Below are 125,982 nucleotides of genomic sequence, written 5' to 3' on the forward strand. Positions count from 1 at the left end.
GACAATGGCTTTGGTCTTTGTTATATCTTGAATAAAGAGTCAGACTAGATACTGCGAGCTCAAAGTAAGGTGTGACTGTAGTCCTTTATTACAGATCTCCAACCTGTGAGGCCTCCTTATATACAGGTGCTCCCAAGGGATTGTGGGATCCTTTAGGACTCCAGGGGATAAGCCCTCTGGTGGTTAGACATGGTATTTACAGGTTTACATACATAACAGTCTTCCCAATATTTAGTTACTGAAAATTTCTGCTCACCCAGTACTGGATGACATACAAGCAATGTGACAAATTAGAGACAGTGAAGGGGTTGAGGGAGAGGGTGGTGAGGTGGAGCTGGGGGTCGCCAGCGTGCACGTGGAACCTGATGAGTTTTTGCATGATTTTGGATGGTGTCACCGAGGGGCAGCTTGTAGTTGAGAAATAGGAGGAGGCCACGGATAGATCCATGGGGGACTCCAGAGAACCTTCTTTGCACAGAGTTGTGAGGTGAATTCACTTCCAAGGTTAGTGGTTTAGGTAGAAACAATGTCAAGATTAGATTAGATAGGTGGATAAAGAAAAGGGAGTTGGAGAGATTTGGGAACGGGATGGATAAATGTGATTCGGACTATTTGCAATTATGAAATATAAATGCCAACAAGGCCTGGTTGGGCTGAACAGCCTGTTTCCTTCTTGTACTTTTTACTCTTTTCATTTAAACCCTTGAGACACAGGGGTTGCTCCAGTGTCATCCACCAAAAACTAACAAAGGTGCCATCCTTTTTAGAGGATCACAACTAATAAACCCAAATCATCAAAAAAGGAAACATGTTACACCTTCTATGTCTGCATTTCTCCTCCTCGCAGGACTGCTCCTGGGCCTGGTCAAGGTGGCCATTAACAGGTCCAGGGAGCGGGTGGTCGAGGGGGTCGTTCAGCCCGACTGCCTGCCTCTCTTCTGCAGCTACGTTCACGCCAGGGTGTCCCTGGAGCACGTGATGTCCACTGGTGCGCTCGCGGTCTTCCGCGACCTTTGGGCACCGGCGGGACTGGAGTGCATCATTACAGCAGGGAACAGAATTTTAATTTGATTTGTTAAGGTTCGCTTAACGTTTATTTGTGGGTTCTAGTGCCCTTACCAAAGGGGGCGCTTGGCATTAAGTTATAATTTTAAAATTAGTTGTATGCATTTCTCGCGCTCTCACTTGCTGGATTGATTTATCGTCGGCTAAATGTGTATGTATGACCTGCCCCTTTAATGACACTAGCAAGTGTAGGTGCTGGAAATCTGCAAATGCGGAAAACCCGGGGCGGATCAGTTACAGTGTCCCTGGAGCCGAAGGCTACGCTCACTGCTGGGCTGCTGGACCCATCAGAACTTGAACTTCCCTGCTGGGCTCGGACAGCGTTCGCGACCCGCTTTCTTTTGTTTCTCTTCAGCAATCATGGAGTTGATTTGCTTGGCGCTCCTGGCGATTGCTTGTTATTTCGGCTTCTTTTACCGCTGCACGGGGTGTTGGACGAGGCCGGTGATCCGAGAGAAGGGGAAAGCGGATGGGTCGCTCCGTTATGGTCTGAAGGACATGGTAAGCGAGCCAGGCCCGGGAGAAAGCAGCAACAACCAAGTGCAGCTGGGTGGGCAATCTCTCTCCTTTAGGCTCCTTGTTAACTTTTCGTAGGTTTGCAATTTTCTCCATTAGATTTTTCTACTTCTATTTAAATTATTTTGTTCCCCTTTTATTCAGCCCCACCTCCGAATATCTTTTATAAAAGCAGAACATGCTGGGAATATTATTCAGCGGGTCAGGCAGCATTTGTGGAGAGAGGAACCTTTCAGCCAAATATATTTTTCCAGGTTCAGTTCCTTTTATAGGATTTACTCAAGTGTCAACATCTTGCCCCCCCCCCCAGTAGATAAAGCCGTAAAAAGGGAAAGAAAACAAAATATGGCCCTTACGGCTAAGGGGATCAAGGGGTATGGAGAGAAAGCAGGAAAGGGGTACTGAGGGAATGATCAGCCATGATCTTATTGAATGGCGGTGCAGGCTCGAAGGGCCGAATGGCCTACTCCTACACCTATTTTCTATGTTTCTAAAAGCAGGAGATAAGATTTTCATTTCTTGTTGCAAGCCCATAAATTGAGATTTATTGAGCTTATTTTCACAACTTGCCATGGTGGGATTTGAACACCTCTAGGTTGCTAGCCCAGTATCATAGCCACTGAACTACTGTACCCTATTATTTGGCTCAATTTGACCCACCTTTTGGGTTGGCAATTAAGGTTTCACACCCATTCCTAGAGTCCTCTGTATTAGGAAACTTGGCTCAAGTTGCCTCTTTTCCTGAATTTGGTTTGGAAAGTCTGGCCCTGGAATACTCACACATCACACCAGAGACCTCTTCACATTTACAATATATCATACAATATATGTGCTTATGTCACTAGTGCAATCTGCCTGCTTTGCTGGATCCAAGAACAGCAAGGCAAATTCCTCTTTTTCATAAGTCAGAATCCAGTAGAAATCAGATTGTACCAACCTAGAAAAATCCGGGAATTTTATCAATGGAAAACAAAAAAGGTCTGCACTTTCCTATCTGCAAGACTTTCATAGTCTTGAAGATTTCTCCCATCACCCATTAACCTTCTCCGCTCCAGTGGAAAAGTCCTAACTTATCACACGTCTCTTCATAACTAACCCCCCATCGCTAGTATCACCTAGTGAATCTATGCTGCAACTTTTTCATTGCTTTTATATATCTCCTGTAATGAGGTGCCTAAAATTACTCCAACTGCAAACTAAGGTCCTGTACAAGTTCATAATATCTCCTGCTTTTGTATTCAAGTACTTCTAAATACAAACCTCAGGATTCTGTTTGCCTTTTTAATGACCTTAACTAATTCTGCAGCCAACTTTTAATCTCTGTCTGCACACCAAGGGCCTGCCCCTCTCTTACTTTATTTAAAATATTAAGGTATATTTTCTTTGTGTTTTTATTGCATTGGAAGCAACAGGAAAGACAGGTTGCAAAACAAGTTACTTGCAAGTTGACAAACACTGAAATATTATAATGATGGAAACCAATTTACTCTGACTGACTGCTAAATGGAAATGTGCCAGTAATTAGAAAATAGAACAAAATGAGTGATCAAACAGTTCAGTTAATAGCGATGTTCACGCTGAAACAAATCCAAAAGACTAATTCAAAATCCCAGATATAAAGAGATCCAGGAAACCAATTTTCTCATGGATAGAATTGATTAGATTTTTACTAAATAAAACTGATTGTGATCCAAGTGTCACTCATTGATCATTACTATCAGGGCTACCTGATTGTATCTTGAGAACAAAATGGGAGAAAACAATAAACTTCAGAGACTCTAACTGCTCATTTTTGTCCTTTTTTTCTTTAAATTTCAGCCAGCTATGCGACTGTCTGGCCTTGCACTGAAAATAACCACACATCTATCAAACACAGTAAGTGAATATATTGAAGTTTACCTGAAGGAAGTGATTATTCAAGATGGATTTTGAAGGTTTATTTTTCTGGCAGTGTGATCATTATGAAACAAATAATATACGCTGCTGAAAGAACTATTGATTTAATCTTTTATCCTTTCTCCTACACAAATGAAATTAAAACTTTTGTGTTTCTTTTGAATTTATAGTACAAGGATGAATGTGGTGGAAATCCACAAGAATAATGTCTTAAATGCAGCATAGAAACATAGAAAATAGGTGCAGGAGTAGGCTATTCGGCCCTTCGAGCCTGCACCACCATTCAATAAGATCATGGCTGATCATTCCTTCAGTACCCCTTTCCTGCTTTCTCTCCATACCCCTTGATCCCTTTAGCCGTAAGGGCCATATCTAACTCCCTCTTGAATATATCCAATGAACTGGCCTCAACAACTCTCTGCGGTAGGGAATTCCACAGGTTAACAACTCTCTGAGTGAAGAAGTTTCTCCTCATCTCAGTCCTAAATGGCCTACCCCTTATCCTAAGACTACGTCCCCTGGTTCTGGACTTCCCCAACATCGGGAACATTCTTCCCGCATCTAACCTGTCCAATCCCGTCAGAATCTTATACGTTTCTTTGAGATCCCTTCTCATCCTTCTAAACTCCAGTGAATAAAGGCCCAATTGATCCAGTCTCTCGTCATATGACAGCCCAGCCATCCCTAGAATCAGTCTGGTGAACCTTCGCTGCACTCCCTCAATAGCAAGAATGTCCTTCCTCAGACTAGGAGACCAAAACTGAACACAATATTCCAGGTGAGGCCTCACTAAGGCCCTGTGCAACTGCATTAAGATCTCCCTGCTCCTATATTCAAATCCCCTAGCTATGAAGGCCAACATACCATTTACCTTCTTTACCGCCTGCTGTACCTGCGTGCCCACTTTCAGTGACTGATGTACCATGACATCCAGGTCTCGTTGCACCTCCCCTTTTCCTAATTTTCTGCCGTTCAGATAATATTCTGTCTTCGTGTTTTTGCCCCCAAAATGGATAACCTCACATTTATCCACATTGTACTGCATCTGCCATGCATTTGCCCACTCACCTAACTTGTCCAAGTCACCCTGCAGCCTCTTAGCATCTTCCTCACAACTCACACCGCCACCCAGTTTAGTGTCATCTGCAAACTTGGAGATATTACACTCAATTCCTTCATCTAAATTATTAATATATATTGTAAAGAGCTGGGGTCCCAGCACTGAGCCCTGCGGCACTCCACTAGTCACTGTCTGCCATTCAGAAAAGGACCCATTTATCCCGACCCACTGCTTCCTGTCTGCCAACCAGTTCTTTATCCACGCCAGTACATTACCCCCGATACCATGCGCTTTGATTTTGCACACCAACCTCTTGTGTGGGACCTTGTCAAAAGCCTTTTGAAAGTCCAAATACACCACATCCACTGTTTCTCCCTTGTCCACTCTGCTAGTTACATCCTCAAAAAATTCCAGAAGATTCGTCAAGCATGATTTCCCTTTCATAAATCCATGCTGACTAGCTTGCATTGTTCAGTTGTGGGTAACTGTAAATGAGGCTATAATGGTTCTAGTTACATGTTGTGCTGATGCACCTTGTCACAGAGCAGGCGTCCCATTGTCCACCCAGAGAGTTCTTGACCCCAACCACAGCAGCGATACATTTCCTCAAGAAGCACGTCGGAAAATCATCACTCTGCACTGCCTTTGTCCACCTCCTACAGCTTGTTATGGAAATGCTTTGACAGAGGTCTTTGAAGCAGGTCACTTCCCAACCCATTGTGTCAGGGAATGGCATGATGCAGTTAGAGCTAAAAACAAGAAGAAATTGATGGAGATGGTCACAAATTTGAATTTATAAGAATTAGATGCCTTAAAAGGCATTGTTCAAAAAAAAAATCTTGTTGAAAGCATTTATTTAAGCCTCCCTCTTCCCATAGAGTTTAACAAGTGTCTTGTGAATGAATCATTAGTAATTTTTGCAAATGATGCTGCAGAGATCGTGTAAAAATAAGGTTCTAAAGTTTTCTTATTTAAAACACTAAGAAATAATAGTAGCACTGCAACTCTACATTGCCCTATTGTATCAGGTTTCCCTTTTTTAAAGAGTGCCAAACATATTCCGTTTGCCCATTGTAGAGATTGTAATGACTCAAAGGTGGCATGGTCTGTGGGGCATTTAAGGGTATGAAATGTTACAGTTTATCTTGGTTTGTGACTGGATGGTGCAGTCCATTACCACTATCAATTGTAAATATAAGTTTGTTACCAGCCCAGACTAGTGAGGTTGAAGTCTCTTGTCTTCTGTTTATAATGAGTTTCTGAAAGGGGTATGCTCATAGCACAGAACTTACAAAATGGCATTCTCGATTAGCGAGGTCACAAGAAGCTTATGTGAAAAAAGGAAAATACTAATAGGAGGTGATCTTCTGAGGTTGTAGTAAAATACATTGTTAGGTTATAATAGAGGCAGCTTTACTCTGCATCTGGCTGGACTATACCTGACCTGGAATGCTTGACGGTGATGTTGAGTGCCAGAAGTAGAAAATTGTTCTCCTTCATTAACATTCCTCATTCTGGTGAATAGGAAAATTTAGCAGTGCCTTCTATAAGGCTTCAAAACCTACCCAGCTGTAATGGCAAAAAAGTGCTGATGAAATGGTTGTACCAAAACTCTCACTTTACTGCAGAAAGTGGAATCCTTTTTGCTTCGATACCTCGCTGTGCACCTTCAGAAGTCCCCTCTTTGTCCATGCTATTATTCACCACCCCAGTTTTTACCTTATTTACTACTTCGAGTTTAAAGTTCTCTGTAAAGCACTTCGGAGCGTTTTGTTATGTGAAAGGCACTAATATAAATTTAAGACCTTCCTGATCCTTATCATATTTTTCATTTGTGCACTCACAATTGTAATCCAGATTTCCATACATACAATTTATTACTGTAAGAATATAAATTATTTTCCATACACCTATATGTGGCATGGAGTGAACAGGTGCAAAACTCCTTGCCGTTGCCTATGTAGACATTAAGGCCTAGAAATTCAGTTCTCGGCGATAACTTTTTTTCGTCAAAATTACCGTTATCGCTATGAGGCCGTAAATTCAAGGTTTAATTTGCGCAGCGGTAAAAATCGGCGTTGCATGAGGATTCATGGCGCAAACCACGATCCTCGCCAACTTTAGTCTGAGGCCGATACTGCTTTGAGTTGGGCCTAGGGAGGACAGAAAAACAACTGAAAATAATTTACAAGACACTTATCTAGCATATCGCTGCAAAAGAATTAAAAAATAAAAACTTTTAACGTACCATTTTTGCAGGTCTTCATACCTACCACTGCTCCAAGGGCTGCAATGCAGCTTTTTCCCTGGTGGTCTTTTTCACACAAAACATGGGTGCGCACAGAGCCAAAATTTTGGCAAAAGCGATATTTCGAGTCTTGCAGGGCAGCGCTCCTCTCTCCAGCAGTATTTGGAAACATCCACTGGAAATTTGTTTAAATTAATGATTGGAAAATAATGAGCAGTAGGTGCCTGAATTTCTGATATGTGCTCTTGGTGGCTGAGACTCCCTGCTGGAGCGTGAAATCATAAAATTACTCCTGTCTCTCTCAGTTTTGAAGTGGGGGTGGATACAAGGAGAGAGATCGTTTCCCACCTTGTATCGAGTAAGAAACATGTGTCCCTAAATGCAATGGAGAGCTTATGAAAAGAAAGAAAGGAATACTTGCATTTATATAATGCCCTTCATGACCACCTGACGTCCCAAAGTGCTTTACAGCCAATAAAGTACTCTTAAAATGCAGTCACCTTCGTAATGTAGGAAACGCGGCAGCCAACTTAATTTCCCTGCTCTTCTTCTTTTACATCCACTTGAGGGAGCAGATGGGGCCTCGGTTTAACATCTCATCCGATAAGCGGCACCTCCGACACTGCAGCACTCCCTCAGCACTGCACTGGAGTGTCAGCCTAGATTTTTGTGCTCAAGACCCTGGAGTAGGACATGATCCCACAACCTCTGACTCAGAGGCGAGAGTGCTACCCACTGAGCCACAGCTGACACTTATGATATAATTCTGAGTCTTACTATAACAAACAACATAACTTTTCTTACTTTAATCCTTTACCGGTTGCATAATCATTGAATCAGTGCTTTTGTTTAAGGACAGATTTTGCACTGTAGACACTTTAAATGCATGATCTCAACCAAAAAGAAACAATCTTTATCACTCCTGTCAGGGTTACATTTGAAGCCAGATTGAGAGATGGAAGGACTCTGTTCAGAAATATTGTGCTACCCATTGCCTTTATTTATTTATTTTTTTTTTTTAAATTCGTAGCCAATCGTTCCAATTCTTTGTCAAATCACAAACGCCAGAGGTCACCTTGCACATGCCAAGGATCACTCTGCGCCAATGCTCTTAGCCAAAAGGCCTAGAGCCACTGCACCGTTCCTGGAAGTACTGCAATACCAGGTTCGTGCCATGGAGGTGGATGGGTCAGGTCCCCCACACACCTCCGTGGAGGTGGATGGGTCAAACCTCCCCACCCACCTCCTGTATTTTATGACCTGGGATAAACAGCTGTTCTTCCTCAAAGGGCACGTTCCAGTTTTAATTAAATAGAATGAGCACCTGGATTGAGCAGCTGTTTCAAATCCAGACACAACCGTTGTTTAAAATGAATGTAATATTTTTGTATTCGTCATCTCAACTGAATGGTCTAGGGACATAGAAGCATGTTCATGTCCTAGAACCTTGTTACCTGCTCTGCCAGCCAGAAAGCAATTATATGCCACAATTGAGTTCTACCTGTCTCTTATACAATAGAAATGATTCCAGACACACGCACACCTCGGTGGATTATCTGGCTTTCTCACGTGACTCGTTTGGTTTTGACTACTTTCTGCAATATATCTTAAGCTGTCATGTTTAACGCACCTATTTGAGAAACCTGCATCAATATATATGTTTGTATTATCCTTCTATAACTATCCCCAGACTGCCCAGCTGGTTAAATCTATTCTTGTTCTTTCCAGTCTATATTTAGGGTGAATCTATTGAGCACTGCAACAATAATAACAGCATACCAATTAGTCTTTCTCACTAATAGTACAAGTAGTTGCAACCTAGGAAATCTGCAGTGTGACTTTCTCATTTTCTATTTAAGAAAATTTTAAAACAACATTTTAAAAAAAAATCGCTGTAACTATTGTTAATAGATATCTGGTAATTTTAACTTCATTGGATGTGTTCGGGAGAGAGTTGGATGTGGTCCTTGGGGTCGGGGGGGTGTGGAGGGGGCGTGGGGGAAGGTGCTGGGGTGAATGATCAACCATGATCTTGTTGAATGGCGGTGCAGGCTCGAAGGGCCTAATGGCCTACTCCTGCACCTATTTTCTATGTTTCTATAACCATGTCCTGTTTGCACCAGGAAACCTTTTCCAAAGTATTAGCATAGCCTTGGGGGCACTACAAGGTAATAAACATGTTTTTCCACATTTGCTCAATGTTGAATGACTTTCAAGTGAATATTTGTTGGAATGTGAATGGCCAGCAGCTTAGGATTCAATTTGCTACTTTTTCTTAACCATAGTAGCTTCATTTAAACAGCACCAGTACACCCACAAATTATGCAGTGGTTGTCATGTTGGGTTATAGAGCAAATCTGTAGAGCGAGTTCTGAATTGCATCTAATCCATGGGGTGCCTAACCCATGAGTGCTTGTTTTATGAGAGAACAAAGGCGTTATGTTTCTTTGAAACTTTCAGTCTTATTTTAATGGTTTTCTTTATCAGTTCTATAATTTAATATGTCATTGTGTGCGGTTATTTTTCAGATCTTTGGGCAGCTGATTTTAATTCCACTGATGATGAGGTATAGTATTTGCACATGTTGTAATCCTTCAGTATGGATGAAATTACATGTCAATTATATGGACTATGTGGCTACTGAGGTCACTATGACAATGGGCCGAACATTTCGGACAGCGACTTCTGGATTTAGGAAATATTTTTTTTGCTCTTGGAATGACTTGTATACAAATATCTGATTCAACAACTCAATACTTCATGATGATTCCTGAAATATTCAAACCATAAATGGGTATACTGGAAGATGTGCATGTGTGTGTAATGCAGGCTTACCACTATGAAATTGAAACCTATTTTGCAGCGGATTCTACTTATTGTCCTACTTGGGTAACGACAGTTTCATTGAGCTAACCTCAAAATATGGATCTCTTCCTCTTCTCTATCAGTTAAAAGATTCACAATGATGATACCAAAACTGAGCGGTTATAACTATCCGCAAAGATTGAAGAGACTGGGACTTGTTTCTCGAGAAAACAAAAGGCTGAGGGGTGGCCTAATGGAGGTCTTTACAATTATTGAGTGGCTTGATAGGGTAGACATAGAGAAGACGTTTCCACTTATGGTGGAGTCTAAAACTAGAAGCCATAAATATAAGATAGTCATTAGGAAATGCAATAAGGAAATTCTTTACCCAGAGAATTGTTAGAATGTGGAATAGCATTGATGAATTTAAGGTAAAGCTAGATAAGCACATGAGGGTGAAAGGAATAGCAGCTTATACTGATGATGTTAGATGAAGTAGGGTGGGAGGAGGCTCGTGTGGAGCATAAACACCAGCGTGGAGCAGTTGGGCTGAATAGCCCATTTCTGTGCTGTAGGCTCTGTGTAAACTGAGCCAAATAATGATTCTGCTGCAGAGAAACCAATTCCCCTCATCCCACCCTCTGCTGAAGCACTCCTGCAAGCCACTGGGCATTCTAACATTTAAAACAAATTGTAAAGGAGGTGATTTCTCATGGGGATGCATCAAATATCTCTCTCGTGAGTTAGATTCATTTTTTTTCCAATATAGCTCCAAAATTGTGATCAAAACATCGGAGACAAAAGGACCAGAAGAAACAAAGCAGTCCATTTGACTGTCACAAAAATTAATATATCTCAATCACCCACTTCCTAAGCTATCTGCATTCGTTCATATTAAATGCCATTTGCCATTCATCAGCCCACCAAGATTACTTGGTTTGCTTTTTCCCTATTGTTTGAATCCTCCCCACATCCCACCATAGTGTCTGCAAATTTAGGGTTCATGACCAATTATTCTAGGTGACCATTCAATATTGTGTCCAGTAACTCTAGTTCAAACTTATTTTCCTATTTCTGTTCAGGTCACCAGTAACTTATGATTTGTGCATCAGTCGGGATATCCTGGAGCTCCACCATTCCTTCTATTCTGTTTCCCTTGTAAAGGAAAACCTGTTTAGATGCAAAAAATGTTCAGTTAATATGAGATCACCATCTTTCAGGGATATTCTCGCTTAAATGTGCCATGAAAATCATAATGAGGATGTTTAATTTGTTTAGCCCAACTCCATTGCGACCCATTTAAAGTGAAATTGAAGTGGTTCAAATGTAGTAGTAATCAGCAGCAGCCTGGTAGAACAACACAGTGCTCCAGAATCTAATTTGTGCCATAATGCCACTGTATTCATCAAAATTGCCATTGAGCCAGTAGTCTAACCCTGGTAAATAAATATAACATGCATGGCTATATTATACATGTACATGCTGGGTACTCCCATTTCCCCTGTAACTGAGGGTACCACTATGCTTACATGATGTCTGTATAGTGACCCTCCAGTTTCTTCCATAAACATGTTACAGCCGTTGTGCATGGTTAGTGTAAGCTGGCCAGTACAAGTGAGATATTAATTAATCTCACTTATGCTAGCCTGGTAAGTACTGCACCTTCTGTCTTCCCTGTCTCTTCCACCCTCTCTAACAACAACTTCGAGGATCTCATGGCCTATTTTGGCATTGAGATTGAGACTGCTCAGCTGTCCTGAGTGGGGGTATCCTAGGGATCAGTATTGACCCCTACTGTTTTTAATAGTGTATTTACATTCCCAACTTTAGTGTTGTTGTGAGGTGGTTTAGGGTTCACATTGATGCTGCAGTCATAATGTATATGCAGCCTGATTTCCAGTAACTTGGCTCGACCTGACATAAAATGTTGAGTGAAACTCCCTGGAGTTGGGAATCCGTTCAAGCCTTGGCGCTCAATTTACACTCTGCACCAACATTAAACTTGTGGAGTGTGAATTAGCGTCCTAGATTCAGAATTCAAATTGGTTACAATTTTAGATAATGCCAAACTAGGAACAAACTCTAGAATGATAATAGCATGGAATTTGCGGTTGTGATGACTGTGAAACTGTCAGCATGAGCCGTTATTGTTCTATAAAACTGACAGCAACTTCTGGCAACCGCATGTGCAGTTAAACGTGGAAATCTGGAAGTTGGTGTCAATGATGTCCTGCTCCTCCACAAGGTGTGTTGTTGCAGTCCTCGCAGATGGAATCAATTAGAAGTTACTGATTTGATGTGAACTTCAATTTTTTATGCACTATTCTTGCTGTAAAAACCCTTGCAAAAGTTAAGCCTTGCTGAAGGAGGTTTAACTGAGTATTTTAATGGGGCATACTAAGTCATATTACTGCTGAACAATCTCTCTGGCTCTAAAAAAAACTAATTTTATATTGTGGAGTGTCATTTTCTCCATACCATGATAAAAATTCCATAGATTTTTTAAATAATAAAAAATATATTTTTATTTCAACTCTACCTTAATCGCATATGTATGTCCCAATCTTTATTTTGCTTTCTGTAAAACTATTAAAAAGTGAACGATAAAACTTGCTTTTTATTTCTTGGTTTGCCATTAAGAATTCTTCAATGTGATTGGCTGCTCAGTGTGTGTGGTGACATCACTGTAGCTGGAGGCCAGAGATTCCCAATAGATGGTGCCAGATGAAAAGTCAAGTCGGATAAAGGGAAATCGATGCCACATAACCCGCTAAAACTTTTTGGGCAGCTTTCTTCGAGGTCAGCGGCGAGCACCGTCACTTCACCATGATTGGGAGCAATCACTTGCTCAACATTTTGATTGGGAATGATCTTTGTTGGATAGCAGTGAGAAGAGGGAAACATAATTGAATAACATTATCCTCAATTTAAAAAAAAAAAATTTGCTCCTGTTTCTAGGATGACCAACCTTACCTTGCTGCGAAACCTAGTTATTCCAGAAGACCCTATATTCATTCCTGTTGTTATCCCTGAGAGCAGCATTGAGGAACCAAGGGATGGTACCAGTGACAGCATTCTGAATGAAGTCCTACAGCTGAGGTGGGTAATACGTGTTGGACAAGGTTTTATCAGATGTTTTTGAAAGGTGCTTTTTTCCCCCAGAGGATAGGAATGTATTTACATGCCTAAAACCAAAGGATGAATCATTTATATCTATCTCTTGCTTTGATTCCAAAACAGTCGCCAGACCAGTTAATTCTAATCAAGTGAATAATCCACAAAATTGCAACTTAAGCTTCCTATCAGGATTATTCACTTATCTGGAATACACAAGCTTGTGCAGTCTCCTGCATACTTTAAATTGTAATTTCTCCCAAATGTAACTTGTTTCATAGTAAGTTAACTTGATAGGATTTAATGCTTGGTTCAGTAAGCTAGTAAAATTAAGACTTTGTAAAACAAACTTTAAGAACACCCAAGTCTATCCTATTGTTCTTTTGCAAATTGCTTTGCCTTGGCCTCCCACTGGATAAAGTAAAAGTTATTACTAAGATAATCCACTCCATATGGAAAACTCTCAAACTACCTTATCGCAAAACTAATGGTAGCACAGCTAGTTGGTCAAAGGTTCGTGATTCAAATCCTAGTAGCGTGCATTCAGCGTCTTCGGATACAAGAAGACAACAGGAGACTGCTTGCCATACTGTTGCGGTATCTGTCTAGGGACAGTTCTTTGCTGTTCGACAGTGATTAGAAATGCACTGAAAACAGACTGAACATGTCAAAATAGGACTCATTCATTGTGTATTCATGTTTTACATTCCCATGTACAATACCTTAACATTCCTTCATGTTCTATATCCATTAACTTATTTTGTCTGGATTCTTTTGAATGTTGTTGATTTCCTTTATGCAAGTCATGTAATTGAAAATATCAGCATCTGTAACATGTCTGGTGTAAACAGCAGGGAACACAGAACAGATTGCTTCTTCACCCAGACATAGCCTTTTTAATTTTGCACTTCCTGCTCTACATTGCCAAGCGGCTCTCAAACTAATTTTCTCTTAATTTCATGAACATTGATCTTATTAAAGACTTGTATATCAAACTCTTATCAGATCTTTATGAAATCAAAGCAAACTATATCCATTCGATTACTGTCCTCCATCAATTTAATTAGCTGCTCAGAGTTCCTGTAGACTTCTGAGACATGACTTTCCTTCAAACACCATGTTGCCTCTAAACTTGTTCAACCAATGCAGCACAGCAATCGACAAAGCCAACAGAATATTGAACTACATATACACAGGACAGTAATATAGAAGTCTGAAGAAGTTGTGGTGAAACTGTACAGTGCTCTGGTCAGGCCCACCTTCTCGGGGCAACTAGGAGTGGGAAATAAATACAGGTGTTGCTGGTGATTCCACACCCTGAAAATGCTTTTTGTAAACATAAAACACGCCTTTGATAATATCCTTTCTGCTCGCTAAAATACAAAGACTACATTCAAGCACTGGAGGCAGTGGAGAGACAAGGCTGATCCCCAACCTTCGAGGTCATGATAAATACTGCAGATTAGGTGTTTGTGAGGTGACCTTACAGAGGTATAGGTGCATTGAAAATCATTAGTTAAGGAAATGGGGAAAAAGTAAATCTAGAATGTTACTTAAAATGAAATTGTAAGAATGCATCAAGGAGACACCGGTTCAAACTAGCAAATGGTAAATCTAGAACTGATAAATTCTTCAATGTATTGTCCAATACATGGAATAAACCTCCAGATAGAGTGGTGGAAGTGCAGAACCTGGAAGTATTTAAGAAACAGTTGAATGCTGTAGTGGGGAAATGGAAGGATTTTTCTAGCTGGTCAAATTTAGATAGGTTGAATGGCCTTCCACATCAACAATTATCTTGTGACCTATATTCCTTATGGACCCTGCACTCACCTAAGGGAACACTGATAACACTTTTTTTTAAAGAGGAAAACGGTTGGAGGTATGACAGTGCGGAAAAACATTAAAGAGGAATCTTTGTTTATGAATATTTATGTTCAATCTCTCATGTAAGAAATGGCATATTGACACATTGCTTAGTCTAACCTTTGGTCCTTTTTAATTTCATTTAAATGGTTCTAATTTGCTAAGAGTGATAATTTTATATATAATTTGCAGTGTTACTGAAGAGAGGCCTGGATTTAACTTCAAAAGCATCTCTGATTTCCTCGAAGGATACAAGTATGTATATAAATGTAAAATGTGATTTCATTATAAAACCATACGAAATAGGAGCAGGAGTAGGCCACTTGAGCCTGCTGCGCCATTCAGTAAGATCATGGCTGATCTTCTACTTCAACTCCACTTGCCTTCACTATGCCCATATCCTTTGATTCCCTAAATATCCAAACATCTATCGATCTCTGTCTTGAATGTTATTTACTGACTGAGCCTCCACAGCCCTCTAGGGTAGAGAATTCCAAAGATTCACCACTCTGTGAAGAAATTTCTCCTCATCTCAGTCTTAAATGGCCGACCCCTTATTCTGAGACTGTTACCCCTGGTTCTAGACTCCCCAGCCAGCGGAAACATCCTCCCTGCATCTACCCTGTCAAGGCCTGTAAGAATTTTGTATGTTTCAATGAGACAACTTCTCATTCTTCTAGAGAATATAGGCCACATTTACTCAACCTCTTCTCATACCCCCATCCCAGGAATCAGTCTGGTGAACCTTCTGGCAAGTACAGTTGCAACGTCTGAAATCTGGAATCCTCGGGACTGAATATGTTCTGGCTTTTGGGTTTTTCCGGATTTCAGGCAAGAAAATCAATAGAAACATGGAAACATAGGAAGTAGGTGCAGGAGTAGGCTATTTGGTCCTTCGAGCTGCACCACCATTCAGAATGATCATGGCTGATCATGCAACTTCAGTACCCCATTCCTGCTTTCTCTCCATACCCCTTGTTCCCCTCAGCCGTAAGGACCATATCTAACTCCCTTTTGAATATATCTAACGAACTGGCCTCAACAACTTTCTGTGGTAGAGAATTCCACAGGTTCGCAATTCTCTGAGTGAAGAAGTTTCTCCTCATCTCGGTCTAAATGGCTTACACCTTATCCTTAGACTGTGACCCCTGGTTCTGGACTTTCCCAACATCGGGAATATTCTTCCTGCATCTAACCTGCCCAGTCCTGTCAGAATTTTATATGTTTCTATGAGATCCCCTCTCATTCTTCTAAATTCCAGTGAATATAAGCCTAGTCGATCCAGTCTTTCTTCATATGTCAGTCCTGCCATCCCGGGAATCAGTCTGGTGAACCTTCGCTGCATTCCCTCAATAGCAAGAATGTCCTTCCTCAGATTATGAAACCAAAACTGCACACAATACTCAAGGTGAGGTCTCACCAAGGCCCTGTACAACTGCAGTAAGACCTCCCTGCTCCTATACTCAAATCCCCCTAGCTATGAAGGCCAGCATGCTATTTGCTTTCTTTACTGCCTGCTGTACCCGCATGCCTACCTTCAGTGACTGATGTACCATGACACCCAGGTCTCGTTGCACCTCCCCTTTTCCTAATCTGTCACCATTCAGATAATAATCTGCCTTCCTGTTTTTGCCACCAAAGTGGATAACCTCACACTTATTCACATTATACTGCATCTGCCATGCATTTGCTCATTCACCTAACCTGTCCAAGTCCCCCCTCCCGCCCCCCCCCCCCCCCCCCCACCCCAAGCCTCCTAGCTTCCTTCTCGCAGCTCACACTGCCACCCAGCTTAGTGTCTTCTGCAAACTTGGAGATATTACATTCAATTCCTTCCGTCTAAATCAGTAATGTATATTGTAAATAGTTGGGGTCCCAGCACTGAACCCTGCGGCACCCCACTAGTCACTGCCTGCCATTCTGAACAGGGCCCATTTATTCCTACTCTTTGCTTCCTGTTTGCCAACCAGTTCTCTATCCACGTCAATACATTGCCCTCAATACCATGTGCCTTAATTTTGCACACTAATCTCTTGTGTGGGACCTTGCCAAAAGCCTTTTGAAAGTCCAAATACACCACATCCACTGGTTCTCCCTTATCCACTCTGCTAGTTACATCCTCAAAAAACTCTAGAAGATTTGTCAAGCATGATTTCCCTTTCATAAATCCATGCTGACTTGGACCGATCCTGTCACTGCTTTCCAAATGCGCTGCTATTACACCTTTAATAATTGATACCAGCATTATCCCCACCACCGATGTCAGGCTAACCGGTTTATAATTCCCTGTTTTCTCTCTCCCTCCTTTTTTAAAAAGTGGCGTTACATTAGCTACCCTCCAATCCATAGGAACTGATCCAGAGTCCATGAAATGTTGGAAAATGACCACCAATGTGCATCTACTATTTCTAGGGCCACTTCCTCAAGTACTCTGGGATACAGACTATCAGGCCCTGGGGATTTATCAGCCTTCAGTCCCATCAATTTCCCTAACACCATTTTCTGACTAATAAGGATTTCCCTCGCTAGACCCTCGGCTCCCTCGTATTTTCGGGAGATTATTAATGTCTTCCTTAGTGAAGACAGAACCAAAGTATTTGTTCAATTGGTCTGCCATTTCCTTGTTCCCCATTATGAATTCCCCTGATTGTGACTGCAAGGGACCTACATTAGTCTTCACTAATCTTTTTCTCAGTCTTAATCAGACTAATCTTAGTCTGAAATCCGGAATCCTCTACTTAATCCGTGCTGGGTTTTGAGCGGCAAGGTCCAAAATCTGGCAGAACCTGAAATCCAGCATGGATTCGGAGGAGGATTCAGGATTTCAGACTTTATTTTCTTGTCTGAAATACAGAATCCATGACCGAATCTGTGCCGGATTTTTGATTTGCCTCAAAAATGTCCGGTTTTCAGACTAATACTAGACGACTCCATCAGCTCTGTGCAAAATGTCCGGTTTTCGGACAATTCCGGTTTACGGAGTTCCGGATTCGGGACATTGCACCTGTCTGTATATCCTTCCTTGGGTAAGGAGACCAAAACTGCGCACACTACTACAGGTGTGGTCTCACCAGGACCCTCTATAATTGCAGTAAGACGTCTTTACTCTTATACTCAAATCCTCTTCTAATTAAGGCCATCATATTTGTGATTTGTGTACAAGGACACGCAGGTCCCTCTGAACACCAATATTTCCCAATCTCTCTCTATTTAAAAAATACTCTGCTTTTCTATTTTTTCCTACCAAAGTGGATGACTTCACATTTCTCCACATTATGGGCTCAAGTTTCGGCCTGAGTTGCTCCTATTTTTTTGAATAGTTTAGAATGGAGCATCTTAGAAATTTCAATTCTCGGCATTTAGTTTGCTCCACTTCTAGTGAGTTACAATAGTTCCATTTTAGAACAGATTTTTTTTTCAAAAGGGGGCGTGTCCAGCAACTTGCGCCTCTTTTGCAAGTTTAGGCAGCGAAAACTTACTCCAAACTAACTTAGAATGGAGTAAGTATAGATTTTTGTACGCTCAGAAAAACCTTGCCTACACTTATAAATCAGGCATCGGGAACGAGAGATAAGGGGGGGTTTACAAACATTAAACATTTCACTTTTACAAATAAAGAGCCGTCATCAATAATAAATTATAAATAAATCAATCAAAAAAAATGTAAAAAATTAAGGGGAGGGGGGCTGAACGGGGGGCGAGGGAGGGGGGCTGAACGGGGGAGGGGGAGGAGGGAGGGGTGCTGAACGGGGGAGGGGTGGGAGGGGAGCTGAACGACGGGAGGGGTGCTGAATGGGGGTGGGGAGGGGAGGGAGGGGAGCTGAACGGGCCCCGCCGCCGGGCTCCCATGGAGGACTTCGGGCGGGGCCCGCCCCCAGCGAGAGACCGATGATGACGACGTGGAGGGAGGGAGGAAGAGGAGGGGGGAAAGAGGGAAGGAGGGGGAACAGCTGAACGGGAGGGAGGGGGAGGGGTGGGGTGAGCGGGAGCTGAACGGGAGGGAGGGAGGGAGGGAGTTTGGGGGGGGGGGGGTCAGTGGGAGAGCGGGAGCTGAATGGGAGGGGGAGGGGCGGCGGGAGCTGGAGCTGAACGGAAGAGAGGGAGGCCCGAGTCCGATCTTCGCTCGGGGTGTCCATTCGGCCAGGGCTAGGGGCGGCGTGCTTCGGGCCCCTCCCACGCAGCCTTGGGGGGCCTGGAGTTACTGCATATGCGCGCACACTCTAGCGTGCCTGTGCAGAGGTCCCGGCACTGTGTTCAGCGCCGGGACCTGGCTCTGCCCCCCACACGTTCTGCTGCGCTGTGCCAAGGGCCTGGATCGACTGGACGGAGGGGAGAATACCAAGGTAAATAATATGCGTCGTTTCTATTCTAAAAAATTGGCGCACCACACGGAGATGCACCGTTCTAACCCTGGGGGTAAACTTGGGCCCCATATTCCATTTACCACGTTCTTGCCCATCCTATTAGCCTGTCTATATCCCCTTGAAGCCTCTTTGCATCCTCCTCACAACTTGTATTCCCACCTAGCTTTGTATCATCAGCAACCGTGGATATATTACATTTGGTCCCCTCATCCAAGTCATTGAGATATATTGTGAATAGCACTCATCCTTGCGGTACCCCACTAGTTACAGCCTGCCAACCTGAAAATTAACCCTTTATTCCTACTCTCTTTTTTTTGTCCATTAACCAACCTCAATCCATGCTCGTATATTACCCCCAATCCCATGAGCCCTAATTTTGTTTAATAACCTCTTTTGTGTAGCACCTTATTGAATGTGTTCTAAAAATCCAAATATACCACATCCACTGGTTCCCCCTTCTGCGAGTTTCTGCTACTACCTTAAGTTGCTGATGTAGGTTTGAAATTTGTTTTACATAAGGCAATATTGGAGAAGATTTAGAAGTCTGGAACAAGGTTTATCATTCAGAAAAATCTGTTTTGCTCCCACAGGCTAATGGATTTCTGGAATAAATTCTTACAAAAGAGAGCTAATTCAGGGTCAGTTTGAAAAGGAATGCAATTGATATCTGTTGAGAAGCAGGATTGAGGATTAAAGCAATATTTAACACTCTCTGGTTTTTCTTTCAGTGGAAATTGGTGTATGGGATTAACAGATGGCGTGGGAGAGAAGTCCAGTATAAAACATTGCATGAAGAAGACTCAATGGGCTGAGCAGCCTTTTTGTTAGATCTCTTAATTTCCAATGAAATACAAACTCCGATTGTAGTTTTAATGTAACTTTATTCTGGCAGCAGCAACAAGCTCTTGGCTTTAAGCCAGGCCTTTGTCCTTCTGAGACCACATGGCCAAAATGGCTGTACTTATTCCTGGTTCAATGTACAGAAAAGAACTCGCATTCTTTGACCTTATTGGCTCAATTGATAGTCTGTTAACCTTTAATTGGCTTGCTACCCAAGGTCCTAAAATGTCAAGTTGATTGATGACTTAATGCAATGTGGTCTGTGTTTTCTCAAAACTGCAGCCAGGCTGCAGAGCTTGAATTCTCTATCACTTTTCATACTCTGGATTTTGTTATATTCTCGAGATGAAACTTGCATGTTATGGAAGTTTACATAATATGGATATTTGGGTGCTCTGTTTTTAGTTTAACAGCAAATGGATAAACCACACAAAACATTCTGGTAAATTTTCATCTTCATCACATAATAAACTGGTGGAGCAGATAATCCAATTTTCATTCATTGCCACACATGCAGTGAAGATGAAAATGTATCCCCCACCCTCCCCCCCAATCTTAACACTCTTAGTTTGACTTCTAAAAACCAAATCTTGCCTTGCTGAAGTGCTTTTTTAAAATAAAATGAGTGCCCATTTTACATCCCACTCAATTCTGCCCCTAGATGTTTGTCTTCTCTAGGTACCCATATCCGTCAAGAAGTGGGATGATGAATAACTTGTCCCGAATACTTAGTATGTTCTTCTTGGCTAATCAGTTGATCTAATCATTACCAATGTATTAAAAAAAAATTTAACCCATCCAATTTTGTTCTTGTACAGGTCAGGTAAGATTACGCCGACCCAGGTGGCTAAGAATGTGATCAGAGCTCTAGAAGATGCTGATCAAGCAGTTACTCCATTGTGTGCTATTGTGCAATATGAGGGTGATCTAATAATGAAGGTTGGTAATATTTTTAATTTATCAAAGACATTAGTAATCCTTCTCGTGTGGACTGTGGCACCTATGATGTTCAATCGGGAGATTTTGATGGCAATAGAGAATTGCCTCTCTCGTTTTTATAGTTTAGTGTGATGACATTTTTATCAATCAAGTAGGGTGACAAGATAGTATTTTGGCTTAACATTACATTCAATCATTGTATCGCAGGGTGCACACAACTAATGTTGAAGAAAAATCCTGAAGCTCTGGAGCAAAATTATTGTATTTTCATGTTTTTTAAGCATATTTTCTAAGCATAACTTTGTGACGGCTCACTTGCCACAAATAAAGGATCAAAATTAATCTTGGTTCCCATGTCCTCGCCCTAATGCAGGAGTGCTGATTGTAGCACCCCCTGCACATTCACTTATATACACGGATTATGGAGTGAAGCAAGGATTTCCAGGATATATATGGTTTTGTTATATTCTACACCACGCACACACCACGCACACACCACGTGCACACACCACACACACACACTTGGTTAGATAATCGTGGGCTGCATGCCAAGGTTCTGCAATCATGTGCTCACTACAGTGGTGACCCTCTGCTGAGTCGCGGAATTACTATTGTATGCAGATTCACACTTTCTATTTAGGAAGAGGTGGCAAAGCTAAGATCTGCATTTGATTTGCGGACTGCAAAGCTAAAATTTACCATGTTGTACACGTGACAGAACAAGCTCTTTTGCAGTAAATGGGGGTGGTGGAATTGAGCTTTAAAATGTTCATTTAATGTGACCTTCAGTAACATTTACTTGGAACCCTGTGATCAGTAGTAGCTCAGGCAGACAAAAGAATTCCATCTAACAAGACTGTGCTGTTTACTGACTATGAAAGGAACAAGACTAGTAACAACTTGGCAGCAATTCTAATTTGTCAGCACATTGCCAGGAATTTGCTTAATACTATTGACCCTCCTTCTAACATGGTATTTGTAAACCAGCCAAAATTTGTGGAATGGTGGCTTTCTATTACAGGCCAAGGACTTTTGTAAATCCTAGTGAAAACAAGATTCTTTCCACATACTGTAAAGATAATCCAAAAATCTTGGCAAGGGTAAATACTGGTGTTAAATTCCACATATACTGTTCTATTTCACGTTCCTGAGAATGAATACCTGCTGTACTTTCAAGTGGCAGTATTGAAAGCAATGATAATCTGAGATGCTAAAAGCATATGCAAAATGTACAGCAAGTCAATTTCCTATCCTCTGCTGATGTACTACATCTTCAGCAAATGGATGTGAGTAGAAATATTGAAGCCGATCAAGCAGTCAAAATGAGGAAACTTGTAAACTATCCACATGCAGTTACTTCTGAGTAGCATCATCATAGGCAGTCCCTCGAAATCGAGGAAGACTTGCTTCCACTCAGTGAGTTCTCAGGTGACTGTACAGTCCAATATGAGAATTACAGCCTCTCACAGGTGGGACAGACAGTGGTTGAAGGAAAAGGTGGGTGGGTAGTCTGGTTTTCCGCATGCTTCTTCCGCTGTCTACGTTTGTTTTTTGCATGTTCTTGGCGACGAGATTCGAGATGCTCAGCACCCTCCCAGATGCTCTTCCTCTACATAGGGTGGCCTTGGGCCAGGGATACCCAGGTGTCGGTGGGGATGTTGCACTTTATCAAGGAGGCTTTGAGGGTGTCCTTGAAACGTTTCCTCTGCCCACCTGGGGTTCGCTTGCCATGTAGGAGTTCCAAGTAGAGCGCTTGTTTTGGGAGTCTCGTGTCGGGTATGCGGATGATGTGGCCTGCTTAACGGAGCTGGTCGAGTGTGGTCAGTGCTTCGATGCTGGGACTGTTGGCCTGATCGAGAACACTGACATTAGTGTGTCTATCCTCCCAGTGGATTTGCAGGATCTTGCGGAGGCAGAGCTGGTGGTACTTCTCCAGCGTTTTGAGGTGTCTACTGTAGTTCGAAGACAGAGGATGGAACGACCTTGGATCTAGCCTGGAGGCGACAAAGTTTGAACAGGTTCCCATTGGTTCTATAGTTTAGTTCCACTCCAGCAGGGGGCTTGTTGAGAGTGAGATGGATCATTGCAGCGTGGAAGATCAAGAAGAGCATTGGCGCGATGACTCAGCCCTGCTTGACCCCGGTCCGGATGTGGATTGAGTCTGTGGTGGATCCGTTGGTCAGGATTACGGCTTGCATGTCGTTGTGGAGCAGGCAGAGGACGGTGACAAACCTTTGGGGGCAGCTGAAATAGAGGAGGATGCTCCATAGCCCCTCACGGTTAACCATGTCAAAGGCCTTCGTGAGGTCAAAGAAGGCCATGTACAAGGGTTGGTACTGTTCCCTGCATTTCTCCTGTAGTTGGTGAAGATCATGTCCTTTGTATCTCTTAGTGGACGGAATCCGCATTGTGACTCTGGGAGGAGCTCTTCAGCCACAAGCAGAAGACGGTTGAGGAGGATTCTAGTGATGACTTTCCCAGTGGCCAACTGCAGGGAGATTCCTCTATAGTTGCTGCAGTCGGACTTGTCCCCCTTTTTGAAGATGGTCATGATTACTGCATCTCCTGAGATCTCTCGGCATGCTCTCCTCCTTCGTGCCAATAGTGCTTCTCCACCATACTTTGGTGCCTTGGCGGGGATTCCATCAGTTCCTGATGCCTTGTTCTTAAGCTGACGGATGGCCTTTTCTACCTCGTGCAGGGCTGGGGTTTTGCTGAGATGGTGGCAGGTAGCATGCTGCGGGATGGAGTCGAGGACACTCATGTCAAAGGCAGAGTCTCGATTAAGGAGATCTTCGAAGTGCTCCTTCCAGTGGGCCCTGACTGCCTCGGAGTCCTTGATGAGTGTCTCCCCATTCTTGGCCAGCAGTGGGGTGAGGCCTTGGGTGCTTGGGCCGTAGGTGAACTTGACTGCGGTGAAGAATCCACGCACGTCATGGCTGTCGGCCAGCTGCTGGATCTCCTGTGCTTTCTCCAACCACTATCTATTGTTTAGGTCGTGGGTTTTTTGTTGGACCTCGGCCTTCAGCCATCTGTAAAGCTGCTTTGCTGCTCCCGAATTGGGTTGCTGCTTTAAGTTCAGAAATGCACTGCACTTGTGGTTTATTAGCTCCTAGATCTCCTGGTCATTCTCATCAAACCAGTCTTTGTGTTTCCTGGTTGAGTGACTAAGCGTCTCTTTTGCAGGCGCTGGTTATGGTGGCCTTGAGGACAGACCAGGCACAGTGGGCACTCTGCGTCTCTGGGTTGGCGGTGAGGCGCTGGCTGTATAGGGCTCTCTTAACTGGGTCTTTGAGTGCCCCGGTGTTGATTTTTCTGCGGCATTGCTTCTGTTGTCGTCGACGCTTTAGGGCTATATTAATGCTGATGACATAGAAATATAGAAAAATACGTGCAGGAGTAGGCCATTCGGCCTTTCGAGCCTGCACCGCCATTCAATAAGATCATGGCTGATCATTCCTTCAGTACCCCTTTCCTGCTTTCTCTCCATACCCCTTGATCCCCTTAACCGTAAGGGCCATATCTAACTCCCTCTTGAATATATCCAGTGAACTGGCATCAACAACTCTCTGCGGCAGGGAATTCCACAGGTCAACAACTCTGAGTGAAGAAGTTTCTCCTCATCTCAGTCCTAAATGGCCTACCCCTTATCCTAAGACTATGTCCCCTGGTTCTGGACTTCCCCAACATCAGTAACATTCTTCCTGCATCTAACCTGTCCAGTCCCGTCAGAATCTTTTATGTTTCTATGAGATCCCCTCTCATCCTTCTAAACACCAGTGAATAAAGGCCCAGTTGATCCAGTCTCTCCTCATATGTCAGTCCAGCCATTCCTGGAATCAGTCTGGTGAACCTTCGCTGCATTCCCTCAATAGCAAGAACGTCCTTCCTCAGACTAGGAAACCAAAACTGAACACAATATCCCAGGTGAGGCCTCACTAAGGCCCTGTACAACTGTAGTAAGACCTCCCTGCTTCTATATTCAAATCCCCTAGCTATGAAGGCCAACATACCATTTGCCTTCTTTACCGCCTGCTGTACCTGCATGCCCACTTTCAGTTCTGATGAACCATGACACCCAGGTCTCGTTGCACCTCCCCTTTTCCTAGTCTGCCGCCATTCAGATAATATTCTGCCTTCGTGTCTTTGCCCCCAAAATGGATAACCTCACATTTATCCACATTATACTGCATCTGCCATGCATTTGCCCACTCACCTAACCTGTCCAAGTCACCCTGCAGCCTCTTAGCATCCTCCTCACAGCTCACATCGCCACCCAGTTTAGTGTCGTCTGCAAACTTGGAGATATTACACTCAATTCCTGCATCTAAATCGTTAATGTATATTGTAAAGAGCTAGGGTCCCAGCACTGAGCACTGAGCCCTGTGGCACTCCACTAGTCACTGCCTGCCATTCTGAAAAGGACCCGTTTATCCCGACTCTCTGCTTCCTGTCTGCCAACCAGTTCTCTATCCACGTCAGTATATTACCCCCAATACCATGCGCTTTGATTTTGCACACCAATCTCTTGACACAACTGATTAGGTGATGGTCCGTCCAGCAATCATTGGCTCCGATTACGGCGTGGGTGATGCGCACGTCCTTGTGGTCCCTCACTTGGACGATGACTTAGTCGAGCAGGTGCTTGGAGCGAGGGTGTTGCCATGTGGCCTTGTACTTGTCCCTCTGGCGGAACAAGGTGTTGGTGATGACGAGGTCGTGTTCTCGGCATTTTATCAGGAGCAGGGTACCGCTGAAGCTGGTTTTCCCTTCCCCCTCTCTGCCAATCATGCCTCCCCAGAGCTGTGTCCTTACCGACCCTTGAAGTCATCGAGGAGGATCAGTTTGTCGTTCATAGGAACTCGGGACAGGGATTGTTTGAGGCTGGAGTAGAATTCCTCTTTGACCTCATCTGTTGCGTCGCGTGTTGGGGTGTACGCACTGATAACTGTGGTTCACTGATTCCTGGATAGGGTAAACCGGAGGGTCATGAGACATTCACTTATCCCGCAGGGTGAGTCTCTGAGGCGGCCGGCCAGATTGTTCTTGATGGCGAAGCCAACTCCATGGAGGCGGCGTCGTTCTTCTGGTTTGCCTTTCCAGGAGAAGGTGTAACCACCACCTTGTTCTTTGAGCTAGCCTTCCCCTGCCCGCCGGGTCTCTTAGGGCGGCGATGTCGAAGCATCCGAGTTCCCGGGCAACGATGGCAGTGCATCAATCGTGTTCTGGTCTCGTTATATCAATTGCTTTCCGTTTTTCTGTCCTTGCAACTTAATGTCATTGCTGTTTCTGTGTAGCTGTTCACCCTCACAACTAGCTGGCTCACTCCCTCTGTTAGCTCTGTGCTTATCCACCTTTGTGCAGCACCATCCCATTGGGTCCTATCCCAGTTAATTTCCACTCTTGTCTTCACGTTACTGTTTTATCTGTGCCTCAGTGAAGTACAATTTTTTTGCTGTAGAGAATGATAGAGACAGGTATACAAGTGAAAAAGTCACTGATACCTGCAATTAAGTTTCTCAGCAATCTTTGTACTGATGTAGAATTGAAATGTCTGGCAGCTCCAGAAAAATATTCAAAATGGGATGAGATAAAATCATGGCCCGCATACCGCCTTTGCCCGAATTTGCGATCTGTCAAGTTCCGACATGACACATGACCTGCACTGACGTGGAAATCCTAAATGCTGAGCTAATTGCCTACCAACAGCCCAGCAATTACGCCTGAAAATGTTACGACTGGTGCAAACAGGCGCAGGGTCCGTTTGCACAGTATCAGAGGGTTCTGAAGCATAGACCCAAGTGGAACAGTAATTGATATTGAATACTATTGCCATCTGAAATACTCTGAAAGATATGAATTTATAGTCATGCTCTCTTTCAATTCATTTGCTGTAATAGATTGCTTTTTTTCAATTCAATACATCCAGGAACATATAAAGTTGTAAAACCCGAGTCATTTTGGGATGGCACCCGATGAAAATGTGGTATATTAGCACAAATATTAATTGACAGGCATACACATAGAACCATTTAATAACTCATTGTGGATGTTATTATTTTGTCTCCAACTTGTGTTTCTTTAAAAGAAATGGGAATGTAGCAGATGTTAATTTAACTGAATTTCACCCTGATTTTCCCGAGTGCCATTAAAATACTGCAAAGAATTGTAGTTCTGATAAAAGATCAATTTCATTTCTCCAAATAACATGTTGCTTCTGTTACCTGATTGGAGCACCGGCCCACGTGATCCCAGGTATGCTTACACCCCGGGATCCATGGGCCATTACACTGCGCTCAACTCTGCAGCATCTGATAGCAACCTTTCTTTTGTGCGCGCATACCTGTTGCGAGGCCATTCGGTTTGGATGCCGGTGGCGTAATCCTTAATTACGCCACCGACTGCAAAATCTGGGCCTACGTGTTAGCCCTATTATTCTGCTACTTTTCAACACTCTGACATTCTGTTCTGATGTATAGATGGCAGAAGCCTCTACTGCTCGCTATGAAGCCAATGCACCTCTTTCCCCACTGGATGGAATTCCTGTCTGCGTGAAGGAGGAAATTAAAGTTGTAAGTATAATGCTGTTTGAATAGGGATTGACTAAAATGAGGATATGTTGGAATAAGGTGCTGTTTGTGATAAATACCAACAACTGACCCACATGCTTAGGCAGAGAGTGACCAGGGGAGCAAGAGGAGGAGGACTGGGAAAGTTGGATGAGAACGAAGGCGTGGGCAAGAAGAGGGGGGCAGACTGGGGGATAGTGGAAGAGGGGTTGCCTGGAGATATGGGTGGCCATGGAGCCCGGAATTTCCTGCAGAGCTGGGAGCAGCAGTAACATGTTGAGCGGGACCAGCATCAAGAGGAGCAGCGAATAAAAGAATGGGTGAAACCTACGGACATTACTATGGGTAAACAGCAGAAGAGTATTTCCACTGGTCGGTGATTGGGGAACAAGGGGACAGAAACTGATGATTCTTGCTGGCAGAATGAAGAGGGTGAAGAGGAACAAGGTTTTAGAACTGAGAGCTGTTAGATCATAGGATGCTAAACCACAAGTGGTTATTGAGGCAGAGACTAGAACATTATTTTAATGGGGTATGTATTTGAAGATGAGGAATATGAATGGGGTCACAGGACAGAGAGTCAGCACAAGCACAGGTACTGGAGGTTGACTGGCCGGCCTCCTTCTGTGCTTTAATTTCTATCATTCTATGAAAACGCTGCTTTTATTGTGTTTGAGTCCAGGGGATGGTTTTGAAATGTTGGTGCTTAGCTTAGACATGTCCCAAACACCGACCCCACTGCCCTTTGTCCGACCTCTGTTTAGCTCAGGTTGGACTCTGCTGCCTGATTTTGACGTGTAAAGTCCAAGCACATATTAGCTCCCTCTGAGGCCCTCAGTTTAGAGTCGTCACCTTTATACACAGTTTTGAGACAATTTGTTATTTTTGGCTCGAAGAACTGTTTAAAGTATCAAAGATAAAGTATTCGTGTTCTTGATCTATTTGCATATTTTTGTTCTTTCATCTGGGTAACTTTAAATTGTACAATAAAATAGCTTTTTTTTGTTTTAGCCTGAGTTATTTATTTTTGGCAATGTGCTGTTCTTCTGCCTTTTTAAGATCAGGATTTTGTTTTTATTATTGGCTCTCGGGACATGGGCGATGCTGTCAAATGTACATTAATTGCCCATCCCTAGTCGCCCTAAAATAATGATGGTGATCCTTCTCCTTAAACTTCAACAGTCCTTGTGCGATTGCTGCTTCCATGGCGCATAGATCGAGATTTCTGTGGCTCAGTTGTCCCATCCCACAAGGAAATTGGTGTGCATGGAGGGAGGAAAGCACAGTTATAGTATTTTCAGTTGATTTGGTGGGGGGCGGGGGGGGGAGGGGGGTCGCGGAATGGGGGGAGGGGGTCGCGGAATATTTTATTTAAAGAATGTGGCATCTAGAAATCAACTTGTGTTTAGTGGAAATGTTAATATCTCACTCAAATGAGTAAGACTTCTCATGGGACAATACATTCTGCTGTTTAAAGCAGTGTTTTCCAAAACCTATTTTATTTCTTGCAACTAAAAGTAAATTAGGTGGGAACTTTAATGCAAAAATGTTGAGGTTTCTGAGGTCGGCCTTGAGAGCTAATGAAAATAGCAGGAACTTCACGTGTTAGTGCAAAACTTCAAATCAATAACCATAAATAATTACTCTTAGTGTTTGCATTTGTAAGTGTTAGCTTTAAAAAAATATATATCAATAATGAGAAGAGAAACCGGAATGTCAACTGTCTCGACTAGGTCTATATTTACTAGAGTTTAGATGAATGAGAGGGGATCTCATTGAAACGTATAAAATTCTGACAGGGTTGGATAGACTGGATGCGGGGAGGATGTTTCCCCTGACTGAGAAGTCAAGAACAAGGAGTCACAGTCTCGGGATACGGGATAGGAAATTTAGGACCGAGATGAGGAGAAATGTTTTCACTCAGAGGATGGTGAACCTGTGGAATTCTCTACCACAGAAGGCTGTGGAGGCCAAGTCACTGGATATATTTAAGAGGGAGATAGACAGATTTCTAGACAAAAAAGACATTAAGGGGTATGGGGAAAAAGCGGGAATATGGTGTTGAGATAGAGGATCAGCCATGATATTGATTGGCGTTGCAGACTCAAAGGGCTGAATGGCCTACTCATGCTCCTATTATCTATGGGCTAGACTTTCCATTTCATATCGCCCAAAGCGGACCTCTATTGCCCATTTTGACCAAAAAGTGGAAACTAGACCAGCATCATCGCTGGAAAATTAAGCCCCCAAGTCTCGGCTCGCATCGCCGAACTGATCGCTGAGGTGATCGCCCGCACATCGCCCATCCCAACTTTTGGCACTTCGCCGGGCTGATTGTTCGCCAAGAACATCGCTGGGTAATAGTTGCTTTTCCCGGGCCTTCCTCATCGAAATGGGCACTACGGATGCCATTTTGAATTTCGGAGGAAGGCAGCAAAAAAACTGCAGCTGAGATATTAGTTATTTAAGGCTATTTTACAGATAGGTCGACTCGGATTTGTACTTTATATTTCATTGTACAATTGTAGCTTAGTACATTAGGCATTTTTTACTGAAAAGTGCATTTATAACAAGTGAAAAAAATTATTGCTAGTGATGGGGCTTTCTGTGCCATTACTCGTAACTGCTCACACGCCGGTTTCTGAAAGGATCAATCAAAGAGGTGGCAGAGAAATGCGTAGACAGAGACAGAGGAGATCGAGGAGGCGAGCATACAGCCAACGAAGGTACTTGGAAAAGCAATCTTACCTCAACTTGCCTGAAAACACGTGTTTTCGGAAGGAGGTCATCGATGAGATTTGCGAGCTTGTCAAGGGGGATTTGCAGCCTTCCAGCACCAACAGAACCGGACTGTCCATTGAGGTAAAGGTTATTGCAGCACTAGCCTTCTACCCATTGGGATCCTTTCAGGCTTCAGCTGGCGACATCTGTTGTATCTCTCAGCACGCCACACACTGCTGCATTCGGCAGGTGACTGAAGCCTTTTACGCTCACAGAATGAACTTTATAAGAATATAAGAACATAAGAAATAGGAGTAGGCCATACGGCCCCTCGAGCCTGCTCCGTCATTCAATAAGATCATGGCTGATCTGATCATGGACTCAGCTCCACTTCCCTGCCCGCTCCCCATAACCCCTTATCCTCTTATTGTTTAAGAAACTGTCTATTTTTGTCTTAAATTTATTCAATGTCCCAGCTTTCACAGTTCTCTGAGGCAGCAAATTCCACAGATTTACAACCTCTGAGAGAAGAAATTTCTCATCTCTATTTTAAATGGGCGACCCCTTATTCTAAGATCATGACCTCTAGTTTTAGTCTTCCCCCATCAGTGGAAACATCCTCTCTGCGTCCACCTTGTCAAGTCCCCTCATAATCTTATACGTTTCGATAAGATCACCTCTCATTCTTCTGAATTCCAATGAGTAGAGGCCCAATCTACTCAAACTTTCCTCATGTCAACCCCATCAAGTTATAAGACGTTCGCTGAGCCCGCAGGGGGAGTCTCTGAGGCGGTCGACCTCGATGAGGACCGAGGTGAGGAGAAACTCAGAAAATTGTGAACCTGTAGAATTCTCTACCACAGAAAGTTGTTGAGGCCAGTTCGTTAGATATATTCAAAAGGGAGTTAGATGTGGCCCTTATGGCTAAAGGGATCAAGGGGTATGGAGAGAAAGCAGGAATGGGGTATTGAAGTTGCATGATCAGCCATGATCATATTGAATGGGGGTGCAGGCTCGAAGGACTGTATAGCTGTAGCAAGACTTCCCTGCTTTTATACTCCATCCCCTTTGCAATAAAAGCCAAGATTCCATTGGCCTTCCTCATCACTTGCTGTACCTGCATACTATCCTTTTGTATTTCATGCACAAGTACCCCCAGGTCCTGCTGCACTGCAGCACTTTGCAATCTTTCTCCATTTAAATAATAACTTTCTCTTTGATTTTTTTTCTGCCAAAGTGCATGACCTCACACTTTCCAACATTATACTCCATCTGCCAAATTTTTGCCTACTCACTTAGCCTGTCTATGTCCTTTTGCAGATTTTGTGTGTCCTCCTCGCACATTGCTTTTCCTCCCATCTTTGTATCTTCAGCAAACGTTACACTCAGTCCCTTCTTCCAAGTCGTTAATATAGATTGTAAATAGTTGGGGTCCCAGCACTGATCCCTGCGGCACCCGACTAGTTACTGGTTGCCAACCAGAGAATGAACCAGTTATTCCGACTCTCTGTTTTCTGTTAGTTAGCCAATTCTCTATCCGTGCTAATATATTACCCGCAGCCCTGTGAACTTTTACCTTGTGCAGTAACCTTTTATGTGGCACCTTGTCAAGTGCCTTCTGGAAGTCCAAATATGCCACATCCACCGGTTCCCCTTTATCCACCCTGTTCGTTACATCCTCAAAGAATTCCAGCAAATTTGTCAAACCTGACTTTCCCTTCATAAATCCATGCTGACTCTGTCTGACCGAATTTTGCTTTTCCAAATGTCCTGCTATTGCTTCTTTAATAATGGACTCCAACATTTTCCCAACCACAGATGTTAGGCTAACTGGTCTATAGTTTCCTGCATTTTGTCTGCCTCCTTTTTTTAAAAAAATATGGATGTTACTTTTGCAGTTTTCCAATCTGCTGAGTATCCCTATGACCAGGGAGGCATTGACCGGGAAGGCTTTGGGTTTCTCCAGAATAGCAAACTTCCACAAAGTGCAGGGAGCAATAGACTGCACTCACATCGCCCTGAAAGCATCTTTACAAAACGTGGAGGTGTTTCATAGCAGAAAGGGATTCCACTCCCTAAATGTGCAGCTTGTTGTTGACCACAGCCAACTCATTCTGACAGTTAATGCTACATTTCCTGGCAACATCCATGATGCACACATCCTACATGAGAGTGCTATCCCTGACCTGTTTGTCACAATCAGCCAGAAGGTCACGGTTGGATGGTTAGATGCAGGAAAAATGTTCCTGATGTTGGGGAATTCCAGAACCAGGGGTCACAGTCTAAGGATAAGGGGTAAGCCATTTAGGACCAAGATGAGGAGAAACTTCTTCACTCAGAATTCTGAACCTGTGGAATTCTCTACCACAGAAAGTTGTTGAGGCCAGTTCGTTAGATATATTCAAAAGGGAGTTAGATGTGGCCCTTATGGCTAAAGGGATCAAGGGGTATGGAGAGAAAGCAGACATGGGGTACTGAAGTTGCATGATCAGCCATGATCATATTGAATGGCGGTGCAGGTTCGAAGGGCCGAATGGCCTACTCCTGTACCTACTTTCTACGTTTCTATGAAAGCCACATTGCGACACCAAACATCGTCGAAGACAATTGGAATCCTAAAGCAGCGCTTCAGATGCCTGGACTACTCTGGTGGCAGCCTACAGTACCATCCTGACCAGGTCGCTGAGTTTATTGTGGTGTTTTGCATGCTACATATCCTAGCAATAAGAAGAGGACAGCAAATGCCTGATGGGGCTGCAGGTTCCACCTCCAGAAGGAGGGGAGACGGAAGAGCCAGCCGGCGAGGAGGAACAGGAGGAAGAGGAAGCCGGGGAGGACCAACCTGACGATGTAGCCATGGTCCTACCACCCCTCCCCCCCCCCCCCCCCCCCCAAGAAGAACAGTACCCCGTGGAAGTTACACGGCCGCAAAGCTATTGCGTCAGCAGCTGATAAAGGAACGTTTTGTATGAACTTACTTTGGGGATCGTTATATTTACATTTAGATTAGCAATTACGTTTATACAAAAGTTACATTTGCATTGTTACATTTTAGCCTTGTCTGCAGTGGCCTGGCCTTTGTAGTGCAGCGTTTACATTAATGCTTAACTTAAGTAATGTTATTACAAGAGAATAAAGATGTTAAATTATTCAAAATGCCTAAGTTAACTAACCTTATCAGAGAATGCACAATAATTGTTAAAATCATTAATAAAATTTATTTCAAACACCCTCCTCCCAAACCACCACCTCCCCACCCCCCCCCAAACTATGAACAAGCATTTTAAACAATTTAACATACAATGAACAATGATCTCTTCTCTCTCCTCTCTGTCTTTGCCGCCTTCCTCTCTATCCTCTCTCTTTCTCTGCCCCTCCCTGTGCCTTCTGCGCATGTGTGGATGACCCCTGACCTCCGACATATGCGCAGAAACCCGTTGCTAGGGAAGCTTTTGCCTTCCACATCGCTGGCCGTTCGGTGGGCGAACGTCACATCACCGACATTTTGGATTGCCGATTTCACATCGCCTATCGCCGAGTAGAAAATCGCTCAAAAAATAAATGGCCGATGTTCCAGTGATCAATAAGGCTAAGACGTCGTACATCGCTGGAACATCGCCCATTTGGCCAGCAAAGTGGAAAGTTATGTTTCTGTGTCTCATATATGACCACTGTACCAATTGTACCAAGCTGCATTCCTCCCTTAAAGTGATGTCGCCATCAAAAGTTTTTGGCACGGGAACCAGAGATTCCCAGGTACTAAAGCGAACCTGGAAATCTCAATTTATCCCACAAGGAAATGTTTTAATAAATTATTTTCTGTGCATATAAATGTTGGAGCAACAGTCCTGTATCTTACAATTTGCCTGTCTAATTTGAGCATCATTCTCACAATGAGGAACACGTTACCCACAGTAAGTGACCTGTCAATTTAAGACAGGATTGCTAAACCTGGAAATATTTGACTACATTTTTCTGTGGATGCAAATGCTGGAGCAGCAGTGCCCTAACTTTTCTATACTGTAATGCAAAAATGAGCTGAGGTACCTAACAAGGCAAAGTGCTAAGTTCCATGAAGAAAACCTAGCCCACATGCTGGTCTGGGAAAATGTTCAGGTATTTCAGTAAAATAATTCACAGTGAGGGTGTAGTCATTTGTTGGAATGATATTTTGAGTCTCAGGTTTTCTTGAGGTATGCAATTGGAGACTTTCTTGTTTTTAAAAAAAAACACCATGTAAAATATGTGCCAAATGGCTAGAAGATGTGTTTTTTTCTCTTTTCCCTGGCAGCTGGTGATGATTCTGCCATTCACACCTCATCTAAACTCATTTTTTGTTTCTTAACTTGTACCATTACCATCTCATTTTTGCCCATCATTCCTTTTGTCTCTTAATCTCTTCTGCCTTCCATTCTATCACAGACCTTCCCTTTTGTTTTTTCCTCCTCCTCTTCCCCCTTTCCCTGCCCCTGCACTTCCTTAAGAACCTGTTGTATCTTGAACTTTTCCGGTTCTGACAAAGGATCACAGACCTGAAACGTTAACTCTGTTTCTGTCCACAGTTGCTGCTTGATCTGCTGAGATTTCCAGCATTTTCTGTTTTTATTTCAGATTGCAGCATCCGCAGTATTTTGCTTTCGTACTAAAGCAAACATATTTGATAACATTAGAGATCATTACCATCCGTCCAGAAATGTTGGCTTTTTCCTTTTTTTTAAATTCAGAATTTTAGCAAGATTTTGATTCGAGAAGAATGTATCAGTTGAAGAAGATACTTGCCTGGCAAAATGCACCAAGTTGTGTACAATCTGTAGGGATAGTGATCCCCTCCTTTCCTCTGCTAATAAAATTGCTCTTTACAGGAATGTTAAACTGTAAGTCACCAAAAAAGGTCTGAAAATATATTGTAGTACAAAGAAGGGAGGAAAAGCAATGTATGAGAAGGACAAAAAATCTGCAAAAGGATATAGACAGGCTAAGTAAGTGGGCAAAAATTTGGCAGATGGAGTATAATGTCGGAAAGTGCGAGGTCATGCACTTTGGCAGAAAAAATCAAAGAGCAAGTTATTATTTTAAATGGAGAAAGATTGCAAAGTGCTGCAGTACAGCAGGACCTGGGGGTACTTGTGCATGAAAACACAAAAGGATAGTATGCAGATACAGCAAGTATCTTGGTATCTTGGCCTTTATTGCAAAGGGGATAGAGTATAAAAGCAGGGAAATCTTACTACAGCTATACAGGGTATTGGTGAGGCCACACCTGGAATACTGCGTGCAGTTTTGGTTTCCATATTTATGAAAGGATATACTTGCTTTGGAGGCAGTTCAGAGAAGGTTCACAAGGTTGATTCCGGGGATGAGCAGGTTGATTTATAAGGAAAGGTTGAGTGGCCTCTTTCACGTCTCCCACTCTCTCTGCCCCACCATCGCTTCAGCCATCTAAGCCCTGAGCTTTAGCATTCCCTCTCTAAACCTGTTCTCCTCTATCTCCCTCCTTCTTTAAGACACTCTTTCAAACCTACCTTTTTGACCTCCCTTTTTAGTCACCACTCCTAATATCTTCTTTGGCTCCATGTCAATGTTTGTTAAATTTTGCTTCTGTGAAGTGCCCTGGAACATTTTCCTATATTAAAGGTGCTATATAAATGCAAGTAGTTGTTATTCTGACTCTTCCATTCAGTAACAATCCAAGGTTATTTAAGTTATTATAAATCAGAGTTAGCGGCTATAACATTGTCCTCAAGTCTTATTGCCTGTGGGCGGGCTGACTGACTGTAACTATTGAATGAGCAAAATGTTATACCTGACGGAGGCTGAGATATTTAAAAATGTAGCAATTAAACAAAATCCAATTGTGCAATGGATGTTTTTGCTTAGAAATCAGTTCAGTTGATGTACAATCAAGGGGTTGTGAGTAAACAATACCTAATAATGGGGTGGAGCTTCAGGACTTGATTTATAGATTCAGTTCAAGTGATCAAATTCAAATGTTTCACTTTTTTGAAAAAGGAACCAGTTGAGAATTACTGGTTAAGATCATAATTTGGCTCTTAAATTTCAAGTGAAATTTCAGATGCTCATCCCTAGCTGTTGACTGTCGTACTCAAAGCCCCAGTACAATCATTGCATTAGTATACCTATCACTGTTGGATAACATATGTTGCACTTGCTGCTTAAAAGAGATTTCTTTGCTGACTTTATTTACATTTGTATAGGTTCCATACTATCATCGAGTGGGAACTCTTTATCTTGGTGAGGAGCGAGAAACTGAGGATGCCACAATCACAAGAAAATTACGAGAGGCTGGAGCAGTGATCATTGGTGTATCCAATATGCATGAGCTTGGTTTGGGAGTAACTGGCTGCAACGTCAACAGGTGAAGCTGCGATTATCCCTAACTTGCAACTTTGGCTTTTGCAGTTTAACTCCATAACCAAAGGACAGCTTATTTTACAATTCTGTTTCCCATGGCATAAGTATTCTAATATCTGGGGGTGTTTATAACATAGTAAAACACCCCAAGCTGCTTCGCAGAAGTGTTATGAAACAAAATTTGACACCGAGCGACTTGTGATATTAGAACAGATGACCAAAAGCTTGGTCAAAGAGGTAGGTTTTAAGGAGCGTCAGAGAGAGAGAGAGAGAGAGAGAGAGAGAGAGATGAAGACACGGCTGCCAATGATTATAATTTACTCGCTAATGTTTTATACTATAATATATGCAGCCAAAAACTATAATGCATAATATTTTTCTTTTTTTTTACATTAGCGAGACAATCATAACAATGTTATGTACTGACTATGGTAAATGGAAGATATGGAGCATGCCAGTGTTCGCCAAATTTCTACATTCTTGCTAGAAATTGACATTGCTGTAAACGATGTGGATTATTTAAATTACGTTAGTACATGAACTATGAAGGAGCGTCCTATTTATAATGTATAATATTTGGAGTATCTTAATTGAGGTTGTAGCATTTTCAAGCTTGCTCATACCATCTTTTTCAGCATTCTTGTGAGGTGCTCCAAATGTTGTCTTGTCCCTTATTGTGCTGTAGATTGGGATAAGATAGCACAGTGGTTATGTTACTGAACTAGTAACCAAGTGACTAATAATGTGGAGACATGAGTTCAAATCCCACCATGACAGCTGGGGGAATTTAAATTCAGTTCATTAAATAAATCTGGAACGAAATTAAAAAAGCTAGTATCAGTAATGGTGACCAGGATTGTCGTAGAAACCTATCTGGTTCACTAATGTCCTTTAGGGAAGGAAATCTGCTGTCCTTACTCGGTCTGGCCTAAATGTGTCTCCCAGACCCACAGCAATGTGGTTGATTCTTAACTATCATCTGAAATGGCTTAGCAAGTCACTCAGTTGCATCAACTCCTGTGTATTTACGCATCAAATGATCTTTCTGCTTCTCTTGCAATCTTATCTGTTTGGAGTTGGTCAGTTTCCGTGTCCTGTCCCCATACCCCTTTGAATTTTTCTTTTTTCAAATAATTATCCACTTCCCATTTTAAAAACACTTGTGGATTATATTTACACCACTGTTTCTGTCCTAGCAACCCTCTCCATCAATCAGTTCTCTTAATGTTTCCTTTCATTCTTCTACCCCCAATACCCCCACGATATTGGGGGTAATGTACTGACGTGGATAGAGAACTGGTTGGCAGACAGGAAGCAAAGAGTAGGAATAAACAGGTCCTTTTCAGAATGGCAGGCAGTGACTAGTGGGGTACCGCAAGGTTCAGTGCTGGGACCCCAGTATTTACAATATACATTAATGATTTAGACGAAGGAATTGAATGTAATATCTCCAAGTTTGCAGATGACACTAAGCTGGGTGGCAGTGAGAGCTGTGAGAAGGATGCTAAGAGGCTGCAGGGTGACTTGGACAGGTTAGGCGAGTAGGCAAATGCATGGCAGATGCAGTATAATGTAGATAACTGTGAGGTTATCCACTTTGGTGGCAAAAACAGGAAGGCAGAATATATGAATGGTGACACATTAGGAAAAGGGGACTTGCAACGAGACCTGGGTGTCATGGTACATCAATCATTGAAAGTTGACATGCAGGTACAGCAGGTGGTGTAGAAGACAAATGGCATGTTGGCCTTCGTAGCGAGAGAATTTGAGTATAGGAGCAGGGAGGGCTTACTGCAGTTGTACAGGGCCTTGGTGAGGCCACACCTGGAGTATTGTGTACAGTTTTGGTCTCCTAACTTGAGGAAGGACATTCTTGCTATTGAGGGAGTGCAGCGAAGATTCACCAGACTGATTCCCGGGATGGCAGGACTGACATATGAATAAAGACTGGATCGACTAGGCTTATATTCCTTGGAATTTAGAAGAATGAGAGGGGATCTCATAGAAACATTTAAAATTCTGACGGTATTGGACAGGTTAGATGCAGGAAGAATTTTCCCGATGTTGGGGAAGTCCAGAACCAGGGATCACAGTCTAAGGATAAGGGGTAAGCCATTTAGGACCGAGATGAGAAGAAACTTCTTCACTCAGAGAATTTGAACCTGTGGAATTCTCTACCACAGAAAGTTGTTGAGGCCAGTTCGTTAGATATATTCAAAAGGGAGTTAGATTGGCCCTTACGGCTAAAGGGATCAAGAGATATGGAGAGAAAGCAGGAATGGGGTACTGAAGTTGCATGATCAGCCATGATCATATTGAATGGTGGTGCAGGTTTGAAGGGCCGAATGGCCTACTCCTGCACCTATTTTCTATGTTACTATGTTTCTAGATTTAAATGAGGTTTGAGCACAGCGCAACATTTTTGCTAATCCCAAAACAACCCCGTGCAAAATTCAGTGCACTATAGAGTGGGTGGACAAGGTTCAGGACTCAACTAAATGGTCATAAACTAACCCCAGGAGATGCTACTGTGTTCACCCCTCCAGTCCAAAAAGCCTCTTCAACCACTGCTCTATGTTTTCTGCTCTTTAGCCAACTTCCTATCCGTGCTGCCACGCTCCTTTCAATATGCAGTGCCTTCATTTTAACAACAATCCTTCTCTGTAGCATCTTATCAAATGCCTTTTGAAAATCCATATACACAATATTATCAGCAGTTCCTTTATCAATACATTCCTTTATTTCCTCCAAAAATTCTATTAAAATTATCAAACACAAATTGCTTCCTGGCTGCAAGGTAATGTTGTTTGGGAACTTTTGAAATCTAATTTCTCAACCACTATCATATGTGCTTGAGCATTAAACATTCTGCACAGATCAATTTCCGCTCAAAATATTGTTGGAAGCCTGCATTTGGCAAAGGCACATTTCCTTGCAGTCTAAATGACAACTGCTACAGTTGCAACAATAAAGTATAAGGATGATGGAAAACCCTTTAGATGTTGTCATAGTGGTTTGCAAATTGTATGAGGGGAGCAATTCATGCAGGCACAACATCTCCAGATCCAGTGATACTTCAGGCTCGTTCTGCGAAGACCCAAGCTCCATACTTACAAAGTGGACCTGGGTATGTGAAAGGACATCCATCTTTAGCACCTATACTTCACTCCAGAAGCATGTCATTTGCTGCATGCTGACTTACTGACAACAACAACTGCCATGGCTCTCCTAGCTATGAAGGGCTATAGAAGTACGTTTGTTTTTAAGAGCAAGGTACATCAAAATTGATCACGTTTATGAATTGAAATGAGCTGTAATCATTCCTGAAGGGTGATATCCCATGTCTGTTTTGGCAGGCCTTGGGTGTATGTGGCTGATATAACGGGTTCTGCCCCTCCCCCCTCCCCCACACTGCAATAAATCTGTCTGCAGAGTGACTGATCGTGGTTTTGTAATGCCTTTGCTTCATGGGTTATTTGCTTAAGAATTCATAGCAACGCATTGCTATTAAGAAGTAGATGGTTTATTAACAAAGTTTAACCATCACACTACACATTACCAGTTCATCCACTAGGCTCATAACTGCATGCCTCATCGTGGATGACTGGGGCTTTATTGAGTCTTGTGAGCATCACGTGACTGGCTAAGCCATTCTCGATGCAACAGCTCTACAACTGTTTTTGTGGAAAACAATAAATAAACATTAAATCAAGTGCCCGCTTATTGAAGGGGGGACACTACAAACAGTTTACTAGTGCCTTTTTTTTGTTTTTTGTTTTTTTTTGGGTTTTTGGCACTAAAGCAAGAAATATATATACAAGTGCCCCCTATAAAAGGGGAGGGGGACACTAAAACCGGCAATAAAACAAATTAAACTTTAAAACATATAAAATCAAATTAAAATGCCGGGGATAACGATGCACTCCAGCCCCTCCGGCGCCCACCTCTCACGGAAGGCCGCGAGCGTACCAGTGGACACTGCGTGCACCATCTCCAAGGACACCCTGGCGCGGATGTACGCGCGGAAGAGAGGCAGGCAGTCAGGCTGTACGACCCCCTCGATCGCCTGCTGCCTGGACCGGCTGATGGCACCCTTGGCCGTGCCCAAGAGCAGTCCTCCAAGGAGGCCCTCGGACCTACCCACTGCAACAGCTCTACAACTCTTTTTGGGGGGGGGGGGAACAAAATAAACATTAGATCAAGTGCCACCCGATCTGGGGGACACTCCAGACACTTAACTGCCCCTTTTTTTAATAAATGTTTTTTTTTGGGTTTTTTGTGATTTTTTTGGGGGGGGGGCATTAAAACCATGTATTACAAGTGCCCCCTATAAAAGGGGAAGGGGACACTAAAAATCCGGCAATTAAAACAAATTAAACTTTAAAACATAAAATCAAATTAAAATTTGGTTGCCGGGGGTGACAATGCACTCCAGTCCCTCTGGCGCCCACCTCTCGCGGAAGGCCGCGAGCGTACCGGTGGACACCGCGTGCTCCATCTCTAGCGACACCCTGGCCCGATGTAAGCACGGAAGAGAGGCAGGCAGGCTGAACGACCGCCCGCTGCCTGGACCGGCTGATGGCACCCTTGGCTGTGCCCAGGAACAGTCCTACAAGGAGGCCTTCAGACCTACCCGCTGCAACAGCTCTACAAACCTGTGAGCATGCTTACAGGTGCAGACACACAGAGGTGAGTCGGAGGAGGTGTAGTGGAGCAAGGGACCTAACAAAGAGGAAAAAGTATGCATTTAAAATTTTCTGCTGGTGTGAAATATATTTTACAAACTGTCCTGTCATTCCAGCTATCATGGTGTTCCCAGGAACCCTTACAACCCTCGCCATTTTACTGGAGGAAGCTCCAGCGGCTCAGGGGCAGCCGTAGCCGCAGGTACGAGTTTAATTGCTCAAAGATTATGGCAACATCTGTCGCCATTTCTTAAATGGACCTTTTTAAGCCGCTTGTTTTAGTGAAGAAATAATGTATTCAGTTTTTCTGGTAGCATATTGAAGGCAGACCTCACATATCTAGTAAGATGTACAAGGAGCTGATTAAATCTCCATCTGAACTGGTGTGATGTAATTTCCTATAACAAATGTGTAGCTCCTGAAACTTTTGCTTAAGTAACCTTGGCTAGTGCATATCCAAATGAGTCATAATAAGGGTGCCCTGTATTTCAGTTTCTGGAAGGAGTATTTCTAGAAAACAAGAAAATACATACACCACTTTAGTTCCCTTTGACTTGCAGTAAAGGAACTTATTTCGGATTAATAGAAAGCAAAATGTTTTTGTTCCTTGCTCGTTTTCCCTCCGACTCACCTATCTTCATGAAGTCTTTGACTGAATCATAGAAATTTACAGCCCATTTCGGCCCATCGTATCCGCGGTGGCCGACCAAGAGCTATCCAGCCTAATCTCACATTCCATGTAAGTCCGTAGCCCTGTAGGTTACGGCACTTTACGTGCACATCCAAGTATTTTTTAAAGGACATGCTTATTAGCACTGCAAAAATGGGTACCATGCTCCACCCATTGTCTATGATTGGTCCCTTTGGAGGATAAGCCACACCCTGAAGTTTCACAGGAATGTGTAACTGGAACCGCCCATTGCAAGGTCTCACTGACTTTGCAAATTGTAACTCGATCCACTTTGACTTCCTGAAGCGACAGAGGACAGAGCTCCCCTAGAAGACAGCAAGGGCCAGCCAAAGTCCCATACCCCAGTCCAAGTACATCCCTCCCCCAGTCAAAGTACCTTACTCCCCCAGCCCAAGTGCCTTACCCCAGAGCATGTGCATGCCTCACCCCTGCCACCCCACCATAGATGGGGCAGACATTGTGTACGGATTGTTAACAGGTTTATTGTAGTGAATAGTGACAGTGTTGTGACTTCTGGATATCATCCACTCCAACGATGTCCCCTGTAGGGATTTGGAAGAATGTGATCCATCTTCCCCGAGTTCCCTCTCTCCCGTCCGATTCCCTCGCTCCCCCCGCCCATCCCTCCCCAACCGTGTTTCCTCCTTCCCCACCCCACCCAACCGTGCCTCTCCCTCGCCCCCCCTCAACCCTCTGTCTGTCTCTCTCTCTTTTTTTTTTTCCCCCCTCTCTTTCCTCCCCCCCCCCCCCCCCCCAAAGTCCAGAGGGAGGGAGAAAGAGAGAGTCCTGGGGAAGTGAAGAAGAAACGGGGGTGGGGTGCGAGGAGAGAGTCGGCGCCCAGCGACACCCTCGGGAATCAGCAGGGGAAGAAAGTCGGGGCCTTAGCGGAGTCTCGGGTCCTGCTTCTCGGCACCATGTGGAGGGAATGATTCTGGGCCGGGAGAGGAAGGGGATGGATCTTGATGGGGGCAGGGCTTGTCGCAGGTCTGTCAAAAAAAAGTGCAGTACAAATAGTTAATACCTTTTTTAAATGTGGTGAGGGTTTCTGCCTCTACCACCCTTTTCAGGCAGTGAGTTCCAGACTCCCACCACTCTTTGGGTGAAGAAATTTCCCCTCAAATCCCCTCTAAACCTCCCACCAATTACTTTAAATCTATGCCCCCTGGTTGTTGATCTGTCTGTCAAGGGAAACAGGTCCTTTCTATCCAGGCCCCTCATAATTTTATACACCTCAATCAGGTCTCCCCTCAGCCTCCTCTGTTCCAAAGAAAAAAGACCCAGCATCTCCAATCTTTCCTCATAGCTAAAATTCTCCAGTTCAGACAACATTCTTGTAAATCGCCTCTGCACCCTTTCCAGTGCAATCACATCTTTCCTGTAATGTGGTGACCAGAACTGCACACAGTACTCCAGCTGCGGCCTAACCAGTGCTTTATACAGTTCAAGCATAATGTCCTTGCTCTTGTATTCCATGCCTCAACTAATAAAGGCAAGTATTCCATATGCCTTCTTAACCAACTTATCTATCGGGCCCGCTACCTTCAGGGATCTGTGGACCTGCACTCCAAGGTCCCTTTGTTCCTCTACACTTTTCAATGTCGTACCATTTAATATTTAAGGAAATATTAGACCTCCCCAAATGCATTACCTCACACTTCTCCAGATTGAATTCCATTTGCCACTGTTCTGCCCATCAGACAAGTACATTGATATCTTCCTGCAGTCCACAGCTTTCTTCTTCATTATCAACCATGCAGCCTATTTTAGTGTCATCTACAAACCTCATAATCATACCCCCAACATTCAAGTCCAAGTCATTGATATATACCACAAAAAGCAAGGGACCCAGCACTGAGCCCTGCAGAACCCCACTGGATACAACCATACAGTCACAAAAACACCCATCAACCATTACCCTTTGCTTCCTGCCTCTGAGCCAATTTTGGATCCAACTTGCCACTTTTCCCTGGATCCCATGAACTTTTACTTTCGTGACCAGTCTGCCATGTGGGACCTTATCAGAAGCTGTTCTAAAATCCATATACACTACATCATACACACTACCCTCATTGACCCTCCTGGTTACCTCCCCTCAAAATTCAATCAAGTTAGTCAGACATGACCTCCCTTAATAAATCCATGCGGACTGTCCTTGATTAATCCATGTCTCTCCAAAGAAGATTTATCCTGTCCCTCAGGATTTTTTCCAATAATTTTGTCACCACTGAGGTTAGGCTGACTGGCCTGTAATTACTCGGTCTATCCCTTTCTCCCTTTTTAAATAAAGGTACAACATTAGCAGTCCTTCAGTCCTCTGGCACCACGCCTGTAGCCAGAGAGGTCTGGAAAATATTGGTCAGAGCCTCTGCTATTTCCTCTTTTGCTTCTCAACAGCCTGGGATACATTTCATCTGGGCCTGGGGATTTATCCACTTTCAAAGTTGCTAAGCCCCTTAATACTTTCTCTGTTTATCTCGTCTAATATTTCACACTCCTACTCCCTCATTTCAAAGTCTGCATCACCCCTCTCTTTTGTGAAAACACATGCAAAGTACTCATTATGAATCATACCCACATCTTCTTCCTTCACGCACAGATTTCCTGTATGGTCTCGAATGGGCCCTACTCTTTCTGTAGTTATCCTCTTGCTCTTAATGTATTTATAAAAAATCTTTGGGTTTTCCCTGATTTTACTTGCCAACCTTTTTTCGTGCTCTCATTTTGCTTTCCTGATATCTTTTTTAATTGCATCTCTGCACCTTGTACTCCTCCTAGAATTTCTGCAGTGTTGAGTTCTCAATAACTGTCATAAGCTTCCTTTTTTTTCTTTATCTTGCCCTGTATGTTGCTTGAATCCAGGGGGTCCTAGATTTGTTAGCCCCACTTTTTTTTAAGGGAACTTACCTGCTACTAGAACATGGTCCCATGAGTGCTGGTTGCTCTCCAGTATCTTTCCACTTGGCCATTATTCATGTTTGAACTTTGACAGAATGTGTAGATGGCATAGCTAAGCCCAATTCCACACTCATCTGATATCCCGGATACATTTCCAGCATGTATTGCTTGACGGTGATTAGGAGCAGGAACCTAGGCTGAATCTTCACCTCTCTAATTAACAGGTACTAAAATAAATTGTAGCGTTTCATCATTATCCAGTTCAGATCAGCTAATTCACCAAAGACGGAACGAACATGGGACTTTACTGGTCTGTGTATGGCTTAGCTACTGACCATATAAATTTGCTGAGCCATCAAAAGGACCTGTTATTTTTGTATATCAACACATCCTTAATTAAAAACATATTACAAGGAAGAGGATATATTAAATCTGCTTTTTTTTCAAACACTTAATTATCATAGAACTGCTCCAGCAACAAAGTTTAAAAAAAACCTCTACATAGTTTGCACTTTAATTTTCCTTGAATTTGAGGCTTTTTTTGAAAGTTTATATTTGCTTTTACTTATAAAGCACTTAGCCACAATTATCTTATTTAGAGTTAGATATTTCCCTATTTCATCTGTGATATTGCAGTCACTTTCTGTATCTTTGAGTAACTTTTGTTGACATCAGTTAAATAATTGTTCATGTGGCTTGCTTTGCACAGATTTTGTTAACATTAAGGTATAGATTTTGGTTCACAAACCTAAGCCTAGACGTTGTGGTCTCACTGTGGATTTAACCTGTAGTGACTTTTTTGTTTTCTTAAAGGTCTTTGCCCATTGGCTATTGGGAGTGATGGAGGAGGTTCGATAAGAATTCCAGCATCGTTTTGTGGTGTGGTAGGACTGAAAGGTATTTTTGTTTTGGTATGATTGTAAGCTGCACTTGCAAAGAGAAGCTCTTTATTCTTTGGGAACTTTGTGTCCATCTGCCCATAGGCCTTTGTCCATACACTTGCTACTTTAAATCAGAAATCCTTTATTGAAGTGATTCGGGTAATTGACTTCCAAACACAAAATTGCAAGTTAGGGTCCAGTATGTTGGTAAGGCTGCAGTTACCTTACAAGTGTGGCATTGATGTATAGGGAAACTGTCTACTTTGCCCCAGAATCAGGTCAGATGAAACCACCTCACACTGACTCCAAAGGGATGATTTTCTGACATTGCCCTCAGGGTCCTTGCATAATGTCAATTTGGGCATGTGCTGCATGTATTAATAATCAGAGAATCGCACTCATCATTATTTCTAATATGCACTGCTGTGGGTGAGGCTTCCTGCTGGGAGGATGAAATCTGCAAATTGCCCCTTTCAAATGCCAATGTCTTCAATTTGATGAATTTCATGAGTTCTTAGCCAGGCCATGGGACGGAGTACTGACAGAAATGTATTTAGAACATAGAAACATAGAAATCTACAGCGCAGAAGGAGGCCATTTCGGCTCATCGTGTCTGCGCCGGCCGACAAAGAGCCACACGGCCCTCGGTCAGCAGCCCTGAAGGTTACATATAAACCAATGAACAATGGTGGAAAGGTAAAGAGCATCCGATCCAACCAGTCCACCACACACACCTGCGATATCCCTTGCACCGAAACATTCCACACTCCACCCCAACCGGAGCCGTGTGATCTCCTGGGAGAGGCAAAAAAGCAGATTAAAAACCCAGGGCAACTGGGGAAAAAATTTGGGAAAATTCCTTTCTGACCCATCCAGGCGATCGAAACTAGTTCAGGAGATTACCCTGGCCGTATTCGATTCCCTGCAGTACTTACCATTGTATCTGTGCCAGCCAACAAGAGGTTATCCAGTCTAATTCCACTTACCAGCTCTAGGTCCGTAACCTTGCAGGTTACAGCACTTCAAGTATCCATCCAAACACCTTTTTAAGGGCTCAATTTTCCCCAGTGATTTGCGCCGTTTTTTTTGCAGGCTGCTCTTTGTGGCCTAAGTTGAAAAACCACAGTTTCCCCAATCAATTTGCACCAGTGTAACTCAGATAGTTACGATTTTTTAAGGCAGTTTTTTTTCCCGCCAAAGCGGGTGTAACCAGCCACCTATGCCAATTCTGGCCATTGAGGGAAGTTTGGCATGCTGAGAGTTCTGATTAGGCCAGCGTTTGTGGCCTCTCCAGAAAAACCTTCCCTAGAGTTAAGGAAATCGGTGCAGGTAAGGAAAATGGCACAGCAGATGCCCGGGCACACTGAAAGAATTGAAACACGTAGCAGCAACTTGCCTCCAACCCCGCCCAAAGCCTGTCCGGTCCCATTCTCGGTCCCCGGTTCTCACACACACGAGAGAGAGAGCGAGAGATAGAGATGTATGTGTGGGGACCGAGAATGGGACCAGCACCCTGGTTACCATGGCAGCCCGATCTTTTTGGTGCAGATCAAGGCTCCACCCCCAAAAATAAAGGTCGGGTTAGGCCACGCCAAAATGAAGAAATCCAACGGGAAAACTTAGAACATTTTTTTTTTGGCGTACTTGGGCCCCAAAAAATCGGGCGTAACTCTTTAAGTACGCCAAAAAAATGCTTTGGGGAAAATTGAGCACTAAATGTGGTGAGGGTTTCTGCATCCACCACCCTTCCAGGCAGTGAATTCCAGACCCCCACAACCCTCTGCACGAAGCAGCCCCCCTCAAATCCCTGCTGAACCTTCCACCAACCATCTTTAAAACTATGCCCCCTCGTAATTAACCCCTTCACCAAGGGAAATAGGCCCTTGCTATCCACGATATCCAGGCCCCTCAAAATTTTATATACCTCAATGAGGTTTCCTCTCGGGCTTCTCTGTTCCAACAAACTGGTATTTCTATATCCACCAGGCTGTAACAACAGAGTGCACCAGTAAAATAAAAGCATACAGAAAAATAAAATAAAAACACAGCTTGGGGACAAAAGGTATTGTCAAAAGAATTCTGCTGGAAATAGGCAGTTTACATAGAAACATAGAAAATAGGTGCAGGAGTAGGCCATTCGGCCCTTCGAGCCTGCACCACCATTCAATAAGATCATGGCTGATCATTCACCTCAATACCCTTTTCCTGCTTTCTCTCCATACCCCTTATCCATTTAGCCGTAAGGGCCATGTCTAACTCCCTCTTCAATATATCCAACGAACTGGCATCAACAACTGTCTGTGGTAGAGAATTCCACAGGTTAACAACTCTCTGAGTGAAGAGGTTTCTCCTCATCTCAGTCCTAAATGGCTTACCCCTTATCCTTAGACTGTATCCCCTGGTTCTGGACTTCCCCAACATCGGGAACATTCTTCCTGTATCTAACCTGTCCAGTCCTGTCAGAATTTTATATGCTTCTATGAGATCCCCTCTCATTCATCTAAATTCAAGGAATGTAAGCCTAGTCGATCCAATCTTTCATCATATGTCAGTCCTGCCATCCCGGGAATCAGTCTGGTGAACCTTCGCTGCACTCCCTCAATAGCAAGAATGTCCTTCCTCAGATTATGAAACCAAAACTGCTCACAATACTCAAGGTGTGGTCTCACCAAGGTCCTGTACAACTGCAGTAAAACCTCCCTGCTCCTATACTCAAATCCCCCTAGCTATGAAGGCCAACATACCATTTGTCTTCTTCACCGCCTGCTGTACCTGCATGCCAACTTTCAATGACTGATGTACCATGACACCCAGGTCTCATTGCACCTCCCCTTTTCCTAATCTGCCGCCATTCAGATAATATTCTGTCTTCGTGTTTTTGCCACCAAAGTGAATAACCTCACATTTATCCACATTATACTGCATCTGCCATGCATTTGCCCGCTCACCTAACCTGTCCAAGTCACTCTGCAGCCTCTTAGCATCCTCCTCACAGCTCACACCGCCACCCAGCTTAGTGTCATCTGCAAACTTGGAGATATTACACTCAATTCCTTCATCTAAATCATTGATGTATATTGTAAATAGCTGGGGTCCCAGCACTGAGCCCTGCGGCACCCCACTAGTCACTGCCTGCCATTCTGAAAAGGACCCGTTTATCCCGACTCTCTGCTTCCTGTCTGCCAACCAGTTCTCTATCCATGTCAGTACATTACCTCCAATGCCATGTGCTTTAATTTTGCACACCAATCTCTTGTGTGGGACCTTGTCAAAAGCCTTTTGAAAGTCCAAATACACCACATCCACTGGTTCTGTCTTGTCCACTCTACTAGTTACATCCTCAAAAAATTCTAGAAGATTTGTCAAGCATGATTTCCTTTTCATAAATCTATACTGAGTTGGACCTTTCATAAATCCATGCTGACTTGGACCGATCCTGCACTGCTTTCCAAATGCGCTGCTATTTCATCTTTTAATAATTGATTTCAACATTTTCCCACTACTGATGTCAGGCTAACCGGTCTATAATTACCCGTTTTCTCTCTCCCTCCTTATTTTTAAAAAGTGGTGTTACATTAGCTACCCTCCAGTCCATAGGAACTGATCCAGAGTCGATAGACTGTTAGAAAATGATCACCAATACATCCACTATTTCTAGGGCCACTTCCTTAAGTACTCTGGGATGTAGACTATCTGGCCCTGGGGATTTATCAGCCTTCAATCTCATCAATTTCCTTAACACAATTTCCTTACTAATAAGGATTTCCTTCTGTTCCTCCTTCTCGCTAGACCCTCGGTCCCCTAGTATTTCCGGAAGGTTAATTGTGTCTTCCTTCGTGAAGACAGAACCAAAGTATTTGTTCAACTGGTCTGCCATTTCTTTGTTCCCCATTATAAATTCATCTGAATCTGACTGCAAGGGACCTACATTTGTCTTCACTAATCTTTTTCTTTTCACATATCTATAGAGGCTTTTGCAGTCAGTTTTTATATTCCCAGCAAGCTTTCTCTCATACTCTATTTTCCCCCTCCTAATTAAACCCTTTGTCCTCTTCTGCTGAATTCTAAATTTCTCCCAGTCCTCAGGTTTGCTGCTTTTTCTGGCCAATTTACATGCCTCTTCCTTGGATTTAACACTATCTTAATTTCCCTTGTTAGCCACGGTTGAGCCACCTTCCCCGTTTTATTTTTACCCCAGACAGGGATGTACAATTGTTGAAGTTCATCCATGTGATCTTTAAATGTTTGCCATTGCCTATCCACCGTCAACCCTTTCAGTATCATTCGCCAGTCTATTCTAGCCAATTCACGTTTCATACCATCGAAGTTACCTTTCCTTAAGTTCAGGTCCCTAGTCTCTAAATTAACTGTGTAACTCTCCAACTTAATAAAGAATTCTACCATATTGTGGTCGCTCTACCCCAAGGGGCCTCGCACAACAAGATTGCTAATTAGTCCTTTCTCATTACACATCACCCAGTCTAGTTTACAAGGTGCAACGAGACCTGGGTGTCATGGTACATCAGTCATTGAAGGTTGGCATGCAGGTACAGCAGGCGGTTAAGAAAGCAAATGGCATGTTGGCCTTCATAGCGAGGGGATTTGAGTACAGGGGCAGGGAGGTGTTGCTACAGTTGTACAGGGCCTTGGTGAGGCCACACCTGGAGTATTGTGTACAGTTTTGGTCTCCTAACCTGAGGAAGGACATTCTTGCTATTGAGGGAGCGCAGACTGATTCCCGGGATGGCGGGACTGACCTATCAAGAAAGACTGGATCAACTGGGCTTGTATTCACTGGAGTTCAGAAGAATGAGAGGGGACCTCATAGAAACGTTTAAAATTCTGATGGGTTTAGACAGGTTAGATGCAGGAAGAATGTTCCCAATGTTGGGGAAGTCCAGAACCAGGAGACACAGTCTAAGGATAAGGGGTAAGCCATTTAGGACCGAGATGAGGAGAAACTTCTTCACCCAGAGAGTGGTGAACCTGTGGAATTCTCTACCACAGAAAGTTGTTGAGGCCAATTCACTAAATATATTCAAAAAGGAGTTGGATGAAGTCCTTACTACTAAGGGGATCAAGGGGTATGGCGAGAAAGCAGGAATGGGGTACTGAAGTTGCATGTTCAGCCATGAACTCATTGAATGGCGGTGCAGGCTAGAAGGGCCGAATGGCCTACTCCTGCACCTATTTTCTATGTTTCTATGAAGGTAATTGCACATAATTCTACAGTATAGACCATTTCAACAGGAGACTAAAACATACTTGTGAGCAGACTGCAAGTGTAGAGAAACCCTTTCTAAAAACCTATGCAACCTGATATCTGATTATTACAAAACTTTATTTTAGAAGTAAGCGCTTGTCAGACTCTGGGACTTTTATCTGAAAAGGAACCTCCTGGGAACAGAACATCTGGTACACTTCCCTTTTTGTGAACACTAAAGCTGTCTCTTAAAATGACAAATGTATGGTATTGTTCAGTTTCAAGATTTTCTGTTTATGTAGTTAAGCTTACACTTTTATGACATCCTGCAATATTGGCTGAAGAACCAAAGGCAACATGAGGAAAAACTTTTTTAAGCAGCGACTAGTTATGATTTGGAATTCACTGCCTGAATTTGTGGCTTTCAGAAGGGAATTGGATAAGTACCTGAAGGAAAAAAAAATGCAGGCTACGGGGAAAGGGTGGGGGCGTGGGATTAGCTGAAGTGCTCTTGCAGAGAGCAGGCATGGGCTTGATGGGCCAAATGTGGCCTCCTTCTGTGCTGTAACCTTGCATGATTCTATTTAGGCTTTGGTTTGGTCTCAAGAACGTCTATTGACCAATGCAGTCGGAATATCTGTCGGTACAATGATTGTTAAACAGGAAATCTGTTAACATTGTTATTTTTGTGGTTTTCTTTTAGTTACTTTTGGTCGAATCAGTACCTTCGGATCCCATCCTCTTTCCTACTCCACTGTCACTTTGGGTAAGACAAGACTTTGCTGCACTCCTTTAAGTTACTTAAACAATTCTCTGAACAATTTTATGGATCTGCAAGGAATATACATGATACATAATACAGAATAAATTTATTAAATATTTCACTACATTTTACAAATACTGAATTATAGCTTGGGAAGAGTTTTACTACTCAAGTGTATTTAAATTCTAAATAATCTTCAAGAAAACTGAGTGATATTGTGCCTCTTCACACATTTATAATGGATGAATTAATTCAAATTCCCATTGCAGCACTATACAAAAGTGATGTTGCAGCTGTATCTTGTCTACTACATATTGTTCTAATACACTACTCCAAGGATCGGAAACAATTGCTGTGTAGAACTACTGTATTTACTTGAATTGTGGTGATATTTTCTGCTCCTGGACGTGTTGTAATGATGCAGAAAGGAAGTTACATTGTTTAGCTGCATCCACCACTCACTCTCAATCTAAGTTGCTCCTTTTTCTCCAAAGTGGTAAGAAAAGAACTATTTGATTATCTGCTGTGTAGGACAAGGCTGAAAATTCTGAATAATTTGTTTGTATTTACAGGTCCAATTTGTACCTCTGTAAAAGATGCTGCTATAGCCTATGCAATTCTGGCGGGCCCAGATCCCAATTGCTCATATAGTAAGTTTTGTAATTTACTGGAATTATATTTGGGTGTTGAATAATTCTCAGCATCAATAATTGTGATTAGATCAACAGAAAATTAGTGTTTTACATCCAAGAGAAAAATGTAGCTGGTACAGTCCTAATAAAAGGGAAAATACCCGCTATTTTAAAAGTGGAAAATGTAACAACATTGTTTTCCTCTGTATTGTGGAGAAATCTAGCTTGTAACAGAGGAGATAATCATTATATCTACCTGGATTTGAGCTGATATGCCAGAGGTTATTTGAGTAGTGTCCTAACCTGCTCTGGCACCAACGCCCTGATTTTGGTATCTGATAAAAGCCCTGGGAAAGGTCCAGAGGAGGCCCACTAGATTGATATATGTAGTTGCAAATGCCCTTGTTTAACATGATAGGCTTAGAGACCTGGGGCTTTTTAACTTTAGAAAATGTAAACTTTGAGGCGATTTGATTGAAGTTTCTAAAATAATGAAAGGATTACACTGCATCTGGATAGGCTATTCAAACTAAACAAATTTGGGAGGACCAGGGAACACAGGAAAAACTTGGGTAAGCAAAGAACTAGTTTAGATGTTGGGAGGTGCTTTCTTTTTGTAAAGAGTTGCCAACCTCTGGAGTGAGTTGCCAGCACAAGCAGAATGTGTCGATTTACTGTAAACAAAAGGGAACTGGATGAGTTTGTGTGGCCAACATAACTGCATATAGAAGGTAGGGGGGTATTAATGGGGTATGTCTCTGTTACCATGGTTTCCTGGAACCTGGTTGGTTGCCTTCAGTGGTTAAAGAGGAATTTTCCAGAAGCTTTTCTCAAATGGCCTAAGGTTTCCTTTTTTTTTGCCTGTTCCAGGAAATATTGAGTGACTGGTAGGTGGGGCATAGGTGGGTGTGCAGAGATCACATTACATTACAAGACAGACTCTGGTCTCTTCCTGTTGTTTGTTTTTCGTATGTTCAGAATTTAAATGCAATCTTTGCAAAATTCTGTGATTTAAAAAAAAATTTTGTTGCTGTTTTTGAATAACACGATGAAAATTCAAACCTGGAATTTAATGGGCATTTTGTAAAACATGTTTATCCCTCTTGCATTACCAGCTTTCTGGTAGGGAGCAATGAAGAAATTTTGCATGTATGTTTGGGAGCCGGAGGAGCTCGTGAAGAGTTATTTTCCCCCACAATAATGGGTTCTATTACAGAGTGGGAAATTCAGAGGGGCAATCAATTGGGTGGTGAAGGCAGAAAGCCTCACCATATTTAAAAAAACAAAATATTTGGATGTGCACTTAACCTACAGGGCTACGGACCAAGAGTTGAAAAGTGAGATTAGGATGGATAGCTCTTGGTCAGCCAGCGTGGACACGATGGGCCAAAATGGCCTCCTTCCGTGCTGTAAATTTCTATGATGATCCTTAGGCTGTTGCCTTCACTTGGCAGCATTGCCACTGGTCTGGGAGCAGCTTCTACATTTGTTTCTTGGCTGCAGGTGGTACAAAGTCTAGGATGAGAGTGGACAAAATAAAGGAATTCTTACACTCAAAAGAAAATTATGAATGAAATTGATGTCCACCTTCCCAGCCCCCATCCACGCTCTCCCTTTGTGCCTCTTCATTTTTCTTGTTAATTTAACAGAATATTTGATATTTTATTGCATTTTATCCAGCATATGAATTTAGTTTTAAAACTGTATAAATAACGTTACTGCAAGTTTACAAGATTTGGAAGCTTAATGTTTTGAAAGTCACTGGCAGTGTAAAAGAATGTTCAGATCTGTGGGAAAGATCTGTGGGAAAAGTCTTGCAGCTGACTTCCCACATGTAAAAGTGAGAGTGAAAAAATTACAAACTTACAACTAGAAGCATTATAAAAGTTGCCTAATTCTATTTGCAGGAATGCAACCATTTAAAAAAATATATATCTATGGTCTAGTCTTACCCAGTGTTCTCGTAGTCCTTTGTTTCACCTGCCTGGTGAACATACAGCTTTCAAATCCATAACAACTGTGTTTTAATCCACTTCATGGTTGGTGTCATGTTGCTATTCTTCTTTCAGGCCTGCAACAGCCTTCGTTGAACTTTGACAATATTGGAAATCCTGATCTGAAGAATATAAAAATTGGGATAGATTGGAAGTTCTTCAAGGTAAAGTCCAGAATATTCTGCTGTAGTGAATGAAAGTTCTATGGAAATGTATGTTTGGGTACAAGAATGTGTGTGGCGATAGTGTGGCAGGGCAGCACTTCCACCTACCCCTTTACCCTGCTGGTGATTTCCCCTCCCCCTTCCCCCCCCCCCCCCCAAAATCTGGAGGATGGGGCCATGTATATATCTAAAAGTTTCCAATGCATGTGGAAGTACAACAGAGGCACTGATAAAATGGTGGAGATCGGAGCAGTTCCCTTGAAGTACCCTAAGAAGCATTTGCTGGAAATGTTTACAATTCTCAAGACTCATGGGGGGATTAATTGTTTGAACCTGCCCAATATTTCCAGTATTTTGTGTTTTTATTTCAGATTTCTAGCATCTGCAATATTTTGCTTTTGTAATCATTTTAAACGTGTTCAGTTCCTCTGGGATCAATTAGCTTTCATAGAAACATAGAAAATAGGTGCAGGAGTAGGCCATTCGGCCCTTCTAGCCTGCACCGCCATTCAATGAGTTCATGGCTGAACATGCAACTTTAGTACCCCATTCCTGCTTTCTCGCCATACCCCTTGATCCCCCTAGTAGTAAGGACTTCATCCAACACCTTTTTGAATATGTTTAGTGAATTGGCCTCAACAACTTTCTATGGTAGAGAATTCCACAGGTTCACCTGGGTGAAGAAGTTTCTCCTCATCTCGGTCCTAAATGGCTTACCCCTTATCCTTAGACTGTGACCCCTGGTTCTGGACTTCCCCAACATTGGGAACATTCTTCCTGCATCTAACCTGTCTGAACCCATCAGAATTTTAAACGTTTCTATGAGGTCCCCTCTCATTCTTCTGAACTCCAGTGAATACAAGCCCAGTTGATCCAGTCTTTCTTGATGGGTCAGTCCCGCCATCCCGGGAATCAGTCTGGTGAACCTTCGCTGCACTCCCTCAATAGCAAGAATGTCCTTCCTCAAGTTAGGAGACCAAAACTGTACACAATACTCCAGGTGTGGCCTCACCAAGGCCCTGTACAACTGTAGCAACAGCTCCCTGCTCCTGTACTCAAATCCCCTCGCTATGAAGGCCAACATGCCATTTGCTTTCTTAACCGCCTGCTGTACCTGCATGCCAACCTTCAATGACTGATGTACCATGACACCCAGGTCTCGTTGCACCTTCCCTTTTCCTAATCTGTCACCATTCAGATAATAGTCTGTCTCTCTGTTTTTACCACCAAAGTGGATAACCTCACATTTATCCACATTATACTTCATCTGCCATGCATTTGCCCACTCACCTAACCTATCCAAGTCACTCTGCAGCCTCATAGCATCCTCCTCGCAGCTCACACTGCCACCCAACTTAGTGTCATCCGCAAATTTGGAGATACTACATTTAATCCCCTCATCTAAATCATTAATGTACAGTGTAAACAGCTGGGGCCCCAGCACAGAACCTTGCGGTACCCCACTAGTCACTGCCTGCCATTCTGAAAAGTACCCATTTACTCCTACTCTTTGCTTCCTGTCTGCCAACCAGTTCTCAATCCATGTCAGCACACTACCCCCAATTCCATGTGCTTTAACTTTGCACATTAATCTCTTGTGTGAGACCTTGTCAAAAGCCTTCTGAAAGTCCAAATATACCACATCAACTGGTTCTCCCTTGTCCACTCTACTGGAAACATCCTCAAAAAATTCCAGAAGATTTGTCAAGCATGATTTCTCTTTCACAAATCCATGCTGACTTGGACCTATCATGTCACCTCTTTCCAAATGCGCTGCTATGACATCCTTAATAATTGATTCCATCATTTTACCCATTACTGAGGTCAGGCTGACCGGTCTATAATTCCCTGTTTTCTCTCCCTCCTTTTTTAAAAAGTGGGGTTACATTGGCTACCCTCCACTCGATAGGAACTGATCCAGAGTCAATGGAATGTTGGAAAATGACTGTCAATGCATCCGCTATTTCCAAGGCCACCTCCTTAAGTACTCTGGGATGCAGTCCATCAGGCCCTGGGGATTTATCGGCCTTCAATCCCATCAATTTCCCCAACACAGTTTCCCGACTAATAAGGATTTCCCTCAGTTCCTCCTCCTTACTAGACCCTCTGACCCCTTTTATATCCGGAAGGTTGTTTGTGTCCTCCTTAGTGAATACCGAACCAAAGTACTTATTCAATTGGTCTGCCATTTCTTTGTTCCCCTGATTCTGACTGCAGGGGACCTACGTTTGTCTTTACTAACCTTTTTCTCTTTACATATCTATAGAAACTTTTGCAATCCATCTTAATGTTCCCTGCAAGCTTCTTCTCGTACTCCATTTTCCCTGCCCTAATAAAACCCTTTGTCCTCCTCTGCTGAGTTCTAAATTTCTCCCAGTCCCCGGGTTCGCTGCTATTTCTGGCCAATTTGTATGCCACTTCCTTGGCTTTAATACTATCCCTGATTTCCCTTGATAGCCACGGTTGAGCCACCTTCCCTTTTTTATTTTTACGCCAGACAGTAATGTACAATTGTTGTAGTTCATCCATGCGGTCTCTAAATGTCTGCCATTGCCCATCCACTGTCAACCCCTTAAGTATCATTCGCCAATCTATCCTAGCCAATTCACGCCTCATACCTTCAAAGTTACCCTTCTTTAAGTTCTGGACCATGGTCTCTGAATTAACTGTTTTATTCTCCATCCTAATGCAGAATTCTACCATATTATGGTCACTCTTCCCCAAGGGGCCTCGCACAACGCTGCATTTTTGGGTCCTGAAGGCGCAGAATGGAACCTGTGCCTAATTTCAGCCAGTTTAGCTACTGCTGGGGTTATGGGATGGTAGTCTGGGCGGAATTCCCAGGAATGTCCAGACACGCTTCTTAAGTGGCACATCTTGGGTGACCTAAGAAGTCTCGCCCTCCCCTCGGAAATCGATATCAAAGGGAAGACACGAGGCACAAAGTGGATCTGGGTTTTGCCACAATTCGCAGCTCTGCCACCCCCACTGGGATCAAGCTGCAATTGCTCTCGTGCCGGTCCATGGAACTCTGGGGTCTAAATGATTGCAGTATCTCTGTGTCCTAATACCTGTTGCCCTATGATTTTCAGTTATTTGTGGTTTTTCATCCTGAAATTCAATTCTGTTCTGAATTTCCTCTTTTTGTCTTGAATTTTAACAGGACTGTGATACTGAAATTTTGGACATATGTCAGAAAGGTACAGATACATGAAAACCTGAAAATTTCCTTTCTAAATTTATTATTCTATACGATGTGGCTGAAAATTCACAGTGGAGCCTTTACCTGCATCTATCCGGCTATCCTGGACCCCCATAGATTGGGAGAATTTTATTTTATAATATTACAAGCTGATCTTGTTAGCAATCAGTAACTAATTGGGTGCCGCAGGGATCAGTGCTGGGACCCCAACTATTTACAATCTATATTAACGACTTGGAAGAAGGGCCTGAGTGTAACGTAGTCAAGTTTGCTGACGATATACAGATGGGAGGAAAAGCAATGTGTGAGGAGGACACAATCTGCAAAAGGACATAGGCTAAGTGAGTGGGCAAAAATTTGGCAGATGGAGTATAATGTTGTAAAGTGTGAGGTCATGCACTTTGGCAGAATAAATCAAAGAACAAGTTATTATTTAAAGGGAGAAAGATTGCAAAGAGCTGCAGTACAGCAGGACCTGGGGGTACTTGTGCATGAAACACAAAAGGTTAGTATGCAGGTACAGTAAGTGATCAGGAAGGCCAATGGTATCTTAGCCTTTATTGCAAAGGGGATGGAGTATAAAAACAGGTAAGTCTTGCTACAGTTAAACAGGGTATTGGTGAGGCCACACCTTGAATACTACGTGCAGTTTTGGTTTCCATATATACGAAAGGATATACTTGTTTTGCATGCAGTTCAGAGAAAGTTCACTAGGTTGATTCCGGAGATGAGGGGGTTGACTTATGAGGAAAGGTTGAGTAGGTTGGGCCTCTACTCATTGGAATTCAGAAGATTGAGAGGTGATCTTTTCGAAATGTATAAGATTATGAGGGGGCTTGACAGGGTGGATGCAGAGAGAATGTTTCCACTGATGGGGGAGACTAGAACTAGGGGGCATAATCTTAGAATAAGGGGCCGCCCATTTAAAACTGAGATGAGGAGAAATTTATTTTCTCAGAGGGTTGTAAATCTGGAATTCGCTGCCTCAGAGAGCTGTGGAAGCTGGGACATTGAATAAATTTAAGGCAGAGATAGACAGTTTCATAACCGATAAGGGAATAAGGGGTTATGGGGAGCGGGCAGGAAAGTGGTCTTGAGTCCATGATCGGATCAGCCATGATCGTATTAAATGGCGGAGCAGGCTCGAGGGGCCGTATGCCCTACTCCTGCTGCTATTATGTTCTTATCTCTCACCTTTATTGGGGGGGGGGGGTGAAGGAGAGAAGCTAGCACTGCATCATATGTTCCCCCCCCCCTGTCCCTGTCTTCCCCCCCCCCCCCCCCCCCCCCCCACACCTGAGCTTCAGCTATCACTTCTGGTCTCTTTAGCATTGGGGCACTGTAGAAATAGGCTCAATTCATGTTAACAGACCCTGAAAACTTCAGCAGGGTCTGCCATTGGCAGGTACATTGGGAACAGTACCATAGTGGTTTTGTTACTGGACTAATGATCCAGAGACGTGAATGCAAATCCCATCACGCTGGGAAATTCAAATTCAGTTAATTAATAAATCTGGAATGAAAAACTAGTATCAGTAATGGTGACCATGAAACTTATCGGGTTCACTAATGTCCTTTTAGGGAAGGAAATCTGCCATCCTTACCCGGTCTGGCCTATATGTGACACCAGACCCACAGCAATGTGGTTGGCTCTTAACTGTCCTCTGAAATGACCTAACAAGTCAGTTGTACAAAACCACAAAGATAATCCATAATAAGAATTAAAATATCAGACGGACCATCCGGCATTGACCTCGGCACTGGTTTGGACATGATAACGGCAAACCCAGACCAGTCGACCCTGCAATGTCCTCACTAACATCTGGGGATTTGTGCCAAAATTAGGAGAGCTGTCCCACAGACTAGTCAAGCAACAGCCCGACAGTCATACTCACAGAATCATGCCTTTCAGCTAATGTCCCAGACTCTTCCATCACCATCCCTGGGTATATCCTGTCCCACAGGACAGACATAGAAACATAGAAAATTGGTGCAGGAGTAGGCCATTCAGCCCTTCGAGCCTGCACCACCATTCAATATGATCATGGCTGATCATGCAACTTCAGTGCCCCACTCCTGCTTTCTCTCCATACCCCTTGATCCCTTTAGCCATAAGGGCCACATCCAACTCCCTTTTGAATATATCTAACGAACTGGCCTCAACAACTTTCTGTGGGAGAGAATTCCACAGGTTCACGATTCTGAGTGAAGACATTTCTCCTCATCTCGGTCCTATATGGCTTACCTCTTATCCTTAGACTGTGACCCCTGGTTCTGGACTTCCCCAACATCGGGAACATTCTTTCTGCATCTAACCTGTCCAATCACGTCAGAATTTTATATGTTTCTATGAGATCCCCTCTCATTCTTTTAAATTCCAGTGAATATAAGCCTAGTTGATCCAGTCTTTCTTCATGTGTCAGTCCTGCCATCCCGGGAATCAGCCTGGTGAACCTTCGCTGCACTCCCTCAATAGCAAGAATGTCTTTCCTCAGATTAGGAGACCAAAACTGCACACAATACTCAAGGTGTGGTCTCACCAAGGCCCTGTACAACTGCAGTAAAACCTCCCTGCTTCTATACTCAAATCCCTCTCTATGAAGGCCAGCATGCCATTTGCTTTCTTTACTGCCTGCTGTATCTGCATGCCTACCTTCAATGACTGATGTACCATGGCACCCAGGTCTCGTTGCACCTCCCCGTTTACTAATTTGTCACCATTCAGATAATCTGCCTTCCTGTTTTTGCCACCAAAGTGGATAACCTCACACTGATCCACATTATATTGCATCTGCCATACATTTGCCCACCAGAGGTGGTGGCACTGTGGCATACAGTCAGGAGGGAGTGCCCCTGGGAATCCTCAACATTGACTCCAGACTCCATGAAGTCTCATGGCTTCAGGTCAAGCATGGGCAAGGAAACCTCCTGCTGATTAGCACCTACTGCCCTCCCTCAGCTGATGAATTGGTACTACTCCATGTTTAACACCACTTGGAAGAAGCACTGAGAGTAGCAAGGGCACAGAATGTACTTCAGGTGGGGGACTTCAATGTCCATCACCAAGAGTGGCTCGATAGCACCACCACTGACCGAACTGGCCTATTCCTGATGGACACAGCTGCCAGACTGGGCCTGCGGCAGGTGGTGAGAGATCCAACACGAGGGAAAAACCTACTTGACCTCGTCCTCACAAATCTACCTGTTGCAGATGCATCTGTTCATGACCGTATAGGCAGCAGTGACCACCACACAGTCCTTGTGGAGACACAGCCCCATCTTCACACTGAGAACATCCTTCATCGTTTTGTATGGCGCTACCATCGTGCTAAATGGGATAGATTCAGAACAGATCTGGCAGCTCAAAACTGAGCACCATGTGGGCCATCAGCAGCAGTAGAATTGTATTCCACCACAATCTGTGACCTCATGGCCCGGCATATCCCTCACTCTACCATTACCATCAAGCCAGGGGATCAACCCTGGTTCAATGAGGAGTGCAGAAGAGCCAGGAGCAACACCAGGCAAACCTAAAAATAAAGTGCCAACCTGGGGAAGCTGCAACACAGGACCCACATGCATGCTAAACAGCAGAAGCAGCATGCTAAACAGCGCTAAGTGATCTCGCAATCAACAAATCAAATCAAAGCGCTGCAGTCCTGCCACATCCAGTCGTGAATGGTGGTGGACAATTAAACAACTAACGGGAGGAGGAGGCTCCGTGAATATCCCCATCTTCAGCCAGAAGTGCTGAGTGAATGATCCCTATTGGCCTCTTCCTGAGATCCCCACTATCTCAGAAGCCAGTCTTCAGCCAATTCGACTAACTCCACGTGATATCAAGAAATGGTTGAGCGCACTGGATACAGCAAAGGCTATGGGCCCCGACAACATCCCGGCTGTCGTGCTGAAGGCTTGTGCTCCAGAACTAGCCACACCTCTAGCCAAGCTGTCCAGTACAGCTACAACACTGGCATCTACCCAACAATATGCAAAATTGCCCAGATATGTCCAGTCCACAAAAAGCAGGACAAATCCAATCTGGCTGATTACCAACCCATTAGTCTTCTCTCAATCATCAGTAAAGAATACTCTTCACTTGCCTGGATGACTGCAACTCCAACAACACTCAAGCAGCTCGGCACCATCCAGGACAAAGCAGCCTGCTTGATTTGCACCCCATCCACCACCTTAAACATTCACTCCCTCCACCACTGGCACACCGTGGTTGCAGTGTGTACCATATGATGCACTGCAGCAACTCGCCAAGGCTTCTTTGAGAGCACCTCCCAAACCCGCGACCTCTACCATCTAGAAGGACAAGGGCAGCAGGCACATGGGAACACCATCACCTGCAAGTTTTCCTCCAAGTCATACACCTCCCTGATTTGGAAGTATATCGCTGTTCCTTCATCGTCACTGGGTCAAAATTCTGTAACTCCCTTCTTAACAGCACTGTGGGAGTACTTTCACAGGGACTGCAGTGGTTTTAGAAGATGGCTCACTCCCATCTTAAGGGCAATAAAGGATGGGGCAATAACTGCTGGCCTTCCCAGCACCGCACACATCCCAGGAACGAATAAAGAAAAATCCTGGCACTTGGAGTGAGATATGCTCCACACAGTTTTTAGATCGATGGCTTTTTGTGATCTAGGACACTTTTTTTTAAATCTTGAAGTAAAATGTGGAAATATGTAAGGATAGAACTAATAATAATAACTTTTATTTATATAGCACCTTTAACGTAGTAAAACTAGTAGCAAGGGCAGCGAGAAAGGGGGTAGGTTTAGGCAATTGAACCTGGATTCAATGAATCCTAAATTGAAGTGTGGTTCAAATCTGGCAAAAGTAAAATGAGGATCTGAAATTCAGCAGGGGAAAACTAGATCTGAGGATAAATTTTCAGTTTGTGCTCCTAGCAGAGCCTTACCTCTGCAAGTGGATATTGGGGAATTATAGGCATAGCCCACAGTGTTCATTTATTCAATATAATAGACAAAATCACGTCCAGCACCTGTGTCCTTTCCTGATGTGTTTTCCTGGAAGGCAAGGCTGTGTGTGAGGAGCATATCAGTGGAGAATTTATCCGGTAATAATAGGAACCACTTTAGAGTCTGATTCTGGACAAGAGTAAGATATCCTCAATTGAGTTTGATAGCATGGTAAATTCTCAAAACAGCATTCCGCCAACAAAGCTTCTAACAACTCTTTCAAATGCTGTTGCAGAGATGGTAAAAGCAAGTCACCTGCCCTCTGCAGAGACTGATGCAGGGTCTTCGGAGACTTGGGAGGAAATTAAAAAAAAAATAAAGAATGTTAAATTAGGAGAGTGGTGAAAATTGCTTCTTTGACTAGTTTATTACACCAAATAACAAAATATTACTTTTCCTTTATTAATAAAAGATCAGTAACTCAGTTAGATGTACCAACCTAAATTGTGATTTTTAACATGTCAGCTGGGCTGCTATTTGGGTGCCTTCCAGCAATGCTGCATCCATGCAAGAGCGGAGGGTGAGGGACAGGGGGTGTAGACATGGCATTGCTTTCCCTGTATCACTATAATGCACCCTCTTAATTTTGATGGTCAGTACACGAGGACTCACAGCATGCAATGTCCCATTGTCTTGCATAGAAATTAAAATTGGTATTTAAAAAGGGAGCTAAAAATAGAAAATGTAACTTAATTATTTCAGTACTTTCACAATCAACATTGTTCATTTTGTCACTCTCTTATGTAGCGGTGCAGTACCTAACGAGCTTTGGTGCAACACTGGTAGACCTGCACATCCCAGAGTTGGAGGAGACACAAGTTTCTCATGTTATCTGTATTCTGAGTGAAATACGACAATTCTTGCACATAGATTTTAATAATCAATGCAACAAGATGGTAAGGAAATAATTGGATGCTTATGTTTAATGGAAAGAATACCCTTCATTACTTAATTCCTGCTACTGATTAATTCACCTACATAGTAAAAAGTATATTTCAAAGTAAATTATTTTTACACTCCCTTGGCATCTTTAATCCCTCTGGGGAGATAGAAAGTAGTATCCTATCAGCAGGTGTTGTACGAAGGTGTTTGTTGCTGCTGGCTGTAATCCTGTAGCAAGGACATTTTAAAGATGCAAGTTGTTACTGTTACTTTAAACCAAAAAGGGGCCTTCCTGTGTTTTGATGTCCATCTTGAACATTGGTAAGATATTTTTTGTGCATGTTTTTATAATATAAAAGCCGGCATGGGCTCGATGGGCTGAATTGCCTCCTTCTGCATTGAAACCATTCTATGATTCTAAAACAATATTTATCTTGGTTTGGAGTCTATTGTTATCCTCTGTCGATAACTCATTGTTGATTACTAGTGCCAGTTTTTAACCTTTTTAGTTTTGCTTTATCTATAAGACCACCTATTTCCACCTCCGTAATATTGCCCATCTCCGCCCTTGCCTCAGCATTCGCTGCTGAAGACCTCATCCATGCTTTTACTTCTAGACTTGACTAGTCCAACCCACTCCTGGCTGACCTCTCACACTCTACCCTGAGTAAACAAGAGGTGATCCAAAACGCGACTGCCTGGGTCCTAACTCGCACCAAGACCTGCTCACCCATCACTGCTGTGCTCACTGACCTACATTGGCTTTCGGTTAAGTAATGCCTCGGTTTCAAAATTCTCATCCTTATTTTCAAATCCCTCCATAGTCTCGCTCCTCCCTATCTCTGTAATCTTCTCCAGCCCCACAACTCCCCGAGATGTCTGCTCTTCTTTAATTTTGCCCTCCTGAGCATCCCTGATTATAATCGCTCGACCATTGGCGGCCGTGGCTTCTGTTGCCTAGGCCCCAAGCTCTGGAACTCCCTGCCTAAACCTCTCTGCCTCTCTTTCCTCCAAGACACTCCTTAAAACATACCTCTTTGACTAAGCTTTTGGTCACCTGCGCTAACTTCTACTTATGGGCTCAGTGTCAACATTTTTTCGCATAATACTCCTGTGAAGTGCCTTGGTACATTTCACTACATTAAAAGTGCTATATAAATACAAGTTGTTATAGGATTGTAATCATGACCCCTCAGGATTAAAAAAAAACTTTTCGTGCAATGGTTATTTAATGAAGTAAGATGGTAAACATTTTACCAGAATTTATTTTATCATTCCTGACTAGAAGTAATTTACCTGCCGATATTTTTAATCATTTCATCTACATGGTAAAATTTGATATAAATAACTTTGGGTATTTCTGGCATTTTCTATTTCAGATTCCAGCATCCACTGTAATTTGCTTTTATATGATAGGAGAGTATGTAGCTTAGTAAATCGGCATCAGAAGATCGCAAGATAATTACAGATGAAGGCGGCTATTTGGCCCGTCTTAATTCCTGCATCCAGAATGACCCTAAAGGTCCCCACCACAGCATCAAATTGTTTTTTAATGAGACCGGTGTTCTTGCATCCACTGCTCTATCCAGGAGTTCAGTCCATTTGTTGATTTATTTTTTGAGTAATTTCTCAAATTGTCTTAATATCAGTCCTAAGTTTGTCATTTATTAGTTTGAACTTCTGGCCCCTTATCTTACGCATTAAAAAATGTTAAAAATTGAACAGCTACAAAGAATTTGAATAGTCTCAAACAAGTGCATGTGTCCCATTTATCACAGTCTATCTTTAATTACAGAATGCACTCCCTCACCCTCTCACACAGAAATATCAAGAAAATTAAAATGCAAGCCTTTGCAAGGGTTCAATAAACAAATTTTTACTTTTTCTGCAGCACTTTTTAAAATGGCCGAGTACCAATGTTTACTTCAGACTGCTCCAACGCGCACGCGCAGGGTTGCCGGCACGAAAAAAAACTCATTTAAATTGTACCTGCCCCCTCCTAACAAAATTGGCGCAAGTGGTAGGCTCCGCCCCCTGTGCGCCGCGCCAAGTAGATATCGAGCTGCAAAGCGCTCAAGAATAGCGCGTTTTTTTTCAGGCGCCGTTTTCGGCGCGAAAAACGGGCACCCAGCTCAGAGGGGCGCCTGTTTGGTCGCGTGTGGAAACTTGGGGCCATAAAAACTGTTCAAAGTAGGATAGCTGACACGCAAAAACACAAATACTAACTTTACTTTTTTGTAACTTTATTCTCTGCCTGAGAGTTTTTCTTCTTTTTCCTCCTGATAGCTTTGGTGCTTGTCGCATTGGAAGTTGCATGTACAAATTTAGATCTTGTCAGTGCATGTCGGAACACCAACATATGGTATGGCATCTCTTGGCCCATATCCGTCTCTCTGTTGTTGACACTAACACTTGAAAGGCGTTACAGCTATATTAGTTTCTTATCCGCATGTGATTGTCATAGCTACAATACCAATTTTACCTTACTTTGGAGTTCACTGCAAAGCATGTTTTATCTTAATCTATACCATCAATATGTTTTTTCTTACAGAATCTAGATACTCGTGCAACTTTAGCTCTTGCTTCTAAATTCACAGCCCTTGATTACATACAGGTATGTAACTATTCATAAATAGAAGTCTCTCTTGCAAAATGAGTATTTTGTCTTTAAATCCCTAATTCTACCTCTTTTCCCCCTCACCCCACTCCCCCCATAGTTCTCCTGGGAGCTGCTCACAGCCAAGCAGTTTCCCTTACCTGGGTAGTTGAGTGTACACTGTCTCATTTCTGCTGTCAGTGCTGGTCCTTGATTGGCTGACTGAAGGTACATTTACAGCAAAGAAAGTCCATTATTCTCTTAACTGGCTATTAAGTAACCAAGCTCTGTGCAGTTCACAGGAGGCATAACTTCATATTTAAAAATGCTCACAACCTGACATCCATTTGGGAATCTCACTGTGCAGCTATAACACCAGAGAATAATATTTCAGGGTGGATTTGAGATGTAGTATAAGAATAAAAACATCCCAATAATGGATAATCAAGGTGCTATAGGGAGGGTGGAACTTATTACAATCACCATAACTAAAGAAGTAGTACTCTGTAAAATAATGGGACTAAAGGTGGACAAGAGTCCTGGACCTGATGGCTTGCATCTTAGGATCTTAAAAGAAGTGGCTGCAGAGATAGTGGATGCATTGGTTGTAATCTACCTAAATTCCCTGGATTCTGGGGCGGTCCCGGGGATTGGAAAACCGCAAATGTTATGCCTCTATTTTTTTTTAAAAAAGGAGGCAGACAGAAAGCAGGAAACCAGTTTGCCTAACATCTGTCATTGGGAAAATGCTGGAGTCCATTATCAAGGAAGCAGTAGTAGGACATTTGGAAAAGCATGATTCAATCAAGCAGAGTCAACATGGTTTTCTGAAAGGGAAATCATGTTTGACAAATTTGCTGGAGTTCTTTGAGGATGTAAGGAGCAGGGTGGATAAGGGGGGAACCAGTGGATGTGGTGTATTTGGATTTCTAGAAGGCATTCGATAAGGTGCCACATAAAAGGTTACTGCACAAGATAAAAGTTCACGGGGTTGGGGGTAATATATTAGCATGGATAGAGGATTGGCTAACTAACAGAAAACAGAGAGTTGGGATAAATGAGTCATTTTCTGGTTGGCAAACAGTAACTAGTGGGGTGCCGCAGGGATCGGTGCTGGGGCCACAACTATTTACAATCTATATTAATGACTTGAATGAAGGGACTGAGTGTAATGTAGCCAAGTTTGCTGATACAAAGATGGGTGGGAGAGAAAATTGTGAGGAGGACACAAAAAATCTGCAAAGGGGTGTAGACAGGCTAAATGAGTGGGCAAAAAATTGCCAGCTGGAGTATAATGTAGGAAAATGTGAGGTTATCCACTATGGCAGGAAAAACAGAAATGCAAATTATAATTTAAATGGAGAAAAATTGCAAAGTGCTGCAATACAGAGGGACCTAGGGGTCCTTGTGCATGAAACACAAAAAGTTAGTGTGCGGGTACAGCAAGTAATCAGGAAGGCAAATTAAATGTGGGCCTTTATTACTGCTACAACTGTACAGAGTATTGGTGAGGCCACACCTAGAGTTCTGCATACAGTTTTGGTCTCCGTATTTAAGGAAGGATATTTGTGCATTGGAGACTGTTCAGAGAAGGTTCATTAGGTTGGTTCCAGAGATGAGGGAGTTGACTTATGAAGATAGGTTGGGCCTTATGCATTGGAGTTCAGAAGAATGAGAGGTGACCTTATCGAAATGTATAAGATAATGAGGGGCTTGACAAGGTGGATGCAGAGAGGATATTTCCACTCATAGGGGAAACTAAAACTAGGGGGCATAGTCTCAGAATAAGAGCCCGCCCATTTAAAACTGAGATGAGGAGGAATTTCTTCTGAGGGTTGTAAATCTGTGGAATTCTCTGCCCCAGAGAGCTGTGGAGGCTGGGTCATTGAATATATAGAAGGCAGAGATAGACACATTTTTGAATGATAAGTGAATAAAGGGTTATGGGGAGCAGGCAGGGAAGTGGAGCTGAGTCCATGATCAGATCAGCCATGATCTTATATGGTGGAGCAGGCTCGAGGGACCAAATGGCCTACTCCTGCTCCTATTTCTTATGTTATGATAACTTTAGTATAAGGATCTCTGTTTACATCTCTCCATGCCTATTCCATTTGTCTTGTTCTGCAGCTTTCTGATAAGCCCAAATGTGCATCTTTCCCTTCAGTGAAAGACAGACTCTTAAACTGTCATTTTCTTCTTGTATCTTGCACTTCCTCACAGGCTAATCGTCAGCGATCACGGACTATGCAGTTCCTGAAAGAAATCTTCAATGATGTGCAATGCATCATCACACCAGGTAAGGCTATACTTTTGTCCAATGCAATGTCAAACTAAATAATAGATTAAATGAGGTATGTGCAAATCATTGTAATATAGATTCTCTAATCCAAGAATGTCCAAGCTTTTTGTCTTCATGGGCCACTTGGGTACGTAGCATTGAAGCCACAGGGATCACAAGTAAAGCAATGTTCCTGTTAATTTGATTATATCTTAAGGTGTGGATACTAACAGATCTTAATGTTCTGACTTGGGATTTATCCACCAATGAGCCAACAACACTAAGAGCACTCCTTTCCAGTTAGATATAATAGGGAAAAGCAACATATTGTAAAGTATATTATATAAGCTATGCTCACGTTATTAATTGAACAGATCCTATAATTTCCATTATATCACATTGTTAAGGATTTTACCATATTTATCTCTTCGCCTAGAGTCTGACATACTATGGATATCTGAAATGGTTCCCCGAAATAAACTTTAACCAATCTTGCTAATTTATAAGTGCTAATTTGCATTGCTAATGCATATTGTCCATTGAGTTAGATATAAAGAGCATAATGGAGGATATTGACCGAAACAAGGTTGAAATGTTTGGGATGATTCTCAAAGCCTTTACCATGTTCTTCACTGAATTCAGATAATGTCAATAAGCAGAATTTAAACATGTTTGGTCTAGATTTTTCTATGGTAACCTTGCCTAGGATTTTTAAGAAGCCATTCTGCTTGAATCCAAGAGTCAATTTGAAATGTCTGGAAGACAGCTGTTCCATCTATAATGACGAAAAAGAGGCAAATGTTACATTACTGGCTTCGAGAGACAGCATGAGAAAAGGAACCATTCAATTTGAAATTCCGAAGAGGAAAATTGGTTTGAGGCTTCCAGGAGATGGCTTAGATTAGAACAGACTCTCACAGTAGTGAGAAATATAAGACCAGAAACACTGTGTATTTAAAAGTTATTTACAAAGGCTTAGCTTATTACTTTAGAGTTGCAATCCTTTTATTGTTTTCCTCTCAGTTAGATGAAATGAATTCTACTGCAAATATATGGCACTTGTATAACTTTTTTGTTATTTAATAAATTCATATATTTAAATCTAAAATCAGGTCTGATATGATGTTTAGCCACTTTCAATGACTGGAGTGAGATCCTAAGGGACATAAAATAAATTCAAGAAACTTAAATAATTGCAAGGCAGGATTTGGCTGTTCATTATTTTGCACATATTTCTGAAATGTTACCTAGATCTTAAGTTTGGGATAGACACTTTCAAAGTAATGGAGCACTGGGACTTGCCCATGAAGCTGATCCAAGATGAGAACTGAAATAATCTGGAGTAAGAAAGAATAAAAGGACCCCAAAAAAAGACCAGAATTATTAGCCCCCTAATTTCTTGGTCCCCACTCACCCAAATTCTGTCAGCGCAAAGCAATCTGCCAGTTGAAAAATTACCCTTGTATTTCATAGTGGTTTTCTCCTGTATTACAAAATAAACTTTCTTTAATACTTCAGTAGTCATTGTGTTCAGTGGAGTGAAGGGTGTAATTGCTGCAAACTCAGTGTGCGAGAATGCGGGAACTTGAGACATGTTATGCTCATATTAGAGAAAATGAGGGAGTGCTGTGTCTGATGAGAAAGACAGCAGAGGAATCAATCGCAACTATAGTATTTAATATTTATTGTGAAGGTTGTTTGAGGTATAAAATATTTATCCTGATAAAGAAGAGACTGAAACAAGGTTGAAATGTTTGGGATAATTCTCAAAGCCTTTACCATGTTCTTTGCTGAATTCAGATAATGTCAATGAGCAGAATTTAAACATGTTGGGTCTAGATTTTTCTATGGTAACATTGCCTGGGATTTTTAAGAAGCTATTCTGTTTGAATCCGAGTCTGAGCTTTAGCATTACATCTAAGGTACGGGATTTCATTTTGAGTGTGTCCTGAATTGCTTGGTAATGCCACTCACAGGTAAGTAGTTAATCTGTTTGTGAATGATATTACTATAGAATAACATTGCATGCAATTTGGGACATATAAATCTGTTTGCCATAGATGGGGATTTGTTAGAAATGAGTATTTAGTAAGTGGTATTAGCAAATTTGTCACTGATTTTATGGCATAAAGTCTTCATTTGGTTAACCTATAGGCAGTTTTGTTAATTATGCTTTATATTTATATTGTTTTTGTGTCTGTTCCTAGCTATACCCTGTACTGCTCCGGCTTCTGAACCCTCCGACTTCAGAACAGGTTGCAGTGATTTTCGTACCATGTTCTGCACAATAAGGTAAAAATAGGGATTAATGGATAAGGATTTTGGAAAACCACAATTATAGATAGGAACATGAACTGATTTGCCAATAATTCTACAGATTCTGCAATTAAATAGAGTGCTGGCAGTACTGCATTGAAAGTACGGAGCTTTTCTCCCATCTGACTAAGTTCAGTGATGGTGTGGTCACCTTGTCTCTACCCTACTCCTCTGACACCGTTTCCTCCTTTTGCCCACTTTACCTTGTTCCATCCTCTTTCCTTTTAAAATCCTCATTGTTTACTGCCCTTCTCTGACTTTCTCAAAATTTGCTCCCTCACCCTCTGCACTGAGAGACTCCTCCTCATCCACACTGATTTCAATCACCAACTTGGTTCCCCATGCACTCTGTCCTCTGAATTTATTGCTCTCCCCGAGTCTCTCCCTCCATATAAACTCTCCTATCCATGGCAACCCACCCGGGACCATCTTTGACTTCCTTGTATCCCTCATTACCCACATCCATCTATCCTTTCAACCCCACTACCTTCTGCAACTGCGCCTGGGGGAAAAACTCTTCTTTCACATCATTAGCTACTGCATTTTCAAGCTCCTACTCCCTAGCCTTTGGAGCCTCATTTACCATGGTACCTCTGCATCTGTTGATTTGTTCAACAACTCCTGTCTGATAATATTAAAGAGGATGATTGAATGGGAAAAATGCAATCCTTGGGTACACCCAAATATTCACCACTCACCTATTTCTTCACTTATTTCATTCAAAATTATAGGGTGTATCTCCTTTGGTCCAAGTACCCTGTGGATAATTTATTATAAATATTTATTTTTCTTCTTTTACATATCCCTGGTCAGCTTGCAGTGGCATTTAGTCAGAATGTCTGCAAATCAGGCATTGTACACTGCAGTAGGATATGTGCATTATTCTGACGGTGTCTGGTGATCTATACATTGAATATCACCTCTCCCAGGCCTTCAAGTTCTTATTGAACCAAGAAGACGAACAATAAGTAGGAGTACACAGTAGACCAGAGCAGATGTACAAAAAAAAGTCCATAATCAAATTAGCATTACTTAGCTGTGGGAATTCTTTCTTTTAACTAGCTAATACACTTTATCTTTGCAGATATATGCAGCTTGCCAATTTGACAGGAATTCCCTCTCTCGTGGTTCCTGTCGGGTACAGCTCCTCCAGCCTACCCATAAACCTTCAGGTAATGTCGCATTCTCTCAATACTCATCTATTTATTCCTATCCAATCAAATTTTCATAATTCAAAATGGGCACAAATTCTTTTGGAACTATGATTTCATGAGAACTATGGTGCACAAATATCCACAATGTCTGTGCGCAAGGAAAAGATCTGGAATAATATTCACAAGAAAATTTCTGGTGGATTGGTAGAATTACAGCAAATTATGTAAGTTTCATAACATTATCAAATTTATGTTAATGATGCAGACCTTTCCCTCCAGTAGAGGAATTGGAACAAAGAACATAATGTTAGTATTCAAGCTAAGCCGGGTAAAAGGGAATCCAGGAATAATTTCACACACAATGTAATGTGAATGTGGAATGCACAGCCCTGGAAGGCCAGCTGCAAAGTCTGAACAACTCTGAATCAAATGTAAACTTGAGGCTCCCCTAATGGCTTAGCTAGATAAGCTAGGTAGTAGCTGTGCCGTGCTGACCAGGTAGGTCCCATTTGAGCAAAAAATTAAATATAATCTTGTGACTTTTTCAAATACTCATTTTAAGGTGCTTATGGTAAATTATTACATCCTCCATCGTTGAGAAAAAGCTAGTTATTCATTTTTATTTTGTGGAAGACTCCATATGAGAAAATGAAACCACGGCCTATAAGACGTGAAATGCAGCATACAGGAAAGAGTCAGGCATCTATGTAGATGAGTATGTTGTAATTGGGATCAATCAGCTTGAGTTGGGATAGATTTGCATTGTTATGTGCCGAAACAATGTTTGCACCGATTTCCATAATCAGGATCTTTCTACTATAAGATTTTTTTTTTTCCCCTCGTGGTTGCACCCCTTTAATTGTCACCAGTAGCCTTGAGCTGCTAACTCGCACTACGATGTCCAGTCTTGCATCATTGTGTCCAGCATGTCGTGCACTAAGTTCTGGGAGCACTTAATTCAGCTGACCTTCTGTTATACCATTGCACTGGGATCACATTATCTGCCTTTTTTTTTAAATAACATCACGTGCAGATATATTAATAATTCTGATTCTTCCTCCCAGATTATGGGTAAATGGTGGGATGAAGCAATTCTTTTCCGAGTTGGAATGAAGGTGGAACAGTTCCGTGCTGAAACTAAGAAACCTCAGATTTATTATGATCTTCTGTAATGAAACATTCAGGACCTCACAAGGTGATTTCTTGTGTTTCACAAACTGGAGCCAATATTCTTTATTGCTCATGTACATGGAAGAAGCATTTAACTCTTGTGCATAATAACCTGAAATTTGAAGTTGCCTCTTTTTTTCAAAGATTTTATTAAGTTATCCTCAGCTGTGTCTCCTAATGCATCCCTGTACATTTCTCTTTGTTGTACTGCTTGTCAGCCCTCCTGCTGGGGGACCAAATTGGTTAGTTGCAGACACAGCTGATCTGTTTCTCTCTTTCCTTTTACAGATTATCTGTAGGCTATTTTGAGAAGGATGTAAGATTAAAATGGTTATTTACATACATATAAATTATCTCATGCAAATCATGGAGTGTAGTGCTGTATTACAGGAGCTGGCAGCAAGTGCAGAGTTTAAATAAACAGAATCAAACAAATGATTTCAAAGAGGAAGCTAATTCTAAGTGAGAAGGCACTTATCAAAACTCCTCTCCGAATCTAGCGAATTGAAAGTCAACATGGTGAACTTTCTGTCCCTGATGATGTAATTTTTGGTGCTAGTCATTGAGCAGTTTAATCATTAAATCTGGGAATCACATGAACACTTGTGGCTTATAACATCATCTTAAACAACTGTATTCATTCTTGCTGCATTCCCTGGTTTTCCTTTTCAGGCCTGGCCTAAATGTGTGTTTTCTTAGATTATGGACCACATTCAAATTGATCATTCTAGATTCTGATGGATAAATTCTACTGTCTTAAGTTGTTATGAGTTATCCCAAAGATGAAACTTAGTATAAAAAGCAAAATGCTGAAAATCTGGAAAAAAACCAGAAAATGCTGCAAACACATAGCGGGTCAGTCAGCACCTGAGAGAACACATGAGTTCATGTTTTGAGTGCAGAATGTCTGCATCATAGACATGAAACTTATATTTTCTACCTGATGGAGAGCCTGGAAATAGTTTTTAGGACTGTGCAACAAATTACAAAGTGATTTTTGTTCAAATTGTTATTGCTGTGTCAAAATGAATGTAATCAGGTAGAAAGACTGGAATGACATTTGCTGTTTGCATTATGTAATAATCTTAACTCTGCTAATGTTAAAATGCACTAACTTGTCTAATAGTTTTGTTAGCATGATGCTATTGAGAGTTTGACTGTTGCCTGCCAGTCAGGAGCATGTCATCAGCATGTCCCATCCCCCCAAGAGTTCTCTCTGGAGTTTTAAGCAAATAGTGAGTTAAATAAGCATTGCAGGCCATGTGGTTGATGGTGAGGAGGAAAGCTGTAGACTGCAGGAAGATATCAATAGACTGCTCAGTTGGGCAGAAAAGTGGCAAATGGAATTAAATCTGGAAAAGTGTGAGGTAATGCATTTGGGGAGGACTAACTAGGAAAGTGAATACACATTAAATGGTAGGATACTGAGAAGTGTAGAGGAACAAAGGGACCTTGGAGTGCAGGTCCACAGATCCCTGAAAGTAGCAGGACAGGTAGATAAGGTGGTTAAGAAGGCATACGGGATACTTTCCTTTATTAGCCGAGGCATAAAATATGAGCAGGGAGGTTATGCTTGAACTGTACAAAACACTAGTTATGCAACTGATAGAGTACTGTGTACAGTTCTGGTCGTCACATTACAAGAAAGATGTGATTGCACTCGAGCGGGTACAGAGGAGATTTACGAGGATGTTGCCAGGAATGGAGAATTTCTGCTATGATGAAAGATTGGATAGGCTGGGATTGTTTTCTTTGGAACAGAGGAGGCTGAGGGGAGACCTTATTGAGGTATATAAAATTATGAGGGGACTAGATAGAGTGGAGACAGGTAACTAACCAGAGGGCATAGATTTAATATAATTAGTAGAGGATTTAGAGGGGATTTGAGGAGAAATCCTTTCACCCAGAGGGTGGTGGGGTCAGGATCTCCCTGCCTGAAAGAGTGGTAGAGGCAGAAACGCTCATCACATTTGAAAAGTACTTGGATATGCACTTGAAGTGCTGTAACCTACAAGGCTATGAACCAAGAGCTGGAAAGTGGGATTAGACTGGATAGCTCTTTTTCGGCTGGTACAGACACATGGGCCAAATGACCACCTTCTGTGATTCTACAGATACTACAAATTGAAATGAATTCTGTCCCCAACATCAAAGCTTTCTGGCAAGCTATGGTGCAATTTCAGCACAATTGATAAAACATTATGAATAGAAACCGCATATGCCTTCCTTAAATTGTACTGCCTTTTATGTTGTATAACTCACATTCTTTCATTTGAATTACTCAGCTGGAAGATGAGATGGTGCTAAAATGACAGTGGGCATAATTTTCAACTGTGGGGGATGTAAAATGGGTGATATCTGATCGACCATCTGTTATACAGCCTGCCCAAATTTCCTTTTCATTGACTTCAATAGAAAGTAAAACCGGACAGGGCATAGAACGGTTGATCCAATATCACCCGTTCTACACTTGTGCCGAAGTTGAAGTTCCAATGAATGTTACTGAACAATGAAGATGAGCACAAATTCATCACATATTTGATTAAATTTAAAAATCCTTCTATAGTACACCTGCAACATTTGTTGATGTTTTGTGTTTTAACTATTGCTGTTGTACTATTGTGATATGACTGACTAACCTTTTAACTGTGCTGCTCACATGAATCTGTTCAACTGAATAAACCATGTAATGGAGTAATTCAGATGAGTGTGATGGAGCCCATCAGTTTTTTGGTTTTATATTCAGCATCTGTAACTTTGAAATATTTTCATTTTAATAAAAAGTCTGTTCACCTATCAGAATTGAAGAAGGCTTTTGTCGCATGCCTTGGTAAAACAGTTTATTAAAGACCTATTTTTAAATTTTTTTTTGCATTGTAGGATTAGGATTCGATTGAGAAGTAAAATAAAAGCTTACAATTTAACCACAATGATCATGACAGGGTTTCACTAAATTACTGTAACAATATACTGTTATCTTACTAAAGTTTACCAAAATTGCAAACCTGATGTATTTGTTCTTTAAGCTGGAGAATTGTCCCTTTTATTAAAGGAAAGCGTATACAAAATTATATTAAGCATTTGTCAATTTGTACTAAGCATCCTATAGCTTTAAATTGAAAAAGATTTGCATTCATATAGCACCTTTCATGACCACTGGACATCCCAAAGTGCATTACAGCCAATGAAGTACTTTTTGAAGTGTAGTCACTGTTGTAATGTGGGAAACATGGCAGCCAATTTGTGCACAGCAAGCATAATAATGACCAGATCATCTGTTTTAGTGATCATGATTGAGGGATAGATGTTGGGCAGGACACTGGGGATAACCCCCCTGCTCGTCTTTGAAATAGTGCCATGGGATCTTTTAGTCAACCTGAGAGTAGCTGGAGCCTCAGTTTGACGTCCCATCCGAAAGACGGCACCTCCGACAGTGCAGCACTCCCTCAGTACCGCACTGGAGTGTCAGCCTAGATTATGTGCTCAAGTCTCTGGATGCTTCTGACTCAGAGGTGAGGGTGCTACCCACTGATCCACTTACTGACATTATTTAAATATTCCTTCCGCTGTAGGGAGTAAATTTAGAATTTTACTACATTTAAATGCTGTTCTGTGTGTCCCCCCCCCCCCCATCATGGCCCACAGGTGGTATATTTCTAGGTAATCTGTACACTATTCCCCATGATGATTTTTGAGTGTGTACATTAAAATTGGTGCATTTTGGTTCCTTTTTTTATTTCACAAATTATCATTTTTAAGGTACAAGAAGTGACATTTTGGATTTGTCCATAGTCTGTATTCCAACTGTGATTTAACTTGTGCCTGGTACAAATGCAACATAATTTCTTTGCTTTCATATTTGATGTCCCCATGTATAAAATAATTTTATGGCCTCGTCTACTGGCACTCTTATTTTTTTAGCGACCATTGTATTTGTGCCCCTAGATCTCTGTTACTCCAGGGTCACCAGACCATTATACACTTCACACAATCTGCCTTTCTATTGACTTCAATGGAACTTCCATCAAAGTTGAATTTTACCCCCAATATGTTTCATGACCTTCAGATTCCCAAAAGTATGTCATGGCCAATGCATTATTTTTGAAGTGTAGTCAACACTTTGAAGGCAAATGCGGCAGCCAATTTACACACAGCAAGGTCTCAGACAGCAGTGCAATGAATCTGTTTTGATGGGGTTGGTGGGAGGGATGAATGTTGACCAGAACACCAGGAAAACTCTCTGCCCAAGTGCCATGGGACAAAACAGGGTCTCGGTTTAACATGCCAACTGAAAAAGAACAGCTCCAACAATGTAAGTCTCCCTCTGTACTTCACTGAAGTGTTAGCATAGATTATGTGCCCAAGTCCTGGAGTGGGGCTGGAAGCTACAACATCAGATTGGCGTGCTCCTAATTTGGTATAATCAACAAACATTGTCATTCTTCTTGTGCCCATGTCCAAATCTTTCAGATAAATGGAAATAGAAGAGATCTCTGGGGCATATCACTGCCTACATTCCCACCTATCAGAACATTTTTGATTTACCCCTACTCTTTACTTTCTGACTCGAGCCATCCCTCTATCAATGTGCCTATACTCCCTTTAATATCATGTGCCTTAATTTTCTTAACGAGTCTATAAAATTCCTTCTGAAAATCCATATATTCAACATTCCTTGTAATTTCTTCAAAAAATTAGTGAAATAACTCTAGCACAATTTTCCCTTTACAAATCCATGCTGAGAGTCCTTGATTAGCCCATGCCTTTCTAATTGCACCTAATTTTACCCTGTAGTAGATACACCAGTGGGCTGATGTTCTTCTGCATTGAGTGCCATCAACATCCTGGGGGTCACCATTGACCAGAAACTTAACTGGACCAGCCACATAAACACTGTGGCAGCAAGAGCAGGTCAGAGGCTGGGTATTCTGTGGTGAATGTCTTACCTCTTGACTCCCCAAAACCTTTCCACGATGTACAAGGCACAAGTCAGGAGTGTGATCGAATACTCTCCTGTGGTATATGTTTGTTTTTCACTCTACTCTGATTCTTAGACCTTGGAACTTAGTGGGAAAGGACAACACGTGGCACAAAATTTAGGCTTGACCAATGTCAGTTTTATTACACAACAGAAACCGACTAAAACTACAGGACTAGACTTCTGAGACAAATTGAGTTAAGACATACAATCACCCTTCCTGGCTGTAGCTATTGTAGATTCGTGGTCATTGGTTCAGTGACCGGTTGGTTCTTCAGTCCATTCTCTGCAGTGCTGTTCCTTTAGTGTCCTTTTGTCTCTCTGTTTGTCCTTCTTCCTTTCTACCTCCAGCTTCTGTTCCTTCCTTGTTTCTGTGTTTGTTTATTTATATCCATAGTATGAATAATTTTCCTGCTGGGCCGGGGTCCGATTAATGCGTCTAGATTGATGTGGTGATTTGTTTAACTGGCTGCGATGATGAGTTCGAATGGCTACTAATTTGAAAACAGTGCAAAAGGTAACTCCTTATCTTGAATGCTCTGTTATCCAAAAATGTGCATTTCGTAGGGTCCTTTGTAGTCCTGGTTTTCTTGCAGGCTTGTAGTCTCTGGAGTATCAATGTCTTTGGCTATATGCATAACCAAGTTTCGTCCTTGACCATAGAGATCGCTTTTAATGGGTGATGAGTCACCACTTGCCTCAGTTAGTCCAAAGGTTTTTTTTTTACTTTAAAACAGTTTGTTTTACTTTAAAACAATTTTTGTGGCCTCTTCCTATGCTTTGTTCCAAGAAAAATAGGTGTATCTTACACTCCACAGTCTATTGGTGAGGCCACACCTAGAGTACTGCGTACAGTTTTGGTCTCTGTATTTAAGGAAGGATATACTTTCATTGGAGGCTGTTCAGAGAAGGTTCATTAGGTTGATTCTGGAGATGAGGGGGTTGACTTATGAGTCTATACGCATTGGAGTTCAGAAGAATGAGAGGTGATCTTTTCAAAACATATAAGATAATGAGGGGATTCGACAAGGTGGATGCAGACAGGATATTTCCATGCATAGGGGAAACTAAAACTAGGGGGCATAGTCTCAGAATAAGGGGCCGCCCATTTAAAACTGAGATGAGTTTTTTCTCTCAGGGTTGTAAATCTATGGAATTCTCTGCCCCAGAGAGCTATGGAGGTTGGGCCATTGAATATATTTAAGGCGGAGATCGACAGATTTGTGAGCGATAAGGGAATAAAGGGTTATGGGGCGCGCGCAGGGAAGTGGAGCTGAGTCTATGATCAGATCAGCCAAGATGTTATTAAATGGCGGAGCAGACTCGAGGGGCCAAATGGCCTAATCCTACTCCTATTTCTTATGTCCAACTCCAACAACACTCAAGAAGCTCAGCAATATCCAGCCCGCTTGATTGGCACCCCATTCACCACCTTAAACATTCACTCCCTCCATTACTGATGTACCGTGGCTGCAATGTGTACCATCTACAAGATGGACTGCAGCAACTCATGGCTCCAGGGTGACCAAGGCTGGGAACTCAACATCCAGGGTTATTCAACATTCAGGAAGGACAGACGGAAAGGAAAAGGAGGTGGGGTAGCGTTGCTGGTTGAAGAGGAAATTAACGCAATAGTAAGCAATGACATTAGCTTGAAGGATGTGGAATCTGTATGGGTGGAGCTGCGGAATACCAAAGGGCAGGAAACGTGAGTGGGAGTTGTGTATAGATCACTAAACAGTAGTAGTGAGGTTGGGGACAGCATCAAACCAGAAATTAGGGACGCGTGCAATAAAGCTACATCAGTTATCATGGGCGACTTTAATCTACATATATTGGGCTAACCAAACTGGTAGCAATATGGTGGAGGAGGATTTCCTGGAGTGTATTAGGGATGGTTTTCTAAACCAATATGTCGAGGAACCAACTAGAGGGTTGGCCATCCTAGACTGGGTGATGTGTAATGAGAAAGGACTAATTAGCAATCTTGTGTTTAGTCTCTGAATTAACTGTGTCACTCTCCATCTTAATAAAGAATTCTACCATATTATGGTCACTCTTCCTTAAGTTCAGGGTCCTGAACTTAAGGAAACGTAACTTCGATGGTATGAGACGTGAATTGCCTAGAATAGACTGGCAAATGATACTTAAAGGGTTCACGGTGGATTGGCAATGGCAAACATTTAAAGATCATATGGATGAACTTCAAAAATTGTACATCCCTGAGGAGTAAAAATAAAACGGGGAAGGTGGCTCAACCGTGGCTAACAAGGGAAATTAAGGATAGTGTTAAATACAAGGAAGAGGCATATAAATTGGCCAGAAAAAGCAGCAAACCTGAGGACTGGGAAAAATTTAGAATTCAGCAGAGGAGGACAAAGGGTTTAATTAGAAAGGGGAAAATAGAGTATGAGAGGAAGCTTGCTGGGAACATAAAAGCTGACTGCAAAAATTTCCATAGATAAGGGAAGAGAAAAAGATTAGTGAAGACAAACGTAGGTCCTTTGCAGTCAGAAACCGGTGAATTTATAATGGAGAACAAAGAAATGGCAGACCAGTTGAACAAATACTTTGGTTCTGTCTTCACGAAGGAAGACACAAATAACCTTCCAGAAATACTAGGGGACCGAGGGTCTAGTGAGAAGAAGGAACTGAAGGAAATCCTTTTTAGTCGGGAAATTGTGTTAGGGAAATTGATGGGATTGAAGGCCGATAAATCCCCAGGGTCTGATAGGCTGCATCCCAGAGTACTTAAGGAAGTGGACCTAGAATTAGTGGATGCATTGGTGATCATTTTCCAACAGTCTATCGACTCTGGATCAGTTCCTATGGACTGGAGGGTAGTTAATGTAACACCACTTTTTAAAAAAGGGAGAGAGAAAACAGGTAATTATAGACCGGTTAGCCTGACATCAGTAATGGGAAAAATGTTGGAATCAATTATTAAAAGATGAAATAGCAGCACATTTGGAAAGCAGTGACAGGATCGGTCCAAGTCAGCATGGATTTATGAAAAGGAAATCATGCTTGACAAATCTTTTAGAATTTTTTGAAGATGTAACTAGTAGAGTGGATAAGGGAGAACGAGTGGATGTGGTGTATTTGGACTTTCAAAAGGCTTTTGCCAAGGTCCCACACAAAAGATTAGTGCACAAAATTAAAGCACGTGGTATTGGGGGTAATGTACCGACGTGGATAGAGAACTGGTTGGCAGACAGGAAGCAAAGAGTCGGGATAAACGGGTCCTTTTCAGAATGGCAGGCAGTGACAAGTGAGGTGCCGCAGGGCTCAGTGCTGGGACCCCAGCTCTTTACAATGTACATCAATGATTTAGAAGAAGGAAATGAGTGTAATATCTCCAAGTTTGCAGATGACACTAAGCTGGGTGGCGGTGTGAGCTGTGAGGAGCATGCTAAGAGGCTGCGGGGTGACTTGGACATGTTAGGTGAGTGTGCAAATGCATGACAGATGCAGTATAATGTAGATAAATGTGAGGTGGCAAAAACACAAAGGCAGAATATTATCTGAATGGTGCCAGATTAGGAAAAGGGGAGGTGCAACGAGACCTGGATGTCATGGTACATCAGTCATTAAAAGTTGGCATACAGGTACAGCAGGTGGTGAAGAAGGCAAATGACATGTTGGCCTTCATAGCTAGGGGATTTTGAGTATAGGAACAGGGAGGTCTTACTGCAGTTGTACAGGGCCTTGGTGAGGCAAAACCTGGAATATTGTGTTCGGTTTTGGTCTCCTAATCTGAGGAAGGATGTTTTTGCTATTGAGGGAGTGTAGTGAAGGTTCACCAGACTGATTCCCAGGATGGCAGGACTGACATATGAGGAGAGACTGGATCGACTGGGCCTGTATTCACTGGAGTTTAGAAGGATGAGAGGGGATCTTATAGAAACATATAAAATTCTGGACAGGACTGGACAGGTTAGATACAGGAAGAATGTTCCCGATGTTGGGGAAGTCCAGAACCAGGGGGACACAGTCTAAGGACAGGGGTAAGCCATTTAGGACTGAGTTGAGGAGAAACCTCTTCACTCAGAGAGTTGTTAACCTGTGGAATTCCATACCGCAGAGAGTTGTTGATGATAGTTCGTTGAATATATTCAAGAGGGAGTTAGATATGGCCTTTATGAATAAAAACAAAGGTTCAAAACAGATCTAGCAGCTCAAAACTGGACATTAATGAGGCTCTGTGGGTCATCAGCAGCAGCAGATTTGTACTCCACCACAATCTGTAACCACATGGCCCGGCATATCCCTCACTCTACCATTACCATCAAGCCATGGGACCAACCCGAGTTCAATGAGGGGTGCAAAAGAGCATGCCAGGAGCAGCACCAGGTGTACCTGAAAATTAGGTACCAACCTGGGGAAGTTGCTAAATAGGACTACATGCATGATAAGCAGCGGAAGTTGCATGCTATAAACAGAGCTATGCGATCCCAGAATCAACGGATCAGATCAAAGCTCTGCAGTCTTGCCACATCCCGTTATGAATGGCGGTGGACAGTTAAACAACTAATGGGAGGAAGAGTTTCCATGAATATCCCCAACCTCAATGATGGCAGAGCCCAGCATGCAAGTGCAAAAGACAAGCCTGAAGCATTTGCAACCATCTTCAGCCAGAAGTGCCGAGTGGATGATCCATATCGGCCTCCTCCTGAGTCCCCACCATCACAGAAGCCAGACTTCAGCCAATTCGATTCACTGAAGACTTGTGTTCCAGAACTAGCCACATCTCTTGTAAGAAGAAAAGTGTTTATTAATGATTAAAATTGATTATATGTATGTAAAAATGTTAAAATATAGATTAATGGAAAGGCCTGTTTGTGTTGAGATAAAATGGAAGCCCACAGATTGCTAGTATGGGCTAAGTTTTGTAAGAAACAAAATGAAAGCCTCCAGAGCTGCCACATGGGTTTTGTGTTTTGGAAAGCCATTTAAACTAATCAGAGATGGCTGAGCCAGACCAGCTAGCCACATGTGTGAGGAGAGCCAATAAGGAGCTGCCCTGGTGCCAACATCCATTCATGAGGCTGTCGGAGGGACAATGGACTTAAGGGATTTAAAAACTCAAGCCACACAGGTTGCTCTCTCTCTTGGACACACGGCACGAAACATCCCTGAAGACCAGCTAAAACAGCAAGCCGTGTGTCCAAAGCAGCCAGCAAAAGGGACGTACCGTATATAACTCGTTATTATAACCTCATTGTAGCTCTGTTATAACATAATTGACAACTGTTGGTAATGTGCATGTGTGTGTCTTTTTAAGATAACTGATCACTGCTGCTAATATGCATATGTGTATGTTTTTAATAAACCCTTCCAATTGTTTTGAACGAATCGTCTCACTGTCAAATATAAGCCAAAGAGATTCAGAAATCTTACAAAATTGGTGGAGAATGCGGGCAACTGGCGAAACAGATTTTTGATGATTCTTTTGAACAACTTGAAATCTCGGGAGTTGTGATTCTAACCTGTGTCGCGATTATAATTGAAACAATTAAACGGATCGGGAGTTGTGTCTTAGGGGAGCAGTCGTCACGATAGTTGTAACTGTTTAAGTGGGGTGGGTTCGAACTGTTTAAGTGGGGACCCACCAGTAGTTATATTCAAAAGACATAGGATGAAGGGATCGGTCATGGACAGAAACTGAACAATAAAAAGTAATGTTGAGCTAGTTTATCAGGAGAGAAACATAGAAAATAGGTGCAGGAGTAGGCCATTCGGCTCTTAAGATCATGGCTGATCATTCCCTCACTACCCCTTTTCTGCTTTCTCTCCATACCCTTTGATCCCTTTAGCCGTAAGGGCCAATTCTAACTCGCTCTTGAATATATCCAACGAACTGGCATCAACAACTCTGCAGTAGAGAATTCCACAGGTTAACAACTCTGAGTGAAGAAGTTTCTCCTCATCTCGGTCCTAAATGGCTTATCCCTTATCCTTAGACTCTGTCCCCTGGTTCTGGACATCCGCAACATTTGGAACATTCTTCCTGCATCTAACCTGTCCAGTCCCATCATTATTTTATATATTTCTATGAGATCCCCTCTCATTCTTCTAAACTCCAGTGAAAACAGGCCCAGTCGATCCAGTCTCTCATCGTATGTCAGTCCTGCCATGCCGGAAATCAGTCTGGTGAACCTTCACTGCACTCCCTCAATAGTAAAAACGTCCTTCCTCAGATTAGGAGACCAAAACTGAACACAATATTCCAGGTGAGACCTCACCAAAGCCCTGTACAACTGCAGTAAGACCTCCTTGCTCCTATACTCAAATCCCCTAGCTATGAAGGCCAACATGCCATTTGCCTTCTTCACCGCCTGCTGTACCTGCATGCCAACTTTCAATGACTGATGGATCATGACAGCCAGGTCTCTTTGCACCTTGCCTAATCTGCCCCCATTCAGATAATATTCTGCCCTCGTGTTTTTGCCACCAAAGTGGATAACCTCACATTTATCCACATTATACTGCATCTGCTATGCATTTGCCCACTCACCTAACCTGTCCAAGTCACCCTGCAGCCTCCTCACAGCTCACACTGCCACCCAGCTTAGTGTCATCAGCAAACTTGGAGATATTACATTCAATTCCTTCATCTAAATCATTGATGTATATTGTAAATAGCTGGGGTCCTAGCACTGAGCCCCCACTAGTCACTGCCTGCCATTCTGAAAAGGACCTGTTTATCCCGACTCTTTGCTTCCTGTCTACCTACCAGTTCTCTATCCACGTCAATACATTACCCCCAATACCATGTGCTTTAATTTTGCACACCAATCTCTTGTGTGGGACCTTGTCAAAAGCCTTTTGAAAGTCCAAATACACCACATCCACTGGTTCTCCCTTGTCCACTCTACTAGTTATATCCTCAAAAAATTCTAGAAGGGCCACTTCCTTAAGTACTCTGGGATGCAGACTATCAGACCCTGGGGATTTATCGGCCTTCAATCCCATCAATTTCCCTAACACAATTTCCCGACTAATAAGGATTTCCTTCAGTTCCTCCTTCTCACTAGACCTCAGTCCCCTAGTACTTTCTTACTTCCGGAAGTAAGGAAGCTAATGTCCTTCCTTACTATTGCGTTAATTTCCTCTTTAACCAGCAACGCTACCCCACCTCCTTTTCCTTTCTGTCTATCCTTCCTGAATGTTGAATACCCTTGGATGTTGAGTTCCCAGCCTTAGTCACCCTGGAGCCATGTCTCCATAATCCCAATTATATCATATTCGTTTATAGCTGCCTGTACAGTTAATTCATCCACCTTATTATGAATACACCTCACATTGAAGCACAGAGCCTTCTTTAACACATTTTGCCCCTTTAGAATTTTGCTGTAATGTGGCCCTTTTTGATTTTTGCCTTGGGTTTCTCTGCCCTCCACTTTTATTTTTCTTCTTTCTATCTTAGGCTTCTGCCCCCATTCTAATTCCCTCTATCTCCCTGCATAGGTTCCCATCCCCGTGCCATATTAGTTTAACCTCTACCTAACAGCACTAGCAGACACTCCCCATAGGACATTGGTTCCGGTTGGACAACGGTTGTCCAAAAAGCTCCCGATACAAGACGTAGAAGAGTTAAGGGCACAGGCACAGCACGAGGGTAGACCTGCCTCATTTAGGGAGACGGTGAGAATTATCCAGGAGATGGTAGATAGGGGAGAGCTGAGATCAAAACGGGCAAACAGTCTCGTGGTGTTTAGTGCTTTTTATTGTGCCAGGAGAGATGAGGAATTAATGAGGCAAGACGCCAAAGTGATTCAAGATTTGAAAGAATTGCAAGTAAAAGAGATTCAGTTAAAAGAAAGAGAGAATGAAGGTATAAAACAGCAAAAGGAAGATGGTCTCCAACTTGTGAAGCAGTTAAAAGAGGGAGAAATACAGCATTTAAGACAAGAAATTGGCCACTTAAACCACAGTATTAAGCAATTAGAAAGAGGGGCCGATCAGGCAGCTTCACTGCTACAGCAACAAAGCCTTTCAAACTTAAATGCCACTGCAGCCGTTGTTGAAGCAAATGAAAACAAATTTGAGTTAAAAAAATATAAATTGGAAAACTTGAGGTGGTGTAGAATGGGATACCTTGGAGTTACAAGAGCCAATCGTAGCCGTAGTAACCACTTCTTCACGACGTAATGCGCACGGCAACATCACCAGTAACCATACCGACTCACGGCCCATATCTGGTGCTGACGCCACGGCGTGTAGCCACGAGTTGGGGCCCATTAATGATGGGGATGACCCACTGGAAGTTAATAGAAGGTGGGCAAATTTCAGGAAGGGTCACCCTGAGTTGGAAGAGAGAGACTTAACACGAGTCCTCCTCTTGGCCTGTTCCACTTCCCTAAAAGATAATCTGCCAGAAGCAATCCTCCAGCCTGGCACAGCAGCCGATGCACTCATGACTGAGATCCTAAATATTTAGGGATCTGAAACTTGAACTTAGTGGCTCTGCTTAATCAGACCAAGCAGCGCCCAGAAGAGACCCCTAGAGCCTTCAGTAATCGGCTGTACGATATCTATCAACGTATGCAGAACCAGGCACCGGCAAATGTTACAGTAGGAAAGAATCAGGCACAATTTAAATCGATGTTCCTGACCCAACTCCACCCTTTAGTTAAAACCATCCTGGGAATTGCCATGAGGTCCACCAATCAGTGGACAAATATAGAGACCAAAGCTCAAATAGCCTGGGAGATGGTAAAAGACCAGTTAAAGGAGAAGTCACCACTCACTGCAAATAAACCAGTGTCAATGGTGGAGAGATCTTGAAAATACCCCTTTAAGGGACAATGCTTTCATTGTAAGAAGGTAGGCCACTTAGTAAAAGACTGCAGCAGACCCAGACCAGCACCGAACCATGATGCAATGCATAGATGCCTCCCGAGGAATGAATCCAAGCCCTCTGGGACAGATCAGCGCTTGGATCAATTGATAACCCTTATACAAACCCAAATTGTCATGGGGAGGGTGCAAATTCATTTACCGGTGCACGCAATCGCTGATGCACACTCATTAGAGGGACCCATTCAAGGATCTACCCTATGAATGGGTTCGGCCTCCAAAGATTGTCGGAAGTGGGGTTCCGACGTGGTGGTAGTGGGAGACCAATAGTCCTTGTTGTCTTAAAAGGGGGCAGGCACCAGATTATGCTTATCGATACTGGCTCAGCCGTTACCATCATCCACACCCCATACCTTGAACGCCATGTGGGGGCGGGCAAGGGTTGTATGACCCTTAAAGGGTTTAACGGTGATACAACCACTGCGTATACAGGGAAGGCCACTGAACTTCAGTTGGGAGGCCTCACCTGTAAGGTCCCAGCGCCTGTGTTGATGACCACTCCCGAAGGAAGGGGAATTTTAGGGACTGATGTTTTGGATCAGTATGGCGCGGTGATAGATTATAATCAGGACTGTGTTGGAATGGGATTGAGAGATAAGGCAGGAGTGATAGAAATTTCAGATGCTCACTCAGTTTTTGCTGTTAAAAAGCCATCTGAGTATGACGCTCTAGGGAGCAAAAATGAAGCTGTGGCAAAACTAATTCAGGAACACCTAGCGGTGTTTGCCACATGCAAGCACGACTGTGGAAAAATGGCAGGTGAGGAATCTAGTGAGGGACCCCCCCACTCATTCACTAAACAGTGCCCCATCCCAAGGGAGAGTCACCCTTACATCCGAGACACCATGCAATCCCTAGTCGAGCAGGGTGTTCTTAGGACAGGCACTTTCACGACCAATTTACCCACATGGTCGGTTAAAAAGCCTGATAGCAGTTGCTGACCATTGATTACAGAAAGTTAAATTCTGTAACACCAGCCTGCTCACCGATAGTAAGAGAAACTCCTACCATATTATCTCAAATTCCTGCTGATTCCAAGTACTTCACGACCCTCGATTTCGCCAATGGATTCTGGAGTATCCCTGTTAGAGGGGAAGACCAGTACAAATTTGCATTCACATTTGAGGACCAGAGCTACACCTGGACATGCCTGCCTCAGGGGTTCCACAATGCCCCCATGACATTCCACAAAAGAATGGCTGCAATTTTAAGACTTTTCCCGCCCTACCTGCTTGCTGCAGTACGTAGACGACCTAATGCTGGCAACCGACAGCATGGAGGAGCATCTGTCCCTTTTGCACAAACTTTTGACATTGTTGGCTCAGACGGGACTAAAGGTGAATCCTCGTAAGGCTCAATTAGTAAAAGAACGGGTCATCTTTCTAGGAGTGTCCATTTCTCCAGAGGGAGCATCCCCCGACTCTCACAAGGTGGAGATAATACAACGACTGCCATTACACACTTTGAAAATAGCCCTACGATCATTCTTGGGTTTGGTGGGGTACCAAAGGAACTTTATCCCAGGCTTTGCAGAGTGTGCAAAGTCCCTGTATGATTTAATAAAACTGCAGGGTGATGACATACGCCCAGCATGGCCTGATACCCACACCCAATCTGTGGCTAAATTAAAAACTGCCGCATGTCTGATTCCTCCTGACCCCACACAGCCCTTCCATTTGTAGGTCGGGGCCACAGAGCAAAGCCTCACTGCAGTCCTGTGCCAAATGCGAGCTGATCGACTACAGCCCATTGCATATGCGTCTCGAATCCTGCAGGGGACAGAAAAGACATATACTGCACGCGAGCGCCACCTACTGGCCGTCTTCTGGTCGGTACATCACTTTACCTTTATTACTGGGTTACAGACTAATCCTGCACAGTGGGGACACACCTCTGAAACTACTGATGAATCCTGGAGATTCGCTAGTTTTCTCGCAGCGCCTCAGTAAGTGGACATTGGAATTTATGGAAAGAGACATTGATACCATTTCCAAACCCACCACCTTGCTGCCACAATTTCTGATCTATGAGGGGGACGTGCATGAATGCCCGTTACCCCTGATTAACTTTGAGACCCATCCTGTGCAGAAAGAGCCCATACAGGGTGCCCCACATGTTTACATTGATGTGTCCTCATATCACATTGAAGGATCCCCTCACACCGGATATGCTGTGGTATTGCCAGAAAGAATCATCCAGCGAAAATGCAACAGACAGTCTTCACAATATGCAGAAATTGTCGCACTTCTAACTGCTGTAATGGAGGCCTCAGGTAGACCCATGAATATTTTGTCTGATAATGCCTATGCTATGAACACCAGGCTCTCCCTGCCCCTGTACCATACAAATGACTATTGTACGATAGACGGTAAGGCCCTGGTCCATGGGCCCTGGTTACGCCTGCTCTGGTCATACCTTAAACAACGATCCCAGCCCTGCTTCATAGGAAATGTAGCAGCCCATAGAAAAGGGGGTCCACATAGTGAGGGAAATTCCCGAGCAGACAGAGCAGCCAAGGATGCTGCGATTGATGGGGAGATCGAGGATATAGTTGTTGAGCCCTGCAATGCTGTTAGCAAGGCCTCCCCAACAGATCACTTCGATTTAAAATCCCTGCAGCAGCAATACTGGTCATATGCTGTTATAAGCGCCTGGCACGAGGAAGGCACACCCCTTCCTCAGCCAACAGCCTGGGTTCCCAATACCATACTGGCCACTGCCCCTGACTCAGATGAGCAGTTTCTGATGTTCAAAAGAAAGCCAAACGTCTGCCCGGTGGTGTGTGTTCCACCAGAAGTGGGTCAGGAACTGCTCATCCTCTTTCACTCCCACCCCACAGCATGGCACTATTCGGCCCTGGTAACCTTCTACAAGGTAGCATCCACAGCTTGGTGGCCTTCCATGAGGGAAACAATCAACCAATACGTGACACAATGCCTACCGTGTCTGCAACACAATCCTCCCGTATGCACTAACTGTGCCTGGCTTCAAAGCGCATTCCCACCTCAAGGGCCATGGACTCACCTCCAGACAGACTTCATTGGACCACTTCCACAGGCGTACGGCAATTTTCAGCATGCCCTCATGGTGGTGGATCAATTCACTAAATGGATCGAAGCATTCCCCTGCCGCTCCAACACCGCAATCACAGCAGCCAAAACACTATTGAATCATGTGTTTTGTAGGTGGGGAGCACCAATACAAGTGGACAGTGATCAAGGTTCACACTTTACCAGTAACATTTTTACCCACCTGCAGGAAATGTTGGGGATAAAACATAAATTACATATTGCTCACTGCCCCCAGTCATCCAGAGGGGTCGAAAGGGGAACAGAACCCTCAAATTAATGTTAAAAAAATTGTGCGCGGACCAGCCCACTCAATGGTGCCAATGTGCTTAATGGCAATGAGGTCCACACCTCATAGAACAACAGGGGTCTCCCCATATTAGGCCATGAAGGGGAGGCTCATGAGAACAACAGGCCAACTAACACTAACAGGAATGAGTCCCCTGACAATGAAAACATGTAGTTCCAAGTGGCTGGAACAAGTGGTAGATCACACCGATCAGATCAATCGATTTGTGGCCACCAAATTGGGGAAGTCAAAAAGACAAATTAAAAGGTACATTGACAAGAAAGTACGTCCCTTTGAACACGCGGTGGGAGACTCAGTAATGATTCCAAATTATGGGAAAAAGAAGCTGCCTTTGAGCCCGGGTGGTGGGGACCACATAAGATTATAGACCGATTGAACCCTGCGGTTTATTTGATTCAGTTACCGGGGAAGAAGGGTGTTAAATACAAGAAGTGGTTTCACATTAATCAGTTAAAAACTGCCAAAGAGTAAATACTGCACTGATCTTGTTTCCCACAGACCATGTTACGGATCCTCACGATTGTCAGGACGATACCAGTCACGTCCGAAGCCGAGGAAAGATGGATAAGTGGGAGCTGCAGCATGACTCACGAACATCATCAATCATCAACATTCTTCGAGAAGCGAAGGTGCACCGAAGATACGGGAAGGGGAGAGTCTCCGCTGGAGATGTTATCGGACTGTTATTAAATCCCCTACACCTTATGAGGTGTGGACCAAGTCAGGCCACCCATTTTTATTCCTTTCCCCCTCAATGCTTACGATATATGAGGGGTCAATAAGAATATTTCCCCCTCAAGGTGGGGCGTTTGTAAGAATAAAACTGTTTATTAATGATTAAAATTGATTATGTGTATGTATAAATATTAAAAATGTAGATTAACGGAAAGGCCTGTTTGAGATAAAATGAAAGCCCACAGATTGCCAGCATGGGCTAAGTTTTGTAAGAAACAAAATGAAAGCCCCCAGAACTGCCGCATGGGTTTTGTGTTTTGGAAAGCCATTTAAACTAATCAGAGATGGGTGGGCCATGCCAGACAGCCACATGTGTGAGGAGAGCCAATAAGGTGCTGCTCTGGTGCCAAGATCCAATCATAAGGCTTTCGGAGGGACAATGGACTTAAGGGATTTAAAAACTCAATCCACACAGGTTGCTCTCTCTCTTGGACACACAGCACGAGACCTCCCTGAAGATCAGCTAAAACAGCAAGCCGTGTGTCCAAACCAGCCAGCAAAAGGGACGTAATGTATATCACTCGTTATTATAACCTCATTGTAGCTCTGTTATAACATAATTGACAACTGTTGGTAATGTGCATTTGTGTGTCTTTTTAAGATAACTGATTCAAAACAGATCTAGCAGCTCAAAACTGGGCATTAATGAGGCTCTGTGGGTCATCAGCAGCAGCAGATTTGTACTCCACCACAATCTGTAACCACAAGGCCTGGCATATCCCTCACTCTGCCATTACCATTAAGCCATGGGACCAACCCGAGTTCAATGAGGGGTGCAAAAGAGCATGCCAGGAGCAGCACCAGGTGTACCTGAAAATCCGGTACCAACCTGGGGATGTTGCTAAATAGGACTACATGCATGATAAGCAGCGGAAGTTGCATGCTATAAACAGCTATGCGATCCCAGAATCAACGGATCAGATCAAAGCTCTGCAGTCCTGCCACATCCAGTTATGAATGGCGGTGGACAGTTAAACAACTAATGGGAGGAAGTGTTTCCATGAATATCCCCAACCTCAATGACGGCAGAGCCCAGCATGCAAGTGCAAAAGACAAGCCTGAAGCGTTTGCAACCATCTTCAGCCAGAAGTGCCGAGTGGATGATCCATATCGGCCTCCTCCTGAGTCCCCACCATCACAGAAGCCAGACTTCAGCCAATTCGATTCACTGAAGACTTGTGTTCCAGAACTAGCCACATCTCTTGTAAGAAGAAAAGTGTTTATTAATGATTAAAATTGATTATGTGTATGTAAAAATGTTAAAATGTAGATTAATGGAAAGGCCTGTTTGTGTTCAGATAAAATGGAAGCCCACAGATTGCCAGCATGGGCTAAGTTTTGTAAGAAACAAAATGAAAGCCCCCAGAGCTGCCGCATGGGTTTTGTGTTTTGGAAAGCCATTTAAACTAATCAGAGATGGCTGAGCCAGACCAGCTAGCCACATGTGTGAGGAGAGCCAATAAGGAGCTGCCCTGGTGCCAACATCCATTCATGAGGCTGTCGGAGGGACAATGGACTTAAGGGATTTAAAAACTCAAGCCACACAGGTTGCTCTCTCTCTTGGACACACGGCACGAAACATCCCTGAAGACCAGCTAAAACAGCAAGCCGTGTGTCCAAAGCAGCCAGCAAAAGGGACGTAACGTATATCACTCGTTATTATAACCTCATTGTAGCTCTGTTATAACATAATTGACAACTGTTGGTAATGTGCATGTGTGTGTCTTTTTAAGATAACTGATCACTGCTGCTAATGTGCATATGTGTATGTTTTTAATAAACCCTTCCAATTGTTTTGAATGAATTGTCCCACTGTCAAATATAAGCCCAGTGAGATTCAGAAATCTTACACTCTAGCCAAGCTGTTCCAGTAGAGCTACAACACTGGCATCTACCTGTTCGGGTAAAAATAAGACTTTTCTTCTTCAAGGTGGATTCCCTGAAATAAGGATTCGACAGCTGCCCTTATAACGACCGTGGAATCAAACAGACGGACACCTTGGATTCACTTTTACGATCTTTATTCAAGCATATACATTTCAGTCTTAGCCGCCTAAGAAAGGATCTTCGCCGAGTAATGGTTCTACACACAGTTATACATTTTCTGAGGGGTGCGACCCTCGTGCCCAGCCTTCTACGACCACCGGTTGGCCTACAGCTTATCAGCGGAGCTACATTGATTCGTTGACCCTGATCAGAAGAGCTGCTGAATGGTTTGTTCCACAGCATCTTCATCTTATCTGTTCAGCTCATAAGGTGCTTACCTCAGTCTATTGGAATTTTGTTGTTCTGCAATTTTAAGCTTGTTCTGCAGTTTTTAAAGATAAGCACACAAGCACGAGCTACGCCCTTTAACCTGATTCTTTCCATACCCTTATTTCTTTAAATATAATTTTACCCCCTTACAACAACGTGGAAAACTACCCAGGTATGTCCTGTCCACAAAAAGCAGGACAAATCTAATCCGGCCAATTACTGTCCCATCAGTCTACTCTCAATCATCAGCAAAGTGATATAAGGTGTTGTCGTCAGTACTATTAAGCAGCACTTACTCACCAATAACCTGCTCTCTGTGCTCAGTTTGGGTTCCGCCCGGACTACTCAGCTCCAGACCTCATTACAGCTTTAGCCCAAACATGAACAGAAGAGCTGAATTCCATAGGTGAGGTAAGAGTGAATTCCCTTGACATCAACGCAGCATTTAACCGAGTGATGTGTCAGGGAGCCTTAGTAAAATTGAAGTCAATGGGAATCAGGGGAAAAACTCACCATTGGCTGGAGTCATACCTAGCAAAAAGAAAGATGGTTGTGGTTGTTGGAGGTCAATCATCCCAGCCTCCAACTGCTGCAGAAGTTCCTCAGGGGAGTGTCTTAGGCCCAACCATCATCAGTTACTTCATCAATGAGGTCCGAAGTGGGGATGTTTGCTGATGATTGCACAGTGTTCAGTTCCATTCGCAACTCCTCAGGAAATGAAGCAGTCCATGCCCGCATGCAGCAAGACCTGAACGACGTTCAGGCTTGGGCTGATAAGTGGCAAGTAACATTTGCACCACACAAGTGCCAGGCAATAACTATCTCCAACAACCAAGAGTCTAACGACCTCCCCTTGATATTCAATGGCATTATCATCATCGAATTCCCCACCCTCAACATCCTGGGGGTCACCATTGACCATTAACTGGACCAGTCACATAAATATAGGGACAAGAGCAGGTCAGAGGCTGGGTATTTTGCGGCGAGTGTCTCACCTCCTGACTCCCCAAAGACTTTCAACCATCTACAAGGCACAAGTTAGGAGTGTGATGGAATACTCTCCACTTGCCTGGATGAGTGCAGCTCCAACAACACTCAAGATGCTCGACACCATCCAGGACAAAGCAGCCTGCTTGATTGGCACCCCATCCACCACCTTAAACAGTCACTTCCTCCACCACCGGCGTACCATGGCTGCAGTGTGTACTATCTACAAGATGCACTGCAGCAACTCGCCACGGCCTCTCCGGCAGCACCTCCCATACCTGTGATCCCTACCACCTAGAAGAACAAGGGCAGTAGGCACATGGGAGCACCATCACCTACAAGTTCCTCTCCCAAGTTACACCCCATCCTGACTGGAAACATATCGCTGTTCCTTCATCATTGCTGGGTCAAAATCCTGGAACTCCCTCCCTATCAGCACTGCAGCGGTTCAAGAAGGCGGCTCACCACCATCTTCTGAAGGGCAATTAAAGGTGGACAATAAATGCTGGCCTTGCCAGGGATGTCCACATCCCATGAATAAATTTTAAAAAGGCAAAAAAGGGAAGCTTATGTCAGATATTGAGAGCTAAATACTGAAGAAAGCCAAGAGGAGTATAGAAAGTGCATGGAGTAAAATTAAAAAGGAAATTAGGAAAGCAAAGAGAGGGCATGAAGAAATAGTGGCAAGTAAAATCAAGGAAAACCCTAAGATGTTTTATAAATACATAAAAGAGCAAGAGGATAACTAATGAAAGTGTAGGATCTATTAGAGACCAAAAAGAAAGCTTATGTGTGGAGGCGGAAGACGTGGGTATGGTTCTTAATGAATACATTGCGTCTGTCTTCACAAAACATTGTAGTTAAGGAGGAGGAGTGTGAAATATTAGATGAGATAAGCATAGTGAGAGAGGAAGTATTAAGGGATTTAGCATCTTTGAAAGTAGATAAATCACCAGGCCCAGAAGAAAAAACATCCGTCGAATCCTTTGCTTCCTGCCATTGAGCCAATTTTGGATCCACCGTGCTAAATATGATAGATTCAGAACAGTTCTAGCAGCTCAAAACTGGGTATCCATGAAGTCATCAGCAGCAGCAGAATTGTATTCCACCACAATCTGTAACCTCATGGCCCAGCATATCCCTCACACTACCATTAAAATCAAGCCCAGGTGACCAAACCTGGTTCAATGAGGGATGAAGAGAGCATGCCAGGAGCAGCACCAGCCAGACCTTGGGGAAGCTGCAACACAGGACTACATGCATGCTAAACAACAGACACAGCATGCTATAGACAAAGCTAAGTGATCTTACAAGTATAATGTCTGTAGCTCCACACTGTGGACGCCTGTGTTACTGCAGCTAGTGCTGTTTAATAAAGAGCAGGTCACCTAACCAGGAGAAGAGTCCGGAACCTGCAGCCATCTTAGAGGTTGTGTGTTTTGTGCTTCCCTTTCGATTTGCGCATAATTATGCTCACTGGCACTGAGAGTGCGTGAAGAAAAGCAATTGGTCTCTCCTCCCCACTACGTAATACATGAGAGAGTACTGCCCCAACTCCATACGGAGAGGCATCACATGCTAGCTTGATCTCCTGAGATACGTTATAGTGAACTAACATGGTGCTCGCTACCAAGTTGCTTTTATACTCCTTAAATGCTGTATCGCATTCTTCTGACCACTTCCAATGGACCTGTTTTTTTCAATAGTTCATTCAATGGATGTAATACTGTAGCCAAATTTGGTAGGAACTTCCCATAATAGTTCAAAAGACCCAAAAATGATCGAAGTTCAGTGACATTCTTGGGAGTGGGTGCATTTCTAATCGCATCCAGTTTTTCCTTGGTTGGATGTAAACCATCTTTGTCTACTCTGTACCCTAAGTACTCCACTGAGTTTTGAAATAACTCACACTTGCGAGCAGACACTTGTACTCTGTGCTTCTCTCGCCATTTGAAGACTTCATTTAATATGTTATTATGAATTTGCCTATTTGGTACTGAAATTCGTATGTCATTCTTGGGACTATTGGTCGGCCATGCTCATTGACCTAGCTGCCCGACAAGCTAAATCAAAAGTCAAGTTAGGCGTCATCAATAACTTCTGATTGCATTATTTTTCATCCCACAAACAAAGCGGTCTCGCAATGCTTGGTTCTGAAAGTCTCCGAAATTACAGTGAATAAATAGCTTTTTTAATGCTACAATGTACTCACTGATATTTTCTTCGGCCTTCTGATTTCGTATTCCAAAACGATAACTTTCAGCAATTTCTAATGGAACGGGGCTGTAATGTTGTTCTAATTTGGTTAGAATCTGTTTCAGCGTTGTATCCTTTGTCAGGTACAAGCACATTTATCAGCGTTTCATACCACTTGGGCCCGGCCTCAGTTCAGAATATAGCTCTTTTTCGTTCCAACACCGCCCAGTTATTGTCTTCATTACTGGGAATTTCGATGATATTATTTGCAGGGAAAAACATTTCTAGCCGATCCACATACGCTCTGAAACTTTCATGTTGCACTGAAATGCCCCCAAATGCCCTATAACTCCTGTAGGGGCAGCCATTTTGACTGGCAGTTGAACCAAGTGTGCTCGTAATTTACCTCGGATGTGGTCCTCGCACATATTTGGTCAAGATATTTGATAATGGACAGGTTAGGTTTGTTCACATTGATCATATTTTACCCACAGACATGGAAGTAGTTGAGAGTGGGAGTGATTCAATTATTCCTGACTCATCAGATAGTTTTGATACAGCAGTAGCATATTCTACATCCAATGTACTGGAAACAAATCTAAGAGAAAGTCAGAATTTAAGTCTGAGTCCGAGTCAGGAAATCAAACAGTCTGAAGCTAGAGAGAGTTCAAATGGAAATCAAGGGCATCTCTTGGAGAAAATCTTCCCTCAGAATCAACCTTGAATGAGTTTAAATTCGACACCATGTTTGGAAGGTTCTTGTAAAGTCCTTACACAATACCACAAATCCACACGAGGCACATGCTATTGACAAGGTCACTCTGTGACCTGCACCTTTATTCACAGTACCAAGAAGTGATGACCCTGCGTGGGATCTCCCTTTATATACCTGGATGACCAGTTCGCCTCCTGTGGTCAATGTGTGCATTTCTCAAGTATATACAGTATTGCAGTGTTGTTACATGAAGGTTACATATATGACATCACCTCCCCCCCAACGTCTTATTGGGGTCACAGGTTAAGACTTTCGGGTGGTCTGCGCTCCCTCGTGGAGCGCCGCAGTTGGGGCTCTGGCTGTTGAGTCTTGGCCTGCATGTATGTCCCCTGTGGTGATTCCGGCCTGTCTGGGCTCACCGCAGGACTGTGCACGCTGCTGAATGTTCTTGTTGCTCGTTCACTGGCGGTGGTATGAATACCATCTCATGATCTTCCTCAGGTTCCTCAGAGTCCATGCTGAACCTTTTTTTTACTTGGTCCAGATGTTTGCGGCATATCTGCCCATTGTTAAGTTTAACCACGATATCCCTATTCCCCTCTTTGTCTATTACAGTACCTTCAAGCCATTTGGGCCCCAAAGCGTGATTGAGAACAAATACGGGGTCACCAATTTCTATACATCTCCCCCTCGAATTACGGTCATACTCATTTTGGGACTGGCGCTTGCCTTCAACAATGTCGGACAAGACAGGATGAATGAGGGACAGCCGAGTTTTGAGTGTACGTTTCATATGAAGCTCGCGGGTGGGACCCCCGTGAGCGAGTGCGGTCGGGACCTATAGGCCAGCAGGAGGCACGATAGGCGGCATTGAAGGGAGGGCCCTTGAACCCTGAGCATGCCTTGTTTTATGATTTGGCCCCCACGTTCCGCCTGGCCATTGGAGGCCGGCTTGAACGGTGCTGTCCTGACATGTTTGATGCCATGACCCGACATGAACTCCCGGAATTCGTAGCTAGTGAAACATGGGCCATTATCGCTAACAAGGATGTCTGGTAAACCGTGGATCGCAAAGACTGCACATAGACTCTCCACAGTGGTGGATGTCGTGCACGAATTCAAAATGATGCACCCGATCCATTTCAAGTACGCATCAACCACGATGAGAAACATTTTCCCCATCTTCCTTGAGGATATAACGAGCATGGTGGATAGAGGTGTACCGATGGATGTGGTGTATTTAGATTTCCAAAAGGCATTCGATAAGGTGCCACACAAAAGGTTACTGCAGAAGATAAAGGTACGCGGAGTCAGAGGAAATGTATTAGCATGGATTGAGAATTGGCTGGCTAACAGAAAGCAGAGAGTCGGGATAAATGGGTCCTTTTCGGGTTGAAAATCGGTGGTTAGTGGTGTGCCACAGGGATCGGTGCTGGGATCACAACTGTTTACAATATACATAGATGACCTGGAAGAGGGGACAGAGTGTAGTGTAACAAAATTTGCAGATGACATAAAGATTAGTGGGAAAGTGGGTTGTGTAGAGGACACAGAGAGGCTGCAAAGAGATTTAGATAGGTTAAGCGAATGGGCTAAGGTTTGGCAGATGGAAAACAATGTCGGAAAATGTGAGGTCATCCACCTTGGGAAAAAAAATTTAAAAAGGGAATATTGTTTGAATGGGGAGAAATTACAACATGCTGCAGTGCAGAGGGACCTGGGGGTCCTTGTGCATGAATCCTTGTGCAAAAAGTTAGTTTGCAGGTGCAGCAGGTAATCAGGAAGGCGAATGGAATGTTGGCCTTCATTGCAAGAAGGATGGAGTACAAAAGCAGGGAGGTCCTGCTGCAACTGTACAAGATATTGGTGAGGCCGAACCTGGAGTACTGCGTGCAGTTTTGGTCACCTTACTTAAAGAAGGATATACTAGCTTTGGAAGGGGTACAGAGACGATTCACTGGGCTGATTCCGGAGATGAGGGGGTTACCTTATGATGATAGATTGAGTAGACTGGGTCTTTACTCGTTGGAGTTCAGAAGGATGAGGGGTGATCTTATAGAAACATTTAAAATAATGAAGGGGATAGACAGGATAGAGGCAGAGAGGTTGTTTCCACTGGTCGGGGAGACTAGAACTAGGGGGCACAGCCTCAAAATACAGGGGAGCCAATTTAAAACCGAGTTGAGAAGGAATTTCTTCTCCCAGAGGGTTGTGAATCTGTGGAATTCTCTGCCCAAGGAAGCAGTTAAGGCTAGCTCATTGAATATATTCAAATCACAGATAAATAGATTTTTAACCAATAAGGGAATTAAGGGTTATGGGGAGCGGGCAGGTAAGTGGAGCAGAGTCCACGGCCAGATCAGCCATGATCTTGTTGGGTGGCGGAGCAGGCTCGAGGGGCTAGATGGCCTACTCCTGTTCCGAATTCTTATGTTCTTATGTTCTATGAACGGGCCCACGTAGTCTACGTGAATGCGTGACCATGGCCTGGTGGGCCAGGGCCACGGGCTGAGCGGGGTCTCCCTGGGGGCATTTCCCAGTTGAGCACACGTCATGCACCTGCGAACACAGTGTTCCAGATCTGAATCAATTCCCGGCCACCAAACGTGTGACCGGGCAATGGCCTTCATCAGCACAATGCCTGGGTGCTCACTGTGGAGTTCCCTGATGAAAGCTCTCCTGCCCCTCTGGGGCATGACTACTCGGCTGCCCCATAGTAGGCAGTATGCTTGGATGGAGAGCTCATCCATCCGCCTGTGAAACGGTCTGACCTCCTCAGGGCAATGCTCCGTGTGCGGGCGCCCAATCCCCAGTCAGGACACATTTCTTAACCAAAGATAGGAGAGGATCTCTGTTGGTCCAGATTTTGATCTGGCGGGCTGTGATGGGGGAGCCTGCGCTGTTAAAGGCATCAACGGCCATGACCATCTCAGCGCTTTGTTCCGCTGCCCCCTCGGTGGTGGCCAGTGGAAGTCTGCTGAGCGCGTCAGCGCAATTTTCGGTGCCTGGCCGGTGCCGGATGGAGTAGTCATAAGCAGCCAGCGTGAGAGCCCATCACTGTGTGCGAGCTGACGCATTGGCATGACAGCCTTGCTGTCTGACAACAGGGATGTTAATGGCTTGTGGTCCATTTCTAATTTGAACCTCCTGCCAAAAAGGTACTGGTGCATCATTTTCACCCCATAGACACATGCAAGTGCTTCCTTCTTAACCATTCCATATCCACGTTCTGCTTGAGAGAGTGACCTGGAGGCATAAGCCACAGGTTGGAGTTGCCCCTCAGCATTGCCCTGCTGCAACACGCACCCAACCCCATAGGACGATGCATCACATGTCAGAACCAATTTCTTACAGTCAACAATCTATTTAAACAGAGTAAGTTACGCGCCCGATTGAAGGCCCGTTCTTGACAGTCGCCCCCAAAACCAATCGCAACCCTTACGCAGGAGCACGTGAAGCGGCTCCAACAATGTGCTTAAGTTTGGCAGAAAGTTCCCAAAATAGTTCAAGAGTCCCAGAAATGAACGCAATTCCGATGTGTTGCAGGGCCTGGGCACTCGTCGAATCGCCTCTGTTTTGGATTCGGTGGGCCGAATCCCGTCTGCAGCAATCCTCCTGCCCAGAAACTCGACTTCGGGAGCCAAAAACACACACTTAGGTTTCTTGAGTCACAGGCCTACCCGGTCCAGTCGGCGTAGCACCTCTTCCAGGTTGTGGAGGTGTTCTTCGGTGTCCCGACCCGTGATGAGAATATCGTCCTGGAATACGATCATTCCAGGAATGGATTTGAGCAGACTTTCCATGTTTCTTTGAAAGATCGCGTCTGCTGATCGAATGCCAAACGGGCACCTGTTGTAAACAAACAGTCCCTTGTGCGTGGTGATTGTGGTCAGTAGTTTGGATTCGTCGGCCAGTTCTTGGGTCATGTAGGCTGAAGTGAGGTACAACTTGGTGAACAGCTTGCCGCCTCCAGTGTGGCAAAAAGATCCTCCACTCTCGGAAGAGAGTATTGGTCTTGTTGGGACACCCGGTTGATAGTGGCCTTGTAGTCGCCACAGATCCTGACCGAGCCATCCGCTTTTAGGACGGGAACGATGGGGCTCGCCCAGTCGCTGAATTCAACGGGCGAGGTGATGCCCTCTCTCAGCAAACAGTCCAATTCGCTTTCAATTTTCTCCCGCATCACATACGGCACAGCTCTGGCTTTGTGGTGCACTGGTCTGGCATCCGGGGTGATGCAAATCACTACTTTGGTACCTTTGAACGTCCCGACGCCAGGTTGGAATAGCTACTCAAATTGCTGTAGGAGCTGTGAGCATGAACTTCGCACCACAGATGACACTGTGTGCACATCCCCCCATTTCCAGTTCATCTCAGCTAACCAGCTCCTCCCCAACAGTGCGGGACCATTGCCCGGGACAATCCAGAGCGGCAGCCGGTTCACTGATCCATTGTGTGTGACAGCCAACATTGCACTGCCTAGCACTGGAATGATTTCTTTGGTGTACGTCCGTAGTTGAGTCTCAATGCCTTCTAGTTTGGGTCTACTGGCTTTGAGTGGCCATAGCTTTTCGAATTGTTGAATGCTCATGAGTGACTGGCTGGCCCCTGTGTCCAGCTCCATGCGTGCCGGGATGCCGTTTAATAGGACCTTCATCATCATAGGTGGCGTTTTGGTATAGGAGCTGTGAATGTTTGCTACATGAACCTGCTGAACTTCAGCGTCCATTGATTTGCTCCACGCTTCATCCTGCCTCGCAGACCCCTCTTCTGGTCCACCCACCTCGTAAATTAGCCTGGTCGCAGGCTTCCTGCACATTCCAGCTGAATGGTCAGTGAGGTTACAATTTCTGCAGGTGAACTGTTGAAACCTGCAAGTCCTAGCAGCATGTCTGCCCCCACACCTCCAGCATGAACTGAGATTCCCATTGTTGTGAACAAAGAGCTGTTACCAGGCATTCCTCACTGATTGTCCCTTTGACTGCTCTTGAGCACCCTGTTAGTGGGTGTCAATGGCCCCATCCCAGAACGCATTGTCCACTGGGATGGCATAAATGTCCGTTCAGCCTGCCATTGTCTGTGTTGAAAACCTGTTCTGGGGTCTATTGCTGCCTGGGGTGTGTCGAACTGCCCTTGCCTGCCTGCTGGGCTCTGAGTCGCGTTTATGATATTGACCCCCTGATCCATCAGATCCTGGAGTCAGAGTTGCGCGCGTATATTACCTTGGTTTCTTCCTCCCCCGCCATAAAAGTCTTTTATCCTCGTCGCCATAAAAGTCTGAGCCGCTTCCAAGGTCAAGTCGTTGGTCTCGATTAACTTTCTGAAAATCCCGGCATGACCGATGCCCTCAATAAAGAAATCCCTTAGCATCTCCACCCCTGCAGGCGTCTGTGAACTTACAGAGGCTGGCTAAGTGCTGGAGATCCGCAACAAAGTCCGGTATGCTCTGTCATTCCTGACGTCGGTGGGTATAAAATCTGTGTCGGGCCATGTGTATGCTGCTCACCGGTTTGAGGTGCTCACTGATTAGCTTGCTGAGTTCTTCAAAGGTTTTGTCCGCCAGCTTCTCGGGTGCTAGCGCGTAAGTCTTAGATCCACAGCTGGTCAGTAGATGAGCCCTTTGCTTGTCGGCCACTGCATCTCCCAGACAGTCCTTCATGACAAAGCTCTGCTGAAGCCTCTCAATGAAATCATCCCAGTCCTCACCAACACAGTACAGTTCCTCTGTGCTACCAGTGGTCATTTTCGTGGGTTGTTGATTCCCGTTTCTCGTCACTACTGTAAAGTCCTTACACAATACCACAAATCCACACGAGGCACATTCTATGGACAAGGTCACTCTGTGACCTGCACCTTTATTCACAGTACCAAGAAGTGGTGACCCTGCGTGGAACCTCCCTTTATATATCTGGATGACCAGGTGAGGAGTGTCTCCCATAAGTTCAACCCCTGTGGTCAATGTGTGCATTTCTCAGTATATACAGTATTGCAGTGTTGTTACATGAAGATTACATACATGACATCTCATAAGAACATAAGAACATAAGAATTAGGAACAGGAGTAGGCCATCTAGCCCCTCGAGCCTGCTCCGCCATTCAAAAAGATCATGGCTGATCTGGCCGTGGACTCAGCTCCACTTACCTGCCCGCTCCCCATAACCCTTAATTCCCTTATTGGTTAAAAATCTATCTATCTGTGACTTGAATATATTCAATGAGCTAGCCTCAACTGCTTCCTTGGGCAGAGAATTCCACAGATTCACAACCCTCTGGGAGAAGAAATTCCTTCTCAACTTGGTTTTAAATTGGCTCCCCCGTATTTTGAGGCTGTGCCCCCTAGTTCTACTCTCCCCGACCAGTGGAAACAACCTCTCTGCCTCTATCTTGTCTATCCCTTTCATTATTTTAAATGTTTCTATAGAATCACCCCTCATCCTTCTGAACTTCAACGAGTAAAGACCCAGTCTACTCAATCTATCATCATAAGGTAACCCCCTCATCTCCAGAATCAGCCTAGTGAATCGTCTCTGTACCCCTTCCAAAGCCAGTATATCCTTCCTTAAGTAAGGCGACCAAAACTGCACACAGTACTCCAGGTGCGGCCTCACCAATACCCTATACAGTTGCAGCAGGACCTCCCTGCTTTTGTACTCCATCCCTCTCGCAATGAAGGCCAACATTCCATTCGCCTTCCTGATTACCTGCTGCACCTGCAAACTAACTTTTTGGGATTCATGCACAAGGACCCCCAGGTCCCTCTGCACCGCAGCATGTTGTCATTTCTCCCCATTCAAATAATACTCCCTTTTTTTGTTTTTTTTCCCCAAGGTGGATGACCTCACACTTTCCGACATTGTATTCCATCTGCCAAACCTTAGCCCATTCGCTTAACCGCGTGGTGTCGGAGCCGCCTATAAAGGCCCAGCGGCAGCGAGAGGCGGCGACAGTCCGGGAGGCGGGAGTTTGTGGTTGGTGAGGCCTATAAAGGCTCAGCGGCAGCGAGAGGCGACGGCAGTCCGAGAGGCGGGAGTTCGTGGTTGATGAGGCCTATAAAGGCCCAGCGGCAGCGAGAGGCGGCGGCAGTCTGAGAGGCGGGAGTTCCTGGCGTTGGTGAGGCCTATAAAGGCTCAGCGGCAGCGAGAGGCAGCGGCAGTCCGAGAGGCGCGAGTTCCTGGCGTTGGTGAGGCCTATAAAGGCCCAGCGGCTGCGAGAGGCAGCGGCAGTCCGAGAGGCGGGAGTTCCTGGCGTTGGTGAGGCCTATAAAGTCTCAGCGGCAGCGAGAGGCGGCGGCAGTCCGAGAGGCGGGAGTTCCTGGCGTTGGTGAGGCCTATAAAGTCTCAGCGGCAGCGAGAGGCGTACCTGTGCAGCTGCAGCGGGGAGAGAAGGCAAAAAAGAAGTAGAAAGAAATCAAAAGGTGATGTCACAGCCAAGGGGGTAAGTGATTGGCTGGTGATTAGTGAGTAGTTTTTCTTTTGTCTCTTCTATATCAGTGAGTAAACTTTAACATTGTTGTTGCCAATTTAAGTGTATCTAAGGGTTAAGTCATGGCAGGAGAGCTCGGTCGGGTGTTATGCTCCTCGTGTACCATGTGGGAACTCAGGGACGACTCCAGTGTCCCTGACGACTATGTGTGCAGGAAGTGTATCCACCTCCAGCTCCTGACGGTCCGCGTTGCGGAGTTGGAGCTGAGGGTGGATTCACTCTGGAGCATCCACGATGCTGAGAATGACGTGAGTATCACATGTAGCGAGTTGGTCGTACCGCAGGGAAAGGGTCCACAGCCAGATAGGGAATGGAAGACCAACAGGAAGAGCAGTGCAAGGAAGGTAGTGCAGGGGTCCCCTGTGGTCATCCCCCTGCAAAACAGATACACTGCTTTGGGTACTGTTGAGGGGGATGACTCATCAGGGGAGGGCAGCAGCAGCCAAGTTCATGGCACCGTGGCTGGCTCTGTTGCACAGGAGGGCAGGAAAAAGAGTGGGAGAGTGATAGTAATAGGGGATTCAATTGTAAGGGGAATAGATAGGCGTTTCTGCGGCCGCAACCGAGACTCCAGGATGGTATGTTGCCGCCCTGGTGCAAGGGTCAAGGATGTCTCGGAGCGGGTGCAGGACATTCTAAAAAGGGAGGGAGATCAGCCAGTTGTCGTGCTGCACATTGGTAAAAAAAGGGATGAGGTCCTACGAAACGAATTTAAGGAGCTAGGAGCTAAATTAAAAAGTAGGACCTCAAAAGTAGTAATCTCGGGATTGCTACCAGTGCCACATGCTAGTCAGAGTAGGAATCGCAGGATAGCTCAGATGAATACGTGGCTTGAGCAGTGGTGCAGCAGGGAGGGATTCAAATTCCTGGGGCATTGGAACCGGTTCTGGGGGAGGTGGGACCAGTACAAACCGGACGGTCTGCACCTGGGCAGGACCGGAACCAATGTCCTAGGGGGAGTGTTTGCTAGTGCTGTTGGGGAGGAGTTAAACTAATATGGCAGGGGGATGGGAACCAATGCAGGGAGACAGAGGGAAACAAAAAGGTGGTAAAAGCAAAAGACAGAAAGAAGATGAGGAAAAGTGGAGGGATGAGAAACCCAAGGCAAAGAACAAAAATGGCCATTGTACAGCAAAATTCTAAAAGGACAAAGGGTGTTAAAAAAACAAGCCTGAAGGCTTTGTGTCTTAATGCAAGGAGTATCCGCAATAAGGTGGATAAATTAACTGTGCAAATAAATGTTAACAAATATGATGTGATTGGGATTACGGAGACGTGGCTCCAGGATGATCAGGGCTGGGAACTCAACATCCAGGGGTATTCAACATTCAGGAAAGATAGAATAAAAGGAAAAGGAGGTGGGGTAGCATTGCTGGTTAAGGAGGAAATTAAGGCAATAGTTCGGAAGGACATTAGCTTGGATGATGTGGAATCTATATGGGTAGAGCTGCAGAACACCAAAGGGCAAAAAATGTTAGTGGGAGTTGTGTACAGACCTCCAAACAGTAGTAGTGATGTTGGGGAGGGCATCAAACATGAAATTAGGAGTGCATGCAATAAAGGTGCAGCAGTTATAATGGGTGACTTTAATATGCACATAGATTGGGCGAGCCAAACTGGAAGCAATACGGTGGAGGACGATTTCCTGGAGTGCATAAGGGATGGTGTTTTACACCAATATGTCGAGGAACCAACTAGGGGGGAGGCCATCTTAGACTGGGTGTTGTGTAATGAAAGAGGATTAATTAGCAATCTCGTTGTGCAAGGCCCCTTGGGGAAGAGTGACCATAATATGGTGGAATTCTGCATTAGGATGGAGAATGAAACAGTTAATTCAGAGACCATGGTCCAGAACTTAAAGAAGGGTAACTTTGAAGGTATGAGGCGTGAATTGGCAAGGATAGATTGGTGAATGATACTTAAGGGGTTGACTGTGGATGGGCAATGGCAGACATTTAGAGACCGCATGGATGAACTACAACAATTGTACATTCCTGTCTGGCGTAAAAATAAAAAAGGGAAAGTGGCTCAACCGTGGCTATCAAGGGAAATCAGGGATAGTATTAAAGCCAAGGAAGTGGCATACAAATTGGCCAGAAATAGCAGCGAACCCGGGGACTGGGAGAAATTTAGAACTCAGCAGAGGAGGACAAAGGGTTTGATTAGGGCAGGGAAAATGGAGTACGAGAAGAAGCTTGCAGGGAACATTAAGACGGATTGCAAAAGTTTCTATGGATATGTAAAGAGAAAAAGGTTAGTAAAGACAAACGTAGGTCCCCTGCAGTCAGAATCAGGGGAAGTCATAACGGGGAACAAAGAAATGGCGGACCAATTGAACAAGTACTTTGGTTCGGTATTCACTGAGGAGGACACTAACAACCTTCCGGATATAAAAGGGGTCGGAGGATCTAATAAGGAGGAGGAACTGAGGGAAATCCTTATTAATCGGGAAATTGTGTTGGGGAAATTGATGGGATTGAAGGCCGATAAATCCCCAGGGCCTGATGGACTGCATCCCAGAGTACTTAAGGAGGTGGCCTTGGAAATAGCGGATGCATTGACAGTCATTTTCCAACATTCCATTGACTCTGGATAAGTTCCTATCGAGTGGCGGGTAGCCAATGTAACCCCACTTTTTAAAAAAGGAGGGAGAGAGATAACAGGGAATTATAGACCGATCAGCCTGACATCGGTAGTGGGTAAAATGATGGAATCAATTATTAAGGATGTCACAGCAGCGCATTTGGAAAGAGGTGACATGATAGGTCCAAGTCAGCATGGATTTGTGAAAGGGAAATCATGCTTGACAAATCTTCTGGAATTTTTTTGAGGATGTTACCAGTAGAGTGGACAAGGGAGAACCAGTTGATGTGGTATATTTGGACTTTCAGAAGGCTTTCGACAAGGTCCCACACAGGAGATTAATGTGCAAAGTTAAAGCACATGGGATTGGGGGTAGTGTGCTGACGTGGATTGAGAACTGGTTGTCAGACAGGAAGCAAAGAGTAGGAGTAAATGGGTACTTTTCAGAATGGCAGGCAGTGACTAGTGGGGTACCGCAAGGTTCTGTGCTGGGGCCCCAGCTGTTTACACTGTACATTAATGATTTAGACAAGGGGATTAAATGTAGTATCTCCAAATTTGCGGATGACATTAAGTTGGGTGGCAGTGTGAGCTGCGAGGAGGATGCTATGAGGCTGCAGAGCGACTTGGATAGGTTAGGTGAGTGGGCAAATGCATGGCAGATGAAGTATAATGTGGATAAATGTGAGGTTATCCACTTTGGTGGTAAAAACAGAGAGACAGACTATTATCTGAATGGTGACAGATTAGGAAAAGGGGAGGTGCAACGAGACCTGGGTGTCATGGTACATCAGTCATTGAAGGTTGGCATGCAGGTACAACAGGCGGTTAAGAAAGCAAATGGCATGTTGGCCTTCATAGCGAGGGGATTTGAGTACAGGGGCAGGGAGGTGTTGCTACAGTTGTACAGGGCATTGGTGAGACCACACCTGGAGTATTGTGTACAGTTTTGGTCTCCTAACCTGAGGAAGGACATTCTTGCTATTGAGGGAGTGCAGCGAAGGTTCACCAGACTGATTCCCGGGATGGCGGGACTGACCCATCAAGAAAGACTGGATCAACTGGGCTTGTATTCACTGGAGTTCAGAAGAATGAGAGGGGACCTCATAGAAACGTTTAAAATTCTGACGGGTTTAGACAGGTTAGATGCAGGAAGAATGTTCCCAATGTTGGGGAAGTCCAGAACCAGGGGACACAGTCTAAGGACAAGGGGTAAGCCATTTAGGACTGAGATGAGGAGGAATTTCTTCACCCAGAGAGTGGTGAACCTGTGGAATTCTCTACCACAGAAAGTTGTTGAGGCCAATTCACTAAATATATTCAAAAAAGAATTAGATGAAGTCCTTACTACTAGGGGGATCAAGGGGTATGGCGAGAAAGCAGGAATGGAGTACTGAAGTTGCATGTTCAGCCATGAACTCATTGAATGGCGGTGCAGGCTAGAAGGGCCGAATGGCCTACTCCTGCACCTATTTTCTATGTTTCTATGTTTCTATCTAAATCTCTTTGCAGCCTCTCTGTGTCCTCTACACAACCTGCTTTCCCACTAATCTTTGTGTCATCTGCAAATTTTGTTACACTACACTCTGTCCCCTCTTTCAGGTCATCTATGTATATTGTAAACAGTTGTGGTCCCAGCACCGATCCCTGTGGCACACCACTAACCACAGATTTCCAACCCGAAAAGGACCCATTTATACCGACTCTCTGCTTTCTGTTCGTCAGCCAATTCTCTATCCATGCTAATACATTTCCACTGACACCGCGTACATTTATCTTCTGCAGTAACCTTTTGTGTGGCACCTTATCGAATGCCTTTTGGAAATCTAAATACATCACAACCATCGGTACACCTCTATCCACCTTGCTTGTTATATCCTCAAAGAATTCCAGTAAATTAGTTGAACATGATTTCCCCTTCATGAATCCTAGCTGCGTCTGCTTGATTGCACTATTCCTATCTAGATGTCCCGCTATTTCTTCCTTAATGATAGTTCCAAGCATTTTCCCCACTACAGATGTTAAACTAACCGGCCTATAGTTACCTGCCTTTTGTCTGCCCCCTTTTTTAAACAGAGGCGTTACATTAGCTGCTTTCCAATCCGCTGGTACCTCCCCAGAGTCCAGAGAATTTTGGTAGATTATAACGAATGCATCTGCTATAACTTCTGCCATCTCTTTTAATACCCTAGGATGCATTTCATCAGGACCAGGGGACTTGTCTACCTTGAGTCCCATTAGCCTGTCCAGCACTACCCCCCTCGTGATAGTGATTGTCTCCAGGTCCTCCCTTCCCACATTCCTGTGACCAGCAATTTCTGGCATGGTTTCTGTGTCTTCCACTGTGAAGATCGAAGCAAAATAATTGTTTAAGGTCTCAGCCATTTCCACATTTCCCATTATTAAATCCCCTTTCTCATCTTCTAAGGGACCAACATTTACTTTAGTCACTCTTTTCCGTTTTATATATCTGTAAAAGCTTTTACTATCTGTTTTTATGTTTTGCGCAAGTTTACCTTCGTAATCTATCTTTCCTTTCTTTATTGCTTTCTTAGTCATTCTTTGCTGTCGTTTAAAATTTTCCCAATCTTCTATTTTCCCACTAACCTTGGCCACCTTATACGCATTGGTTTTTAATCTGATACTCTCCTTAATTTCCTTGGTTATCCACGGCTGGTTATCCCTTCTCTTACCGCCCTTCTTTTTCATTGGAATATATTTTTGTTCAGCACTATGAAAGAACTCCTTAAAAGTCCTCCACTGTTCCTCAATTGTGCCACCGTTTAGTCTTTGTTTCCAGTCTACTTTAGCCAACTCTGCCCTCATCCCACTGTAGTCCCCTTTGTTTAAGCATAGTATGCTCGTTTGAGACACTACTTCCTCACCCTCAATCTGTATTACAAATTCAACCATGCTGTGATCACTCATTCCAAGAGGATCTTTTACTAGGAGATCGTTTATTATTCCTGTCTCATTACAGAGGACCAGATCTAAGATAGCTTGCTCGCTTGTAGGTTCTGTAATATACTGTTCTAAGAAACAATCCCGCATGCATTCTATGAATTCCTCCTCAAGGCTACCCCGTGCGATTTGATTTGACCAATCGATATGTAGGTTAAAATCCCCCATGATTACTGCCGTTCCTTTTTCACATGCCTCCATTATTCCCTTGATTATTGCCCGCCCCACCATGAAGTTATTATTTGGGGGCCTATAAACCACGCCCACCAGTGACTTTTTCCCCTTACTATCTCTAATCTCCACCCACAATGATTCAACATTTTGTTCATTAGAGCCAATATTGTCTCTCACAACTGCCCTGATATCATCCTTTATTAACAGAGCTACCCCTTCTCCTTTCCCTTCTTGTCTATCTTTCCGAATCGTCAGATACCCCTGTATGTTTAATTCCCAGTCTTGGCCACCCTGCAACCACGTTTCTGTAATGGCCACCAAATCATACCCATTTGTAATGATTTGTGCTGTCAACTCATTTACTTTATTTCGAATGCTGCGTGCGTTTAGGTAGAGTGTTTTAATACTAGTTTTTAAACCATGATTTTTAGTTTTGACACCTCCTGCAGCCCCTTTACATTCAGTAGCCCTTTTTGTTTTTTGCCTTGGGTTTCTCTGCCCTCCACTTTTACTCATCTCCTTTCTGTCTTTTTCTTTTGTCTCCTTTTTGTTTCCCTCTGTCTCCCTGCATTGGTTCCCATCCCCCTGCCACATTAGTTTAACTCCTCCCCAACAGCACTGGCAAACACTCCCCCTAGGACATTGGTTCCGGTCCTGCCTAGGTGTAGATCGTCCGGTTTGTACTGGTCCCACCTCCCCCAGAACCGGTTCCAACACCCCAGGAATTTGAATCTCTCCCTGCTGCACCACTGCTCAAGCCACATATTCATCTGAGCTATCCTGCGATTCCTACTCTGACCAGCACGTGGCACTGGTAGAAATCCTGAGATTACTACTTTTGAGGTCCTACGTTTCAATTTAGCTCCTAGCTCCTTAAATTCGTCTCATAGGACCTCATCCCTTTTTTTACCGATATCGTTGGTACCAATGTGCACCACGACAACTGGCTGCTCACCCTCCCTTTTCAGAATGTCCTGCACCCGCTCCGAGACATCCTTGACCCTTGCACCAGGGAGGCAACATACCTTCCTGGAGTCTCGCAGAAACACCTATCTATTCCCCTTACAATCGAATCCCCTATCACTATCGCTCTCCCACTCTTTTTCCGGCCCTCCTGTGCAGCAGAGCCAGCCACGGTGCCATGAACTTGGCTGCTGCTGCCCTCCCCTGATGAGGCATCCCCCTCAACAGTACTCAAAACGGTGTATCTGTTTTGCAGGGGGATGACCGCAGGGGACCCCTGCACTACCTTCCTTGCACTGCTCTTCCTGCTGGTCTTCCATTCCCTAGCTGGCTGTGGACCCTTCACCTGCGGTAAGACCAACTCACTAAACGTGCTATTCACGTCATTATCAGCATCGTGGATGCTCCAGAGTGAATCCACCCTCAGCTCCAATTCTGCAACGCAGTCTGTCAGAAACATAGAAACATAGAAAATAGGTGCAGGAGCAGGCAATTCAGCCCTTCTAGCCTGCACCGCCATTCAATGAGTTCATGGCTGAACATGAAACTTCAGTACCCCCTTCCTGCTTTCTCGCCATAACCCTTGATCCCCCGAGTAGTAAGGACTTCATCTAACTCCCTTTTGAATATATTTAGTGAATTGGCCTCAACTACTTGCTGTGGTAGAGAATTCCACAGGTTCACCACTCTCTGGGTGAAGAAGTTTCTCCTCATCTCGGTCCTAAATGGCTTACCCCTTATCCTCAGACTGTGACCCCTGGTTCTGGACTTCCCCAACATTGGGAACATTCTTTCTGCATCTAACCTGTCTAAACCCGTCAGAATTTTAAACGTTTCTATGAGGTCCCCTCTCATTCTTCTGAACTCCAGTGAATACAAGCCCAGTTGATCCAATCTTTCTTGATAGGTCAGTCCCGCCATCCCGGGAATCAGTCTGGTGAACCTTCGCTGCACTCCCTCAATAGCAAGAATGTCCTTCCTCAAGTTAGGAGACCAAAACTGTACACAATACTCCAGGTGTGGCCTCACCAAGGCCCTGTACAACTGTAGCAACACCTCCCTGCCCCTGTATTCAAATCCCCTCGCTATGAAGGCCAACATGCCATTTGCTTTCTTAACCGCCTGCTGTACCTGCATGCTAACCTTCAATGACTGATGTACCATGACACCCAGGTCTCGTTGCACCTTTCCTTTTCCTAATCTGTCACCATTCAGATAATAGTCTGTCTCTCTGTTTTTACCACCAAAGTGGATAACCTCACATTTATCCACATTATACTTCATCTGCCATGCATTTGCCCACTCACCTAACCTATCCAAGTCACTCTGCAGCCTAATAGCATCCTCCTCGCAGCTCACACTGCCACCCAACTTAGTATCATCCGCAAATTTGGAGATACTGCATTTAATCCCCTCGTCTAAATCATTAATGTACAATGTAAACAGCTGGGGCCCCAGCACAGAACCTTGCGGCACTCCACTAGTCACTGCCTGCCATTCTGAAAAGTACCCGTTTACTCCTACTCTTTGCTTCCTGTCTGACAACCAGTTCTCAATCCACGTCAGCACACTACCCCCAATCCCATGTGCTTTAACTTTGCACATTAATCTCTTGTGTGGGACCTTGTCGAAAGCCTTCTGAAAGTCCAAATATACCACATCAACTGGTTCTCCTTTGTCCACTTTACTGGAAACATCCTCAAAAAATTCCAGAAGATTTGTCAAGCATGATTTCCCTTTCACAAATCCATGCTGACTTGGACCTATCATGTCACCATTTTCCAGATGCACTGCTATGACATCCTTAATAATTGATTCCATCATTTTACCCACTACTGAGGTCAGGCTGACCGGTCTATAATTCCCTGTTTTCTCTCTCCCTCCTTTTTTAAAAAGTGGGGTTACATTGGCTACCCTCCACTCCATAGGAACTGATCCAGAGTCAATGGAATGTTGGAAAATGACTGTCAATGCATCCGCTATTTCCAAGGCCACCTCCTTAAGTACTCTAGGATGCAGTCCATCAGGCCCTGGGGATTTATCGGCCTTCAATCCCATCAATTTCCCCAACACAATTTCCCGACTAATAAAGATTTCCCTCAGTTCCCCCTCCTTACTAGACCCTCTGACCCCTTTTATATCCGGAAGGTTGTTTGTATCCTCCTTAGTGAATACCGAACCAAAGTACTTGTTCAATTGGTCTGCCATTTCTTTGTTCCCCGTTATGACTTCCCCTGATTCTGACTGCAGGGGACCTACGTTTGTCTTCACCAACCTTTTTCTCTTTACATACCTATAGAAACTTTTGCTATCCGCCTTAATGTTCCCTGCAAGCTTCTTCTCGTACTCCATTTTCCCTGCCCTAATCAAACCCTTTGTCCTCCTCTGCTGAGTTCTAAATTTCTCCCAGTCCCCAGGTTCGCTGCTATTTCTGGCCAATTTGTATGCCACTTCCTTGGCTTTAATACTATCCCTGATTTCCCTAGATAGCCACGGTTGAGCCACCTTCCCTTTTTTATTTTTACGCCAGACAGGAATGTACAATTGTTGTAATTCATCCATGCGGTCTCTAAATGTCTGCCATTGCCCATCCACAGTCAACCCCCTAAGTATCATTCGCCAATCTATCCTAGCCAATTCACGCCTCATACCTTCAAAGTTACCCTTCTTTAAGTTCTGGACCATGGTCTCTGAAATTACTGTTTCATTCTCCATCCTAATGCAGAATTCCACCATATTATGGTCAATCTTCCCCAAGGGGCCTCGCACAATGAGATTGCTAATTAATCCTCTCTCATTACACAACACCCAGTCTAAGATGGCCTCCCCCCTAGTTGGTTCCTCAACATATTGGTCTAGAAAACCATCCCTTATGCACTCCAGGAAATCCTCCTCCACCGTATTGCTTTCAGTTTGGCTAGCCCAATTTATGTGCATATTAAAGTCACCCATTATAACTGCTGCACCTTTATTGCATGCACCCCTAATTTCCTGTTTGATGCCCTCCCCAACATCCCTATTACTGTTTGGAGGTCTGTACACAACTCCTACTAACGTTTTTTGCCCTTTGGTGTTCTGCAGCTCTACCCATATAGATTCCACATCATCCAAGCTAATGTCTTTCCTAACTATTGCATTAATCTCCTCTTTAACCAGCAATGCTACCCCACCTCCTTTTCCTTTTATTCTATCCTTCCTGAATGTTGAATACCCCTGAATGTTGAGTTCCCAGCCCTGATCATCCTGGAGCCACGTCTCCGTAATCCCAATCACATCATATTTGTTAACATCTATTTGCACAATTAATTCATCCAGCTTATTGCGGATACTCCTTGCATTAAGACACAAAGCCTTCAGGCTTGTTTTATTAACACCCTTTGTCCTTTTAGAATTTTGCTGTACAGTGGCCCTTTTTGTTCTTTGCCTTGGGTTTCTCTGCCCTCCACTTTTCCTCATCTCCTTTCTGTCTTTTGCTTTTGTCTCCTTTTTGTTTCCCTCTGTCTCCCTGCATTGGTTCCCATCCCCCTGCCATATTAGTTTAAATCCTCCCCAACAGCACTAGCAAACACTCCCCCTAGGACATTGGTTCCGGTCCTGCCCAGGTGCAGACCGTCCGGTTTGTACTGGTCCCACCTCCCCCAGAACCGGTCCCAATGCCCCAGGAATTTGAATCCCTCCCTGCTGCACCACTGCTCAAGCCACGTATTCATCTGCGCTATCCTGCGATTCCTACTCTGACTATCACGTGGCACTGGTAGCAATCCCGAGATTACTACTTTTGAGGTCCTACTTTTTAATTTAGCTCCTAGCTCCTTAAATTCGTTTCGTAGGACCTCATCCCTTTTTTTTACCTATGTCGTTGGTACCAATGTGCACCACGACAACTGGCTGTTCTGCCTCCCATTTCAGAATGTCCTGCACCCGCTCCGAGACATCCTTGACCCTTGCACCAGGGAGGCAACATACCATCCTGGAGTCTCGGTTGCGGCCGCAGAAACGCCTATCTATTCCCCTCACAATTGAATCCCCTATCACTATCGCTCTCCCACTCTTTTTCTTTCCCTCCTGTGCAGCAGAGCCAGCCACGGTGCCATGAACTTGGCTGCTGCTGCCCTCCCCTGATGAGTCATTCCCCTCAACAGTACCCAAAGCGGTGTATCTGTTTTGCAGGGGGATGACCACAGGGGACCCCTGCACTACCTTCCTTGCACTACTCTTCCTGCTGGTCTTCCATTCACTATCTGGCTGTGGACCCTTTCCCTGCGGTAAGACCAACTCACTACACGTGATACTCACGTCATTCTCAGCATCGTGGATGCTCCAGAGTAAATCCACCCTCAGCTCCAATTCCGTAACGCGGACCGTCAGGAGCTGGAGGTGGACACACTTCCCGCACACGTAGTCGTCAGGGACACCGGAAGTGTCCCTGAGTTCCCACATGGTACAGGAGGAGCATAACACCCGACCGAGCTCTCCTGTCATGTCTTAACCCTTAGATACACTTAAACTGGTAATAACAATGTTAAAAGTTACTGACCAATATAAGAAGAAAAAGAAAAACTACTCACCAATCACCAGCCAATCACTTACCCCCTAGGCTGTGACGTCACCTTTGTATCTTTGCCTTCTCCCTGTAGCTGCACCGGCACGCCTCTCGCCGACCCCGGACTCGCGCTGCTCCGAGCACCCGCCTCCTCGACTGACTGCTCGAACTGCTCGACTCCCGCTGGCCTTTATAGGCCTCTCGTCAGGAGCTGGAGGCGGATACACTTCCCACACACGTAGTCGTCAGGGACACTGGAGGCGTCCCTGAGTTCCCACATGGTACAGGAGGAGCATATCACGTGACCGAGCTCTCCTGCCATGACTTAACCCTTAGATACACTTAAATTGGCAACAACAATGCTAAAGTTTACTCACTGTTATAGAAGAGAAAAAAGAAAAACTACTCACCAATCACCAGCTAATCGCTTACCCCCTTGGCTGTGACGTCACCTTTCTGTTTCTTTCTACTTCTTTTTTGCCTTCTCCCTGTAGCTGCACCGGCTCCGCCTCTCCACGCACCTCCTCGACGCTGCTCCCGACTCAGCGACGCACCTCCACAAGCTGCTCCCAACTGCCGCCGCGTTGGGCCTTTTGTAGGCCTCTCGCCGACCCCGGAACTCACGCCTCTCCACGCACCCCCTCGACGTTGCTCCAGACTCAGCGACGCACCTCCACATGCTCTCTGTTCAAGAGCGAAGGTATCCTCTTCGAAACAGAAAACAAGTGGTTAAGCTTGATTTGTAAATATGGCAAAATAAGTCCATATCCTTTGTTATGTATAACCATGTAAGTTATGTATGATGATTGTTTGTTATAATAACTTCTTCATTAAGGAGGGAGAAGTGTAATGTCTGTAGCTCCACACTGTGGATGCCTGTGTTACTGCAGCTAGTGCTGTTTAATAAAGAGCAGGTCACCTGACCAGCATGAAAAGATTCCAGAACGTGTGCTTCTCTGAAGATATCACAACAACCAACGGATAAGATCAAAGCTCTGCAGTCCTGCCACATCCAGTTGTGAAAAGTTCTGGATATTAAATAACCAATGGGAGGAGGAGGCTCCATGAACATCCCCATCCTCAATGAGGGCAGAGCACAGCGCACGAGTGCAAAAGACAAGGCTGAAGCATTTGCAACGACCTTCAGCCAGAAGTGCTGAGTGGATGATCCATCTTGGCCTACTCCCAAGGTCCACAACATCACAGAAGACAGTCTTCAGCCAATTTGATTCACTCCACATGGTATCAAGAAACAGCTGAGCGCAGTGGATGCAGCAAAAGCTATGGGGCCCGACAATATCCCGGCTGTTGTGCTGAAGACTTGTGCTCCAGAACTAGCCACGCTGTTCCAGTACAGCTACAGCTGAGGGATTCACTGTGTGCAGCGGAGGTGGAGAGGACCTAACCGGCGGCCAGAGCAGAGGCAGGAAATAAAGAGCACGGTCGGAGAGGGGCCCAAACTCACTGTGAGAAGCGGAGGCGGAGCGGACCGAACCGAAGAGCGAGAGCATTAAAAAAATCAAGGATTGACGTCACAGAACAGCAGGTAGGTGATTGCTTGGTGAGTATTAGAGCATTGTTTTTGCCTCTAAGCTAAGCAGTGTTTCAAAATAAGGGCTGGGGAACAATAACTAATACTTTATCAAATTAATAACTTAGCTAGATAAATTAATTAATTAATATAACTCGAAATAATCATTTGATTAAAAACTTTAACTAATTTAAATAAGCATATAAATAAAGAATTCTAGAGAAGGCAGGGCAAGCTATGTGTCGGGACTGTAGTATATGGGAGTTTGTGGACAGTGAGACTGTCTCGCATTCCCACAACTGCAGGAAATGTCTCTGCTTTCAGTCACTTCGGTTCAGAGTCATTGACACACCGAAACAAAAGGGAAGGCGAGGAATTTCTGGACAGTCTTATCCAGAATACAGTCACACCTCAGAGGAAAGCACAGGTTCAGGAAGGGGGGGGGTGTGATTAGTAGGGAGGCGGGTAGAGGGACTTAGGAGAAGTTGAGAAGGTAGTCCCACAGCTCTAGTCCTGTTCAACAGGTACAATGTACTTGCTACCTGTGAGGACAAGGAGAAAGACTGCGGGGAGGACAGCCACAATGCAGACGAAGGAACCAGGGATCAGATGGCTGTCCAAGGAGGGGAAGAGGAGAATAGAAATGTGGTAGTGATGGGGGATTCTATAGTTAAGAAGATAGATAGCGTCCTCTGCAACCAAGAACGAGAATCCCGAAAGGTGTGTTGCCTACCAGGGTAAGGGATATTTCAAGGTGGCTGGAGAGGAATTTGGAAAGAAAGGGGGTAAATCCAGTCCATGTCGGAAGAAATGATATGGGTAGGAACAGAGAGGAGGTCCTGCTGAAGGAGTATCAGGAGTTAGGCACTAAATTAAAAAGCAGGACCTCGAGGGTAATAATCTCTGGATTATTGCCTGAGCCATGTGCAAATTGGCATATAAAGTCAGATCAGGAGAGTTAACATGTGGCTGAAGGGCTGGTGTGGGAAAGAGGGGTTCCTTTTCATGGGACACTGGCACCAGTACTGGGACAAGAAGCAGCTGAACTGACGGGATGGACTACACCTGAACCGGGATGGGACCCGTGTCCTAGCGGAAAGAGTAAATAGGAAGGTGGCAAAGGCTTTAAACTAGTAACTTGGGGGGGAGGGATCTACAAGAAATGAAACCAGCCTAAATATAAACAGAACAGGAGTGTAAAAAGATGGTTAAAAATAAAGTGAAAAGAATTGCAATAAAAAATTAGTTCAACTGTCTGAACACCAATGCACAGTGTCCGTAATAAAACAGGGAGCTGGAGGCAATCATACTTTGCAAGGAACCAGACATAGTAGGGATTACTGAGACATGGCCACACCGGGAATTAAACATTGCAGGGTATGACATATCTAGAAAAGATAATAGCTCCAAGTTTCCACACACGGCAAAACAGGCACCCCTCCGAGCTGGGTGCCCGTTTTTCGCGCCGAAAACGGCGCCTGAAAAAAAACGCACTATTCTCGAGCGCTTTGCAGCTCGATGTCAGCTTGGCGCGGCGCCCAGGGGGCGGAGCCTACCACTCGCGCCGATTTTGTAAGTAGGAGGGGGCGGGTACCATTTAAATGAGTTTTTTTCGTGCCGGCAATCCTGCGCGTGCGCGTTGGAGCGTTCGCACAAGCGCAGTGTGAAGGAAACATTGGCACTCGGCCATTTTTGTAGTTCTTTGTAGCTGTTCAATTTTTAACATTTTTTAATAAAACCACATTGCCCTTCCATGATCAGCACTGAGGCTTCTTGCAACAGTGAGAAGGCTGCAGGAAGCCTCAGAAGTTGAGGCAGCCGTTTCCCGACGGGCCCGACCGATGGCAGGGGGGCCTCCCCCCCCTGCCATCGGGAATGGCTGCCTCAACTTCTGAGGCTTCCTGCAGCCTTCTCACTGCCTCCCCCCCACTGCCGTCGGTCGGGCCCTCACTGCCTCCTCCCCCCCCTGCCGTCGGGAACGGCTGCCTCCTCACTGCCTCCCCCCCGCTGCCGTCGGGAACGGCTGCCTCCTCACTGCCTCCCCCCCGCTGCCGTCGGGAACGGCTGCCTCAACTTGTGAGGCTTCCTGCAGCCTTCTCCCTGCCTGAATCACTTTCACACAGGTAGGAACATGGTTTATTTAATCTTTTCTTTGCTTATAAATTTTTATTCAGGTTGGAATTATTTGTATAATATTTGTATAAGTATAACTAAGGATTTATTGTAGAATGTAATGACTTCCCTTCCACCCCCCACCCCCCAACCTCGTTCCGGACGCCGAATTTGTAACCTGCGCCTGATTTTTTAATGTGTAGACAAAGTTTTTTCAGGCCTACAAAAATCTTCACTTGCTCCATTCTAAGTTAGTTTGGAGTACGTTTTCACTGTGGAAACTTTCAAATCAGGCGTCAGTGGCTGGACACACCCCCTTTTGGAAAAAAAATTCTGTTCCAAAGTGAAACTGTTCTACATGACTATAACTGCAGAAAACTTAAATGTGGAGAATTGCAATTTCTAAGATACTCCGTTCTCCACCAGTTGCTCCTAAAAATCAGGAGCAAATCATGTGGAAACTTGAGGCCAGAGAGTGGAGTAGCTGTACTTGTTAGGGATAACATAATGGCAGTAGAAAAAAGTGACGCAGCTGTCAGTAAGACAGAAATAGAATCCATGTGAATAGAGATAAAAGATAATAAAGGATCAATCACACTAATAGGAGTAGTCTACAGACCACCTAACAGTGGTAGGGAGATGGAGGAAGAAATATGCAAACAAATTAGCGAAGTGAGTAAAAAACATATAATAATAATTATGGGGGATTTCAACTACCTGTTTTAAATGGACAGAAGAGGTAGGTAAAGGGAATAAGGGAATGGAGTTCCTACAATGTGTACAAGACTCCTTTCTAACCCAATAATTAAAAAGCCCAACAAGGGAGGATTCGCTATTGGATCTAGTAATGGGGAATAAACCAGAGCAAGTAAAAGTAGGGGAACATCCAGGTAATAGTGGTCATAATATAATGCACTTTAAAATAATAGTTGAGAAGGACATAAGTATGATTAAGAGCAGGGTAATAGATTGGAGAACAGCTGATTTGAGGGGCTGAGAAAAGAACTTGGGAAAATAAATGGACAACAATATTGGCAAACAATGACGTAGAACAGCAATGGGAAACATCTAAAACGGTGTTCAAGAGAGTTGAGGAAAAATATATTCCACTAAAAAACAAGAACAAGCTAAATACTTATGAGACGCCATGGATGATTAAAGCCATAAGGGAAAAATTGAGGGTAAGGAAAGTGGCATACATTTAGGGGCAGCAGGGGAGAGCATGATACCTTAGAATATGAATAGATTAGGAGATAAGTAAAAAAAAACAATTAGGAAGGCAAAGAGGGTCTATGATATTAAATTATCAAGGAAAATAATTAAAATAGTAAAATATTTTACAGGCACATCAATAAAAAAGGCAGATCCGGATGGGGATAGGGCCACTAAGGGATGGACAGGATAATACCACAGGCAGTGATAGAGAGATGGCAGAAATATTAAATAATTACTTACTTCAGTATTTACCAGGGAGATAGAACAGGTGGACATGATATTGGATCATGACATTAGTAATGAAATAACTACATTTAAAATAAAAAGAGGAGATATATTAAATAAACTAATCAAACTCAAAGATGAAAAAAACTCTAGTCTGGATGGATTACATCCACCCATTTTAAAATAATCTAGGGAAAAGATAGCAGAGGCATTACGAGACATAATTAATAATTCGTTAGAAAAAGGTGTAATGCCAGAGGACTGGCGGATGGCTAACTTTAATACCTATATTTAAGGGAGATAGAACATGTCCAGGCAACCATAGACCAGTCAGCTTAACTTCGGTGGGAGGAAAAATAATGGAATCCCTACTAAAGGATAAAATAGAAGAACATCTAGAAGCCAAAAATATAATAATGAATATTCAGCATGGATTTCAAAAGGGAAAGTCTTGCTTGACCAACCTCATTGAATTTTTTGAAGAGGTAACAGAGAGAATAGACAAGGGTAATGCATTAGATGTAATTTATCTAGATTTTCAAAAGGCCTTTGATAAGGTACCACATAATAGACTAATGAATAAGGTCAGGGAATGCAGAGCCAGGGGACAAGTAGCAGAATGGATAGCTAGCTAGCTTCAAGGCAGGAATTAGAGAGTAGGAATAAAGAGTAGCTATTCACAGTGACAGAAGGTGAGTAGTGGTGTTCCACAAGGATCAGTGTTGGGACCACTGTTGTTCACAATTTATATTACCGATTTAGACTTTGGAATCAAAACCACAATTTCTAAATTTACGGATTCCACCAAATTGGGGGGGGAGGGCAGTTAATATTTATAAAAGATATACTTGCTTTGGAGGCAGTTCAAAGAAGGTTCACTCGGTTGATTCCGAGGGTTGATTTATGAGGAAAGGTTAAGTAGATTGGGCCTCTACTCATTGGAATTCAGAAGAATGAGAGGTGATCTTATCGAAACGTATAAGATTATGAGGGAGCTTGACAAGGTGGATGCAGAGAGGATGTTTCCACTGATGGGGGAGACTAGAACTAGAGGGCATGATCTTAGAATAAGGGGCCGCCCATTTAAAACAGAGATGAAGAGAAATTTTTTCTCTCAAAGGGTTGTAAATCTGTGGAATTCGCTGCCTCAGAGAGTTGTGGTTGCTGGAACATTGAATAAATTTAAGACAGAAATAGACAGTTTCTTAAACTATAAGGGGATAAGGGGTTATGGGGAGCAGGCGGGGAAGTGGAGCGGAGTCCATGATCAGATCAGCCATGATCTTATTGAACGGAGCAGGCTTGACGGGCCGTATGGCCTACTCCTGTTCCTATTTCTTATGCTGTTATGTTCTTAATACTGAGGAGGACTATAACAAATTACAGGAAGATATTAATAAACTTGCAGAATGGGCATATAATTGGCAAATGAAATTCAACACAGATAAATGTGAGGTATTACATTTTGTAAGGAAGAATAGGGAGGTCACTTATTACTTAGAGGGTGCGAGTCTGGGTGGGGTAGAGGAGCAAATGGATCTCGGAGTACAAATGCACAAATCACTAAAAGTAGCGACACAGGTTAATAAGGACATAAAAAAAGCAAACCAGGCGCTGGGGTTTATTTCTAGAGGGATAGAATTGAAAAGTAGTGAAGTAATGCTATACTTGTCGCGAACCTTGGTTAGACCACACTTGTGGAGTACTGAGTACACTTTTGGTCGCCATATTATAAAAAGAATATAGAGGCACTGGAGAGGGTGCAGAGAAGATTTACAAGGATGATACCAGAAATGTGAGGATATACCTATCATGAAAGGATGAACAGGCTGGCTCTTTCTTCACTTGAAAAAAGAAGGCTGAGGGGTGAACTAATCAAGGTCTTTAAAATGATGAAAGAGTAGATACAGAGAGAGTGTTTCCACTTGTGGGGAACAGCATAACTAGAGGCCTTCAATATAAGATAGTCAACAAAAAATCAATTAGGGAATTCAGAAGAAACTTCTTTACCCAGAGAGTGGTGAGAATGTGGAACTCACTACCACAGGGAGTAGTTGAGGTAAATAGTATAGCTGCATTCAAGGGAAGCTAGATAAGCATATGAAGAAGAAGGAAATAGAGGGCTATGTTGATAGAGTTAGATGAGGAAAGATGGGAGGGGGCTCGAGTGGAGCATAAACGCCGGCATGAACTGGTTGGGCCGTAGGGCTGTTTCTGCGCTGTATATCCTATGTAATCTGATGTAATCCTATGTAACACTGACATCTACCCAAGAATGTGGAAAACTGCCCAGGGATACCCTGTCCACAAAAAGCAGGACAATTCCAATCCGGCCCATCAGTCTACTCTCAATCATCAGAAAAGTGATGGAAAATGTTGTCGACAGCGCTATCAAGCAGTACTTATCCACGAATAACCTGCTCACAGATGCTCAGTTTGGGTTCCACCAGGACCACTCAGCTCCAGACCTCATTACAATCTTGGCCCAAACATGGACAAAAGAGGTGACTTCTAGAGGTGAGGTGAAAGTGGCGGCCCTTGACGTCAAGGTAGCATTTGACATTGTGTGGCATCAAAGAGCCCTAGGAAAACTGAAGTTAATGGGATTCAGGGGAGAAACTCCCCACTGGCTGGAGTCATACCTAGCACAAAGTAAAGTGGAGAGTATTCCATCACACTCCTGACTTGTGCCTTGTAGATGGTGGAAAGGCTTTGGGGAGTCAGGAGGTGAGACACTCGCCGCAGAATACCCAGCCTCTGACCTGCTCTTGTAGCCATAGTATTTATGTGGCTGGTCCAGTTAAGTTTCTGATCAATGATGACCCCCAGGATGTTGATGGTAGGGGATTCGGCAATGGTAATGCCGTTGAATGTCTTTCCCTCTCAGTATCCTACCATTTATTGTATATTCCCTTCTTTGTTAGCCCTCCCCAAATGCACTACCTCACACATCTCTGGATTGAATTCCATTTGAAAGAAAGAAAGACTTGGATTTATATAGCGCCTTTCACGACCACCAGGCGTCTCGAAGCGCTGTACAGCCAAAGAAGTACTTTTGGATTTTGGAGTGTAGTCACTATTGTAATGTAGGAAACGCGTCAGCCAATTTGCACACAACAAGCTCCCACAAACAGCAATATGATAGTGACCAGATAATCTGTTTTTGTTTTGCTGATTGAGGGATAAATATTGGCCAGGACACCGAGGATAACTCCCCTACTCTTCTTCGAAATACAGCCATGGGATTTTTTACGTCCACCTGAGAGCAGACAGGGCCTCGGTTTAAAGCTTCATCCGAAAGATGGCACCTCCAATCGTGCAGCACTCCCTCAGCACTGCACTGAAGTGTCAGCCTAGATTTTAGTGCTCAAGTCCCTGGAGTGGGACTTAAACATAACCTTCTGACTCAGAGGCGAGAATGCTACCACTGAGCCACAGTTGCCACTTTTCTGCCCACCTGACCAGTCCATTGATAACTTCCTGCAGTCTACAGGTTTCTTCCTCACTATCAACCACACAGCCAATTTGTGTATCATCTGCAAACTTCTTAATCATGCCCCTTACATTTAAGTCTAAATCATTCATTATAACTACAAAAAACAAGGGGCCTAGTACTGAGCCGTGCAGAACCCCACCGGAAACAGCCTTCCAGTCATAAAAACGGCCATCGACCATTACTTTTTGCTTCCTGTCACTGAGCCAATTTTGGATCCAACTTGCCATTTTCCCTTGGATCCCATGGGTTTTTCTTTTCTGACCAGTCTGAAATGTGGGACCTTGTCAAACGCCTTGCTAAAATCCATATAGACTACAGCGACCTTCCTTGTTACCTCCTCAAATTCAATCAATTTCACGACCTTCTCTTAACAAATTCTAGCTGACTGTCCTTGATTAATCCGTGCCTTTCTAAATGACGATTAATACCGTCCTTCAGAAATGTTTCCAATAATTTACTCGATCTATCTCCTTCTTCCTTTTTACATAACAGTACAACATTAGCAGTCCTCCAGTCCTTCGGCACTGCACCTGCATTTTCTGTATGTGTAAATTGAGTAACAATACAAAACATCATTATTGGACATGTAGATTTAATATACCTAAGACTAGTATATAATTTTAAATGGACTATATTAAGGAAATGTGTGAACAACTAAAACAAAAAATATGGAGAGGTTGTTCAACAGCACTTAAGTTTTCTGTTAGTGTTGGTTTTCTGAGACATTTTTTTAATATATCCATAGTATGGTTTTTCCTTCAAAATTTTAATATAAATCATTTGTAAAATTGGTTCAGCGATTTTGTAAATTTCCGAAGATTTTTACTTATCTTTGGGCTTTTCAATGTACTGTTCTCTAAAAGATGAACAGTTAGCGTGGGGTCCAATAATTTTAAGTAAAAAGAGTGAATGCTGGAAATACTCAGCAGGTCAGGCAGCATCTGTGGAGATAGAAACAGAGTTAACATTTCAAGTCAATGATCTTTCGTCAGAACTGGAAGAAATTAGAGATGTAACAGTTTTAAGCAAGTACAGAGGTTGGGAAAGGCGGGGGGCAGGAACATAGGAACAGGAGTAGGCCATTCAACCCCCTCGAGCCTTTTCCATCAATCAATGAGATCATGGTTGATCTGTGCCCCTTGTGAAGGAGAGGAAGGAACAAAAGGAAAGATCTGTGATAGAACATAAGAAAATAAGAAATAGGAGCAGGAGTAGGCCATTTGGCCCCTCGAGCCTGCTCCGCCATTTAATAAGATCATGGCTGATCTGATCATGGACTCAGCTCCACTTCTCTGCCCATTTCCCTTATCCCTTTACTCCCTTATCTCTGCCTTAAATATATTCAATGAACCAACCTCCACAGCTCTCTGGGGCAGAGAATTCCATAGATGTACAACCCTCTGAGAGAAGAAATTCCTCCTCATCTCAGTTTTAAATGGGTGGTCCTTTACTCTGAGACTATGTCCCCTAGTTTTAGTTTCCCCTATGAGTGGAAATATCCTCTCTGCATCCACCTTGTCGAGCCCCCTCATTAAGTTATATGTTTCAATTAAGATCACCTTTCATTCTTAATTCCAACGTGTATAGGCCCAACCTACTCAACCTATCTTCATAAGTCAACCCCTTCATCTCCGGAATCAACCTAACCTTCTCTGAACAGTCTCCAATGCAAGTATATCCTTCCTTAAATACGGAGACCAAAACTGTACGCAGTACTC

The 125,982-nt window shown here is 43.7% G+C and overlaps 1 protein-coding gene across 1 annotated transcript; it reads left to right on the forward strand.

Moving 5' to 3' along the window:
- The first annotated feature begins 1,305 nt into the window (after nucleotides 1-1,305).
- Nucleotides 1,306-75,943, forward strand: LOC139276081 (uncharacterized). The gene is made up of 20 exons (XM_070893540.1): nucleotides 1,306-1,566; nucleotides 3,400-3,456; nucleotides 9,314-9,351; nucleotides 12,549-12,689; nucleotides 14,763-14,825; nucleotides 20,593-20,713; nucleotides 27,193-27,285; nucleotides 36,219-36,379; nucleotides 41,177-41,262; nucleotides 45,460-45,543; nucleotides 51,434-51,496; nucleotides 52,066-52,143; nucleotides 54,195-54,283; nucleotides 57,447-57,483; nucleotides 63,224-63,372; nucleotides 65,910-65,972; nucleotides 68,175-68,250; nucleotides 70,440-70,524; nucleotides 71,633-71,720; nucleotides 72,767-75,943. The coding sequence occupies exons 1-20, from the start codon at nucleotides 1,426-1,428 to the stop codon at nucleotides 72,872-72,874; spliced, it is 1,821 nt and encodes a 606-aa protein (XP_070749641.1). The 5' UTR covers nucleotides 1,306-1,425; the 3' UTR covers nucleotides 72,875-75,943.
- Nucleotides 75,944-125,982: the final 50,039 nt, after the last annotated feature.

The sequence above is a fragment of the Pristiophorus japonicus genome, chromosome 11 (genome assembly GCF_044704955.1).
Source record: "Pristiophorus japonicus isolate sPriJap1 chromosome 11, sPriJap1.hap1, whole genome shotgun sequence".
Taxonomy (NCBI): Eukaryota; Metazoa; Chordata; class Chondrichthyes; family Pristiophoridae; genus Pristiophorus; species Pristiophorus japonicus.

Coding starts and splice junctions, on each gene's coding strand:
- LOC139276081 (XM_070893540.1), top strand. CDS start 1,426: ATGGAGTTGATTTGCTTGGCGCTCCTGGCGATTGCTTGTTATTTCGGC. Junction 9,352..12,548: donor TTAATTCCACTGATGATGAG/GTATAGTATTTG, acceptor TCCTGTTTCTAG/GATGACCAACCTTACCTTGC. Junction 45,544..51,433: donor TGGTGTGGTAGGACTGAAAG/GTATTTTTGTTT, acceptor GTTTTCTTTTAG/TTACTTTTGGTCGAATCAGT.